At 46.0% G+C, this 144,179-nt stretch overlaps 2 protein-coding genes across 3 annotated transcripts; one reads left to right on the top strand and one right to left on the bottom strand.

Moving 5' to 3' along the window:
- The first annotated feature begins 32,412 nt into the window (after nucleotides 1–32,412).
- MAST1 (microtubule associated serine/threonine kinase 1) lies at nucleotides 32,413–107,050 on the top strand. Its single transcript, XM_066618318.1, has 26 exons — nucleotides 32,413–32,498; nucleotides 56,089–56,177; nucleotides 57,260–57,335; nucleotides 64,471–64,549; nucleotides 69,148–69,308; nucleotides 74,113–74,188; nucleotides 74,876–75,085; nucleotides 75,843–75,944; nucleotides 79,457–79,589; nucleotides 82,630–82,697; nucleotides 85,713–85,798; nucleotides 87,654–87,862; nucleotides 91,434–91,572; nucleotides 91,732–91,864; nucleotides 92,482–92,647; nucleotides 93,056–93,157; nucleotides 93,467–93,589; nucleotides 95,819–95,928; nucleotides 98,102–98,265; nucleotides 98,701–98,969; nucleotides 101,780–101,983; nucleotides 103,294–103,523; nucleotides 104,509–104,631; nucleotides 104,733–104,869; nucleotides 104,980–105,185; nucleotides 105,948–107,050. Exons 1-26 carry the CDS (start codon nucleotides 32,413–32,415, stop codon nucleotides 107,048–107,050), a joined length of 4,584 nt encoding a protein of 1,527 aa, XP_066474415.1.
- Nucleotides 107,051–118,539: 11,489 nt separating this feature from the next.
- On the bottom strand, nucleotides 118,540–134,200 carry LOC136641344 (nuclear factor interleukin-3-regulated protein-like). 2 transcript variants are annotated; one of them, XM_066617074.1, is made up of 2 exons: nucleotides 134,025–134,200; nucleotides 118,540–120,927 (listed from the first exon to the last, which is right to left on the bottom strand). In XM_066617074.1, exon 2 carries the CDS (start codon nucleotides 120,435–120,437, stop codon nucleotides 119,076–119,078), a length of 1,362 nt encoding a protein of 453 aa, XP_066473171.1. In that variant the 5' UTR covers nucleotides 120,438–120,927; nucleotides 134,025–134,200; the 3' UTR covers nucleotides 118,540–119,075. The 2 variants fall into 2 exon arrangements, with proteins under 2 accessions (XP_066473171.1, XP_066473170.1); XM_066617073.1 differs by having other exon boundaries at nucleotides 118,540–120,823.
- Nucleotides 134,201–144,179: the final 9,979 nt, after the last annotated feature.

The raw sequence follows: 144,179 nt of genomic DNA, 5'->3' as shown, positions 1-144,179 counted from the left end.
CTGGTGAGTGCCCCTGTGATTCCAGCAAAATCTCAGACCCTGTGAAATAAACCAGCCGCCCTTTTCTCCATGAACATTTTTTTTTTTGGGGGGGGGGGGAATAAGGACGGCTTCTTTCCCATGTAGTGGTGTTTTTATGGAAGGTGTAAGCAGTGCATTTAAAGTCCATCCCTGCCCTAAAGTAAGAAACTCCACACCCTGATCCCCTTTCTCCCTGATTGTTGCACATAACTGTGGGTTCTAGTTGTGCGTGACTGGGATTTGTGGACCGCGTAAATGTTTCTTGGCATTCAGAAGGGGAACTCTGAATACCAAGGATGCAGGACTCTGAATACAGGAACTGTAAGATTTCTCCAGAGTTAGTGTGTAGATTGTTTGGAATTATGGAGGTGTTACCATGTATGCTTAGTACACTAGTTTCCTGGAGAATACCCAAGATCAATTAATTTGTGCCATACTCTGGGCTGAAAAGGTGTCTGGGGTTAGAAGGAATGAGTGTTGAGTGTAGGCCATATAGCATGTCGCGAGAGTACGGATCAGTGATGAAGCCAAGAACCTTTTGCTTGCCAGTCTTGTGGCAGAGTGCAAGATCCCTAAGTTGAGCATCTTTTTGCACCACAGGCTTTCCATTCTGAATAAGTGAAATTGCTGTGATGGAAATCATATCTGAAGTTGCATCAGCCTATAGATACAGCTACAGCATTAGAATGTATTACTCTTCAGACAAGGTATGAGGTTGTTCCTGCATCAGTTAAAGTAGGTGTTGGCCCCATTTTTGGTAGTGCGGGTGTGGTGCCCCTAAAGCTCTTCTCCCTGGTATAGGATAACCTCTCTCCTCTGCTGCTTCGGGTTTGGAAGATTGCAGCTCGATCACTCATACTCACCAGAGGGCAGTGGACCCCTTGTCACTGAAACTGCAGCAAGTGAAAATGTAGAACTCTGTTGTAGTATGCAATTCTTGGACTCTGGTTGGATATCATGCCTGTGTTTTGCACCATAGAACCCCATCCCCGGCTTCAGCTTCTATACATACAAACAAAGCATGACTTAGAGCTGTTTGCTGTCATTTTCCATTGGCTCAGCTCTCCAGTTTCTAGGTGCACTCTCTCCAGAGAGAGTGAGCAGCTGCTGTAACTAGAGCTTGTCAATTCAGACAACTCAGCCAAGCTGTAGTTAGCATAGAAACCATGGTTTGAATGATTTTTGTAAACACTAGTGCTATTCTTAGGATACTGGGCAGTAATAAACACCTGTGTCATTGAACTTCCTTAGAACTATGGTCTGATAAGAAGTTTGAGTTGAGCCCTTGTCAGCGAGGGCAATGATGGCTTGACAGGTAGCAATTTCTGACTACCAATTTCACATAAATATATCCCATTTAGTTCTGCTTTCTCAGGAAGGCAAATAGAACTAATACAAAATTGTTACACTTGGATTTGTACAACAGCCAGCCCAAACAGTATGGCTTTGTCCACCTGAACACTTTTTATGTGTTTTCCATATGTTGCTTTTGCCTTGCATTTATGCACTCTTGTGACCCCCATAATATTGACTTGTTTGTACCATGTATCTGTTGATGAGGTGCAGGTGGAGTCGACTCCTTTGAGACTGTTTTCATGATGCTGCATAGAAAATATCACCCCATAGTCCTTAATTAAATAGCAGTTTCAATATTATCTGTTGAGCAGTAAATATAACTAGCATGCATGACACTCTTTTGAGATGTAGCTTGAATTTATCAGCAGTTCTTATGACTTTCAACATTAACTATTTGTATACAACAATTAAAAAATTAATGGCCTAAGCCTAGTGGGGCCTTTTGTCTGGTGGATAAGGCCCTTTACAGCTGTTGCAAAAAGTTAAAAGCCATTTGGCATGGTCTGGCCACTGCTGAAAGTGTTGAGGAGCTGGGTCTACATGCCACTGGACCGGGGAAGACCGCCAGCATCTGTAACTCAGTGCAGAGGGTAGGAGGGAGACAGAGAGGAACAAGGCAGCGATGGGGGCAGGATGGATGGTGGATCAGGGAGGCGATAGGGGCAGTATCAGTGGCAGCAGTGCATGCTGATATCCTAACCCTCTTCCAGGACTCAATCCCCCAGCCCAGATCCAGCTGTAGAGCTGGGGCAGGTCTGAGTAGACCTGGTGGCCCAGCATGGGCTTATCCCAGGGCAAGGGGACAAATATTTCCTTACCCTGAGGAGACCTCCAGAAGCCAAAACTACCCTGTGGGATTCAGTGACGGCCAGGTTGGCATTGCTGCATCACTGCATGGGGAGTTGAATAGGACTGGGCTGTCTTTATAAAAGCAATATTTTTTATTTGCAGAATGCATTGAACACTTGTAGTGTTCCACATATTATTTCAGTAAAAGCATTAGCTGGGGTTGACGATGATGATGACATGCATTGTGTCTATAGCAGTGGTGAGATTTGAACTGGAAATGTCCTTGTTCATAACTGGGTCTGTTAATAGTCATTCCACCTGAACTCTCATGCAGTGATAAATGACACCAAGTGGATAGGGCTGCCCACCACCACCTCTGTAGAAAGGGGCACTAGCATTGAACTGACTGACTTGCCTTCAAGGATTGCCATGTGACCAGAGAAAGGAACATAGGTAGCAGGGTTGTATTGCTGCACAATTCTGACCTCTGATTGGACCATCACCAACAGAAGAAACTTCTTTGGGATGCAGGAGGATGTCTCCAATAAGGAGAATTTCAAATTGTCCAGACCTGGCATTTGTTATGTCACCTGAGAAATGGATAGACAGAAGCAAACAAAATATGTCTCTCATTTCTGATCCCAATGGGAATATTCTGTTGAACCTCTGTGCTCAGCTCAGTGGATAGCTGGAGAAGGGATCAGAGGAATAGCAAGGTATAATTCTCTGTGTTCGGAACCTTCCTTGGGTGCTATGGGTGAGATAAGATTTGAACCTGCAGAGAGAAGCTACTTTTATGTTCATGTGCTTGGCCATAGAACAACACGATGTAAAAGCAGTAAGAGGTCTAGTTATCACTCTGCCATTTGTTGACTGGTGTGTTCTGTGTCATTGATCACTTTCTCCTAGCTCCCTTCTGTCTCTTCCTTCAGCGCGTGCTCTCTCTCTCTCTCTCTCTCTCTCTCTCTCTCTCTCTCTCTCTCTCTCTCTCTCTCTCTTATTGACTTGCTTCTTGTTTCTTGTCCTGTGTGACCAGTTTGTTGGGGCTGTCTTTCTTTTTCATGGCACCCACACACGTAGGTAAGCCACAGCTGATGCTACTCAAAACCACACACATGTGGGGAGTGCATGGTTGGAAAAAAGGTCTAGCACAGCTTCCCTGTGACATGCAACAGATTTTATTGGGGAAGGGGAAAATGCAAAAAGCTTGGATTATATGGGCACTGCGCCTGGAGGGAGAGTTCTGAATGGATGGGAAAGAGCCATAGGGAAGTGGCTCCTACTCTGCATAATTGTACCTAAAGACAGTGTTGGTGGATTTGTTGCAAGATGAGCATATTGCTCACCTGCCACCTGATGAGCAACCCTAGTCTATTAGTTTGGTGTGTGTATGTTCAGCACCTTGAACTGAACATTTCTCCTACACTTAACCCATAAAGTGGTGGCAGCTTTCATATTGGAGCCTGCACTTTACATGTCCTAGTGCCAGTGTGAGGGGTTACAGAGATATTTCATGAAGATAGCAGGGCTACCAATGAACTCTCCCTCATTTTCCCACTGTCTGTGCCTGGTTATCTGTTGGACTTTCCCCTTATTTGGCAGCTGCACTTTGGTGGAGCCAGGTCTTCCTTTGGTTGTCTTGAGGACATACACTACTTGTTGGCCATGCAGCTCTACGCAAAAGTGGTGGTCCTAGAAATAAAATTGTCAGTGGGCTCCAGGAACCCCTAACCCTTGCCCAGAGTGAGGCAACATGTTCCAAAACTCTTGCAGCTGGGACAATCTCTCGCACCCTTTTCTGAGCTATAATAGGAGAAAAATTCACTCTTCAGAAGTCTGTCTTTTGGAGTGTGTAACTCAGGAGTGTCAAGCATAAGGCTCATGGGCTGGATGTGGCTTTTGGAAGCCCTTTTCCAGTGTCAGCCCTTTTTCCAGCAGCACCAGCAGCTATTTTCAGCTGCTGAGCTGTGTTGAAGTGTCACTGCTGAAAGAGCAGCCTGCATATAATTGGACTCTTCCATTTCTTGAAAATATGTTCAAGATTTGTGTTTTTTCTCTTCTGATTTGTAGCTAATTAGTTCCTAAGTGAGAATAAAGTGGTTATTTCTGGTCATGACCTGCTCAATGACATCATTTCCTGCTTAATGACATCACTTCTTGCCTTCAGCAGGCATCATGAATGTGATTTGGCCTGCTGTATGGAACAAGTTTGATACCCTTGGTTTAGATGAAGAATGACTTGCCTGCAGAAGAGCCCACCCTTTTGTTTCTCTGTGGGTTCTTTGTGACTTGGACTTGCTTCATTCCAGTTGCTTGCACAGGTGTGCAGTTGTCAGCTTCCTAGGTGGGCTGACAATTCTGCTACATTGTTATGTGGTGTGTGACTAGTTCATACAATTGCACCTAATGCATAGATGCAGCAGAAGTACCTGCCATGGTTAATGGGGAGGGGATGAGCAGTGAAACATGTACAGCAGGGGTGGGCAGACTTCAGGGATCCTGGACCTCTATACAGAAGAGAGAATTCCAGCACAGGTTTTCTGACAGATGAAAAGCTGCACCTGCTGAAATTCTCACTCCTACACAATTGTTAAAGGACCAGGATCCCTAAAGTTGAAAGTTTGCCCAGCCCTGAAGAGGGACAGTGGGCACCCACCTGTGTGGAATGGTGCTTAGCTCACCAGAGCCTTTTAACAATCTGATGTGGTTTCTAATGGTGCCCTAGGAATTCTCTGATGGCAAATAAGTGTGTCTTGTAGTCCATGGCTTGGAGTCTTGTTCAGTTTTATTTGTGGTAGAAGATTATTGCGTAAAGAGAAAATGAGAGGCAGGGAAAATGAGGCTGAATATGTAGGAGTAGCTCCCTAAAATAAATATTGGAAGGATTTAGTGTTGTGTTAACTTGCTAAAGGGCTCCTTATGCTTTGGCGTTCTGTTCTTGTGGCTATGTATCTTTGTAAGCAATGATAATTTATTGTGACAACTTCTTTCTTTAATGCTTAGTGGGTTTTTTATTTTATTTTATAGAAGGAGGAGGTTGGAGGGCTTGGTATCTGAGGGAAGAATTTCTAATTAGGATCACTGTGTTCCTGATTTGTCATATTTGAACTATATGTTATTCATATTTTTGGGTGCTTGTCTCTTAAAATGTGCACAAAGCAAGACAGAAAAGGATCAACTCCCCCCCTCCCAATTTGTGTGTGTTTGAATATCTGAAGGAGACCAGCTGCAAAAAATGCATGCGAACACAATTTAGACTGGGAACTTTGGTACGTGGGCAAACTCTAGTACCACAAAGAATCAACAATAGGTCATTAATGAAGATGTTTCCCATCATGGGCTGTGGAAATCCACTTCACACCACCTCCCCACTTGGTAATGATCTATCAGCTGTCATGCTTAGGGGAACAGATTGCCAGCTAATTGTCTACCCACATAGTGGCAGTGCCTTCAAATTCACTGTGTGTGTGCTTTTTTAGTTCTGAGAATGCAGAGGGAAGTTGTGTCAAATCTCTTGCTGACTCAAGGTTTGTTCAGTTCCAAAATGTGACAGATCTACTTCTGCCTCTTGCATTTCATCGCCTTCTGGCTCCACTTTTTATTTTCCTGTGCATATGGGTAATGTAATATTACAGCAAGCCTTCCATTGATTTAGCTGCGTCTGATCTGGGATGATGGCATTGGCTTTTGTTGTTTGTGGTGGTGATTGGTAATCGTATTTTTTTTTTTTTGGTATCAACTCACTCTATTTTGTAAGCTACCTTGGGTTTTCCATTTCAGTAAGGAAAGGTGGAATAAAAATATTTTAAAAAATATGGGGTAACATTTCGTTTCTGTGATGAGGTGGTCTGTTTGTCAGGCCTCCCATGCAACTTCCAAATAAGCTAGAAGTCTCTTCAGTTGGCAGGGAAACTAGTACTCAATGACTGGATGTTATGGGAAGGGTGGGGCATATGGAGGCCAACTGAGCGTGCACAGAGTGTGGTCAGGCTCAAATGTCTGGTCACCAGCCAAGGATGAGGTGAGCAGGGTCCAAGCTGGGGCAGAGGGAGCTCCACAGGGCTGACCTTTGTTTGAACAAGCCCCACTTGGAGCACACAATGAGAATCGCCCCCCCCCCGACTGGGAGTAGGAGGACCAGGGTAGTTCTCTGAGTCCCTGCAGGCAAGCACCCAGGGCTGTCCTCCAACCACCACCATGGGTCCAATGGCACTCCCTGTGGCTTTTGGCCCTGGAGATAACTGAGGGCACAATCCTAACCAGGTCTACTCAGAAGTAAGTCCTATTTTGTTCAATGGGGCTTACTCTCAGGAAAGTGTGGTTAGGATTGCAGCCTGAGGGGTGGTCCAGAGTGAGGCTCTTGGCCCACTCTTCCCAGGTGCTGCACGTACAATAGTCAAGTGTTAGTCTTGATGCCACAAGACTTCTTATTGTGTTTTGCTGCTGTAGATGAACACTGCAACCCATCTAAGATTTATTTTGCCTGCTGCTTCTCTCTTCCCTGCCAGAGCAGTTCACCTGTCAAAGAATGAACTCTTATTTTATTTGGCATTACATACCTGTTACAAAACTCATTCTATCTATCATCTATCTAATTAATTGAGATGAGATAGTAGAAGAATGCAAGCCCTCAGGACAGACATTGGTTTTGTTACTTCATTGTTAATATATCTTGATCAAGTTTTGTTTATGTATTTGTTGTGTGCATTTTAGATGCATATTCATACTAACAATAAATATGACTTTGAACCAAAGGTCATGTTGATATTTTAAAATTGCCTAATTTCATTCTGTATGGTTCTACCTTGATTTCTTTTTCCTATTTGCATTTTATTGGATAAATCACATGAGTTAACCTTTTAGGCTGCAATGCTATACTCACTCACCTGCAAGTAAATTGCATTGAATTCAGCGGATAGGAATGCACTGTTAGAAATGGCCAAGATTTTAGTAGCCAGCAAGTGGAAATTTCTTAGTGTGTCCTACCTAACAGAATTGTGAAGTTGGTGTTGGTAAACTGCCTAAATGGCAAAGTTTTCTCTATAAGAAGGGAAAATAAACTAAATATAGAGAATTTTTGAACTGTTATTAACTTGCTGGCATTTGCGAGAGAGAGAGAGAGAGAGAGAGAGAGAGAGTATTTATATCTTTGTATATGCCTTGTGTAAGATGTATAACATCATATGTAACTACGTGGTGTTAGTGCATTGTAAAAAAAAAAAATTCAGATCTCCTAAAACAAATTTAAAAGAAATATTCGTCTTCCCACTCTGCCATCTGCTAAAATTGCTACTTAAAACTGATTGTGAATTGCCCAAAGCATGGCAGGTCCAATATGTTTGCTGTCCCAGATGGTTATACTGAATGATCAAGAGAGATGCAAGGAATCCTGGGTTGCAGCTCTAGGGTCACACATGCTATATATACCCCAGCATCTTTTATTTTCTGTTATTACAAAGAATTCTAAAGTGTACCTCTCATGCTGTTTAATTGTGACTCTTAGGGTGCAATCCTAACTGGCACTTATGCCGGTATAGGAGCCCCGAAGCTGTCGCAAATGTGCCGTAAAGCATGTTTGCACCACCTTAGGCGGGAGCTGCATTGGCGCATTCAAATACGCCGACGCGCAGACAGAGGCAGAAGCCTCCACCGCGGCTCCCATGCTGCTGCTTGTGTCGGCACAAGTGCGCCGACACAAGCAGCAAAGGTGGGCATGGGGAGGGGGCGATGCTGGGCGGGGGGAGGGCAGACCCATGGGCGGGCACACTGGGACCCGGGGGCGGGGCTGGGACCTGGCAGTTATGCCGGATCCCAACCCCTGTCCCTGGGGTGAACGGAGCGGCTTCCAGCTGTTCCGTTCTCCTCGGACTTGCGCTACCTGCAGAGGCGTAGGTCCAAGGAGACCCATTGGGGCGCACAGCCCTTACCCACAAGTAAGGGGTAGGGCTTCTCCTTGCCCATGACTGAGCCACTGCAGCCAACAAATCTATGTTGGATGCAGCGAAAGCCTCCTGGCTTGCCTGCTCCAGCACAGATTAGGATTGCGCCCTTTAGATACCTTTCTGACCTGACAAACTGCTTTGGTAGCTTGTGTTCTCAAAACACTTCTGGAGCTGGATCTCTGGTTTTTACATTGCTTTTTCCCTCGCATCTTTTTAACACTGAGGTGGTACCACAGATGTGGAACAACCAGGGCCAGTCCATCCATGAGACCAACTGGTCACCTTAGGCAGTCTACTTATTCACCCCTACTCCTCCTTCCACTCCCTGGGTTGGAAAGGAAGAGGGGGATGAAGAGGAAATATGGATAGGGCAGTGTTGAGCTGAAATATTGGAGAGTGAGAGGACTTTGCAACAGCAGAAGTGTCTTCTGCTGTCATAAAATGGCACAGTGCACCATTGACAGCCATTCTGAACCATTGGCAGCCAGCCTGCTGCATAAGATTGCAGCGTTGCTGCCACTGCATCCGCCAAAGCAGGCCAGGCAGCAGTAGGGGCAGGGAGGAGGCAGAATGGGGCGAAACTGGGAAGGGAGAGGAGTGGAGACAGGGAGGCAGCAGGAGGGATGCCCTTAACATTCTTTCATCAAATCTCAGCCCCCCTCCCCCATCTAGCATGGTTTAAAAGCACAATGTTTGATAGGTCTACAGGTTGTCTCTTTATTCACTGATATGACTTACCACTGATGCCAGGGTCCACCTTTGAATACCTTGTAAAAAGGGAAAAAACATCAAAATCCCATTTCTTACCTTTGTGCTGTTAACTGCACTGGGCTTAAAAGTAGCTTTAACCCCTCTTATGGGTTTGTTGTTCCTCCATCGTTGCCCCAGAATGCATTGGTATAGACCAGGGATGTCAACCTCATTTCATACAGCGGGCCAAATAGCATTCATGATGCCTGCTGAGGGCCAGAAGGGATGTCATTAGGCAGGAAGTGATGTTATTAAACAGGTGATAACCAGAAATAAACATTTTTCTCATTTAGAAACTCATTCTGCAAATGACAGAAGAGAAAATAGATAGATCTTGATCATATTTCAAGATATGGGAGAAATCATGTGGGCTGCCCTTTCAGCAGTGACACCTCAGCACTGCTTAGCAACTGAGAGCCCGAATAAAAAGCTTTGAAGGGCCACATCCGGCCTCTGGGCCTTATGTTTGACAGCCCTGATATAGACACTATACTGCATTCAGCCACTAGATGTGGTGAATAATGGAATCTAATGAATAGATTTCCGGGTTCCTCCACGAAACTGGATGTTACGCAAGAGATGCGATTTCCCTCAGTCTGAGCCTTGCAGAGGCAGTGAGTGGCATGCCCTGCCTCTGGGAGGCTCAGATAACCCTCTGAAGGAGAGGGGAGCGGAGCATCCCCTTCCCTGCGGAGGGTTCGCATTGTGTCAAGTGCCACTTGATGACAGGAATCGCGGTCCCGATCCCTGTCATTAAGTGGCGCACGACTGTATTTCATTAGATTCCATTACTCACCTCATCTAATGGTTGAATACTGTATAATGTCTATACCAATGCATTCTGGGGCAACAATGGAGAAGGAAGTAACCTGGAAGTAGGTCTTTAAGGCTATTTTGCCACTGATTTGGTATCCACTGATTTTTTTTAATCCACTGGGGGTTCCCAGTTGAACCCCATTAGAGAACGGGGCACAGTTTGTATTTATATTAATCAGAAGTCATATCTGTTACAGCATTGAGACTCCTTTTAAAGTCGTCTTGAATTATGTTTTTAAAAAGTGGGATATGAGTTTTTAAATAAAATCTTTACTATAGACAAAATGCCGTAGTCTAGGACAGCCTAACCATGCAAGTAACTCAGGTAGTGATGCAGTGGTACTACTATTTTCGGGCCAGTGAAGCAGCATGCAGCCTGAGAGGGGTCTCTCCTTTCAGTGCTATACAGCAGTGTTTCCCAACTTGGGGTATGTGTACCACCAGGGGTACTTGCTAGTACCTTTAGGGGTACTCTAAAGGTGCCATGCAGAAAATGGCAGAAAAAGGCAGGTCTGTATTAAAATTCCTGCTGGCAAGGCAGGAGGGAAGATAGCTAGCTGTCTGTGAAAGCCCCATGAACTGCTAGTTTTTGGCCACGAGTTTGTAAATTATCAGATATGGATCAGTAGCTGAGAACCAGCACAGTAAAAAAGCTGAAATGTAATGTGAAAAGTGATCAACCACTAAGAATTTTTCAGGACACATTTAACACTTTCGTGCAAAACAGTGAAAAGGCATAGTCTTCAGTTCTTCCAACAGGCAAAAAGAGGATACTGTGATGAAATCGTGAAGTATGGGTTTTCATAGGACTGTCCTGCTATGTGGCATGTGGGGTAGCATGAAACCTTCTTTACTTTTTGTGGCATTTAGAAACAGAGTATGCAAGTATAAGGATATGGATCTGGTGGAGGGGGCTTTTTTTCTTATGTCATCATAAAAAATAAATTCCGAAGTAAGCTTGTATCTTACATCAGTTGAACCTGATTTCAAAAAAGATGTGCCTTAAAACAAGAGTCTTGTGGCACCTTAAAAACTAACAGATTTATAGTCTTTAAGATGCCACAAATCATAGTCTGTTGCAGCAGAAATCTGCACACACTGCTGCCACAGGTTTGTGGTGTGTCAGCACTGCCCATGTAGCTGCTAAGGCCGTTTTAGGAGGGCTGTTCACATCTTAAGCAGTATCTGGGCAAATTTGGGTCATTCACTGTTACAGTGTACCTGGGTACAGTTATTCGTATGTTAAAGTCAATACAGATACAGTCATTGTACAGTATACACAGATTATTGACCTGTAAACGATGAACCCAGAAACAGTTATTCACGTGGAAATGTGTACCTGGGCAGAGCATAATGTGTGAACAGTCCTTGAGGAAAGGATTTTTTTTTTCTCCCTGGTGTCATGATTAAGTGAAGTTCCAACTTACCCCATGAACTGGACTATTGTGTAGTGATTGTCTGACCTGGTGGTGGGGGGGGGGAGAGCTCCACTGATGCAGTCCTCAAACTTGCTATATGATCACCCTGTCTCCTGTGGGGGATGTACTAACACATTACTGCCAAGAAAGGTAGGAAATCTCACCATGAGAACACCAGTCCATGTGGCAAGCGTAATATCTAGTTCTGCTATGAAAATGTATTTTAAAAGCACTGTGTTTGAGGCAAGATCTGCAGTGTGGCAAGATCTGGACCTGTGATGGTCCATCACTGTTGCTTTCAGCCTTTGGGGAAGTCATGTAGCAAAAGACCTGTGAGGGTCCTTCAAAGATGTGCTCCCTCATGCTTTGAAGCAGAGTCAGATTTGGAGTCGCACTCTTTATACAGTGGGCCGAATGTTTATGGCTCCTGCTGAGGGCTGCAAGTGATGACATTAAGCAAGAAGTGACATCTTTAAACAGATGATGGCCAGAAGTGACCGCTGTGTTTTCATGTAGAAACTCATTAGCTGCAAATGACAGAAAAAAAAGTGCAAACCTTGATCATATTTTCAAGATATGGGATAGGCACAATTATAATGTGGGCTGCTCTGTCAGCAGCTTTGCTTCTACCAAGGCATCACTTCTCAGTTCAGCAGCATAGACTGTGACAGCTGGGCCCATAGACTGTGACAGGTGTAGGCCCTTGTGTGACCAGCCAGCCTGCCTGGACGAAATGAATCCCTAATGAGGAGAATAAAAAGGAACATAAACAGTGGCAAAAGAAATGCAAGAAGGTGATCCGGGAGGCCAAGAGAGACTATGAGGAACACATGGCCAGCAACATTAAGGGGGATGATAAAAGCTTCTTCAAATACGTTAGAAGCAGGAAACCCACCAGAGAAATGGTTGGCCCTCTGGATGGTGAGGGAGGGAAAGGGAAGATAAAAGGAGACTTAGAGATGGCAGAGAAATATAATGAGTTCTTTGTATCCGTCTTCACGGCAGAAGACCTCGGGCAGAAACCGCTACCCAAACGGCCCCTCCTGACCAAGGAATTAAGTCGAATAGAGGTGAAAAGTGAATATGTTTCAGACCTAATTGACAAATTAAAGATCAATAAATCACCGGGCCCAGATGGCATCCACCCAAGAGTTATTAAGGAATTGAAAAATGAAGTTGCTGATCTCTTGACTAAAATTTGCAACTTGTCCCTTGAAACAGCCACAGTGCCAGAGGATTGGAGGATAGCAAATGTCATACCGATCTTTAAAAAGGAAAAGAGGGGGGACCCGGGAAACTACATGAAGAACTTAAACCACAAGTACAGGTCCAGCCTTGTTATTCACCGATTTTTTATACAAGGATTTGACTCAACACAAATGGCCACTGCAAATGAGAAGGAATGTGCTGATCCCTGGAGAAGGGGAAAAATGCATCCCTTTGAAATCACAGTTTAAAAAAACTGCAAGCCATTACAGGAATAAACTAATCATCCATAGATTTTTCTTAATGCAATGAGAAGGGCCCTTTAAATTAAAGGAAAACAGTTGGTTCGCGCGCTCGTGTGTGTGTGTGTGTGTGTGTGTGTGTGTGTGAGAGAGAGAGAGAGAGAGAGAGAGAGAGAGAGAGAGCAGCAGCGGCGGGCTGACAATCCATCAATCATTCTCTCTTCAGGCAGCTTCAGCCCAAGACCCCTCCCTTGCTCCGGAGCATATGAAAGAAAGATACTTTGCATTGGTGAAGGGAGGGGTCAGAGTGAAGCTTTTCTAAGCACCTTGAGAGAGATTGATTAAGGATTGTCTACTTAATGACTCTTTCTTAGATCACACAGCTGTTTTTTGTATTACCTAGCAAAGGAACTTTGTTTTTTAAATGGATTTGCTTTAGTTCGTTTTTTTTGCCATCCATGTGAGTTCTGGGAATGGAATCCTTGGAATAATGAGACTCAGCCTGTATGTTTATAAGTAGTGCTGGAAGAAAAAAGGCACTGTGAGAGAGGTATTGGGGCCTATAATTCTGTCTGTAATGTCCATTGCAGCTACGAGCACAACCTTAACTGCTCTTTGGGCCAGCGCAAGTCCCTTGTGCCAGCCTGGGAGTGTCGTAAACATGCCACAAGGCACATTTGCACCTCCTTGTGAGTCGGGAGGCTGGTGCATGGATGAGCATCAGCCTCTCCATGCCAGATCCCCACCAGTGATGGGTGAGTTCATGCCAGCTGAGTCAATCTGGTGTGGGGGTCTGGGGGGAGTAGTGAGAGGGTGGAACTGGGGTGTTGCAGGGCAGGGGAGGCCTGGTGGGCCTGTGGGCTGTCCAGGGCTGGGCAGGGGTGGGGCCAGGATCCAGCACTTAGGCAAGAGCCTAAACTCACTCCTGGGTGACTTGGTTCAGCACCACGTTGCTCAGATCTGTGCACCTCTTTAGGTGGCGCAGATCCAAGTAGCCCTACTTGGGCTGCTGCTATGCTATCCGGGATAAGGGGAATTAATTCCCCTTGCCACAGGCTGAGCCACAGCCAGCCCCAACCCTGCACTGGATACAACACAGGCCTCCTGTTGCAGTGCAGGTTAGGTTTGGACTGCCCATTGCTTTATTTTTCAAGTCAATGTCTCATTTCAATTTTGTAAGTGTGGAACATCTCTTAGCCTCATGATTAACTTAAAAAGAATGTTTAAGGAACACAGTATATTTTGCATCAGTATTTTAGACTGTGAGGTTCTTTTATTTCTTCATTAAGATGGTTGTTGTTGGCAACCTTCAGTCTCAGAAGACTATGGTATCGCGCTCTGGGTGGTGGTTCTGACACAGCGTCTAGTGTGGCTGAAAAGGCCGATTCGGGAGTGACAATCCCTTCCACACTGGGAGCAAGTGTAGTGTGTCCCTGGTCTGTCTCCCTGGCTATGGGCCTTCCTTCTTTGCCTCTTAGCCTCAGACTGTTGGCCAAGTGTCTCTTCAAACTGGGAAAGGCCATGCTGCACAGCCTGCCTCCAAGCGGGCCGCTCAGAGGCCAGGGTTTCCCACCTGTTGAGGTCCACTCCTAAGGCCTTCAGATCCCTCTTGCAGATGTCCTTGTATCGCAGCTGTGGTCTACCTGTAGGGCGCTTTCCTTGCACGAGTTCTCCATAGAGGAGATGCTTTGGGATCTGGCCATCATCCATTCTCACGACGTGACCGAGCCAACGCAGGCGTCTCTGTTTCAGCAGTGCATACATGCTAGGGATTCCAGCTCGTTCCAGGACTGTGTTGTTTGGAACTTTGTCCTGCCAGGTGATGCCGAGGATGCGTCGGAGGCAGCGCATGTGGAATGCGTTCAGTTTCCTCTCCTGTTGTGAGCGAAGAGTCCATGACTCGCTGCAGTACAGAAGTGTACTCAGGACACAAGCTCTGTAGACTTGGATCTTGGTGTGTTCGTCAGCTTCTTGTTGGACCAGACTCTCTTTGTGAGTCTGGAAAACGTGGTAGCTGCTTTACCGATGCGTTTGTTTAGCTCGGTATCGAGAGAAAGAGTGTCGGAGATCGTTGAGCCAAGGTACACAAAGTCATGGACAACCTCCAGTTCATGCGCAGAGATTGTAATGCAGGGAGGTGAGTCCACATCCTGAACCATGACCTGTGTTTTCTTCAGGCTGATCGTCAGTCCAAAATCTTGGCAGGCCTTGCTAAAACGATCCATGAGCTGCTGGAGATCTTTGGCAGAGTGGGTAGTGACAGCTGCATCGTCAGCAAAGAGGAAGTCACGCAGACATTTCAGCTGAACTTTGGACTTTGCTCTCAGTCTGGAGAGGTTGAAGAGCTTTCCGTCTGATCTGGTCCGGAGATAGATGCCTTCTGTTGCAGTTTCAAAGGCATGCTTCAGCAGGACAGCGAAGAAAATCCCAAACAAGGTTGGCGCAAGAACACAGCCCTGCTTCACTCTGCTTCGGATGTCAAAGGGGTCTGATGTGGAGCCATCGAAGACAACAGTGCCTTTCATGTCCTTGTGGAAAGATATGATGATGCTGAGGAGCCTGGGTGGACATCCAATCTTGGGGAGAATCTTGAAGAGGCCGTCCCTGCTGACCAGGTCGAAAGCCTTCGTGAGATCTATGAAGGCTATAAAGAGTGGCTGTCGTTGTTCCCTGCATTTCTCCTGCAGTTGTCTAAGGGAGAATACCATATCAGTGGTAGACCTGTTGGCTCGGAATCCGCACTGCGATTCTGGATAGACGCTCTCTGCAAGTACCTGAAGCCTCTTTAGTGCAACTCGGGCAAACAGCTTTCCTACTACGCTAAGAAGAGAGATGCCACGGTAGTTGTTGCAGTCACCCCTGTCGCCTTTGTTCTTGTACAGCGTGATGATGTTTGCATCCCTCATGTCTTGAGGTACTCCACCTTCTCTCCAGCAAAGACAGAGGATTTCATGCAGCTCAGTGACAATGATCTCTTTGCAGCACTTTAGGACTTCAGCAGGGATGCTGTCTTTTCCTGGTGCCTTGCCAAAGGCAAGGGAGTCCAGGGCCACGTGAAGTTCTTCTAGGGTTGGTTCACTGTCAAGCTCCTCCAACACAGGCAGGCACTCAATGTTGTTCAGCGCTTCTTCGGTGACTACATTTTCTCTGGAATATAGCTCAGAGTAGTGCTGCACCCAGCGTTCCATCTGCTGCGCCCGATCCTGGATGACCTCGCCTGCTGCAGACTTCAGAGGGGCAATTTTCTTCTGTGTTGGACCTAGGGTCTGCTTGATACCATCATACATCCCCTTGATGTTGCCCGTGTCAGCTGCTATCTGTATCTCGGAACAGAGCTGGAGCCAGTAGTCGTTAGCACATCTCCTGGCAGCCTGCTGGACTTTGCTGCGAGCAGCTCGGAGGACCTGCAGGTTGCGCTCACTGGGACAGGTCTTGTATGCTGCTTGAGCTCTCCTCTTTTCCTCAATGACTGGTGTCAACTCCTCAGAGTGGGCTTCAAACCAGTCTGCCGTCTTGTTGGTCTTCTTGCCAAATATGGACAAGGCGGTGTTGTAAATGGTATTCTTGAAATGTTCCCATCTGTTGGATGCGTTTGCATCAGCCGGGCCTGGAAGAGATTCCTCAAGTGCTCGTGCAAATTCCTTCACTTTCCTCTGATCCCTGATCTTGCTGGTATCAATGCGAGGTCTTCCTTCCTTTTTCGTGTGATACAGTCGCTTTGCTTGCAGTTTCACTCTGCTGCACACCAGGGAGTGGTCAGTGTCGCAGGCAGCACCGTGATAACTGCGTGTGATCTTGATGCTGGGAAGACTGGAGCGTCTGGAGAGAATCAGGTCGAGCTGGTGCCAGTGCTTTGATCTTGGGTGTCTCCAAGAGACTCTATGTTGGGGCTTCGTGTTGAAGAACGTGTTGCTGACACAGAGACCGTGATGACAGCAAAACTCTAGCAGGCGTTGGCCATTTTCATTCATCTTCCCAGTGCCGAACTGACCTAAGCAAGTGGGCCACGAACTGTGATCAGCACCAACTCTAGCATTGAAATCGCCGAGGATGAACAATAGCTCTTTTACAGGGATCTTCTTGATAGTGGTGGCCAGGTCATCGTAGAATTTGTCTTTAGCTTCTGCTGGAGACGACAGAGTCGGTGCATAATCACTGATGAGTGTGACAGGTCCTGCTGATGACTGGAGCTGCAGGGACAAAATTCTTTCACTTCCCACAGTAGGTGGGATGATGGATTCCAGCAGGGTATTTCTGACCGCAAAGCCAATGCCATGTTCCCTGGTTTCGTTTGGTGGTTTCCCTGTCAGAAAAATGAGAAATTTCTCTCCTTGACAGATCCGGAATCTGACAGCCTTGTCTCTTAAAGGGCGACGATGTCCATCTGCAGTCTGCTCAGCTCCATGTCGATGACAGCTGTTTTGCGTGCATCATCTATTTCTTGCAGGTCATCAGAGAAGCCGGGTGTCATTGTCCTTACGTTCCAGGTGCCCAGTTTTAGGGCAGGAGTTTTCTGTTTTCTGTTGCATGGTGCAGAGTTGTCGATCCGCTTGTCTGTTTTCGCCCTAAACCCCATGCACCCCATGAGGTTAACGGACCATGGCGAGGCAACACCTTACTGGCTGGGGACTACCCAGCTTAAGGCGGGCGGTAGCTGCCCAATGAGATGCAATGATCTCTCCCACTGTCGGAAGCAGCCCCTGGCGTCACGCTCTACGCCAATCGAGCGAAGACTTATAACCAGTAAACTGCTGCTTCCCGTGTTGTGCCGACGCCGTATGGCGAAGTTGGAGTGTCCTCTCCAGTGCGCGAAGCCTGGGTAAAGAAGGTATGGAGGATATGCTGTTACCCATGCAGCAAATCCCCCCTCTCCACGTCGCTGGAATGGTCCAATGGAAAGGCAGAAGCCAATACGGTTGGTTCCAGCGGCAGGGCAGGAGTTGCCAGAACGTGACTGTGTTCAGTCATGAACTGCCTCAGGGACTTCGGCTCCTGATTTTGCCTCGAGGTTGACTCCTGAAGCCTTTTCCATAACTGGATGTAGCCACAAGGCAGTGGAGGTTTGGGATCAGAGTTTTCCTTCTCTCAGATGAGCTGCCTTCCCAGGCTGACCAGTCCCATCTAACCGGTGGCTGTTTAGTCACCTCTTACGGCACGTACAGCCAAACTGAGGGCCTGTTCTTATCCCCTGCCCCTGGGGGAATTAATTAAGATGGTAATCATGTGATTAAGCTGGAAGTATTGATATGCTGGCAGTTTGGTATCATACAAATCTGATAATTTGGTGTATTGTATTGGGCAGGAGGTGTGGTCTAGAGGGTAGAGCCTCCATTTGCCTGAAGATAACATCCACAGGTCGCCAGTTCGAGGCCACCGGCACCGTGCGACCTTGAAGCAGCTGACAAGCTGAGCCGAGTTATTCCATCTGCTCTGAGCGTGGGAGGATGGAGGCCAGAATGTGAAACCAGATCAGAAAGAAACATCTGAATGTTGTGGTTCTTGAAAGATAGAACCTTCTTTCAATTGTAAAAATCCCTATGGGATTTAAATAGCCTGCCTATGTAAACCGCCTTGAATATAGTCTTGACTAAAGACCAAGAAAGGCAGCATATAAATACCTGTATTATTGTTGTTGTTGTTGTTGTTGTTGTTTCATAGCTCCATCTTTCACTGCTTGTATCTATGTTTCCAGTTCCTGCCTCTCCATGCTTATAAATTTCCCAGAAATGTCAGTTCTTTCTCTCTTCATTGTAATAAATTGCAGTTAATGGAGAGAGAAACCTGGGCTTAATGTTGTCTTAATTTTTGGCCAGAAATTATATATTGCTTAGAGATGTGAATGCAATTTATATTCCCAATATAAATTCCAATATTCCTGATCGCTAATCCACAATGTTGTAGACATTGACAGTTGACAGTTCCAGAGCAATCAATCCATCAGAGCTGAATGAAAAACTCATTTGTTGAAGTATTTCCATGTGATAATATTTAATGACTTGAGGAAATGCAAAACCTCCTTCACTTCTTGCAACAGATGCTTTATATAATCAATTCTTGTTTGCTTTTTAGCTCTCTCGATTCAAAATTGTTTTCAGCAAAAGTCTTCGTGACTCTAAGGGCACAGTCCTAACCCCTTATGTCAGTGCTTTCCAGCACTGGCACAGTGGTGCCAGTGGGACATTTGCTGCATCCTGCAGTTGGGTGTCACTCATGGAGGCCTCCTCAAAGTAAGGGAATGTTTGTTCCCTTACCTCAGAGCTGCACTGCCCTTATGTCAGTGCTGGAAAGCACTGACATAAGGGGTTAGGATTGCGCTCTAACTGAGGTACATTCAAAAATCAAAGTAATCTAGGCAAGATTTTAAAACATAATCTGCCCAGCCAGGTGATTTTTTTTAACTCTCCTGTTTAGTCAAAGCAAACTGGAAAATAGGAGCTTTTAATTATTTTAGTAGATTCAGCTGAGCCAGGTGTAATCCAATCCCTCCCCCCCCCCCATATCTAGTTGAAGTATTCTTCTAAGGCAGTGTTTCTCAAACTGTGGGTCGGGACCCACTAGGTGGGTCGCGAGCCAATTTTAGGTGGGCCCCCATTCATTTCAGTATTTTATTTTTAATATATTAGTCTTGATGCTACCATGGTATGTGACTGCATTTGGGAAAATGTGACAGACCTGTACTTTTAACAAGCTACTACGTATATTCTTTTAACAATGTTAGTCAGTGGGACTTTCTCCTGGGTAAGTGTGGGTAGAATTGCAGCCAAGGATTGTTAAAAATGTTTTTGCTTGATGTTGTCACTTCTGGTCATGATGTCACTTCTGGTGAGTCCTGACAGAGTCTCATTCTAAAAAGTGGGTCCCAGTGCTAAAGAACCAGTGTTTTAGGGAATCAATTAATTTCTGCTAATTGATCACTTTGAGTTGGACATATAAATTACTGTAAACCCAAACAATTCTGATTTATAAAGATTAATTCTGTACCCTGAAGCTTGCCCAAAACCCTTCCATAATTCTTTCAGCTTCATAGAGGAACTGCGCAGCTCAGACAGAGTTAAAGCAACATCATCTGTATACAAATTTTTGAATACTTGTGTGTTAATCTCAATTCAATAATATCCCTATTGCTTCTTATAGCAATTGCTAGGGACTTGATTGCCAAAACAGCAGTGGGAATGGGGGACATCCTTGTCTTATTCCACTATGTAAGGGAAAACTAAGGTTCAGATGGGGTGCAGCACTGAGTGGTTAGCAACTCGCAACCCACTCCTTGCCTTCTGCTTCACCTTCCTTATGAGGTAAATCAGGCATGGACTGGAAAATTGTAGTCTTTGTAGTCAACACTCAAACTTAGAAAGCCCAGAACAAATAGAGGCCACCTTTGGAAAGTCTCCCTTCCAGGTTAATACAAGCTCTGAGGATCTAGAGTAGCCATATTCAGCCTTTTTCAGCTCATGGCACGCTGACAAGGCACTAAAGTTGTCAAGGCACACTACTAGTTTTTAATTACATTATTATGTTATAATTAATTTAATTAATATAACTAAGGGCACAAGCGTAACCAGGTCTACTCAGAAGTAAGTCCTATTTTGTTCAGTGGGGCTTACTCTCAGGAAATTGTAGTTAGGATTGCAGCCTTAGATCATGACAATGAAAGGAATTCCCAAGAAGCTTGGAGAGGAACATGTATGTGGTTTCTGGGAAGGAAGAACAATGTTTTGAAGCAGGTCTGTTCAAACTGTTATCATTTGATATGCTCTGATATGTCAGGAAGTGTTGGCAAAGAGAGATGAGACTGAGCATGCTGGAGAAATGGGAGGGTGAGGGGCAGTGAGGAGATGTGGCTGAAACAAGTGCAGGATTCACTGGTGTGGGGAGAGAGAGAGAGACTGGGAGGCAACTGACTCTGGACTTTGGAATGTGGGGAAGAGGGAGGGGTGGGGAGGGGCAGTAAGAGGGCTTAACTGCAATCATGATGGGGGGATGTGTGTGCAAGAGGGGAGGAGGTGGGAGTGGGGGGGAAGAAAAGCATCACTTGCCTGCTCATGTATTCAAGAAAGAGTGCGACCAAGCCTCTGTACGTCTACTCAGAAGTAAGCCCCATTATAGTCAATGGGACTAAGTGTGGATCAGATTGTGGCCCAGCGCCCTTCCTGCCAAAGCCTTGCCAGTGGAGGCAACGCAGGGAGGGTCACTTTGGAGTATTGCTGGCAAGGAAAAGGTTTTCTCCAGGATCCTTTCCAGGCAGCTGCTTCTGGCTCCTACCTGCTTCCACCTTCAGGCTTGCTCTCACTCCCTCCTCGCTCACACCGTTCGCCCTCACTCCCTCCACATTCCCGCCAGCCGGAAGCTCTTCCAGGCTCCTCTGGCTGCCTGCCCAATCAGTGCTCAGGCACGCACCAGCAACGGCAGGAGCGTCCAAGCCCCTGCGCGGCTGCCCTTTTTTCTCCTGCTGCCACACGAGGATCCAAGCAGCCGCTTCTCCCACGCGTGCAGCAGCAGCAGCTGCTGCAGCTTGACTCCTTGGCTCCATGGCACACCTGAGGCAGCCTCACGGCACACCAGTGTGCCACAGCACAGCAGTTGAAAACCGCTGATCTAGAGAGTTCCCTTAAAACCAACCACTAGCAGGCAGTCTGGTAGATAGATATGCAAGTTACTCTGAGAAGCAGTGTCCTCTGGATGTCAGGATATTACAAAAGTCTGTGGGGAGCTAAAATGGTGAAAAATAAGCAGGGGAAAAAAAATGGGGGAGGAAGGGATTTTCATCCCACTATGCTAGTGGTTCCCAGCTGTGTCCTCTGGTGTCCCAGCACGCCATGGAGCACTCACAGAGGTACCGTGCAGCCTCTTCTTCCCTGTACACCAGGTTGAGATCTTGTGAAAATTGTGTGAGATTTCATGCTATGATGCCCCTGCGACAGGGCACCATGGAACTGCTGCACTATGCAAAGAAAATTTAACAGTCACTATCTAATTTATATCTCATTTATACTAATTTTAGCTGATGGAACTGTATATATCATTTTTCTCAGTTTAACAGATTGTTCTCCCAGCCACCCCCAGCAAGTCAGTATGTGAAAGATACATTGTCATTTCACAAGATCAAGAGCTTTTTTAGCATCTAAAAATAGTTTACCGTGTTTACTTTCAGACTTCTGAACCTTGTTAATTACTAGTGGATATTAAAAGATAATACATCCATTCCCATAAAGTCAATTTGGTCATTTTAGATGTGATTTTAGAAATGGGCTATGTCAGAATGCCAGATGCAAGGGAGGGCACCTGAATGAGGTCTCTTGTTATCTGGTGTGCTCCCTGGGGCATTTGGTGGGCTGCTGTGAGATACAGGAAGCTGGACTAGATGGGCCTATGGGGCTGTTCTTGGGCCTAGGTGGGCCTATCCAGTGGGGCTGTTCTTATGTTCTTATGAATTATATTCCTTAAGTAATGATACTAATGATATTGTCCAAATCTTAAACTCTTGATTCGTCAGAGAGAGCATTTGATAAGATCAAAGGTGAGCTGTTTACTTAGGGCCATCCCAGGGTTAGGTACAAGGGGTACCCTAGGGAGGGAAGAGGTACCTTCCCTGACATCAGAAGAATCCAGCAGAGACCCTCAGGAAGACAGCTGAGTGCAGTAGGAAGTGCCAAAATTTCTCTAGAATGTTGCAGAGACCTTTTAGAAGCTGCAGGGACCTTCAGAATGGCACCAGCAACCAGACCCCTTTATAATGACCAGCAGAAGCTTCTGTTAGCCAATTTAAAGGGGTCTGTGCTGGTCACTGATGCCATTCTGAAGGTCCCTGCATCCATCAGAAAGTCTCTGCATAGTGGATAAGAACAAAGGTGTGGATAATGAGATAAGGTAGCAATTCTGCCCCTCACTGATAAGCAAATTAGCAGATAGTGAATTCACATAAAAGAGTACTGACTGTATTTGATTTTTGAATAGCCTCAGGGCTTGAGGTAATTGGTTACAGGATAATTGGTTACAGGACCTCTGAGAGGAATTTTATCAGGGGGGTACAAAGTTTCTTTTGGGCCCCTTCCAAAAGTTGGGGTGGTAGTGACAGAATGAAGGCAAAACAGGCAGGGGGAAAGTGGCAACAGCTGGAATAGTCATTGGAACCCAGGTCTACCAGTCTCCCCAATGTGGCGTTGGCAGCTAGATATGGAAAACCAAACACACTCCTCTCTAAAATCTTTCAAATATAGGAAATCATTGGAACAGATAGTATCATCTCACACTAGAATTTAAGCCTCACACTAGAATGGAAAGTGTCCTGTGTACATCAAAACTGACTTCTGCAGTAGCTGCAGTTCCACAGCTGTGTTCCTGAGCTCCTTGGCACTCCTTCATGGTTAACAGATCTACAAACCAAAGAGCTAGGTCAGTTTCCTCCCAGAAGTAACACGGTTAAGGAATGTATGCATTCCTGGGCTTTGTGTGTATGGCTTCTGGCAGTAGTTGCTGCCATGTGCCCAGAGTAATGCACTCAGTATCCCATGTGGGTAGTGAGTTTGGGTGAGACTGGAAAATGTAAAATCTCAGGAAATTTCTGGGCCTCCTTCTTTGGCTCCCGGGTCCCCTTTCTGATAAGGGTAAAAATTACCCTCTTTACCCCCCTCTCCTAGGTCCTGATTGGTTATATCATCTTTTCATTATCCTTGTTTTTATTGGAGGGTCTGTGGGACCCACCAGAAATTGGGTCATGACCCACTAAATTGGTCCTGACCCACTGTTTGAGAAATGCTGACCTAGCCAGTTTGTTTCTCAAATTTTTTCTGTCTTGCAAAGTATAAAGAATTTTGCTACTTGTGCAGAACTGCTTCCAGCTCTTAGAAAATGATGTGAATATGTGGCCTTGTTCTTCTGCTTTAAGGCTACAATCTTATTTGCTTACCTGAAAATAAGCCCCATTGAACACAGTAGGATTTACATATTGTTAATGGTCTTCTGTGAATTTTTTTTAACTATAACCAGCATTCTGAATAAGCTGTTGTAGCCAATGGGAACAGTGCACTCTGGCCAATCAGCGCCAGTTTTCTTCGGTGATGTTTCGTATAGCACTGTTTCAGACAGCAGACCTGTATTGATGACAGCTCCATCCTGTATTAATGGAGATATAAATGTATGGCTACGCTTTCTTTCTAACTTTAGAACAAAAAGCATGAACATCTCCCAGGTTTCCAGGGACAGAAATCTCTTTTCTCCTCTTTTTCTCTTTTCTCCTGCTTAAATATGTGTCTCCTGATGTAAAATAATGAATGTTTTATTTTCCTTCGCAGTCCAGCGGCACACCTTCATTTATTTCCTGAGTTCAGGCCTTTAATAGTAACTGAAATGTTTTTAATCCTGTCCATCCTTAATTAATAGCAAGCAAACACGAGAAAGGAAATTCCTTTAGATATGCCAACTTTTCCTTTTTCTTATTGTTATCAGTGGGATAGCTAATATGAAAGTGATTTTTAAAAACCTTAATTCCAAAGGCTGTCATGTATTTATAACTTCTAGCAATGGTCTTGCCTCATCTAGAGACTGTATTTCTTCTCTTTTCCAATGACTGTTCATTTTAAATGAGATTCTCCATCTTAATCTAATGTTTCTTTCCTCTAAACACATAATCAAACATTTCAGTTTCCTTTAAATTCTGCATGATTTTGGTTGGTAACAACTGTCATGTTGATGGTTTGGTCTCAGTTGTATTTTATTCCTTGCCTGCACTCTACAGATTGTTCTATATTTCATTCTACTGCTTATAAATTTAAACAAGATATCTCTGGCTGGGAAGCTCAATTCTTGCACTTAATACCTGTACTCTCATGAAATTGTGGTGTTACAGTGGCATAGCTAAGGGGGGCAGGAGATACATTGCTCTAGGTACCATGCCTTTGAGGGGATACCCAAAGTTGGATTCCAAGGTGGAACCAGAGCTAGCCGGCCTAATATGTCTCCCTGCCAGTGCATGGGGTGTGTGTGTGTGTGAGAAGGTACTATGTCAGCGAGGATGCCTCATCGCCACCACAGTACCTTCTCATGCACCCTTCCTTGTGGGCACTTAGAGCGGTTGCAAGCCTTTCTGAGCGGCCAACTGCTTTTTTTGCCACCAAAAAAAGTGAAAAAGCTGTTGACTGCTCAGAGCAGTTCGTAACAACTCCAAGCTTGCCATAAACCCTGAAGTAATTGACAGTTGTGTCATCGCATCACCGCAATTACTTCCAGGTCCAGCACTTGCAAGGAGTGACATCTGATGTCACAGCCCCAGGTGCCTCTATAGCAAAGCTGGGCATATGTAGCATATGTGTCCTGTAGCACAACTGGACACAGTTCTGTCTTCTTTTCTAGAGCCTTTTTTTGGATCACAGTGCTCTTGCCTGCTTCATGTTATCTGTTGCCAGATTACCCTACCTGACTTCTTTGGTCTACTGCTGCGTATACCACTTGGCCTAAGTTCAGTCCCCTATAGCTTTCTCCAAGGTGAATGTGTCTGTCTTGTTGAAGTGAAGAAACCTCGACTAACTGCTCTCTTTCTCTGAGACAGCTACATTCTGTGTTATTCCTTTGCCTTACATATTAATGGGCAACAGAATTCTTAAGTGAAGTATGCTACAGAAATGCCAAAGACTAATGTCCTTATTTTCTGCAAGGAGGCAGAGTATGAAAACAAATGTCCCTCCCCATTTGTCCACCCTCTCTTACTTAGATCTATAACTAATGGATCTTTCTTCTTTTATTTTTGCAGAAGGATCTCCCTTTGCCTAGAAAAAACAGTAGGTGAGTACTGTACAGGATTTCTGTGTTCATAATACATGTAAAAGGATCCCGGGATGCAAGATAACTCTCTCTTTAAAGCCTGTTTGCTGGGTCTCCACAGGGAGAAAGATACTTTGCTGGAAATACATGTTGCTATTTTCCCAGCTTAAGGACTAGTTTAAACATGATGGCTCCCATGCAAAGGCTGGCAGATGCAACATTGAATATTATGTTCTCACTATGTACATTGTGCCATTCCGTGGGGGGGGGGAATGGTAAGTACTGCAGGCGCTGAAATGTATAAGTGGCCCCTCCCACTTGCTATCAGAGCTATTCCGTGCAGCAGGAACAATTTGCAGCTGCTTTCTGAACCAAACTTGTGTCCTGTGAGTTGCTGTTGCTGCCCAAAATAGCTCCAATAGAGAGTGGGAGGGGCCACTTACACAGCGTGTTGAGGCGCCTGCAGTACTTAACCTCCCCCGCATTGCTACTGGTTCCAGTAGCTACTGCATGCTGTGTATCTCCAGTGGTAGTGGAACTGGAGTATAGACATTGGGGAGAATGTGTACAGTGTGAAATTTTTACACATGGACCACTGTTCTGGGAAAGAGCATTCTCCACATGGGGGTCATCATGACATTTCAACCCATTTCTGCCCAGCCCACAGGCGTACACATTTGATTCCTGTTGCAGCACTGGGCAGAAATGGCTTAATGGGCCTTTAAAAGCTGTTATCAAACTTTAGGGTTGTTTTAATTGTCTCCCAACCTGCCTGAACCTCACCCTGATTCCATTATCGTGCCAGTTTTAGCATTCATTCTGCACATTGTACAAACTCTCCCCCCTTTTTAAATGCTCACCCTGATCAGCAGCTAGATTTCTTGGAAATCCTCTCTTAAGAATTAAATGGGGGTGGGAAGCCGCTCATCAAATCAACTGGCTAGCAAGTCTTGTTGCCACAGATATCCTTGCACCCTTATTTTATCTCTAGGTTGGCAATTGTGTATCCCTTGGGAACTGATTTTGCCGTGGGGGCTCCAGTTACTAATTCCTGTGAAAGGAAATTTTTCCTTTATAAGTATCAGTAGCAGCCTGAGGAGAGACACAGAGGAACACAAAACAGTGGTTGTTCTATTGACAGGAAGCCCATCCTGAGCTGCCCAGTGTGTGGGACTGCAGTGGTGCTGAAAATAACTGCTGCTGCATCCAGTGTGCCTAGACAGCTGCCGCTGTCTCCTCAGGAGAAAGGAACTTTCGTTCCCTTCCCCCTGGGTAAAGCAAGTAGCCCTGCAATGGGACTACTCAATTCTACAATGACCCAAGGGTCGGCGTAGAATTTAGAGCCTCTGTGTCAGGCAGACAGCCCGGCATGGAGGCTCGGGACCTGGTGGACCGAAGTTTCACTGGTTCCACCTCTCTCCCATCCCGCTCCACCTGGCATGCCTCCTTCCTGACCTCTCTCTGCCCTCTCTCTGTCTCCCTGCCCCGGAACGTCTCCTTCCTACCTCCTCCCACATCCCCACCTACCTCTCCGGTGCCCAGTGGTCCATGCGACTGCCAAGCAGTGGAGCTGAGGTGCTCCATCAGCTCTAGGGCCTGTAAATGTCAGCTCTAGGGCCCGTAAACGTGCCTTACGGCAGGTTTGCGAAAGTGCATGCTGGCGGTGAACCTGTGTGCACTGGTTAGAATTGGGCCCTGAATCTGTTAAATCATTATGTATTTACACGTATACTTTACATACATAATTGGTTAACTAAAACAGAACCAAATGTTCAGTGTAGGTGGAATATTAAATTAACATGACCTTTCACTTGCAAATATGCATTCAGAGTTTTTATTTATTTATACTCGCAATGTTGAAAATTTTGCAGGAAAGCTTTCAGGTGTGAGCATTATTTGATGGTTCTCCTCTACTTGTTCTGTATTTTTCTGTCACATATTAAAACTGTCCATATTTACCCCAGCATAGCATCTTTTCCAGTAGCACTTTGCTGTTGTTTCTTTTGGATTGTGATCCCTTGGGGTCAAAGAACCACCTTTTGATGTATAACACCAGTTTGAACTTTGTTTCTTGAAAAGCAGTATATACATTTTTAGTAATAATTAAAAATTGAAGTTTGATAACCATATGGTCATAGTCAAGTCTGTAGCAAAGAATTCATAGAATATGTACACCCCTTTATTTCTGTGGACAAGCAAATATGTGGACAAGTGTATTTACACTCCTGAAGAGACAAGGCAGTATTCAGTTTGGAAGTTGCTTGCCTCTTCAGGTGTTGTGGCTGCTGTAGGGAAAAATAAAACCATCAAAAGATCATGGCTACAATATTGCCTCCATGGGAAAGTGCATGGGAGGAATGAATGTAATGAGATTATGTTCTTTCTGATTCTTGCTTGTGGAGTATGCTATGGATTTTCTATCTGACTAGTGAAATGCTCATCAGATGGTTAAGAATATGTATAGTGCAGCTGTGCTGGTTGTTGCTTACCGTATTTTTCGCTCCATAAGACGCACCTGACCATAAGACGTACCTATTTTTTAGAGGAGGAAAACAGGAAAAAAATATTCTGAACCAAATAGTGTAATAAAATATTTAATAAACTATAACAGAATAACATTTGAACCATGTAAAGTGAACAGCAGTCAACAGTGGCATTAAGAACTGTCATTAACAAATGGAGAGACTTAAAGGTTTGAGTACTCTGTTTTTCTGGAAACCCCAAGAACTCATCATCGCTAGAGTCAGAATTTATGAAGCTCATTTGCTCACAATCACTGACATCACTTTCTTTGCTGTCTTCATATAAGATACCATCTTCACTTCCATCTAAGGCATTGCTAATGCCACATTTTTTGAATGACTGTACAAGGATCTCCTCCTTTACTGAGCCCCATGATGTTTTCACCCATTTTTTCAGAAGTACTCCAGGACGTTTGGACCACACCTTTTCAACCCATATTCTCATTCCATTTTCATCCATCCATCCTGGCATGAAGATCCCCCCCTTTCTTAGGGTGAATGTGAGCATAAACTGGCCTGAAGATCCCCCCCTCCTTAGGGTGAATGTGAGCATAAACTGGCATGAAGATCCTCCCCCTTCTTAGGGTGAATGTGAGCATAAACTGGCATGAAGATCCTCCCCCTTCTTAGGGTGAATGTGATCATAAACTGGCATGAAGATCCTCCCCCTTCTTAGGGTGAATGTGAGCATAAACTGGCATGAAGATCCTCCCCCTTCTTAGGGTGAATGTGAGCATAAACTGGCATGAAGATCCTCCCCCTTATTAGGGTGAATGTGAGCATAAACTGGCATGAAGCATAACATAACGTGCACTCTTTTTTGCAGTATTCGCTTCATAAGACGCACGCACTTTCTCCCCACTTTTTTTGGGGGGAAAAAGTGTGTCTTATGGAGCGAAAAATACGGTATATGTGTGCACCCACACTTAATTCTTCACCCTTTGCTTCTAGGCCTGTTAAGCATGACCGTGTTTTTCCTTAACGTGTGGTTTGTTGGCTTGATATTTGCAGAGTTCAGGATGGGGAACATATTTGCACGCCAGGCTTACTCGTTCATAGACAAAGCACTCTCAAACATACACAGAGCATACAGAACTACACTTCTATAGGATTGTAGGGGGATTTGAGTGGGCTCTCTTGTAAGTTAAAAGAACACAGATTCTCCAAACATAGACTCATGTAACCACCATAGCTTTCTGTTGGTATCCCTCTTGTCCCAACTTGCAGACCAAGTCAGAAGAAGAAAGTGGGTAGACCAGCATTGATAGCTTGGGACCTTAATAGATTTCCAAAGAAACATTTTTGGGATGCATTTGCCTGCATGCACTGAAGATACCAAAATTATCAGTCTAGAAAAATATTGGTATTCAGATGGATCACTGCCTTTTTTAGCAGTATATCCTAGCATTGCCCTTGTGTTTAATTGGGTAGAACGCTGAAGCCATTCAGTCATGAGGGAACATTGGGCAGCATTTTTGTTATGTGCAGCAGTTTGAACTGATAAGAAATAGAATAATGCCCCAGCTTTGGATGCAACTTTGTCTTGGGTCAGTCCAAAGTGGGAGGGGGGGGAGCGGTTAGCGTACCCCTTCCCCTCACAACTCGCTTTGCATTACCAGTGTTGCCAAGATTTCAGTGCGGAGGTCAATATTCCTATATCTTGAAGCACTTTCCAGCAATGTTCAAGTTTGAAATGACGCTGAAGGAAATTCTTGAGTTCAACAAGAATGAAGAGCATGTTTGTGGGAAATAGATGCGCAGTAAATATAGGGGAAGCCTGTGGAATTGAGCTGAGTTTCTGAGACTTCAGCTAAGTGTTCATTTAACTGAAAAAAAAGAGGAGGAGGTGGCAGCTTCAACATGGTTCAAGATATACCTACATCTCCTGGAACACTGGCATGTGTCAAGGCAGAAGCTATGCCAAAGCCCATACTAAGAAGGCTTGAAGAAGCCTCTCTTCATTTGTTGCTGGAAATGTAAACCTGTCAGTATGGAGATTGCTTGGAGGCACATGGTGTTGGCGCATGCATATATTCTCAGGTGTAGTGGTTGGCATATGTTTGTATTTCTTTTGCTGTGTACATATATTTGTTGTTTAGGTGCATGTGTTCATGTGTTTGTATGCATCCAGGTGGAATATACTCTGTACTTGACTTTTGTGTCCAGCTTTTGATGTACCTTTTGCCTAGAGTTGGGCAAAGGCTGATGGAGACTAGAGAATGAAGCTTCCCCTTTTATCTTGCTTACCTTGCGTTACTAGAGATTGAGGAAACATAGCTATTGGAGTATAGGACTTGTATTCACTATCCTTCAGCAGCACAAAATGTTAAAGGTGTTGGTTCACAGGGTTTGCTCCTGTGAACCTACCCGTTTAAGATCTGTGTTTCTGGCTCTGTTCTCTGGCCTGCCACTTACTTTGGCAGGTACCACGATCAGGGCCACTTAAGTGGTGACACCACAGTTGTAGAATTCCCTTCACCAGGGAATTTACATTAGGGAGTTACCTTGACTTACTTTAAATGGGCTTTAAAATTAGTCCTTTACTTCACCAGTCTTTTGTTTGACTCACTGACTGTTCTAGCTTGAAATGGAATTCTGTGCTTGTGTGTTGTGTGGGGGGTAATCTCTGGCCTTTTTTTTTTTTTTTTGGTAACATCACATTTCAGTATTTTATATTCATTTTTACTGCCGTATGAAAAGGTACTGTTTAAAAGGTGTAAAAATGTATTAAATAAATTGCATTTTGTGCTGCCTTTGTGTCGGACTTCATTCTTTGAAGACTGCTAACTACCATGTCCAGTCATGGAATTGTATCACCAGGGATTGCTGCTTTGAAACCAAATCTCCTCCATCAAAATTTCCTTCTATGTGGAAAGGTGAAGGCTTGTAGCTGAAGCTTGTAGTCTTCTCTCCAGTGTACTCTTCCCATGTGAACATGTGAACAGAAATCTTGCTATGGGACTTTTCAGTCAAATAGTTGTCCAGATTATTCTGAAGTCCTAGAATTGTGTGGAGGACTGTACTACATTCCTTTCCCAAAATGACTGAATCTACTCACACCCCCCCCCCCGTGCTTTTGACAGAAGGTTGCAGTTCTCTGTTGTCCTTACCATTGCCTTCTTTTACGGTATGTTCTGACAAACATACCAATCAAATAGAAAAATGTACAATTGCATAAAGCAAAGCATGCAGTAGGCCCCATACAACATCCTTCGCCCAACAAGCTGAAAATAGGCTTCCTTGTCACTTGATCTCCTTCTTTGTCTGTTGAAATGGAAGCAGGCAGTGTAGGGAAACTGTAGGCAAGGTACAAAAATGGACCAACTTGGCTAGTGTACAGTAGCCGAAAGCTGATTTCACTTAGTTGTGCTACTTGTAGTAACTCCCTGCTCAGCCAGACAAATGCTCTTACTGCCATGAGCAGAAACTGCAATTTTGCATGTAGTGCTCAGCCTACATTTAGAGAGTTTGCAGCAGCGTAAAGAATTGCAGCTTTGGCTTTAGGCAAACAATTGTATGACTCATTTGCTATATCGTAATAATACTTAGCATTTAGAGTGTTCAAAGATCACAAGACATACATTATCTTGAAATGGTTACAACAACCTCATAAGGTAGGTCAGTATTGTCCCCATGCTTCAGATAGAGAGAGTCTTCTGACGAGTGGGTAGAGGTGAGAGCTGAACCAATAACTTCTTGATTTATAGCTCATTCTCTTTGCTACACCCAACACAAGTGGGGAGCTGCCCTGGTCAGTGGGGAAAACGAGCTATTACAAACAGGGCTGCCAAATGTAGGTCCCGAGTGTAGGTTTAACAGGCATCAACCTCCAGATTACTTTACATTTTACGAAGAATATTTACTCCTCTGCAGAGCAGAGCAGCCTGTATTGGACGAAACACCACATCCGGTGACATCTGCACTGTTCCCCAGATTCCACTATGATGTGCATGTCTACTGCTGTTGCCTGGTTAAATCAGCTTCAGCCCATCACTAGTCTACTTTGAAATTCTCTCTCCCAGCCGTCTTCAAGCCAGATTATCCAAAGCTCCACAGCGTGTTCGTGCCACAGATGCCCAGGGACAGTTCTTGACATTTGCAGAGTTCAGGATGGGGGACATTTTTATGCCAAGCTTACACATACATAGGCAAAGTGTTCTCAAACATATAGAGAGCATACAGAACTACACTTGCGCAGGAAGCAGCTGTACCCATTTGCATGCATTTTGCACATAGTATGTCCATGGAAGCATAAAATGATGCATCTGTAGGCACCCACACTTTGCAGGTATTTGCACACAGCACATGTGTATACGCGCACTACACACCCATATGCAGAGACACTTTCAGCGTGCTCTCAGGCACACACTGGATCTCATTCAGCGCCGCCCCCTCACGCCTCCCCCTCCTCTCGCCATCCTTCCCCACACTCCCTCTCTGTCTCTCTTCCCCCTCCATTCCAGCTTCCTTTCTTCTTCTAAAGGGAAGGCTCACCACAGACCTCCCCCCTCTGCTTTTTGCTCCAGTGTGGGCTGAGAAGGTGCTTCAGCAACATACACAACCCCCAGGCTTGCCACCATGACCCCCTTGGGGGATGATGTCTGAGTCCCTGTGGACAGCGCTCTCCAATTTCTCTATGCCCGATTTCCTTGACAGCAGCATGTTTCGTCGCACAAAAAGGTATTGAAAAATGAAGGCTTTAGCTTCCATCCCTCCATCTTCTCTCCTCCTTCGTCCCTCTGGAGCCCTTCCCCATCTCCATTCTCTCCCCCCTTCCATTCCTCCATTTATCTTTCCTCCTTCATCCCTTCATTCCCTATCCCTCCTGTATTTCTTTTTTTCTTTTCTCCATTGCTCATCTTCATCCCTCCTGCATCTCCCTGTCCTTTTGGTCCCTGTTCCCCCACACCCCCACACCCTTGGCTGCCTTCTTCCCAGTGATGGGTATAAGGAACAAGAACTCATGCAATTTGTGCCAGTGGGGATGGCAGGGTGTGATCACCTCCCCCCATCATTGCCAGGCAGCTGAGGCTCTCTGGGGAAGTGGCTCCTGAGGGTGGGGTTGCAGTGGCTGGCAGCATTGTGGCGCAGTTGGGGGAGGGGGGAGAAATTCACAATCAGTAGGATGCCATGGCAACTGTCAGGGACATGAGTTGAACTGGCAACACTGTATATGGATAATGGGTTGCCCTCCCTGTTGGTCTGCGTGCCTGCCTGCCTGCCTATCCTCCCTAGTGTTCTGCTTTAGGATCTTGGGGTGCCCTTTCTTCTGGTCATGCAGTCACTCAATCTCTGACAAGCTTGTAGCTGCTGGGCAGACAGACTGACTGGCAGAAGGTGTGTGGGAGAGCAACCGGCTGGAAGGAGGTTGGGAGCATTGGATGCAGAGAAGTGAGCAAATGGAGCTGGATAGGAGGGGCTTGAACATTTCGGAAAATGATACAGAGCCAGGCACGGGGAGGGGGAGAGAATGCTGTCAGTCTGGACTCCAGGAACATGGGGAGATGGCTGCCTTTTTGCTGGAGGAAAGTACGACAGGAAGTGTGGACAGGAATAGGTGAAAGGATGTGCAATGTGGAAAAGGTTTCTTGGGTTCTGGCACTGTGTTCATCCTGGAGATTCCTGCCGCTGTGAATTTCCCAAGTGCTTATGTGCTTAACGCTCATTGCTGGAGAATGTGAAATACATTTTAGCCTTAGAGGTGACAGCATGAAAAATTTTCCCTTACCCATCCGTCAGAACGGACACCTTAATTGTATAGTAATGCCCACCCTATTGTTAAGTCTCTTTGCCAGTGCCCCCCATTTCCATAATGCCTGAATGCATTATTGTCTTCCTTGTATACCTTCCCAACTTGGCTGGGCTATAGGGCTGTGTTTTTATATCTGCCCTTTACAGAAAGATGGAAGGCAAAGTCCGCAATCCTGTGCACACTTTCCTGGGTGTAAGTCCCACTGAAATAATTGAGGCCTACTTCTGAGTAGATGTGCATAGGATTGGGCTATAAATGTCCAAAGTGTACCAGAGGTTGTGACAGAGCTGGCAATCAAGTTTAGTTCTCCTTGCTGTGAAGCTTGCCCAAAGGGTTTTTGTCCCCTAGTCTTGTTCAGTTTGATTTGGCTGGGTGAGCTGTGTGCCTCATAATGCTCTACCTTGCACAGTATAGTCTTCTGGGTCTTTCTATTTGAATATTGGTTGATGGAAGGATGACTTGGAGATTTAATAACTCAACAAATGGAGCGATGGACACACGGAGGTGTATATGTATGATGGAAAGCATGCGTGTGTGTGTTTAAACATAAATACAAAAGGCAGAGTCATTGTGTGCTGGCACGTGTAGTTGTATGATTGTGTAGGACGTTTGAACCAACAGCTTGATGGCTTGCTATAATTCATTGCAGAGGATTGCAATGGCTAGACAACCCTTTTGTGGATTTATAGCAGGATCTCAGTGAACACAGAACCACTGGCAGCCTTGGGGAATATTTTTCTAGCAGAGAAGGGAAACTGTTGAGCCACAAAGGATGGAGTCAGAGAGGCGGACTGTCTGCTCTATTGCTCCATCTATAGGAAAGAAATGTCCTCTGACTCCTGGGAATAACCTTACTGAAGCATTCCACGCAGGTTGACTGGAACTATTGTTTTGTGCATTTTTATCCCACCCTTCATCTAAAGGCCTCAGAGAAATGTATAGGAAAGTGATCCCATTTTATACTCACAACTGTCCTATGAGGTACATTAGATTGAGACAGTGTGTGACTGGCACAAGGTCACCGAGTGAGCTTCATGGCTGAGCAGGGATTTTGGTGTGTGTTGAGGCTTGAATTTTGCAAGGAAAGCATATTCACTGCTTTCCCAGTTCTTGAAATGGTTTGGGAAAAACTAGCTGGCTTCATCTGGGAGAAAAGGGAGGCAGCTAAAAGTGCAGCTTAAGGGCCTAACTAGATGCTGGTATGGGGCAACCATGTTTCTTGTCCATATTTGCTCTGCCCACTTATAAGATTGGGGGGGGGGAATTTCAGTATAAAAAGAAGTGTGGGGGTGAGACAAGCGGAACCCTCCCCCACTATACAGTAATTGTCCCATTCTCTTTTGCTCCAGATGCTTTTGTCCTAGTCTGCCTCTGATACTGAAAATCAGCCTGTTTTTGAAGAAGATGGAGAGGAATGGGTTAACATATAGTGATAATATATACTGATTTGTATTTTTTATATAAATGACAAACCCTTAATTTAATAGGAGGGGAAAGTGCCTGAAAAGATTACAAAGAGTTAGGCATAAGAGAGGGAAGTTTAAATTCCTTCACTTGTGCCCCCCTTTAATGTTTAATGCATCACCAGGTTTATTAAGAATATTTCACATACCACTTTTCGACAAAGAAGTCCTCAAGGCAGTGTCCATAGCAAACCCAGTAAGAAGATGGTTCTGTGTCCCAACCAGAGAGGCTAACCATCATGCACAATAGGATTAGATTTGTATGCATTCCCCACTCTACCTTCTCCCTCATTTTAGAGGCTGAGCAGTGCTTTAACCCAACACATAGCATCCAATACTCTGCTATATGCATCTTGCCACTTCTCATAGAATATCCGTATTGGAAGGAATCTTGAAGATCATCTATTCCAGCCCTCTGCTCAGTACAGGCAACTACAGCACCCCTGACAAATGGCCATCCAGCCTCTGCTTGAAAATGATGGACAGTGCACATCTGCACAAGGCAGGCTGTTCCAGTGCTGGGGATCCCTTACAGTTAGAAAACTCTTCTTCATGTCTCACCTAAATCTACTTCCCTGTAGTTTCCACCCATTGGTTTTAGTTCTGCCCTTAGGTGCCATTGACAGCAAAACCCTCCCCTTCTTCAGTGTGGCAATCCTTCAGAAATGTGAAGACAGCTATCATTCTCTCATTAGTCTTCTCTGGGCTTAAACATACTGAGCTCTTTTAACCATTCCTTATAAGACTTGTTTTCCAGAACCCTCACCATCCTGGTTGTTCTTCTCTGAGCTAGCTCCAACATCAATATCCTTCTTAAAATGTGTGGCCCAAAACTGGACAAAGTGAAGCTATTCCAAGTGAAGTCTAGTGCAGCATAGAAGTTAAATTAGTACTTCTCATGATCTCTGGGCAAAGAAGCATCTTTTAAAGTGGTGTCCTCTTATATTTAGCAAGACCATCTTATATTTAGCAAACCATCCCTCTTCATCCCAGCATGGTGTCTTTTCCAGTGGCAGTTGCTAGTATATTTTCTGTACCTCTTTTTAGACTGTGAGCCCTTTGGGGACAAGAAATTATTTATTGAGTTATTTTGGTATGTAAACTGCTTTGTGAACTATTTTTTGTTGAAGAGCAGTATACTGTACAGATATTCTTGATGATGAGGATGATGATCTCTGCTCATGGAGCCCAGTAACACATTAGCTTTTTCTGCAGCCTCATCAAATTGCTGGCACGTGACCCATGAAAACACGGGCAATGCAATCCTAACTTGCACTGGAACAAACAGGTTGACGGGCCTATGCTGTATCCAGTGCAAGTTTGGGGCTGGCTATGGCTCAGCCTGAGGCAAGAGGAAATAATTCCTCTTACCTCGTGTCGTGCTGTAGTGACCTCCATGGGTCTATTTCAATCTGCACCACCTGAAGAGGTGGCACAAATGTGAGCAGCCCAGAGCTGCCTCGGGTTGCCTGGGAATTGGGCTAGGATCCGGCGTAAGTGCCAGATCCTGATCCTGCCCCCACCTCTCGCCCACGGAACTGCCCACTGCCCACCCTCCCCTGCCCCAAAACGCCTCCTTCCTGCCCTCCCCACACCCCCCAGACCCCCGCGCCGGCCTGGAAAATCCAACACAAACTTACCAGGCCTGGGGCCTGTGTTGGTATGGGGTTGCCAGCGCACCCATCCTTGGACGGGCCTCCCTGACTTACAAGTCAACCCAAATGTGCCTTACACATTTGGAATAGTCCTGGGTCTGTGCAATGATTTGCGCCGGCTCAAGGGCATGTTTGGATTGCACTCTTATATCTTTTTCACACATGCTGCTACTATCCAAGTTCCCTTCATTCTTTAGTTGTGCCTCTGAGTTTGTTTGTTCCTGTGTGGAGACTTTCCATTTGCCTCCGTTGAAGTTCATGTTTCTGATATTGGCCTGCTGAAGCTGGTCACGATTGTTTTGAATCCTAATTTGGTCTTCCAGGGTATTTAACTGTCTACCTCAGCTCTATGTCATCTTCAGATTTGATGAGCACCCTGTCTACCCCATCATTCAAATTTTTTTTTTTAAATAGTTGATTATCACAAGGCCCAAAACAGACCCTGTGGCACTCTACCCTATATCTCCCTCCAGGTTGATGATTAGCCATTTAGCCAGTTGCTGGGAATGGTTTTTTCAACAAGCTTTTACTCCACCATTGAGTGGAGTACATCGAGTACATGGTACATCGAGTAGTACCATCGAGCCCACATTTTACCTGCAAGGATATCATGGAAGACTTGGTCAAATGCTGTACTGAAATCTAGGTCATTAAATGACCACAGCACTTCCATGAGCTACTGCTAGACTAGCCACTCTAAGAAAGAGGTGAAATTCATCTGGTGCAATTTGTTTTGACAACTTGGTGCTTGATCCTAGAGATCGGTCCACTATTTTCTAAGTGCTCACAGATATTCCACTTAATAATCTATTCCAGGATCTTTCTGGGAATTGATATTAGCCTCATTGTTCCCCTTAAGCTGTGTGGCCATGCAGCTTGAAGCTGGCAATGACATACAACATCATTGTCAAATGCGAGAAGACACTGTCAACACAGCAAGCAAAGGGGACTTTGCAGCAGCGTGGACCCCATACAAGGAATATTGGCCAGGTTGGCTGGTCCTGATCTTTCTCATAGAAATCATATGTGGTGGTGTTGGTGTTGGCATGCAAAATATTTTTCTCTGGTAACTCTTCTAGTGATTAATGGTAATACATCTTCAGTTATGAAATGTTCTTTCGTGTCCACTATATAGAGAAGTAAACTCAGGTTTCAGAAAACCAAATTCAAGTACCACCTCTGCTGTGAACTCCCAGTTGCCTTGGACAATTCAGCTACAAAATTTTTAAAGTACTAAATGAATGGTGAGCTTTAGTACTGGCATCCCATAGCTCATCATTTCCATTCCAGGTATGCAAGACCAAAGGACAAGGCATCTGTTTTGTTGCATGGGCCTTCCTCAGGGGCAGGGCTGTAAAATGCTGTGTAATAGTTATAAAAATGTCGTGTGTATACAGTATATACAAAAACCATTTGCACACACCTGTTGCAAATGCAGAAAATATACAGGAAGTGGTGTGCTGCTGCGGAATACAGCTTTCAGAAAAGATCTGCCTGTAAAGAAAAACAACCTCTTGAAAATTAATTTTATTTATTTGCTTACAATATTTCTATCTGTCTTTCCCCCGTTGATGTGAGCATCCAAGGCAGCTGAAACAAAACATATTTTTTTTTAACTTTTAGTGTTTCAAAGATATGCTTAAAAGTGTGTGTGGGTACTGCCTGGTGAATGTTAGAATGGTCAAAGTTGCCTGGAAAAGAAGTGAAGATCCAGAAAAATTCTTGCAGTGGGGAGAATGGTCACATCTCTACTGCTGGGGGAGAAAGTGAATGAATGAACTCTGTATTATTTTGCTATGGAATCTGTTTGGAAGTGAGTTCCTTTTCTCTGGAAATTCTCATCTGTGTTCAGTCCACCCAGTATTGTTTGTATGAATTGAACAGCATTGGACTGAGGTGGTCTCACGTAAATCAGCATTATCCAGTCCTCCATGCACCACAGCTGTGCTGTTAGAGTGTTCTGAATGAGAGAGGTAGTTCTGAAGTCTCATTGGTGTCTTTCTTAATGCCTCCAGTTCTTGTAAGTCAACTCTGGGCTGCTCTCTGAGTTTTGGGTGTGGCTCTTGGCAGAGCATCCCTTAGCTCTGTCTGTAGGTGGTGCTGGTTACCTTTTGGGCTCCAGTGTGTTGTTTCACTATTTTTCTACTCATCCCTGGGTTCAGGACTGAATATCTTTTTGCCGTCCTCTGCCCAACAAAACAGCACTGTGCTGTTATAGATGAGCATCTCATCACTCTTGCACAAGGGGTGTGAATAATGACAGCATTGCAGCAGAGCTGTCACTGGAGCTAACGCTATCAGAACCCCAGTTCACAGCCTCATATGAATGACAGGAATAATAATAAAGTACAGTGACCAGAAGAACCTAGTTTCCAAGTGGACAGGTCCAGTGTCAGTTATGTAGAAAGAGCGTTTATTCTAAATATATGGATATGCTGGGGGCAAAGTGCTTTTTTTCAAAAAATCAGAACTGGAAAAAAATAAGCAATTGACACCTTTGTGTGACATTTTTAGTGCCAGGTATACTAAAGTGTAATGTTATCAGTGTAATTAAATTATTTAATATGTTGCTGAAGGCAGACGGAGAGGGATGTTGGAAGAATTTCATTTTGCAGCTGGGCACAGATGCTCTCAACATGATGCTTTGACTTGTTCCACAGTTTGTGTCATCCTGTGCAACCTATTAATTTTTCATTAGTGTCATGTAGGAAGGGTAGAGTAGAATGTCCATTCTACAGTTGCATAAGAGGCAGTGATACCTTTGTCACCCTGACTGGGGAAGTAATTTGGATCCATTCATAATCCCTTTTGTGAAGGGGATATCTCTGCTACTGATATCATTTTGAGCAGGTTCAGTAGCCAAGCTTTCTATGATCCAGAAAGGGGATTTTGGTACGGTTATAGTTGCAGAAATATGCCCAAATATAGATTAAATGACCAGTGGACTGTGGAATTCTTTCATCTGAATGATATTGGGTCAAATAGTTAATGGAATATAGTGTACGGATAATGGGTCAAATAGTGTACGGAATATAGGTAAGAAACATGGAAGTGGAAAAATCTATTTTTCCACTGTTTTTTTCCCCCACAGATTTTTTTATCCACTAGGGCAGTATTTCTCAAACTGTGGGTCAGGACCCCCTAGGTGGGCCAATATTCATTTCAATATTTTATTTTTAATATATTAGACTTGATGCTACCAAGGTTTGTGACTACATTTGGAAAAATGTTACAGACCTGTACTTTTAACATGCTACTATGTATATTATTTTAACATTGATAGTAAATGGGACTCATTCTTGGGTAAGTGTGGGTAGGATTGCAGCCTAGGATTGTTAAGAATGTTCCTGCTTGATGATGTCACTTCTGGTCATGACATCATTTCCGGTGGGTCCTGACAGATTTTCATTCTAAAAAGTGGGTCCTGGTGCTAAATGTGTGAAAACCACTACATTAGGAAATCTGGAACGGAACCCCAGCAGATGATGAAGGACGACCTATATAATTGAAGAAGTGTTGAATAAAGGATGGTTTAGCTTTTATTAAAGAAGCTCAAGAATAAATATTGTGGTTAGAGAGTAAATGCTTTATCCTGTTCATGATTGAGAAAGACATTTGGGAATTAAAACTACCTGTGAAATGTTAATCAAACTGATGACTAAACTGTAGAGATCAAATGAAGGAGTATTTCAGTGGATGTTTAAAATGTCTTCTTGGAAATGCTGATTGAGCCATTCTATACTGTTAACAGAAGTGGAAGTCTAGATCAGGGGTGTCAAACTTGTTTCATATAGTGGGCCAAGTAGCATTTATGGCACTTACTGAAAGCTGGAAGTGACATCTTTAAGCAAATGATGGCCAGAAATAAGCACTTTGTTCTCACATAGAAACTCATTAGCTGCAAATAACAGAAGAGAAAATGTGTGAATCTTGTTCATATTTTCAAGATATGAGAGAGCCCAATTATAATGGGGGCTGGAGAAATTGTTTCGGAGGGGGAATCTGGCCCACGGGCCTTATGTTTAACACCCCAGCCTAGATTGTGCCACATCAAACTTCAGGAGGGACTTGTGTGTTTGAATGCCCCCCATCGTGATAAAAATAATGTAATACAGTGGAGAAAATTGTGTGCACAACCTTCATAGAAGAAGGAGCAGTTTTATATAAGAGGAACTTTCAAAAAGAGTGTGTGTGTGTGTGTGTGTGTGTGTGTGTGTGTGTGTGAGAGAGAGAGAGAGAGAGAGAGAGAGAGATTGACAGAGAGACAGAGAGAGAATGGATGGAAGTAGTAAAAAAACGCAGTTTTCCTACGTAGTCTGATGCAGCCTTCCCTGTAGGCTGCATGACTGCACAGCTGGAATTGAAGCCCTGCACACGAGTACAACTCCATGGCCACACTTTCTCTCTTAGAACTCCACAGTTTGGTGATGGCATTATCAGTGAGTGCCGACAGCCACACCCGCATAGTAGGGCTCTACACAGTTAAACAAACAAACATTGATCTGGTGGTTCAGGGCCTATTCTGACATTAAGATACACATTAAGATAAAGTGGATCTACTACAGTGCAGCTTCTTTCCATACCATGAAGATAATGTTAAAATTCATGGGTCGTATGGAAGGACTCCTTGCAGTAGCTTCTTCCCATGCTAACACAAACTCACCATGAAACCCAACCAGCAGTGGTATGGGAAGAAACCACAGTGCATTTCTGGAAATTCTGGTCTTCTTTTTGCGGAATGGAAAGGAGTTGCGTTCCAGTGACTCCCACGCTGGTAACGTCCTATCAGAAGGGGCCCTGCAGTCCAGAATCCTGCCACATCACCCTACTACTTGACCCTACCTGGGTTGTTGAAGAGTGAATAAATATAACTAGCTATGATCTATCTAGGACGAGAGGAGAAGGTTTCTTCCACAGGAAATATCCAAAATGGTGAAAGGTAGAGAAAGCCTGCCCTCTTAAGTCATCTGAGGGGGCTTTTCACAGAGTGCCACCTTTGTCCCAAGTTAGAGGGGTGGTGGTGCGAGGGTGAACCTTCGCTGTGGTGGTATCACAGTTATGGAATTCCCTACCAGAGAATCAAGAATTGTCCTCTTCCTCATAGTTGTTCAGCAAGGGCTCTAAATGTTTGTGTTTTGTTTGGTGTTTGGGTAAGGGGCTGGTATCTGCATTATTTTTTGTTTTGCTGCTTTTCTGTTCTAAATTGTCATTCCCATGGTTTTACTGTTTTTAAATTTCTTTTTTGTTTTGTATGTTGTACATTTTATTCTTGGATCTCTCTAAGCTGTTTTGGGCTTTTGCTCCGGCATGGGAAAGGCGAAAATAAAGTATGTTAAGTGTTGAGATAACATGTCTAAATTCTAGCAGGGCTAGCCCCACTGCACCTGCAAAGCAAGGAGTTCTGGGAATCCCATTGCTGTATCACATGCATGCTTTGAGAGCCAACAACTTCTTGCCAGGCCTCCAGTACAAGGGATCTTGCATTACACCACTTGGATTGTGTAGTACACTTACATGGGCTAATACAATGTCTTGTTGGACTTACCCTACCTTCTAATGGCTATTAGAGCTACCAGAAGAGAGCGTATTAATTATAGGTTGCATTGATCTAGTGTCTGCTTGCACAGCTCTCTCTCTCTCTCTTTCTCTCTCTCTCTCTCATGTGCATACAAGGGTTTTAGGAATTATTCCTGCACCTGTGGTTTACTCTGGGGTGAGGAAGGGGCCATACCAGTTTTCAGATCTGTCCAAGCTACGTTCCCAGGCAAGCATGCCAGTTGTGAGGAAAAATGTTATTTATCAGCACTCTGAATACTAACCTGAGTTGCTGGTTAATTGTAAATTTTGCACTAACTAATGCAACATACATCTCCTGTTGTGCTTATACTATTTTCTTGGGCGTTCAGTAGCAGGAGCCCAGGACATCATTGTTCCGTGAGTCGTAGATCTTGCTCATACCTGTCTAATACCATTTGGAATGCAACACCTTTACAGTTTTTTTTAAATGTTTAGTTTCTTCCCTCCCCCTCCCCTTTTCAGGGTTGTATGCATACCCTCCCTTCTGCTCATTTTTCAATTAAAAAATAAATAAATCTTAATTTGCCCTGCCCAGTCTCACAATTTGGGTTTGTGCTGTTCAGAAGATTTCTTAGGAACCTTCTACAAAGCTATTCTGTCATCTTATTCTTCTCCAAACCATCATTCTGTTCTCCCTAAATAATGATGAAATGACTGTACTAATGTAGCTTTCCTCCTTATACAAAGCCATTTGTCTGGAAAAAAAATTGTACTAAAACTAGACATGGTTACCCCCCCCCCCCCACAGGAAGTGAAGGTGATATGATGGAGTCAGAGTTTCTTTTGGTGTATACATTCATTTATTTTGTGCCACTGTTGTTGGGCAGATTAAAAGGCTACAAAATCATGTGAACAGAAACAGTTGTGGCTATGCACACAAAGAGAGAGCTCAAAATATATGGGAGTGGAGGCAGAAAATCCAAATGGCTCTCCGCTTCTCAGTGATAGTAAAAAAAATAATAAAGTGATTAATTGACAACGTGCTGCTTGTTAATGGCAATGCAAAATCTGGTGTCTGAGGAGGCTGCCTCTCTTTGCTTATACAGGTGGGAGCTCGGTATCCACTGATTTGGTATCCATTGATTTGACTCAGCACTGATACCACCTTTAAATGCCTTGTAACAAGGAAAAAAGCAACCAAATCCCATTTCCTACCTTCGCGCTGTTAAATAATTATAATTTCATTCCATTGGATTCCATTATTCACCCCATCTAGTGGCTGAATGTGGTATGGTGTCTATACCAACACATTCTGGGGTGACAGCAGAGGGGCAAGAAACCTGGAAGTGGGTCTTTAAAGCTATTTTAACACCGATTTGGTATCCACTGGTTTTTTTTAAAATTCACTAGGGCAGTGTTTCTTAAACTGTGGGTCAGGACCCACTAGGTGGGTTGTGAACCAATTTTCAGGTGGGTCCCCATTCCTTTCAATATTTTATTTTTCATATATTAGACTTGATGCTACCATGGTATATGACTGCATTTTGGGAAATGTTACAGGCCTGTACTTTTAACAAGCTGCTATGTATTTTCTTTTAACAATGATAGTAAATGGAACTTGCTCCTGAGTAAGTGTGGGTTGGATTGCAGCCTAGGATTGTTAAAAATGTTTTTGCTTGATGTTGTCACTTCTGGTCATGACGTCACTTCTGGTGAGTCCTGACAGATTCTTATTCTAAAAAGTGGGTCCTGGTGCTAAATGTCTGAGAACCACTGCACTAGGGGTTCAGGAACAGAACCCCAGTGGATAACGAGGCATGACCTGTATGACCTGTATGTGCCATGGGTAAATTATACCTCTATCATATTGCTAATATTATAATGCTGTTGTACAAATGGATGGTAAAGCCACACCTGGAGTATTTGTGTCCAGTTCTGGTCACCACATCTCAAAAAGGACATAGTGGAAATGGAAAAGGTGCAGAAGAGAGCAACCAAAATGATTACTGGGCTGGGGCACCTCCCTTATGAGGAAAGGCTACAGCTTTTGGGGCTCTTTAGTCTAAATAACAATCACCTGAGGGGGGACATGATCCAGACTTAGCAATTTAGCATAGTCATTGTCCTTTAGGAGGTGATAAGGGCCCCATTAGGCAAATCCAAGCACCCCATTCAGGAGCCTGCAGAGTAGATTAGGCCCATCAGCAGCCTTTTGTCTTCCTGATCTTTTGTAATCTCACCTGGGAAGACCAGCCCCCATTCAGTCAACAAGGAGGGAGGGAGGAGGGGCCAGCTAGGGTTATAAAGCTAGTGTCTGCCACCTCGTGAGCCTCTCTGCAGAAGCGCATGGCCTCTGGGACACCAAGTGCCTCGGGAACAAAGTGCCAGGTAAGGCACTGAGAGTTTAGCCTCGGTGCGAGTTCAGCAGCAGGGTGAGGAAGCCAGGGCCCCAGACTGTCCTTCTCTTCCCTTAAGAAGAGGGCAGCAAACCAATGAAGGGTTTTTAAGTACCCTTAACATACAAACAAAAAGACTATGCAGTCAGACAGCCAGCAGCAGAGTGGGGGCTATCCAGTGTTTTGCATCAAGTGCAACATGTATGACTATATGCCTCTGGTGCATAAGTCATGGGTGTGTCCTCGGTGTAAGGAGCTCCAGGGACTCAGGGAACGCGTCTGCTCCCTTGAAGCCTTGGTGGCTGACCTGGAGAAGCAGAGGCAGGCAGAGAAGGACCATGGGGAGACTTCAGGGAATGATCAGGCTTCGTCCCAACCTCAGGCGTGCAGCTCCTCAGCAGCCTGGGTGGGAAGTCTCGGGGCTGGAGGATGTCATCCTGGAGAGGAGGGAAACAGTCCCCTAGGGGGGACCCCTTCTCCAGGGGACGGACCCGTATCCAAACACACTCAGGATACTCCTCGGTGGGAGGGGTATCGGAGGCTTCCTGTAGTGGGGGATTATTAGATTATTAGAAACATAGAGAGGGGGGTTTGTGATGGATGTGAGGACTGCATGGCGACTTGCCTGCCCGGTGCGAAGGTTGCGGACATCACTTCTTGTCTAGACGGGCTGGCAGATAGTGCTGGGGAGGAGGTGGCGGTTGTGGTGCATGTCGGCATCAACGACGTGGGCAAGTGTGGCCGGGAGGTCCTGGTGGCCAAATTTTAGGCTATTAGGTAGGAAGCTGAAAGCTAGGACCTCAAAGGTAGCGTTCTCGGAAGTGTTACCTGTTCCACGCGCAGGGCCAGCTAGGCAGGTGGAGGTCAGGGATCTCAATGCGTGAATGAGACGGTGGTGTAGGGAGGAGGGGTTTAGTTTCGTTAGGCACTGGGGAATGTTTTGGGACAAGCGGGGCCTGTACAAGAGGGATGGGCTTCACTTGAACCAGAATGGAACCAGACTGCTGGCGCATAACATTAAAAAGGTGGCAGAGCAGCTTTTAAACTGATCCCTGGGGGAAAGCCGACAGGAGCCAAGGGGCATCCGGTTTGGAACTCCCTATGGAATGAGGATGGGGAGGTTAGAGAACAACAAGGTAAAGGCAGAGTAGGAGAAGAAATTGGGAATGTTAGCATGATGGGATGTGATAGATGGTTTGGCACAGTGAGAACATAAGTTCTTATGTTCTTATGAGACATGCAAAATTGTGCAGGGGATGGATAGAGTGGATAGAGAGACTTTTCTTTTCCTTCTCACATAACACTAAAACCAGGGGACATCCACCAAAATTGAGTGTTGGGAGAGTTAGGACACACAAAAAAAAATATTTCTTAAACTGTAATTAGTCTGTGGAACTCCTTGCCACAGGAGGTAGTGATGACCTTTAAGAGGGAATTGGACAAATTTCTGGAAGAAAATTTCATCATGGGTTACAAGTCATGGTAGGTATTTGCAAGCTCCTGGTTTTAGAGGTAGGCTACCCCAGATTGCCAGATGCAGGGGAGGGCACCAGGGCGCAGGTTGTGTCTTGTTGTCTTGTGTGCTCTCTGAAGCATTTGGTGGACCATTGTGAGATACAGGAAGCTGGTCTAGATGGGCCTTTGGCCTGATCCAGTGAGGCTCTTCTTATGTTTTTATCTTTCTACTGGACCTAGAAAGAAATGTTTGACTAGGATGTCACAAACTGAGACCCTAATGGCAGCTACCCTCTTGCCCATGCCCAGCACAAAGTTCTGATTCTTAGCGAGTTGAAGGGGACCTCTGTGGGGGGGTGGGGACGACGGACTCCTCTCTTGTTTGCACTCAGGCTTGGAGAATGTTGCAAGAAATGGGAAGAATCTCATCTTTGCCATATTCCAGCACAAATGAGAACACACCCTGCCTGCCTCTTCAGCAAGCCCTCTGCACATCCCCAAGGCTTCCAGGAGAGATTGGTGGGAAATGCAGAGTGATTGTGGCTGTTTCAAATCCCAGTTGCTTTGGAAGAGGGACCCTGTTGCCTAATGTGAGAAGGTAGCATTATAAGAACATAAGAACAGCCCCACTGGATCAGGCCATAGGCCCATCTAGTCCAGCTTCCTGTATCTCACAGCGGCCCACCAAATGCCCCAGGGAGCACACCAGATAACAAGAGACCTCATCCTGGTGCCCTCCCTTGCATCTGGCATTCTGACATAGCCCATTTCTAAAATCAGGAGGTTGCGCATACACATCATGGCTTGTACCCTGTAATGGATTTTTCCTCCAGAAACTTGTCCAATTATCTAGCTAAAATCTGTGGACTGCTAAGGACTTGGATCTTACAAAAGTATCTTCTTACCTAAGGGAACAGGGATTCTCTTCCCAAAGCTGCCTGGGACCTGAAGCAGCCACTAGTCTTACAATAAGGATTGTAGCAGAATGGGTCTAATTTAGAATAACATCTGCTCAGCTGTATGTGAATGAAGTAGCTTTGGCTTAGATTGTAGGTGAGCCTGGAGGGCAGGAATTGGGTGGGACTGTTTGAAACCCAAGCCTGAGAGAGTACTGCAGGTTGCAAGTTGATAAATGGTGCTCAGTGGCAGAACTGTGCAAAGTGAGGTCATAGTTGCTAGGCATGGAGCTCTCATCTCAGAGCTGTGAATACTCACACTTAAAAAAAAATCTGTGCAAATTCTGCACTGATGTTACATTCTGTCACTGTTTAATAACATATGGAAATTAAGCGAATGTGCATATATTTGCTTGCTTTGCAAAAGTCTACTTTTGTTAAATCACAAGGAAGGGCAAGAACTCTAAAACTTCAGTCACTTACCAATGGAAATTTTATTGAGCTAGCCTTCTGGTGGCTTTGAATCACCAGGCACTGATTGCACCATTTGATATCTGCCTACGCAGCCATGAGGGCTAGAAACTTGCTTTTTAAAATAGTTGTGTATTTTTTCTTTTTTGGTTTCACATTATGAAAATGTCTTCTTTCATTTGTTACAGGGATGCTTCTGAGTTTCATAGTTGTGTGCTCCAAATAAATTTGTGTGGACTTCGCCCTAGCCTTGGAGGGGAAAATGCTTTTACACTATGCCTGCTCACTTACCATAGTTTAGCAGAGTTCCATTTTCTTCCTCTTCTACTGCACATGTCTCTTTGAACATTCTCTCTTACCATCTCAGATCCTGGCAAACGTAGTTTTGTGAAAAATTAGGGAGAATTAAGTATGATTGGAAAGGAAACAACCCTGAAAAGTGTGTAGAACAATATTTTTGAAGGTTCCTGACACATTTTGAGTGTGTTTAGATGCTCAAAAAGCAGATTTGTCTTTGTATTAAATATGTTTGCATGAAGGAGGAAGAACTCAGTTTCCAGACACATCAGAATCCTTTCATAAATGTTGACTCATACCATTCTGGATTTTGTTGTTGTGTTTTGTCTCTTGCTGTCAACGATTTACATTACTTCTAGATTTAAAGACAGCTGCATAATTTATTTATGATTTTTCTGAATGTGGAAATTAATGCAGAATTGCAGGCATCCATCAGACATGACAAGTGATCAGTCGTCACCCCCCCACCCCCAAATTATACTGGCTCATGATTTGCATGCAAGAAGGTTTCAGGTACAGTAAAAAAGAAGCAGAACTGGGAATGATCTCTACCTGCTGCCTTGGAAAGCTACTGCCAGACAGAGCGGGCATAAGTAGATGGACCAGTGGCTGGACTCTACATACAGCAACTGCATATGCTTTGCACCATTTTCTTCTTAATTATTGGAGATGTATACAGGGTGAGCCATAATGGTCTCCCGGTTTTTAGTGTACCACTATATCATAATGGAAAGGGCTAGGGTAACATAGTTAATGGTGATGGAAAGAGAAATGTTCAAAGTTTTTTTATATACAGACCTTACAAATGCTGGATGTGTCTGCCCTTCGTAACACAGCAAATGTCTATCCGGTAATCCAGTTTGACCCGTACTCATAACAGTGTTGCTTGGTCCACCTGAGTAATACCTTTTTTCATTTCCATTAAATCTTGGGGCAGGGGCAGCACAAACACCTTGTTCTTAACGTAGCCCCAGAGGATATTGAGCGTGAATGTGCCCTTGAAACTACTATAATGGACTTGGTTTTTGCATACTCCGAAACACAGTAAGCTCTCTATCTACCTGATGCCATCTTGACTAACAGGAATTCCCCCTGCCAGCAAAAGATGCACCAATTCCCTGGTGTGCACGCATACAAAACTTGGAGACTTTCTCTTTCTATCACCATGCACTGTGTTTCTGTATCCCTTACTGTAACAGTATTGCGGCTCTCCAAAATCCCGGAGACCATTATGACTCACCCTGTATAATCCAAGACTACTAAATCATATAGCTTTAATTTCAGAATATTTGTAGTTCCACATGTGATATACCACTTATAATTCTCAAAGGCATTTGTTACAGAATCCGGCCAACTTTGTGGTGTCCTGCCCCTACTCCTCCTCAACCTTGTTCCCTGTTTAGACATTAACTGAATTGGTTCCTGCCACTCCATTAACACCTACAATTTACACCCGCTTGATTAGGGTGGATCATTGATTTGGATGCCACCACTGGAGTTGGCATTCTTAAATCTTAAACAGTTTAGATATCCTGTGGAAATAGATATTAGGTTTAGGGAGAAACAACATTTTGTTGTAGATCCCAAATGATTTGGGTTTTTTTTTTTAAACTCTCCAGCCCTCGCATTCATTATTTGACCAAGTGCATGTAGAGTCTAGTAGTCACTACATATATGAAAAGTTGGACAAATGAAACTGCCTTATATTGAGCTGGGTCATTGGTCCGTCTTGCTTATTATTGTCTATGCTGACTGACAGTGGCTCTTGAGGATTTCAGACAAAGATCTTTCCATTTCTACCTGGAGATTCCAGGGATTGAACATGGGACATTCTGTACTGTTCCACTGAGTGACCACAAGCATTGCACCTCCCCCCAATACAAGAATAGGAAGGAGCAGGAGGAGGTCTCCCCAAAACCTGGTGTTTAGACAGTGGAAGGTTGAGATGTCCATCTGCCCCCCATTACCACAGCATCGCTTGAGAGGAGGTGTCTTAAAGGCACTTCTTCCTTAACTGGAGCAGCAATAAGGAAGTGAGATGCTATAGGGGAAGGAACAGATGAATTGTTGTCAGTTGTCAGTGTGGGAGGTCTGCTCAAGAGCCAGCTAGTAAAAAATACACACAGCAGCAGCAGCAGCAACAACATCTCAGCCTGAACAGAAAACTTTTACATCCCTTTCTGGTATAGAGAGCCCACGGCCATCTTGGGGTGTGTGAATGGAGTCATCTGATTTTTGAGATTCTTCTACTTCCTAGGCCAGGGGCCAGCAACCTGCGGATCTAGAGCCGCATGAGGTTCTTTCAGCTGTCTGCTGCGGCTCCTCCCGGTGAAAATGGCAAAGAGTGTGACAGGAGGCACCTGTGTTAGGAGTGCAGGCTGCTTCCCTCCGCCCCCTGAGCTCACTGCCCTCCTCTCCCTTCACCCCCACCTGCCCCGCATTGGTTTCCCTTTTCAATTTTGCCCGCTCTGCAGGCTTAAGGTCCCTGTTTTTCCCTTCCCCAACTCTCCAGCAGGCTCAGCCAATCAGCATCCAGCAGGCTCCTGGCTTTTTCTGTTGGAATGGCTCAGGGCCCTTCACTGGCTGACCACCAGCCAATCCTGAGCCACCTTCCTCCTCAGCCATTGCAAGCCCTTGCAGCCCGCCTTTCCCTGAGCAGGTCCCCACTCAGTGCAAGGAGAGGCTTTTCCTCCACAACTGAGGAGACATCCTGTGTGTCTACTCAGTAGTAAGCCCCATTACAGTGGATGAAGCTTGCTCCCAGGAAAGGGTGCCTGGGATTGCAGCCGTGGAGCCTGCTCCTATGCGTCTACTCAGTTGTAAGCCCCATTACAGGGGATGAAGCTTACTCCCAGGAAAGGGTGCCTGGGATGGCAGCCTTGGCACCTGCTCCTATGTGTGTCTACTCAGTTGTAAGCCCCATTACAGAGGATGAAGCTTACTCCCAGGAAAGGGTGCCTGGGATGGCAGCCTTGAAGCCTGCTCAAGGCCAAGCTCAATGACGGGTGAGTGGGAGCCTGCGCAGGTCTGTTCGAGAGTAAGCCCTGATGTAGTCCCTGGGCTACTCCCAGGAAGGTGTGGAGTGCTGTATCCTCAGCCTCCTCCTGTGCAGGTCTACTCACAAGTAAGCCCCGCTGTAGTCAGTGGGGCTTCCTCCCAGGAAGGTGTGGAGGGCTGCAGCCTCAGCCCCCTCCTATGCAGGTCTACTCACAAGTAGTCAGTGAGGCTTCCTCCCAGGATAGTGTGGAGAGGGTTGCAGCCTGAGGGAGGGAGGCAGGGTGGGCAGGCAGGGCAGAAGCTGGCCTGTGGTTCCCCCCACCTTCCCCCCCAGCTCTGGCTTCTTCTCTTCCCCACCTCTGGAGTCTGTGTCCTTTTTTCCTTCCAGCAGGGTGCCTCTGGAAGGTGGGGGGAGTTCTTTAGCATCCATGTAAGATAAGCAGATGTCAGAACTGCCATATGTATTGGAATCCTGGAAGATCTGGTGAGGAGGTAGATGTGGTGTCAGCAGTGGCCTCTTTAAGGGTAAGGCCTGGGCATCCAGCAGAGTGTGCTGCACAGCTGCAGCCACTTGAAGGCAATAGGGCCCTCAAGGATATAAGGAGCACCTGAGGAAGGGGGTGTGGGTTGTAGAAGGAGTGTAGGTTGGAGGGAGGAGAGGAGGCTGGCTGGGCTTATTGACTTTGACTTGGATACTCTGACTGACTTACTTTGGAATCTGATCTTGGACTGTGACTTGGCTTATTGACTTTGGACTCTGCCCTGGATGCTCTCTGACTGACTTTGTGACTAATGGACTGCTGGGGACACTGGAGTTTGGTGTGTGGCTGCTGTGCCCAAGACCTGCTGAGGACCCAGGGTCTGCTGTAGTGGTGGGAGGCTGCTTGCAGGAGAGAGGACCTCTGCAGGTTGAACAGACGAGCTACCCTGGAGGTGGGGTCCAGCAGGACTGCAGGGCAGAACCAGGGTCATTTGTTGGGGAAAAGAAGGGGAGCTAATTTGCTTAAAGTGGGCCTAATTCTCCAGGCAGAGAATGGCCTTGGAATCAGGCAAAGCACCATAGAGGACCAGGCATCTGAAAACACAGGACAAGAATGTATGACAAACTAACTAAAAGCTACAAGAGGGGGCTACATTATAAAAATGGGACCTATAAGAGCATAAAGGTGAAAAAAACTATATATGCAGTATTATCTTCATTTTAGATGTCAAAAGGGTTTTGTGGCTCCTGAGATTTTTTTTCCTCTGGAAAATGGGTCCAAATGGCTCTTTGAGTGTTTAAGGTTGCCGACCCCTGTCCTAGGCAGATGTACCAATCGGTCACTCAGGTGGCTTACCATATAGGACGGTTATGCACTAATGGGTTCATCATTCTAGGTCAGGGCTGTCAAACTTGTCAGTAAATGGCTCCCTGACCCCAATGAGCTCACACACTCAAAAAACAAAGTAAACAAAAAACCCAGAAAATACACCAGCAACAGCCACTGGAAAAGATGCTGTGCTGAAGAGGGACAGTGTGCTGCAGAGGAGGGGACCAGGACGCAGGTTGTGTCTGTTGTCTTGTGTGCTCCCTGGGGTATTTGGTGGGCCACTGTGAGATACAGGAAGCTGGACTAGATTGGCCTTGGTGTGATCCAGCGGGGCTCTTCTTATGTTCTTGTGACAGTAGCTCTCCCCTTCCTAAATATAAGAGAACACCACTTTAAAAGGTGCCTCTTTGCCCAGTTAGCAGGGGTATAGTGGACTGAATAGCATTTCTGGTTCCTGCTGGAAGTGACATTCTTAAGCAGGAAGTGCTGTCATTAAGCAGATGGCCTGAAATGAGTACTTTGTTCTCATCTATTCATTAGCTGCAAATGACAGAAGAGAAATTGTGCAAATCTTGATCCTATTTGCAAAGTATGAGAGAGCCCAGTTATCAGATGGGTTGCCCTTTCAGCAGCACCGCTTCTGGCCAAGCATCACTTTGCAACTCAGAAGCTGAGAGGTGGTCTGCAAAGTGATGCCTTGGCAGAAGCAGCACTGCTGGGAGAACCCAATTATCATGTGGGCCACATAAAGAGCTTCCCACAGGTACATTTGTTATCCCTGTTGTAGCCTGTACATCTCCCAGCAGACAGCCCAGCTGGTGCTTCCGTTCCCTAAAGCAAAGAAAGTAGTTGACCATGTACTTTCCATTTAGCCTGCACTATTCTTCTCCACCCCAAATCCAAGGCAAGCACCTGGATGCTGGAGGGAAGTATGCATATGTTTCCCAGGCTGTTGTAATTGAGGGAGTTTCCCATGCCCATGCACACTTGCAGTATTTTTGAGGGGTTAGCTGCCATCTGTAGGAATACTTTCCTAGCCTTACAGATGCCCCCAATTACTGTCCTCTGTCATCTACACTTCATCTGAATGAGCTCAGAAATAAGATAAAGCTAATAACTTGAATTCCATTGCCAGCATAACATTCTCTTTTAAATAAATTCCTTGTTTACAAAACCTTTGGCCACTTCCACAAAACTGGAAGTGGAGCACGATCGCTCCATTTTCGCTTCTTGCAGGCTGGAGAACCCTGCAGACGCTTGTGCAGGGCTCCCCGCACCCCCAGGACGCTGCTGCAGGGACTGGTGAGCGCATCCCAGTCCCTGCAGCCCCGTTAGCGATGCAATCCTGGGGATCACGTCACTGCCTTCCCCCCTGCCCCCACCCCTTAAGGGGGCAGAGGCTAGGGCCCTCAGGCTGGGGCGTCACGATGCCCCAGTTTGAATACCACTGAGTTATACCTATTACTGGGTATTTTTGGGATGCTGATAATCCAAAAATGGCATCTGTTTCGCCCTGTCACTTCTAGTTTTGGAGATACAGCATAGCTTCATTAGTGAATGAGGAAGCTGCTTGAACCATTCACCAACAATGCTATGCTGTATCTCCAAAGCTAGATGTGAAAGGGCAAAACTGATGCCATTTTTTTTAATCAGCACCCCAAAATTCATATAAAATTACCATAAATTTTGAAAAAAAAGTTTAAAAAAAATTTTTTTCCAGTTTCTCAGGCCTGTGTTATTTGGGTGTGTGTGATTTATTTTTTTAATCCAGAGGTAGCAGCTGTATCAAATGATTGATAATATTCATAATCTTATAGCTTATTATTATTCATCTTGATATCTGACAAGGTGTACACATGGCTTTTGAAGCTGTACATTCTGTGCACTGGGATCTTTCTAAAGTTCAAGCAAGGAGCGGTGCTCATACCCCTCATCTCCAGGGGGATGGTGTACATGCCTAGGGGTGAGGCATACACCCTCCTGTTCAGTTCTACTGCAGCATCATTAAAAATGGTTATGTACATAGGCTCTTTCATTTGAATTTTGTAGAAGGGAATAAAAACCCTTGTAGATTCATTCTGCCCAAGGTGCTTTTTCCCTTCCTAGGTTGCTAGCGGTTTGCACTCACTCACATATGCTGAATGGCTACATATACAAAACACCTGGGCAGCTGCACAAGACCAGACCATTTCTTACAGGGTATACCAAGGCAATCTTGATGCTCCTGTTCAGCCTGAGGAGGCGATAGCATAAATCTGGAAGGGATCCAGCCCCGTGCAAAAGCTTGTAACATACACCATGATGTTTGTGCAGCACTGAGCAGCAGCTGGCAAAATAAACCAGATTTAGCCACTTGCACCTGAGGAGCCGCATGGCAATTTAACGCAGCCCATGTTAAGGAATGTACCTGGATGATGCCTGGTCCACCCCCATTTGCCACTCCATACTATGGAGGCCTGTACAGAGGCTTCTTTCGACTTGTTCTGTATGGTATGATTTGCAGGTCCCCAAGTCGCTTACTTCAAGTAGCTGTGCCGAATAAACACAGAATGGTGTGAACTTTCTGCTGTTGAATCACTTGTTCATGTAGTTGAAGAGCAACTGCAACTTCTTGGTTGTTGTAAATCATACCAAGAAATGTTCTTTAATTGTTTAGTGTTTATCTAAACATTTCTACCCCACTCTGCCTTCAGTTCCAGATCAGTGGCAGATAAATTAAAACACACAATCACTATCCTTGAACTGAGCATCTATTGGTCATAGCAATCAAGAGTGGGTTCAAGACTTCTAATTTCTATCTTCAGTTTGGGTTGTGTGTGTGTGTATCTAGAGCAGGGGTGCCCAAACCCTGGCCCTGGGGCCACATGCGGCCCTTGAGGTTTCCCAATGTGGCCCTCAGGGAGTCCCCAGTCTCCAGTGAGCCTCTGGCCCTCCGGTGATTTTTTGGAGCCCACACTGGCCCGATGCAACTGCTCTCAGCATGAGGGCAACTGTTTGACCTCTCACATGAGCTGTGGGATGAGGGCTCCCTCCACTGCTTGTTGTTTCACATCTGTGATGCAGTAGCGGCTGCAAAGGAAAGGCCAGCCTTGCTTTGTGCAAGGTCTTTTATAGGCCTTGAGCTATTGCCACACCTTCATTCATTCATATAAGTTCATCTTTAATAAAGTTCATTCATGTAAACTTATGCAAATTTATTCAAATTTTAAATGTAAATTAATTCTTTTTTTCCCCGACACAGTGTCAGGCCCCCGACACAGTGTCAGGGAGATGATGTGGCCCTCCAGCCAAAAACTTTGGACGCCCCTGATCTAGAGCCTCAGCTGAAAGTTCTCCTTTTGAATCATCTTTCTTTTTGATAAGCCCACCTCTGTGTGTGTACATGTGTGTCTGTGTTTGGAGGGTTCTGTTGCCTTTACTCACATTCAGTACTTCTTCCTTCCCAAGCCCCTTGTAGTCAACCAAGACGGCCTGCCCTTAGTCCGGGTGGGTAGGTGGTTGGGAAATCATTCTAAGACAAAGCATATAATCTTTGGTGCAGAAGACCTTCAGATCAGTCCTCCGCATCTTTAGTTGAAAGGATCTCTTGTGCACATGGCTGGGAAAGAACCTGTGTTTGAGACTTTGGAGACACTGTCCATCAGAGTAGGTAGTACTGAGCTATGCAGATCAATGATCTGACTTGCTATAGGGCAGATTCATATGTTGTCATATGAGAAAGAGGAGAGAAACCAGCTTTAACAAAAGCTCAAGTTGGGCCAGTGATTAGGCAAGATGTTAAACTTCTTGGCTACTGTCCTGCTGGTCATTGAATCACATTGCAGAGGCTGAAGAATTGGACTGTGAAAGGTAAACAGCTGGCTACAGTTTGAAATAGTCAGCCAGACTCAACAGGAAGGAGAACCGATTGGCTAAGCATCCCAACTGTGGTCTTTCACAAGAAACCACCAAGTGTCATGAGCTGCAACATGGCCTGGCATTCTTCATCCACGAGATGTCATTGCACACCCTGATTTAGTCCTATCTTATTTTCCTCTCCTCCTTTCCTCCCTTTTGTACAGCTGCCGAACCAGTAACAGAAAGAGCCTGATCCTGACAAGTACATCACCGACGCTGCCACGGCCTCACTCTCCACTCCCAGGTCATATTGGTGAGTTAAGCCCTTGACCTGCCCCATCCTTTTGAGAATTCCATCCTTGCTGAAACTTATCCAATATTGTATGTGGCCCACATACAGCTTGGGCCCTGTCTCTGTGTCCCTCCTCATTCTTCAAACAAGGCCTAGTCTATCTACTTTAACAAAGCATAGTTCCCAGGACCTGCTGTTCCCAAACCCCTGCATACCCCATATTCATAAAGTGCCCATGATTACAGCTTAGAACATACTAGCGTAAGTCGTTTGCTCTTTCCCCCCTTCCCATCTTTTAAAATTTGATGTTCCTTCATATCATCACAACTATCCAAAACTGGCTGTTCCATAGTCACTCTCAACTATGTATTTTTCCCACAGTACAAGATGTCCACACAAGTCTAAAGAAAAATGCCACTCTCTGTTCATGTCCCTCCACCAAAATCTATCCTGATAAGTTTCTCATGTGTTTAGCTGCGGTCATGAAAAGAAAAAAAGGCTCCAAAGCTGTTGTACTGGGTTGATCCAGATTTTGGCCTGGATTGATCATCCATTTTTCTAGTTCTCCTGCGCATCCAAGCTGTAGTTTTCCCACAGATTTTCTTTTTCCTTCTCTAGATGCTTCCAGACCATGTGTCTATCATTCTGTCCATATACAGTGTGAATGTTGAATCATCTTCTCAGCCGTCCATCTTTCAAGTTGGTAGTCTGTCCATCTATCTGACCCTTTCATCTTTTCCTCTGACTAACTATTTAACTATTCATTTGATGGTTGATAATCTATCCACCACTGTCTATCCAATATTCTTTTCTTTCCACCCATCTTATTTGTTTATCTACCCATTTGACGTTGTTGCTTGGTCTCCTTCCATCTTCTCTTTTCATGTTTAAGATTCTCCTTTGTATCTCTTTCCATTTCAGTGGCTTCTTGAAGGAACTTTTCCAACAAGTTGGACAACCTTTAACAATATGGCATGCCCTGATGAGAATAAGGCAGCTCCTTGAGATAGGGTTATGGATTTTGATTTGGTCATGGTCTGTTAGCAGTCTCATGCAACAGTGTGTGATTCCTTCTGTGTGTTCTTTTCCTGCCCTGTCCACAGGTAGCAGCCCACTTGACAGCCCTCGGAACTTCTCCCCCAATACACCTGCCCACTTTTCCTTCGCTTCTTCCCGCAGGTAAGAGCAGTTCCTCATTCTTTGGGGCTCAGGTGTTAAATTTTCTGTTTGGAGGATGTATAACATAACTGAGGTTTATTCATAAAGGCTATAAACCTATCATGTGGTAGAGGCTGATGCCAGAATTGGTGAGGAAGAATCCAGCGGCTACCACAGCCATGCGCATGACACATGCAGTCATACCTTTATCAAAAAAGGGAAGCTGAAGAACAAGAAAAGGGAACAAGAACCTACCATAATCTTAACAAAAACCCACCTTTTCTTATTTATTCAGTTCACATCTTGCTTTTTGCCCTATAGGTCTTTAAGGTGGCAAACATCAAAATAAACACACACAGTCAAAATTAAAGAATAAAGCCATCCAACAAAAAAGCCCACTGGAAATTACATTTGTTCTTATCCCAGCAGCTTGATCAGCTTTGACTGATCAAACCAGACCTTTGATCAGTCAGAGCAATCAAAGTGTTCCCAAGATGGCCTGTCAGTAATTCCATGAAGACCCACAAAAATGAAATCCAGAAGCATTAGCAAGAACAGCCTCCAATAGCTTTAATTCCATCTGTGAAATTTGTTGTTTATGTTATTGAGGGCTCTGCCTAGTTAAACTGTGTGGGTTTCTCCATCATTTTTCTCTGTTTCTCCATACCATCATGGGTCCTCAGTCCTAGAAGTCCTCTTCTCTCCCATCCAAGAAGCTAGCACTCTTAATGTGCAACATATATTCAAGTCCCAGAAGGAGGGGCAGGACCTGGCCCAGCTGAGTTGCAGTTCAGACCTGCCACTGATGGTACAGTGAGTGGATCTGGGTTCTCAGTAGGGCAGCAGCATCCTTTCAAGGGATGGGTAAGGCCTGGCTTAAATGAGATACACCATAGGCCTGCCACTGATGGTATGGCAGGTAGAACTATTCCCTAGCAACAACCATTTAATGAAGGATAAAGTCCTACCAGCTTTCAGTGACTGGCTCCAGAGGCAGGGCCATCTAGGAGCAAAGGCCCAGGGTATACAGAGTGACTAGAGCCCCTTTGGATTTCAGATCACTTGCACAGTACAGAAGAAAGGGACAAAACCCATTCATAGCCAGTTCTCATGTTCTTTCTTACTTTGCCCTGTCCAGTCCCTCGTCTCCCCATTTTACTACCTTACCATAGGAAGACTCCTCACAGGCTCAAGAGGACAACTGTGTGGACCTGGCTGTCATTCTATGTTTGATCTACCAGACCAGGCTGCTAGAATGTGGCATACAGGAACATTTTGAGGCAGTGGAAGAATCTACACCAGCTGCTCTCCACTTCCCATCTGCTCTCTGCTCTTTTTATACACATACCACTTCTCCCTCCCACCTCCATCCCTCAAAGTCAGAGAATAGACTGTGAAGTTCCATCTTGACATCAACGAATTACTGAGTAGATTCACTCTGGGTTGTTTACTTCTCACTGTTCTGTGATTTTCTTCATTGGGCTTAAATGCACAAACAGTTTTATAACAGGAGTATGATTAGAAATTGCCTTATGTCATGGAACCTGCAGAATTCCTTCTATTACAGTGTATATGTTTTTGTGTGTGATATACTTACTTTCTTGTATGGGTTGCATTGGAGCCAATCTCCTGGGCATTATGAATGAATGGGAGATGCTTAATTCATGTTATAGGAGGAGGCTGCCATCATAGTCAGTGTCATCTTTTAAGGGCCTCCTCATGCATTATCGTTTTCTGCATGAAGATTTAATCTGCCTGATTTGTGCTGTTTTGACAGGAAAACACATGAGCCATATATTACAGCTACTACAAAGTTGTGTTCTTTCCAGCATAATGATTGATTCCTATGCAGGAGATTATAGCATATGAAATAGCCATTTGAACTATTAGTATTGAGGGATGGGGTGACTGCTTTGGGTAGTAGGTAACCAAAGCTTTTCTGACTTGATACCTGCAGGACCAGATACCAGCTATGTCAGGACTCAGGACTCACTAGGCAAAGTTCAAAAGTTATCATTTGGAAAGCATAGATCTAAACAGAGTTATTCATTAGCTAGAATCAAACCTAAAGTATCTGAGGAGGCTGGGAACAAGATGCAGGGTGCAAGCAAATGCAAAAGAGCCAGAAAGCCAAGACTGTATCCCTGCATGAGGAACACAAGCATGCAGAAAAGAAGGTCCCTGGTTCACGTCTGCCATGGACACTTACCCTTATAGCCTTTCCTTATTTCTGAAATATGGGAGAACGGGGGAAAGGGAGCTATGGGGAGAATTCTTGTGTAGGTCTCTGATTAGAATCACTCCTTGAGTCAGAATCGCTTCTCTTGAGATGAGGCTCCTGAGTGTCTTGCAGTTCTTCTCTCATTGAGCCAGATAACTGCAATGCAACTGAATCCCACTCGCCTGCCAACTTTAAATCACTGCACTCCTGTGCCATCTTATGGCTTCCATCAGGGCTCTCATAAATTACACTTTGGTTTATTTAGAAGAGGGGAATTGGAAATCTGTCATCATAGAGAGTGGGTTGACAGAGGAGAAGTGCGTGAACATTGATAGCTACTAACTAGAACTGAGTTTGGTTTTCAGCTTTTAGCACTTGAAGTTCTAGAGAAGCACCAGAAGTACTAGAGAACTGTTCTTTTTCTCCTTCCAGCATTCTCAGGTTGCATTCTTTTTTTCACATCCTAGTGTGCTTTCCAAGCTAGCAATTTGAATTGTAAGTTTAGAGCTAGTAAAGATGACCGCCTCCATGCATTTATGTCTACTGGCAGGAACATGGTGGCCTCCATGCATTTGATTTCAATTACTATGATTGGATACCATTTTGTTGTTTTTTAAATGAGTCACACTAGAAGCATACTAGAGGCATGCTAGAAGCATAACTTCCTCCTATTCTCTGTTTAAAAAACAAATGCAGCATGGCCAGTGATGTCAAACGTAAGGCTTGCTGGCCTGTTCAGGCCCCGGAAGCTCCTTGTCCTGTGATAATTGGGCTCTTTGTCAATAATCTGGTCATTATCTGGTCTCAACTGATTATCTGCAAAGTTGTAATAGGAACGGTTGTAATAGGAAGGTCTGAAAGAAATTGCCAGCACTTATCTCTTTCTATTGTTCTGTAAGCCAGGCAATGCATGCAGATCACTGATAGAAGTGATATGTGATAACCGGACATGAATGCAGATAACTGATAAAAGTAATGCAGGCATATGTGCTATGCAGAAAGAAGTGTGCTTCTGTTTGCCCCATCTCCAAAAGAATATTGTGGGGAAAGGTACAGCGAACCCTGTACTTTGTATAGAGATGCAAAGAAAGGCTACCAAAATGATTAGGGGGTTTATAGCTTGGGGTAAAAGGGGGCAGGGTGAAGATGAACGTTTATGAAATTAGACATGGTTTAGGTTGGAAAGCACAGAAAGTCACAATATAGCAGTACCCAGACACCAGTACATGACAGACAGGACCATTGCATACTGGACAACTGTGTCCCTATCAAATGTGCCTGGGTCATTGGGGTCCATGGACGTTTGGGGTCCAGTTTGTCGGCGTTCCACACATTTATGTTCCAATATAAGATATACATTTACATATTCTGTGCTTCTGTGCCATTCAGCTGCTTGGATATTCTTTACAGACAGCTTTTATCTTTTATTTGGCAAGTGCCTTTGGCAATGTGCTAGATTAGCAGTGCTCATAGTTGCATCCACTGCATGCCCAGAATATGATCCCCATCCAGACAGCATCCGAGTGTTCTGCTTGGGTACTGCATGAAGTCTTCCTCATTTGGAGGATGGGGACACGCTAGGCCGGGGTCTCCAAACCCTGGCCTGGGGGCCAGATGCAGCCTGCAGCAAGCCTCATTCCAGCCCGCAGCCAGCCTCTTACCCATGAAAGCCTCTGGCCCACTCAACTGAACATGACCAGAACTGTGCTCTGATTGTGTCTGCAGGGTGTTCTGAGGGCCAGAGAGGTGGAATGAATGAGCCCATTCATTCATTTATTCACTTATCTAAGTTCCATCTCTAATTTATTTATTTAAATTTTATATTTAAACTTTTTTCCCCAGCCCTCTACACCACACTAGATATTTGATACGGCCCTCTGGCCAAAAAGTTTGGAGACCCCTGCTCTAGGCCATTGTTTCTCAAACTGTGGGTTGGGACCCACTAGGTGGGTCATGAGTTAATTTCATGTGGGTCCCCATTCATTTCAATATTTTATTTTTAATATATTAAAATGCTACCATTATGCTTGATGCTACCATGGGATCTGACTGCATTTGGGGAAATGTTACAGACCTGTACTTTTAACAAGCTACTATGTATATTCTTTTAACAATGATAGTAAATGGGACCGACTCCTGGGTAAATGTGGATAGGACTGTAGCCTAGAATTGTTAAAAAGGTTCCTGCTTGATGATGTCACTTCCGGTCATGACATCACTTCTGGTGGGTGCTGACAGATTCTCATTCTAAAAAGTGGGTCCTGGTGCTAAATGTGTGAGAACCAGATGCAAGGGAGGGCACCAGGATGAGGTCTCTTGTTATCTGGTGTGCTCCCTGGGGCATTTGGTGGGCCGCTGTGAGATACAGGAAGCTGGACTAGATGGGCCTATGGCCTGATCCAGTGGGGCTGTTCTTATGTTCTTATGTTAACCACTGCTCTAAGCAGTTGCATTGTCTGTCCAGTGTCACAGAAGGCCATGTGACAGGATATCTGGGCGGATGTGACTGCCCAGAGCATCCCTGTCCCCCAATTGAGGGGGACATCACGTGGTGCCTGAACCAAACCAAAAGGTTTGCTCACCAGGTGAACAGATCTGTGCAAAAGCTGGATTCGGCCTCTGGGCTGTGGTTTACTTGGCTCTGTGCTAGATCAGTGGTTCCCAAACTGTGAGCTGTGGCTCCTCAGGGAGCCAGGGAAGCTGTGGAATCCTTGTGAAAAACCTGCTGCTGTATACAATGTATAAAATTGTAGCCCTAATGGGGAGGTGTGGCCAATGACCCAGTAAGTCAAGAGAGCCACCAGTTGAAAATGTTTGGGAACCACTGTGCTAGATAAATATTTGACTCCTCTTCCTGTCTAAGTGCCCGATCCAGAGCCTGGCATGCTGGCTTACCACTGGTGGGCACTGTCACAAACATTGGGCATGCTTACGAGCCTTACCGCAGGTTCAGTGCTGGAGCTATCCCAGCATGAGATTGGAATGTGCTTAACTTTGGGAGGTTGGCCAGGTAGTTTTCAGTCTTCCATTCAGGCAATCTGATAACATCATTACAGCCAAGTTATAAATTTCCAAGCCCAGAGGAAGGGGGAATTGTTCTCCCTTTCTCTGCCAGTCACCCATGAGGGACCCATTTGTTGGGAGATCAGAGAGAATTATCCTATTGCTAAACCATAAGTGAAAAGGACTGGGGATTCCTTACCACTGAAGGAGCTTAGGCTAGTCAGGGTCATAAGGCTTATGATTGTTTTGCATGTTTGCAGTCCTTCCAGCTGGCTTACAAATTTCTCCCACCGTCATGTGCGATGGAGTACCATCTCAGCTCCATCTGCTGGGCTTTAGTAGTTATTGCATCCTTTTGGTGAAAAATTTTTCTTATTATTTATATTGTTTTGACATTTAATAAATTAGTTATATTTTGATCCTTGAGTCCAGATGATGGGTAATTCAGTAGATTATTACATCTCTTCACAGACACTACTGTGGGATTGGTTTTTAATATGAACCACTGGGGTTCAGTTCTCTCCTGGAACCTTTTCCCCCCAGATGGCCCTCCTCTGCCTGGTCTCTATAGCCTGGCATGATGGCAGCAGATACAATCTGCCAAGGTTTTTACCCATTCAGCTGCTTGTTTAGTAAAGGGAAAGTGGGAAGGAGGAAGAGTGTGTGTGCTTGCTAAGCACTAGGTGCTCCTCCCCTGGGTCAGCCTGCTTCTCTTGGGAGTTCCTTTCCCTGACAAACTTCAACAGGGGAATTGTTGTCTCAGAGTGTACATCAGTGTTGTGCTGTTCTCTGGAATGACTTCAAACCCCATAGACCTAAAGAAGGCATAATTGGTCAACATTTAGTGCACAGAGCGTTAACAAGTTCTTCAAGATAAAACTAATCAGATATCACCAAATCTGAAAGATTTATTGCCAATGGTCTTCTGTGGTAAAACCAGTTCACACAGTCCTTGTCCCTGTGGCCAATTCCTTGTTTCTGGTCCAGATACACTTGTAATCCTAATCCATCAGGAGCACATTGTGCACTGCTTCATTCATAGCATTGAGCCTATGTGGGTTGTAGGTTGGAGATTGTAGCATAAGAACAGTACTGCTGGATCAGGCGCAGGGCCCATCTAATTCAGCTTCCTGAATCTCACACTGGCCCACACAAGACAACAAAAGACTTGCATCCTGTTGCCACTCCCTTGCATCTAATAGCAGTGAAATGGCACTCTCTGGCCTTCAGGGTGAGTGTATGTCTAATTCCATCTGGCTACTTGCCTCCACAGGTCCCCTTTCTGCTGCCTGGATTGGATTAGGAAGAAGGAGATGAAGCAGAAGAGGAAGTGGGCTACCACATCTCACTGCTCTCTTCTCCACATTTCCTCGACCCTTCCACTCTTCCTTTTGCAATCCAGGAAGTGGGAGAGGCAGACTGGCGCATTATCTGATAAAGATGGGGGATCATTTGGCATGCCACCTCTGACGCCAGGCCTGGGCCAGCCCTGCACAAATTCATGGAGGCTAGTTATTGTCTTGGGCTATTATTCATGGTAAATAAATATTCGTCCATGAACCTTTGTGGGTCCACATCCTTTCTGTTTGTAGAATTGTTCAGACATCTGTTACCTTAAGGAAATTCCCTGATATTTGCAGGAAACATAACAACATCCAATTAATGGACTTATAAGTGGACTTTAGAGGGAGTTTCTTTGGAAACCAATAAATGGCCTGTTATGTCTGAGGAAGTTGATCTTGAGGTTGCTCAAATTGAGATTATTTGGCATTGAGTCACTTTTTCTAGTCAGCTGCATTTCTAGCAAACCAGCAAATGAGGCACTCCTGACTAATCACGATCTCTACAAAACTGGATTTTTATCATAATTGCTTCTGCTCCCCCCCCCAAATTATGTTCTCTCAAAATTCACATTACTTTTGATCATTTCAGGGCAGATGGACGGCGCTGGTCCTTGGCTTCCCTGCCTTCGTCTGGATATGGAACCAATACTCCCAGCTCCACTGTATCGGTAAGAACTTTCTGCCACTGAGAAGACTTGGGAGGCAGGATGAAGTGAACTGGATATGAGAGTTATTTATTCAACAATGGCTAGGCTGAGTTGGGGCAACTGAGAGCAGCTAAGCCAAGCAATTATAATTACTACATATGGAGGAATAAATTGCTAAAACTATGTGCAGGCCAACTGTTCACAAGATCACAAGTACTCACATGTGTAACCATCCACACATCAAAAAGGCCTGGGTATGCACTGGAGGAATCTGCATTCTACATAACTCCCCATGTGGTGATACAGCGACACCAGTGCAATTTCCGTTGTATTATGTGGGGGAGTTTTGGCATGTTGAGGTCTCTTTGGCAAGGGAACATTTTTTTCTTGGGTAAACCCCAGCAGCTACCATGGGTCAACTCACATCTGTGCAAGCTCTAGACATGTTGCCGAACCCACCCCCTTCCCAGGCCTGATCTGCCACCCCATCTCCCATTCTTCACACCCTGCCCCCATTCCATCCCCTCCCCACCTCCCTCCCTGCCCCTGCATAAGCTTATCAGTGGCTGTGGGTGTTTACTGGCCTCCACCATGTGGACCCAGCTGCTCACCACTGGTGGAAGCGGCCAGGCTGCATGTGCTTGCACTATCATGTCTGTAAAATCGTTTATGCTGCTGGAATGCTAGCACTCTGGGTTGTGTAAACCAGATGGCTTTTCTTTCTGCCTGGCTGCCATGGCTGCCTAGGGAACTTCTGCAGGGAGGGTCTGTAGCTCCTCTCTTATTTAGCAGGGGGAAAGCTACTGGCCCTCCTCATCCCAGCAGTGTCTTTTTCTAGCAGCTGTCTGCTGATGTTCTTTTTGCATCTTTTTAGATTGTGAGCTTTTTTGGGACAGGGAGCCATTAGTTGTTTGATTTTCTCTGTAAACCGCTTTGCGAACTTTTTGTTGAAAAGCGGTATGTAAATACCGTTAATAATAATACTGTTAATAATAAATAATAATGATGTTAGATACACGAAAACAACTGATGAGGCAATGTGTCGAAAGAAGCAGACTGTCTGCCCATTTATGCATGTTCTTCCACAACTTAGTGCTGGTCTCACTTTCTTTGGGCCCACTTGTATCCAATTTTCTAGCACGAATGCAGCCCCAAGGTAAGGGAACGGACATTTCTTTACCTAGGCCCCCATAACTACCCACCCCACTGCAGGATGCAGCACCCGCCCCATTGGCATGGCTGCATCAGCGCTGGAAAGTTGGATAGGATTGGACCCTTAGAAATGTACTAAGTAATGCTATGCTTAGGGAATTGTGGTGTAAGTGTTTGGGTTACTGTGATGACATAGGGACTTATCTCCAGATCAAGAGATCTAGTCACATTATTTAGGTTAATTTCAGACTGACTCATTCTAACATCATATTTAGTTAGCAGTTGGATTATGTTTTTACTCTCTGTGACAAAGTGTTGTATATGTTACAAAGCTAAGCATTCTGTATATCAACACTGAACCATATTCCAGAGCCAAATGTACTATACTGTCAGATACATATGACGATTTATGAATGGATGGTAGCTGTGCTCTACTCCAGAGCCTGCTTCATGTCAGCATCCACTATGGGCCTGAAGCTAATTTTTTTATATTTAGTGTTTTAATCGTAATGGATTATTAACATACATGGTTAAAAAGAAAAACAATAAACAAACAACAATATTAATACATAATAACAAACAAAGAAAAATAAAAATTGAAAAAACTACATGGAATAACTGACAGAATAGCAAAAGCGAAGCCAAAAATTCTAATTACATACTGCAGTGTTTTTCAAATTGTGAGTCAGGACCCACTAGGTGGGTTGCGAGCCAATTTCAGGTGGGTCCCCACTCACTTCAATATTTTGTTTTTAATATAGACTTGATACTGCCTTGGCATGTGACTGCATTTGGGGAATGTTATAGATCTATACTTTTTACAGGCTATTGTGTATATGCATGGTGTCACTAGGATTCGCATCACCCGGTGTGGGAGGCCTGCGCATCACCCCATGCTGTGGGCGGGGCAACACCCCAGGTGGTGGGCATGGTGATGTACCATCGCCCCGCCCCCACTGGTTTTTTGGTTATACCTTTTGATAGAACACAGATGTTTCAATGTGGTTTATTTCATTGCATTCTGCATGAAATTACACATTGATTGATGTATAACTTTATGGTATTATTCCTCCAAACTCTGATTTTAGTGATTTTGAAGACATGTAGAGTCACACACACACACACACCCTGTGTCAACTTACTAACACCTTATTGCAGCAGTTCTCAAACTTTTAGCACCGGGACCCACTTTTTAGAATGAAAATCTGTCCAGGACCCATTGGAAGTGATGTCATGACCAGAAGTGACATCATCAAGCAAATTAAAATAAATAATTATAAATAACTAAATTAAAATAAAAGAAATCATTAATAAGGGGGAGCCAGCCCTGTTCCACCAAGTCAATTTTCTCTGTAGCCTGCCTGCAATAACACCCCCCCCAAAGAATCAGTGAGATTTTCAGCCCTCCCCAGTGCCCAGTTTAAAGTTCTTCTGTTTCAAGTATATCAAGATAAAGACCCACCTGGCTTTGCAAGTGCAAAATAGAAAACATTCCCCTTACCAGTTCAAGCCTCTTTTTTTTGTCCTTTTTAGTGGGGTGGGGGAGAGGCTGCCTTCTGGAGCATTTGTTGCGCTCTAGTTCCATCGGATCAGGACCATTCTGGTGTCCTCACATTCCCCTTTGCCTGGCCTGACCACCAGCCAAGGCACGTCTGCCTACTCGTAAGTAAATGCGACCGTGAGGCTGTTTTGTTTTCCATAAGGCTCAATACATTTGCAGCTGGGAGGGAGGGACCTCCTTCTCTCGTGTTTTTGGGGGCTACATTCATTGGATCAGGACCATTCTGACATTGTTGGAGTCGTCTCACCCTGCCCTTTCTGACGGACTATGGCAAGTTTGCCTGCTCGCGAGTAAATGCGGCCACGTGGCTTCGTTTTGCTTTCCATAGGGCTCTTTCCAACGGTGTATGGCATGACAGGTTTGCTCCTAAAACCGTGATTTTAGCGCTTAATCCCCCCAGTGCGCGTCACCCCCCCTTGCGCGTCACCCAGTGCAACCTGCATCCCCAGCACCCCGCTAGCGATGCCACTGTGTATATGCTTTTAGCTATTATAGTTAGTAGGACGTACTCCTGGGTAAATGTGCAGCTGAGGATTGTTAAAAGTTTTCCTGCTTGAAGATGTAACTTCCAGTGGGTCCTAACTGATTCTTTTTTTAAAAAGTTGGTCCTGACACAAAAAGTCTGACAACCACTAACTTAATACATTTACATTGATGATCCAAATTTCCACCCCTAAAAAACTATATCTCCAACATTCCCCCTTATAACTAATCTTCAGATCCAAAACTCATTAAGGGCCCAATCCTATCCAACTTTCCAGTGCTGATGCAGCCACAATGCAACCTTGAAGTAAGGAAACAAACGTTCAGCCACTAAGAGCAGCTTCCCCTTGTCATGGGCCTCCATGACTGTCCCCCCATCACGGGGCACACCCCATTGACTCAGCTGCATCGGCTCTGGAAAGTTGGATAGAATTGCAAACTTCATTGCCAAAGGTCAGTGATTGGTTTCCAGTTGTTCATAAAGGTTTTTGTTGATTTCTCTTTAAGTAAATTGTATCAATTTCTGCAAAGTCCATGACTTTTGTCCACCGTTCTTCTATCAATGGTATATCCGTAGTTTTCCCAATATTGCGCATAAAGTATTCTAGCTGCACTTATCGTCTATAAGGAAAAAATGTCACTTTTCCCCCACAGATTCATCTATCCTGCCCAACAAAAATACTTCAGGTATCAACTGATTTTTAAAATCAGCTGTATCTGTGCATGTATCTGAGACCAATATTTTTTTTGCTTTAGAACATGTCCACCACATATGATAAAAAGTTCCCTCCTGTTTTTTTTCATTTTCAACAGCTATTTGACATACGTTCATACATTTTTGTTAATTTACTTGGTGTCACGTACCATCTATAAATCATCTTATTTATGTCAATATTTTCCTTAATATTGACATTCAGAGTAAATTTCATTTGCTTTGTCCATAATTTCTCCCATTTTTCCATTGTAAGTTCATGGTCCACTGTTACCATGCAGATGCCCAATCTTGTCTGATCTCGGAAGCTAAGCAGGGTCAGGCCTGGTTAGTACTTGGATGGGAGACTGCCTGGGAATACCGGGTGCTGTAGGCTTATACCATAGTCTTTCGAGACTGAAGGTTGCCAACCAGTTCATGGCCCACATTCTTTGCCCATGGAATCATACATTCTTTAACCTGTTGGTCTTCCATTTCCAATTTCAGTAACTATATATTTTAGAGATTACCTGCTCTTCTGCTTTTAATTGTTGTTCCAGTATTGACTCTCCCTCTTCAAATCCTTGCTTTTTTAAAATAAATTTTTAATTAATTTTAAATCTTTCCAATAATTGTATGTGTGTGTGTGTGTGTGTGTGTGTGTGTGTGTGTAAAATTATATATATAATTGGCCTGTTGCCAATTTTGCTCTGCTCCTTCTCTTCCCCCCAGTCATCCTGCTCCTCCCAAGAGCGCCTTCACCAGCTGCCTTATCAACCCACTGTGGATGAGCTGCACTTTCTCTCCAAGCATTTTGGCAGTACTGAGAGCATTACTGATGATGACGGGGGGCGGCGGTCCCCAGCAGTGCGGCCCCGGTCCCGAAGCCTCAGGTAAGGGTGGAGCAACTAGGAGAGCAACTAAGAGCAGCTTCCCCTTGTCGTTTGCGTTGTCATCACACATTCAGTCTCCACTTCAGCAGAGTTCTTGGTGGCTGATGGAATGGGATGGTTATTTCTAGAAGACCAACACTTCCTTTTCTGTGGGGGCGGATTCTGGCTAGCACTGCCCTGGCTGTAGGGATGGGTCCTATAACTGTGGAAAATTGGGAGAGAGATGGTCCAATCCTATCAAAAGAAATTGCCAGTGTAGCATTGGCTGTTGCAGCAGCATAAGCTGCTGGTGGGAAGGCCAGAGCCTTCCTCTTTGTGCTGGCGGATGTTGAGAGGTCCACTGGAAAAGGTAAGCCCATGCAGGGGGTTGGAGGGAGGCAGGGAGGGGATTGCACGGGGCATGGGTGGGCGGAACGGATGAGGGGTGAGCAGAATAGGGCAGTGACAGAGGCAGAAATTTGGACCCAGGAGGGGGTGCGTCTTGCAGTGCGCAAACCAAATCCCAACCCATTTCCCGGGCCTGATTTGCCTGCATGGATCAACATGGTCTTGTGCAAGCAGTATTGCTGATGCAGGTCCAGCCACATTATGGCTGCTAGGACTTACCCTGTGGCAAAGAGATAAATATCCTCTTACCCCAAGGAGACCTTCAGCAGCCAAATCCCCCATGGGATGCAGCGGAAGCCCTGCTGGCACCTTTGCATCACCACATAGGGCGATAGGATTGGATTGGGCAAGGATTGGGTTCGGATTGGGATAGGATTGGGCCAGATAGGATTGGGCTATAACTTTGTAAAGCATCTTTTTCATTTGTACTCTTAAATTATCCCCAAAGCAACTGCTTTGGACTGGCCATTTGTTCTGGTTTGACTCACTTCTGTTGGAAACCAAGTGCTGGAGAAGAAGAGCATTTGGGCTGATTCAGCAAAGCAGTTTTTATGCTCTTTTGGAGAAATCATATACTCTCTGTATAATTCTGCACTACAGATGGAACTCCATTTTACTATTGTTCCCTGTGCTTAGAATAACCACCTTCTTTCTATTTGGCCATCTGTTCCCCTCTCCTCCTCAAGTCCCACTTCATTAGCAGACCTGTTAGTGAATCATCTTAATCCCACCTTGCTGCTTCTTAAAGGATAAACAACTAACAGCACTTGATTCTATCCTGTATTTATATAATAAATATAGGATATCGAGAGATACCTCTCTCGATACCGAGCTAAACAAACGCATCGGTAAAGCAGCTATCACGTTTTCCAGACTCACATAGAGAGTCTGGTCCAACAAGAAGCTGACGGAACATACCAAGATCCAGGTCTACAGAGCTTGCGTCCTGAGTACACTTCTGTACTGCAGCGAGTCATGGACTCTTTGCTCACAACAGGAGATGAAACTGAACGCTTTCCACATGCGCTGCCTCCGACGCATTCTCGGCATCACCTGGCAGGACAAAGTTCCAAACAACACAGTCCTGGAATGAGCTGGAATCCCTAGCATGTATGCACTGCTGAAACAGAGACGCCTGCGTTGGCTCGGTCATGTTGTGAGAATGGATGATGGCCGGATCCCAAAGGATCTCCTCTTTGGAGAACTCGTGCAAGGAAAGCGCCCTACAGGTAGACCACAGCTGCGATACAAGGACATCTGCAAGAGGGATCTGAAGGCCTTAGGAGTGGACCTCAACAAGTGGGAAACCCTGGCCTCTGAGCGTCCCGCTTGGAGGCAGGCTGTGCAGCATGGCCTTTCCCAGTTTGAAGAGACACTTGGCCAACAGTCTGAGGCTAAGAGGCAAAGAAGGCAGGCCCATAGCCAGGGAGATAGACCAGGGAAAGACTGCACTTGCTCCCAGTGTGGAAGGGATTGTCAATCCCGAATTGGCCTTTTCAGCCACACTAGACGCTGTTCCAGAACCACCTTTCAGAGCACGATACCATAGTCTTTTGAGACTGAAGTTTGTCAACACACAAATATAGGATAGAAACACTTGTAGAAATGCAGACAGAAATACTTGGTTAACGTAAAGCCAAATGCAGAAGGCTTTCTATTGAACTGTGTGTACTCTTAGAAAATAGTATAGCCAAGTAGCATCTTACTGAGCACATCAAATTACTGGATGCCATCTGCATCCCGGTACTTTCAGTAGGTGTTAAAATGCATAGGGGACAAAATGAAACCCTAAAGAACACCATAGACCAAAGTGCTGGAGCCATCTAGTACCACCTTCTGGAATCTGCCCTGCAAGAAGGGCTGACGCTACCAAAGAACAGTGCTTCTTAGTCTCATCCCCATAAGGCATTCCATAAAGGTACCATAATCCAGCCTTTCTCAGACTGTGGTTCGGGACCCACTAAGTAGGTCATAAGCTAATTTCACCTAACTCAGCTGTCATTGAAAGTACAGAGCTGCAAATACAGGGTACAGAGCTGCTACGCAGGGTGGGTCCCGGGAGGCATAGTGTTTTGCCCTGAATAGATGGAAAGATGGGATGCTGGAAAGGAGGGAGGGCTGTGTGGTTGGAGAAGGATCCAAGTCTGCATTCAGCTTTGACTTACGAGTGGAATGCTTCAATTCCAAACTATGCAAAATAACAGCATGAGTGCACTGTGTAATGGGACTTTGGGCTGATCGCGGCTTAGGTTTGAAGCCTAAAGGTGCAATCCTAGAACACCCTTAAGCCAATGCAAGTCCCTTGTGCCAGCCCAAGATGACCACAAAAGTGCTGTAAAGCACTTTCGTGCTGACTTGAGAGGCAGGAGGCTAGTGGGGGCCCTGATCCACCAGTGCAACAGTAAACCTGCACTAGCCAAGCCCCAGGAGGGCTTGGGCAGGGCAGGAGGGAGGGTTCTGGGATGGAGGAGGGTGGGCGGGCCTGTGGGCAAGGTAAACAAGGGGCAAGGTCAGAATCCAGCACTTATGCTGGATCCTATCCCCGTTCCCAGGCAACCTAGGTCAGCTCCAGGGCAACTTGGATCTGCGCCACCTCTTTAGGTGGCACAGATCTGAGTAGACCCATTGGGGTGCTGCAGCATGACATAGGATAAGGGGAAGCAATTCCCCTTGCCCCGGGTTGCACAGCTTTCAGCCCCAATCTGCCTTGGAAAGTAGTGCAAGCCTGCTGACCTGCCTGCTCCAGGGCAAGTTAGGATAGGGCTGTAAATTGATTATGTCACTTCCAGCCATGACATCACTTCCAGGTTAATGATATCACTTCTCATGGTCTTGACAGTTTGTCATTCTAAAAAGTGGGTCCCAGTGCTAAACAAACCACTGCCATAGTCAATAGTATCAAAAACTGCTGATAGGTCCACCAGAACTAACAAGGATTCTCCTCCCCTGCCCAGTTTCCAGTGTAGGTCATCAGTAAGGACAACCAAGGGTGTTTCTGTCCTGAATCCAGGCTGCAAACCAGATTGAAATGGATCCATATAATTAGTGTCTCCCAGGAATTCCTGGAGTTGAGGCACCTTGGGTAGCTTGCCCAAAAATAAAGCATTGGAGACTGGTCAGTAATTGCCTAACAGTGGAATGCAGGGAGCGCTTCTACAAAAGATGCCAAACTAGTGCCAGGCAGAATAGTACTCTCTACCAAGGAAGAATTTACTCGTATTATCCTTCACATCCTCTCAGTCAGTCACCTTCTAGTAGCTTTTATAAGGCATGAAAGGCAGGGATTGAGAAAGCGTGTGGACAATCTTTCACTTCTAAGAATCCTACCCACATCAGGCAAAGCAAGCTGAAAAGAATCCACAACTGCTGAACCAGCAACTGGACACATCCTCCTTAATTTTCCAGGGATCAAGTTGGAATAGGCCCTGGATAGCATGACAGAGTTCTGCTGGACAGCTCTCTGCAGGCTGTGGTGGCAGAGAAATAAACTTTCTTCATTGTTATCACCACCATGAAGTAGTTCCTAAAATAGACTCTAACCCATGTATGGTTTGATTCATTGTGAGTCTTTTTCCACCATTGCTCTAGCTATGTGCCCTTTTGCTTTGTGACCAACAGCTCCTCAAAAAAACAAGGAGCTGGTTTGACTCTATGATTGGGCAGAGGGCACTGAGGAATGATCATGTCAAGAGCCTAGGACTTTTCTCCATTTCAGAGGTTGATCAGAGCCTCAACAGAACCATTGGCCAGAGTTGCAAGAAAATTCTCCAGAGCTGTCAGAAAACCTTTAAGTATCCAGAGATCTTTCTGATAGAGGCCCCATCTCCATGGAGGTCAGATGTTGCAGCAAGTCTAGATGCCACCAGGTAGTGATCTGTCTATAGCAAAGGAGGAATGTTAATCTCCACTATCAGATCACCAGTCATCTGCCCAGAGGTAAATACCAAGTCCAGTCTGTACCTGGCCCAATGCTTGGGGCAGTTGTTTATCATGGTTAACATAGCAGTCATGAAATTGTGAACTGCACTACCACTATGGACCTTATTGTATGCATATTGAAAGGGTCTTCTCTATTATGGGTCAGGACCACCCTCTCAGTGTTAGTGCTCTGCAAGGCTTTAAAGACTTCTTTTTTTAACAAGCCTTTAGTTCTTTGTTTTAATTCAGAGCTAACTTGTAAGCCAAGCTTGCTTGGTCGTGCCTGGTCGCACATCTTGTTGGATATGATTTTTGTGGGGTTTTTTTGTTGTTACTTCTTGATTTTCTCTTTTATTGTTAATGTGTCTTGTATTTTATTGTTTTGAATCCTGATATAAGATGCTTTGGATCTCCCATTGGGAAAGAAATGCAGGTATAAATATTTGTAAATAAATAAGAGGTTATTGCCAGTAGTTGATTCTATATTCTTCCTTTGCAGTCCGGGCCGGTCTCCATCCTCCTATGACAATGAGATAGTAATGATGAATCATGTTTACAAGGAACGATTCCCCAAGGTAAGGGCTGAGATTGGAGGCAAAGTCTAAACATCCCTTTTGTTTCAAGGCCCTCCAGCAAAGACTATTTTCCCTGGAAACCTGAGAAATTGCCTAGCGCATTGCTAGGGAGAAAGCAGGATGTGTTTCACCAAACTACCTTCTGTTGGCAAGGAAGAAAGAGTTTTTGTATGCAGGATTTGAATACACTTGCCCAGACAGCATCAGGCCAGAAATCTGTATCAAAAGCAAACAGATGCATTGATACCTGAATGAGATGTGTGATTATTATTTATATAAATAAATATGTTGGTAGATAGAAAGACTTTATTTCCTGTAACAAGAAAATAGGAAGACTGAAACATAAAGAAGATCTCAGTATACACCTAGTAGGTGTATACTGTTAGATGCCAAGAGAAAGAAGACTGTGTAAAGAGAGACTATATGTGAACACTCCAGGGCTTGCCCTAGGTCCATCTTGGACCAAGTGGTTCTCTTAAACAGGAAGGTGATAGAGTATTGTGTGCCCCTTACGAATAATCCAATTTCATTTGTTTTTGTAGAGTGTGCAGTGTGTTGGATTGGAGATGAAAATGAGAACCAGAATTTCCTGACTCTTCCTGGCTTCAGGAAAGGAGCAGGACCCAGACTCGGTTATTTGGGAAAATTCTTTTTTCTTCTAATGCGGGAGCCTTCTTATTCTAACAGGCCACAGCGCAGATGGAAGAAAAGCTGCAAGATTTTATCAAGTCTTATGAGCCAGATAGTGTGTTGCCTTTGGCCGATGGGGCGCTCAGCTTCATTCACCATCAAGTCATCGAGCTGGCACGAGACTGCTTAGCCAAGTCCCAGGAAGGCCTCATCACCACTGTCTACTTCTATGAGCTGCAGGAGAACATGGAGAAGCTGCTGAAAGATGTGAGCACAGACTGTCCCAGGGAAGGGAGGGCACTTTACAAAATGTGGCAGTGGGAATGGTCTGAGAGCATCCGATAATAGCCAGTGTGCTGAAGTTAAGCAGGGCGAAGTCTGGTCAGTGTCTGGATAGCTGCCTGAGAATCCCATAAAAGCTGCCTTGAATTTCATGTGATGGGAGAATGGTGGAACATAAGCATAGTAAATGGGTGCAAGGAACAAGTGATAGTAGTCAAAGGATGTGCAGGAAGTTGGGTTGGCTTAATAGTGAGCTCTGGAGGAAGTGGAATTTAGGAGTGGTAGTGAAAAGTCAGGAAGGAAACAGACACATTGAGCGAAGCAAGACATGTGGGACTAGGGCAGTGCTTCCTAATCTTTGCCTGCGACGCCCTCTGCGCTACAGATGTAGCATGTGGCTCTCAGAAGTGACTGCCAATGAGTTTAGAGACTGTGTGGAATGCTACAAAGGGTGTAAAGAGGTTCAGAATGGGAGTCCCAGTGCACAGAAACCGCACCCAGGAGCTCTGCCCGCAGAGCCAAGCCTCCTACCACTATTAGCAGCATCATGTTGTGGTGTTACTGCCAGCTGGTGGGTGGCCCACAACACCCCAGGGCATCGCAATGCACAGTTTGGGAACCCCTGGAGCAGGGGTTTTGAGTAGCTATGGTGTACTTTTTGGCTGCATGGACATGTTGCTGACCTAATGGAGCTGGTAAGTTGCTGACCAAACTTCTCTAATGAGCCATCTATTGGTTTCAGGCCTATGAGCGCTCTGAGAGTGAGGAGGTGACCTTTGTGACTCAACTGGTGAAGAAGCTGCTCATTATTATCTCCCGTCCAGCCCGGCTACTAGAATGCTTGGTGAGGCACTGAGGGTTGGGGCTAGTGGTGGTGGAGGAATTGATGGGAGCATCTGGCCCTCTTGCATCTAAAGCATCTGGCTCTCTTGCCTCTTTCCATACAGTTACAACTGAACATACCACAAACATATTTTAGTGATTACACATTACTCCCACAAGTGATGAACAGCTTATAATTGATGGGTGGGGCAGGGGGGTATTATGCTATAGGAAGGAATAGCTGTGCAGTTACTGTCTCTTTCCCCCTCTTTTGTATACTTTGCTGCATGCTGTTGCAAAAGAGTCATATAGTAGAGTAGCATTGAGCCACCAATAAACCCTGAGCATCAATTCAGACTATTCAGAAAGGGGAATTGTGTGGCTTGTTGCTTAGTACATCTCAAAACAGTTCCAGCTTGAGACTGTAATGCAATAATCGCAATAACAATAATCACAATAGTTTGGGGGAAGACTTGAGGTTACAAAATATATCTTTTGAGATAAGGATAAAAGAAAACTGCTCAGAAAATACGGTATCCCTACAACAGCAGCACAACCGTGAGGGAATGACACGTGGATTATGTGAAGCAATTGGAAAAGCAACCTACATTTTTAATGAAGGAGAAAAGTCCTGACTGTGCAGAACAGCCCAGAAAGTGAACAGCTTGATGTACAGGCACAACTACTGTAACTCACTCACTGATGGGATCCACCAATACGTTCGCATTTGCTCAAGCCCCACCTCTCATTCCATTAATGAGCAACAGAAGTTTTCTCCTCCTTCTGTCCTTACCCATATGTACTTTTTCAAATGGTATTTGTAGCTGTATTCCACACCACAATAATATTAAAAACATTTGCCAGCTATAGTCTGATAACTAGCACTACTTGGGAGCAGCACTTTTCTTCCTCTCTCCTCTCTGAGATTTGGAAAGAAGACTGCCAAGACTTCACCAGGCCAGATTTCACTAAGACAGGCAGCCCAATCCTACCTAACTCTCTCTTTGTCAATGCATCAGTGGGGCACTCACTGTATCCCACAGGGTAGTTTCAGGCCCCAGAAGTCTCCTTTGGGTAAGGGAAAATTTGTTCTCTTACACGCTGCCCACTGGGTCTTCTCGGATCTGTGCCAGCTGTTTTGCTGGCGCAAGTCCAAGTGGACCCAGGAAGGTGGATCAAGGCCAGGAAAGGGGGGGAATAGGATATCGGCAGCACCACTGCCACAAATACTGACCCATTCCCAGCCGTAATCCGCCCTGTCTCCTTCCCCACCAACCCCCACCTTGCTGCCATCTGACTTACCTTGCTGTGTTCCAACAGTGGGCCTCCTGCACTGCCGATGTTTGTGGCAGCACTTCTAAAATGTCTGACTGTGTTCTGCTGTAGTAAATGCCTTCAATCTGATCCAGCCTACTTTTACCACCAGTCAGGCAATACAAATACAAAAGAGTCAGCATCCATGGAGTATTTTCACCTCCCTGTTGAAAACCCACTATCAGATCGCACCCCATAAAGATTAAAGAAAATGGGCTTGCAGGCCAGTAGGTTCCAAAAGAAGGGCATGAGCAAAGGGAACATCTAAGGTCTATCTTAATCAAGATGAGAAAGGAGCTGAGAGCCAAGCACCCATTGTGTTCCTCCCCCTTCAGATCTATTTGTATGAGAGAGAAATTTTTTATTTGTTCTATCTGCATGAAAGAGAAAGAGAGGTAGGCTTAGGGAAAGCAAAGGAGCTGCCTCAGGCAGTGGATTTTGGTCACAGCAGCAGGCTCAGAGACAGTGAAAATCGATTCTGAGCTTCATTGAGCCTTGCCACAGATCGAGTCTGCTCTTCTGTTGCTCTGCTCTTCGCCATCAAGAGATCATCAGTTTGCTCCACCTGTGCTGGTTAGCTTTGAAGGTGCCTGTTGATTTCCCCAACAACATGCCAGCCAATTATAGGAAGCGCTTTCTCAACCTGGCCAATCAGCATCCAGCTCAAAAAGTAGGCGGCAGCACCGCATTACATTGGCCAGGCTAATGCAGTGTCTTGCGTTGCTGGCAGCCAAAGGATAGAGGCAGCAGCAGAGAGATGTGAGAAAGCAAAACAGCTCCTGATGATGTTTGTTCTCCCCCACCCCCTCCATTTTCCTCGCATGCGAGAGCCCAAGGAGGAGGCACGGGCAAAAACACAAATGACTTTGACCAAGGTTAAGGTTGAACACTTCCAAATGCTGTCCTTACACTTTAACCTACCAGCCTCAAAACAGGAAAGTGTCTGTGCTCTGCACTGACCCTTGTTCCTCATGCATCTGTAGCCCCCATCTCTCCTCACCCTTTCAAAAAAACTGCCACAAACTCTGTAAAACCAAACAGACCTGCAGTCAGAATCAGTAGTTTGTGACCTGACACCGCATTCATGTCCTGGCTGGCCCACACTTCTTCTGACAGGTAGGTTGGACTGCCAACTGCTAGATTGTTGCCTTCCTGAAATCATGATTCCTGACCCTCACAAAGGTCATGATCTAGCTCCCTGCACTAAGCACACCACTGAGCTGCCACATAACTGTTCAGACATTTGGTATCGAAGCCTGAGATATGGTCTTTGCACTCATACTGTAATGGGCGCTCCCCATAACACACAGGCATAGAAATCCCTAAACACTCGAACATACATTTGGAAATCTTAGAACAGGATCAATGAAATGGAAGGGACCCCAAAGGATAAGTTAACACAGCCTGACAAGCTTACAGTCCTAGGTACAATGCATGCTAGCCACACACTGTTTCATTCCTTGTGCTCGACATAAACCTAGTTGTGTAGATTCCTGTCTCGAAACATGTACACAAAATGGTCCCCAGGAGAACCTCCTTGTGCTTGCTTTTTGTCAGGAATAGCTGTGAACTGTTAGGATACATGTTGATGAAATGTGATCATATTTTTTTCCTACTCTTCTTCAAAGAAAATTGTGGCAGCACGTATGGAGGCCATCACACTTGACCCTCACAGCTGTACTGTGGGGTAGATTGCAGTAAGAGAGTGGCCAGCCCAAGGTCACCCAGTGAGCGTCATAGCTCAACTGGGATTGGAAGCCACATCTCCCTGGTTCAAGGCCAGTCCTCTCCCCCCTTCGTCACACTGGCACCACAACCCTTTTCAGACATTATAAAGGGCAGCATCCATGTATTGGGGAGGAGGAGCAAGGACACGCCAGCAAGCTCCATCTCCATGGCACACCTGAAGCCCTGCCCTCTGCTGTCCACAAGCACACCATTTGTCTGCAGTGGTGAACGTATCCTTGGAAATAGATCCACCCTATCAATGCCAACCTGAACAAATGTACTTGTAGATGGTGGGAGCAGGGTTTCAGAAGTGCTCCATCATATGGATGCCGTTCACACTCTTCTGATACCTGAAGAGGGCTTGCAGGTATCTTTGAAGAAAGAAAGCTGCTCGTAATTGCCAGCCATCTGCTGTGTCACTGAAAAAGAGTCATAGTCCAAACCGAAACACATTATGGGACAATTCCTTTGACTACTTCTGCTCTTTTCTAGGAGTTTAATCCTGAGGAATTTTACCACCTCTTGGAAGCTGCTGAGGACCATGCCAAAGAGGGACACCTGGTGAAGACAGACATCCCTCGCTACATCATCAGCCAGCTGGGACTCACCCGAGATCCTTTCCCAGGTAACACAGCAAAAAACGCTTGCAGGCAAGTAGGCAGGGTTGTATACCCATACCTATGCCATGATACATGTTATGTCCTATGACAGTACTCGTGTGACTTTATGCATGTGTGAGCATGCTTGCCTTGCAACTTCCATAGGTATGTGGCAAGTTGCCCTTTGTGTTGGTTATGTTGATTCCAAGTAGAACAAAATGCTCTTTTCTCCCCAGGAGGATTATTTGTGCCCCATGCCAGTTTGGTTCCCTCTGCAACATTAAGGGCTATTGTTCTACATGCATCACAGTAGTGCAGGGTGATCTGCTTGCATAGCAGGATAATAAACAGCAAGGTTATGATAACACTGAAGGGGGTGGGGGAGATTAGCCAGAATCACTTCTGGTATTTAGATGTTTCCGAAAGGAACTAACAAAGAGGTCACACTCACCTGGGATTTTTCATGGGCAGAGTTATTGAAAGAGTATCCCATACAGCAAGAGATATACCATGCTCTGCTGGTGGACCATTGGCCAGTTTCTTGGAGACCGCCTTGTGCCAGCTGATTGCTGAGATCCTTGCAAAAAATGCTGGACTAGTTGGGCCTTCATTGAGCAAAACTGCATTTGGGGGGATTCCTTAATAGAATAATGAAGCCTTAACTGTTAAGAGAATCCAAGTATGCACTGTAAAGGCAGAGCACAGAGATGGATTGTGAGGATTCCTGTATATATAATGCTTTTAAAAGACCCATGCCCCTGCCTACTACAGAGGGAATGCTATGGCAGGGGTTCGGCTATTTTACATGGGGTATGTCTACAGTGGGCTGAATGTTAATTCTTTTCTAGGAGTTTCTAATTCATTTTGACTCTGAGGCCCAGTTCTTACTGAGGTACAAACCTGTGTATAGACAGTACCACTTCAGTCTATAACAGGGGTGTCCAAAGTTTTTGGCAGGAGGGCCACATCATCTCTCTGACACTGTGTCGGGGGCCCAGCAAAAAAAAAAAGAATTTTTACATTTCAAATTTGAATAAATTTACATAAGTTTACATAAATGAATATATTAATTTATATGAATGAATGAAGGTCTTGCAATAGCTCAAGGCCTATAAAAGGCCTTGCAGAAAGCAAGACCAGCCTTTCCTTTGCTGCCACTGCTACATCACATACGTGAAACAGCAAGCAGTGGAGGTAGCCCTCATCCCACAGCTAACGCGAGAGTTCAAACAGTCACCCTCATGCTGAGAGCAGTTGCGTCGGGCCAGTGTGGGCTCCAACAAATCTCCAGAGGCTCATTGGAGACTGGGGCTCCCTGAGGGCCGCATTGAGAGGCATCAAGGGCCGCAAGTGGCCCCAGGGCCGGGGTTTGGGCACCCCTGGTCTATAAGCAAGAACTCACATGATTGAAAGCACCTCTATAAAAACTGTTCCTTGTATGTATATGGAAAACCAGCATGACAGAGAGAAGGTTAAGCAGGAACTTTTTCTTCCTGGCATATATTTTATTTTATTTTTTGGTGAAGGGAATTTTGTACAGAGAGGAGATTTCATCATGTGAGCCCCGGTCTGCAATCTGAAGCAATACAGCTCAGGCACAGGTTAGCCACCTCAGTGATCGGCAGGCCTGTGCTACTATGGGCCAGTTCATACACAGATGAGCTGCCTTTTTTTCTCCCAGATGGTCATATACTTATGGGGCAAAAAGACCACCTGAAGTGGCAAATCTGTCTTACACCTCAAAGCTGAGAGATAGGAGGCCTGATGTCAGGTTAGAAAAGTATTTTCCTGTCTTGGTGTATCCCACTTGCTTCCGTTCATCTCAAGTTCATTTCTGTAATACCTTTTGCTTCCCCTAATAACCTTCTTGCTTCTTTTATTCTAAATTAAGCTCTAATTGTAGTGGTTTAGTAAACTGAGGCTGCAATCCTATCCTCACTTTCCTGGGAGTAAGCTCCATTTACTATAATGGAACTTACTTCTGAGTAGACAGGCATAGGATTGAGCTCTGAATTAGCTAACTTTGGATGTCTTGATACTATTAAGAATTCCTGAATTCTTAAATATGGCAGATCCCAAGGGTTGGACAGACCCTCAACATTTTTTTAAATGGTTGCAGCCTGAGGGTTGGGGCAGATGAATTGACTTTGATCCGAGCAATTGTATGGGGAAATGGTGCTTAAATCTCTCCCCTTGGATTGGTTTCTGCATTAAAATCCCACACCCAAGCTACCTTTCTCTCTGTGGGGGAAAGTTACATGAACCTGTCACGTATTTGATTGCCTCAGAGAGCAGACTGATAATTAGTTTGCTGGCCCACAGATGTACCCATTTGGTCTCTATTGCGTGTATGCAGTGTTGGGCAGAAATGGCTTAAGAGAAGTCTACCTGAGGTCAGAATCCTGACCTCCAGGTAAGGACAATAAAGCTCTCATGCCAATTTTGGAAAACAGGAATTTCCAAGGTCACAGATGCCAGAGAAACCATCACACACTTGCACATCAGAATGGTATATTTACTATGCAGATGGGGGATTGTACCAGCTTATCATATACATTCTTGTTGCCTGCAAGTCAGCATGCCCTTCTGTCTTCATATTTGTGTATGTGTTGAGTCCTAAGGGTTTGACAGCTCTGGCTTTGTTCCAGTGTGAATGTGAGTGAAACAGTATATGCACACCTGCACCTACATGGGCGTCCGTATATCTTCTACCCAGGTGCATAATACAATGAGTACGAATGTGTTTCACTGTAATTTGTGTTGGCCAATGTGTGGGTATATATCCTATTTTATTAGCTAAATATAGGTTAGTATGCTCATGATCACACATGTGCATGTATCCTTTCTCTCTCTCTCTCTCTCTCTCTCATACACACATGCACATATATATTAGCATGCTGGGATATGTGTTTATATGTAGCACGTGCATGTCTCTTAGCATGTATGCATGGCTATGCATGTGTCTAGGTTTTGCCCTTTCTGTTCTTTCATGAATGACAATGGGGTTGCTAAAGCCTTGTTCCCTTGGCTCTCCCTTTGGCTCTTTCCAAACCCTGTTGTCGTCAGATGTGCTGTATGTGGAGGAGCACGATAGCGGAGGATCCAACACACCTGAGACTGAGGAGTTCACAGAGGTCAGTACAGAGGGCAACCTTTTGCCAACCTCATCCCAGCTCCATGCTGTCTATCCTGGCTCTTCACACATCTGGACCCTTGACTCACTCTCGGCTGACCCCCACTCACTGATACTGCCGCTACTGTTCTAACCAAAACCACATGTTTGATATTGGAGGAAGCAAGCTGCGGTTGCTAGACCTCAAACAAACATCCCATTTAGCCAGTGGAAGGCTCTTGTGCAAGGAAATGGACCCAAAGAAACCAGTTCAGAACAGCTGGTTTCATATTTCATCTGTGTGTGTTGGTGTGTGTGTGTGTTTGTGAATCTGAAGGCATTGAGGATGCTACTTCTACTAACAGCAACTGGAACTTGGCCATGTTTTCATTGTTTCATAGTGATAGTTGGCTGTCTCCCTTGCAAAACAGACACATCTGCAGTGTAACACAAAATATCTAGTTGTACAAGAAATTACAATGCAATCTTCTGCAAGTTGATTCAGAAGTAAACTCTACTGAGTTAGTCACGGACCTCCGCAACCCCATGCCTGGGGCAAAGCTCCGCGATGGTGTCCCCCCCCGCGGGCTATCGCCGCCTCCCTGGGCAGAATCTGCCCCCCCCCACTCACCAGAGGCTCACAAAGCCTCGTGCGACCTGCTCCCACAGTGGGGAAAACTCTGTGAGGTTCCCCAGCGCTATAAACTGTGCTTCCGGCAAACTGGAAGCATAGTTTCCACCTCCGTCGGGAGCCTCAAAGAGGCTTCTGCGGGGTCCCAGCAGCTGGCGCCTGGGGCATTTGCCCCAGGCAGTTCTATGGTAGTCATGCAACTGTACTGAGTTTTATAGAGCTTACTCCTCAGTGTGCACAGGCTTGCAGCCTTAAATTTATAGATACGTTAAGTTTAGGGCTGCTGCTTTAAATCAAGTAATCTGTTACATTAATCATACTTTTTAGGCTGTGATCCTAAACCCTAGGGTAGGCCAGCGCAAGTGACTTGCGCTGACCCAAGATTGTTGCAAATGTGCCATAAGGCATGTTTGCACCACCCTAGGAGTTGGGGAGGCCAGCGCAAGGAGTTGCGCTGGCCTCTCCGTGCTGGATCCAGGCCTGATGGTGCAAGCTTGGGTGACGCAGGGGTCTGGGTGGGGGCAGGGAGGAGGCATTTCAGGGCAGTTGACGCGTGGGTGGTGGTCGTTCCTGGGAGTGGGTTGACGGGGAGCAGGAGGGAGGGCCAGGATCTGCAGTTATACCTAATCCTGACCCCATTCCCGGGAAGCACAGCACGGCTCCTGGCCGCTCTGTTCTGTTCAGATCTGCGCCACCTCATCAGGTGGTGCAGATCCGAGTTAGATCCATTGGGTCCACTGCAGCGCGACATGGGGTAAGGGGAAAGTTTTCCCCTTGCCTCAGGTTGCGCCCCTTCTGGCTCCAAACTTGCGCTGGATGCAGCGCAGGCGTGCTGGCCTGCCTGCTTCAGTGCAATTAGAATTGGGCTGCCCACTAATTAACAGTCCAATCCTATGAATGTCTGCTCAGAAGTAAGTCCCATCAGAGTCAATGGGGCTCCCAGGAAAGTGTGGAAAGGATTGGGCTGTCAAAGGCCTCCCTTTCGGGGAACATTAGAAAAAAATGTGTTGCCCAATTAATGCTAATTATAATTATTTTTCAGATATGTACTCCTAAAAACTGCAGATTTTTTAGGGGAGTCATGTTAGAGGTGTTCCCTCTTGGAAAGGAAGGAAAGAAGCATAGGAAGAATGCCACTTCTAATACCATGTGGTTTTTTCCCCTTCAAAACTGTTGTTTCAGCCACGTGCAGATTTAGTGGAGTAATCCAAACACATTTGCTTACTTAACCAAGATTTCTTTAGTTAGGTCATAGTCCTGATCCATATAAGGAAAGGATAAGTTGTATATGATGGTGATTAATGGAGTCCAGCCTTCCTGAGATGCAGAGACTGGGGAAAAAATGCAGTAGTTCTTCACGATCATGCAGTGGAACTCATGCCCAACCACACATTTTCCAGCTAGGGGCTTATGGAGGCTATGTCTTTAACACACAGCTTTAACACACAGCTCAAAAGATCACTGTTGCACTGGTGAAGTTCGTCAGAACAGTGGTTAGTCAGGAAGGGCAGGAGAGCTACATGAATAGACTGTCCTTGCATCATAATTCTCCTCTGCATAATGTGGACTCTTACTTGCTTCCTGTTCTTTATTGCTAAGTTCTCATTAGCAGGGCTCAGGCATGCTTGCCGTGGGGACTCTTCTTGATCAGTGCAGTCTCCGTATGAATAAGTCCTTAATATGCTTCTGAGTCAGTGAGTGGCTCCACCACCACCAGTCATTGGATTCTTAGTGCTGTTGTATAACCAAGAGATTCCCCCATCTAGTTCATGCGTTTGGATCCTCTTCAGTTTTTGCGTTTTCCGTATCTGTAAATCGACCAAAAAGGCAATGTTGACTAGTACGCATATTCCATTTCCTAATGGCTCTACCAATGGTACTACATTAGCACTGTTCACAAGTGATGCATTCTAGACTCAAAGGCAGTCCGAGGGCCAAACTAGATGCAGCATTTATTACGTCATTTGGTCCCGCATGGCTTTTAAAAAACATCAATTCACATTCATATCATTCACAGGGTGTCCCAATCTGAATTAGAACTGCTGCATTGGGACTGGGAATTTAACTCTTGACCACTGTGATGGTCCGGATCCAGATTGGGAGGGCAACGCAACTGCTATTTACCTTGGGGGGGGGAACCCATTGGTGCCTGTAGGAGCTTCCCTGTAAGCCAGGGCAAATAGCAGCTGTGGGGGTACAAGGAGAACTGCAGGAAATCCAGCTTCCCATTCCATAACATGCTATTTACACTTAAAATGGGGGAACCAAAAACTTAACATCTAGTTTGACCCTTAGTTTCTGTAAAGAAGGCACTCTGATGGATTTATTGTAAGTTTTGGGAGAACTGAATTTCTCTTTTTGTATGAGCTGCTTCTGCCCTCACATCCAGTATGCTTCCTGTTACAGAGTCGTGGGACTACTCCAAAGCTGAAAAAGCCACCAGGAGAAGGGGACTTTGAAACTATTAAACTTATTAGTAATGGGGCATATGGGTGAGTGAGTTGACTCTGATATCAAGCTCTGTGGGTACATTCTCATAAATGTTCTCTTTGTTTGTGGTTCAGCACTTTAGCTCCAAATCAGGGTCTTGGTCAGATGCTTAACTGGGCCAGAGATCCAGTTCCCCCAATGACGGAGGAGCAGGTTGGCACACTCCTCTCTATGGCACACTCATAGCATAGAGTGTGATGCAGGCAATCCACCTGTCTGTCCAAGTCATGTGATTCCCCCCGCTGCTCCTTCCCTCCATTTTGAAATTGAAGAATCAAGCAGTTTGGGCCTCTGTGTGTCCCACTAAGTGCCTGTGGCACATGTTTCATTATGAGCATGGTGGCGTTGTGCCCACCCACCCACCCACCATGGGAACAGGATTAGCATTTGAACAGGGCCCAGTACGTTCAGTAGTCATCCTTTGGAAAAAGAAGATACAGGGCAATTCTGGGCTGACTTCCTCCCCAGGACTGGCTCAAGATCTTTTGTCATCCTAGGTAGGGTTTGCACCACATGTTTCAAGAGATGTAGCAAAATCCCTTGCAATGACTGGAGTTCATTGACCAGGTTGCATACAGCTGTGAACAATCCAAGTGTTGTGCTTCAGCCCCCTCAACGACATTGTGTGGTGCTCCTTGTGGTTTGCATGCTGCTGTGTTGGTTCTCGAGAACAGTAGTTCTCCAAACAAGCACATGAGTCCCTTGCACAGGATCTGCTTCTGCTCCTGAGAGGTCAGACATTGTGATCAGACCGTTGTTTACATCTGCTAGACATATGAATACTTGTCCAAAAATGTGGAGAGAGGGTGTCCTGAACACACGTGAGAATACCTGTTCCTCTACCTAATTCTAGTTTTTGAATCCATTAGAGAGAAGAGGAGTTCTAGTAAATAGAGGGGGGAGAAGCAGGGATTGAAAGCTGTTTAGGCTCCTAGGAAGGGCCATAGTTGACTGGTAGAATGCATGGCTTGCATTCAAAGTGTCATAGCTTCATTCCCCAGCATCATCAGCTAATAAGATCCAAGTGGCAAGTAATGGAAAAATAACTGCCTGAGACCTGGAGACCTGCTACTGGTCAAATTAGATAGTACTAAGCAAGACTGTGGATGAGGAGAGGGCAAGGATGATTTCTGGATTGTATCAGTGCCAAGTTGCTGAGGACCCTGGGGCAAAGACAGAGGCCCCTGTCCATACCATTATGATTCGCTTTGGGGGTTCAGAGGTCATGGGCCCCTAGCCAATATCCAATTTGGTTGACCCCTTCAAGTGAAGGCATATCGATGTCAACTACAAGCAGATATATTTGACATTATCTGGAAGCCATTCCTAAAAAAAAATTTATAAATATGTGAAGTGTGCAAGTTAGTAATTTTTATTCTTGATGAGACACACCAGGGACAGATTGCACTTGCTCCCGGTGTGGAAGGGATTGTCACTCCCGAATTGGCCTTTCCAACCACACTAGACGCTGTTCCAGAACCACTTTTCGGAGCGCGATACCATAGTCTTCCGAGACTGAAGGATGCTAATGATGAGCGTGTATATCCTTTTTTGAAAATATTTGGGGACACACACACACACACACACATTAATTTCATTACAATTTTGAGTGTAGTTGAGCACTTTTTACTAGTTTTGAGTGATCATATATGTATATTGCATCCTTATTTTTCATGTTTATTTTTTGTTGTTGTCCTTTATGCAAAACAAAGTCATTAAAAAAAAACAACACCATGGTTGACCCCTGATGCCACTATACAACTGAATTCTCAATTTCCCAATTGGGGGGGGAGTGGTCCTGCTGGTCCAGGAAATGCCTCTTGCTGACCGCATCTGCTCTGCTTCTTCCTTTCTCAGGGCTGTGTATCTGGTGCGGCACAAAGAGACCCGCCAGCGTTTTGCCATGAAGAAGATTAACAAGCAAAACCTCATCCTGCGCAACCAGATCCAGCAGGCCTTTGTGGAGCGTGACATCCTGACTTTTGCAGAGAACCCCTTCGTTGTCAGCATGTTCTGCTCTTTTGAGACCAAGCGCTACCTCTGCATGGTCATGGAGTATGTCGAAGGTACACAGCGTCAGGACTGGGAGGGGACGAAGGGCCTGTGATGTAGGGTCTCTAGACCAGTCTTCACCTATGCAGAGGTCACATTTGCAACAATACAGTTATATTGGCATGCAGTTATATTGGCATGCACTTGGCTCAGAAAGTTAGAATTTTACAAAGTAAACCTATTGCAACAGCACATTACTAAGAGCATCCAAGAGCATAAATTATGTCTTGGAATCATAGAAAGTTAGTGTTGGAAGAGACTGTGGAAGTCATCTAGTCCATCCCCTACTCAGTGTAGGCAACTACAGCATCCTTGACAATTGGCCATGCAACCTCTGCTTCACAACCCACAACTGCATGAGGCACACTGTTCCAGTATCAAGCAGCTCTTACAATTGAGAAATGTTTCTTTAATGTCTAGCCTAAATCTACTTCCCTGTAGTTTCAACCCATTCGTTCAAATCCTGCCTTTAGGAGCCACAGAAAGTCCCTCCCTTCTTCTGTGTGACAGCCCTTCAAATACACACATCCCTCATTATCCATACCTAATTCATTTCTGAAAATAGTCCTTAAAGCAACAATCTGGATGAGTATAATTATTACATTAATTAGCATGGGAAACTTTCTAACTTGTTCCAAAGCCATCCCAATGTCACCCAAAAATCACCCTAAATGACTAATAGAAAAGAGGGGAGATGGTGTTAGGCAGAGGAAAAAGAGCGAGAAGCGTGGTGGTGGTGGTGGTGAGGGGGACTGTTGAGTGCTACTGACTGATAAGAGATAAAAGGAGTGTACACACATGAGTATACATACAACTTTGCATAATTCAAGTGCTCTGGAAATCGGCATGAAATGAGGGTGGACATGCACTACCCCTTAGGCCAGGGCTGTCAAACTCATTTCATACAGAGGGCCAAATAGCATTCATGATGCTGGCTGAGGGCCGGAAGTGATGACATTAAACAAGTTATAACCAAAAATAAACACTTTTTCTCACTTAGGAACTCATTAGCTACAAATGACAGAAGAGAAAATACACAAATCTTTATCATATTTCAAGATATGGGACAGCCCAATTTTTATGTGGGCTGCCCTTTCAGCAGTGATATCTCAGCACTGCTCAGCAGCTGAGAGCCTGAGGGCCGGATAAAAAGCTTCCACGGGCCTCATCCAGCCTTATGTTTGACACCCCTGCCTTAGGCAGTGCATTTCACACAACCACATGGCATAATTTTAAATTGCAGTCTCAGCCCATTGGCATCACATGGAACGGATGCCTCTTCCCAGGCTGTATAACCAAAAATTTTGGTATGTATGACGAAATATGGTATTAACATTCACGGAACATGTAAGTGAATATCCATGTAATGAACATATGGATAGCGGGGATATGTGTACTTGAAGATAGCAATCTTATCTCTCCTTAGTCTTGTCTTCTGCAGGCAAAATATTACAAGCTCTTTTAACCTTTCCTTGTAAGGAATAGTTGGTTGCCCTCCTGTGAATCCATTGCAGTTTAACAATGTCCTCCTTAAAACATGGTGCCCAGTACTGAACACAGTATTCCAAGTGGGGTCTGACTAATGCGAAATAGAGTGGAACTGTTACATGCATAAAATATTAATTACAGTTTTGCATATGTCTATCCCAGGTCATGTTCAAACTGACAGATCACAGCCTTGTTTGCACACAAGAATGATAAGACACACTTGTCAGCTGCAAGTTGCTACACATTAAAATTGCCTTTGGATTTGTCTGGCATTGGGTCAGAACTCCTTGTAACGATGCAGAGAAGTGATGCTGTGACACATTTGACTTGTGTTGCACCTATGAGCCCTAGCAATATCTGTCACTTTGCAGAGGATTGGACTCATCTCTTGGCTCATGTGATGGCTTGTGAAACTTGGTGAAAAAGACTCACATATGAATTTATAGGACAATATAAATATGCAGCAGAAGCTGTTCAACACAGCCACAGGGTTCCCTACTTAGGAAAGGGAGACAGGCAGATAGATGGAGACAGAACAACTTGGGGCGCAATCCTAAGTGTGCCCTGGGCCGGCGCAAGTCCCTTGTACCAGCCCAGAAGGGTCGCAAAAGTGCTGTAAAGCACATTTGCGCCTCCTCGTTTGTCGTCTGCATCCAGCCTCTGTGCCGACATGAAGAGGTAGGGCTATGTCGGCCGAGCTCAGCTGACGGCTTCCAGGGTGGGCGGAGGGCATTCCAGGGGGCGGCAGACGGGGAGCAGGAGGCGGAACTAGGACCAGCAGTTATGCCAGATGCTAACCCTGTTCCCTGAGCAGAGCAGCTCCATGCTGCTGCATTTTCCTTGGACTTGCATCAGCTCCTGAGGTGACCCAGGTCCAAGCAGACCCATTAGGGCTGTGGTGGCTTACCCAGGGTAAGGGGAAACTCTTCCCCTTGCCTCCGGCTGAGCCGATTCTGGCCCCAGTCTTGCGCTGTCTCCAGCGCAGGCCTCCTGGCCTGTCCATTCCATGCAAGATAGGATTGTGCTGTTGGTTAGTTTATTCAGAGGAATTCATCTCAGGAACATGAAGACAGGAACAAGTTTCAACCATTTCTTATAGACTCATGCTTCCCATTATATACAAAATTGCATGAGTCAGCTGTCAGGTTACAAATTAAAATTCTGTACATGAGCTTGCAGGAAACAATGAGCTCAGGAAGCAATGATTAGCAAATACTCTTGGCCAAGAACTGTATGCATCCTGTGCTGACCAGATAAGCTTTAAATTAAAAACATAATCCCGACAGTTGAGAAAAAACAGACCTTTCATAATTAATTAATCCTTTCAGTAGCACCTTCTAAGTTCAATACTGTACTTTCTCAGAGAGCATCTCCATTCCTCAGTCCATATTTTTAGCAAAGAGAGCCAGGTCTTTGGGAGCCAAAGGATAATCTCTTTTCACCAAATGTGCCTCTAATGTAAAAGCAAACTTGGATTACAGGAGACAACAGACCTTGTATACTTGACACTAACTTCCGACTACTTATAGCTTTTCACTAAGCAAGACTAGAAACTTTGGGTTTAGGTTAGATCGAAGTCAGGCAGTCACATAATATTGATATTAATATTCCATAAAATGTAAACACAGTCGACCCTTGGTATCTGTAGGGGACCTGCTCTAGGCCTCCTTGCGGACACAAATTCCACAAATAATGTAATCCATGGGGGGCCTACGCTGGCAAACCGGAAGTGCCTTTCAGAAGCTTCCTGGAGGCCTTCTGAAGTGCAGGGAGGCTGCAGGTGACCTCCCCATGCTTCAGAAGACCTCCTGGACGTGACAGGAAGGCACTTCTGGCCACGTTGAGGAGGTCCTCTGAGGTCCTCCAGCCACGAATCCACTAATGCCAAGCCTGTGGATTAGGAGGGTCCACTATATGTGGATGTGAGTGAGGTGAGGGCCGGTTGTACATCCAGATCCACACTCCAACAGCTGTATTTCTGAATGGTCCAAATGAGATGGTAATGGATGACTTCAAGCTTCAGTCACTGTGCAGAGTAGTCGGCATGCACTTAATGAACAAAACAGCACCCTAACCATCTCACCTTCCACCCAGCAGGTGGGGACTGTGCCACACTATTGAAGAACATCGGGGCCCTGCCTGTAGAGATGGCCCGCATGTACTTTGCTGAGACTGTTCTTGCCCTGGAATATCTGCACAACTATGGCATCGTCCACCGTGATCTCAAGCCTGACAAGTATGGGGCTTAAGAGCTTTGGCCTCTCCTGGGTTCTGTTCCCAGTAGGGTGACAGCAGCACGCTTGACTTGTCTTTGTTCACATTCCCCTGGCTCCTCAAGTCAATGCATGGGGTGCCTGTGTTTTGCTGACAGTTCTCCTTTTGGTTTTTTCCCCAGCCTACTCATCACTTCCATGGGACACATCAAGCTAACAGACTTTGGTCTCTCCAAGATGGGGTTGATGAGTCTCACCACCAATCTCTATGAAGGTCACATCGAGAAGGATGCCCGAGAGTTCCTGGACAAACAGGTGTGTCCCTAATGGGTATATTGTGTGTGTGTGTGTGTCAAAACACAGAGTGGGAATTGTGTTGGAAGTTTGTATGAGTTGAGCCTGGAGAACAGTGTTCCCTGTGATGCAAATCAGGTCTGTTCTAATGGAGTTCTTTCTCTAAGGCTGCAGTCCTAACAACACTTTCCTGAGAGTAAGCCCCATTGAACAAAATAGGACTTACTTCTGAGTAGACCTGGTTAGGATTGTGCCCTAAACTTCTCAGATTCAGGCCCTGGAGTTACCTGTCTACATTCAAAGGACAGAAATAATTAATCTCAGTTAGTGCCTGTTCCTAAGGGGGGAATTATGCTGGCAGAACACTGGCATAATGCACTCTGCAGCTGTCGCAAATGCAGTTCTGCCAGAAAGTGCACATCATGGCCAGTGCTGGAAGTGGTGAATGGCCAAATCCGTACTGCAACGGATGCCGGATGCCCACCACAACAGTGATAAAGCATCCAGCGCTCCCCAGGTCTTCCAGTGGATCCAAGTGACCGGTTCAATCCATGGTGTGGATTGTATGCTAGCTGGGCAAGCTGGGGCTTAGCAGGTCAAAATCTGTGTGAGCTGTATGAAGATTGGTGTCTTGGCAGGTGTGTGGGACCCCTGAGTACATTGCACCTGAAGTGATCCTTCGTCAAGGCTACGGGAAGCCTGTGGATTGGTGGGCTATGGGTATCATCCTGTATGAGTTCCTGGTGGGCTGTGTGCCCTTCTTCGGAGACACACCTGAGGAGCTCTTTGGTCAGGTCATCACTGGTAGGTGGAGGGCAGCTGTGGGTCATCATGGTCTGGTTATGAGCTCACTGTTATCATTTGCTGACTTTGCTCAGATTTGGATAAAGGGATGAGGTGGCTCTTGCTGCTACCTGGGCATACACAAGACACTGAACAGGAGGTTGTTTGAGTTAGGTCAGGGGAAAAAATATAGGGAGCGTATCATAAATCTGAGAGTGAGGTGTTGGGAGACTTTCACCCCCTCTCTTCATTCAGGTTGGGATGATGCTTGGGGCACAGATGACTGGTATAACGGTTATCACTTAAGCTGCAGCCATAACAATTAAAACGATTGAAGTCATATCTGCATGAATGCTGGTTCTTTCTACCCCTCCACAGTCCCCACTTCTGCCAAACAGCTACAGCCTGTCTTTGTTTTGTGGCTTTCAGATGACATCTTGTGGCCGGAAGGGGAGGAGGCACTCCCAGGTGATGCTCAGCATCTCATCTCCTGCCTCCTGCAGACCAACCCCCTTCTCCGTCTGGGGGCAGGTAAGGATTTGTGAGAGAGGGACAACGCTGTCCCCACATCTCTGATTCTCCTGAAATGTTGTGATCTGTGACATTACTCTTAACCAGCCTTGGCCTTGGCAAGTGCCTGTCAACATCCCCAGGGAGCGCAGGACATGCCTTCTCTCCTTTTTTTGGTCTTTCCTTGTCTGCCTGACAACAAACAGCAGCACAGCTCTCTAGGCAAGAACAGTCCTCTTGCCCCTCCCACAATCACCCCCCATTCCACTTTGTGGCAGTGTCCAGCAGAAGGCAGCAGTGCCTAAGTGCCCGCTTTTGATTTGTTTGTAGGCGGAGCCTATGAGGTGAAACAGCATGCCTTCTTCAAAGATCTGGATTGGAATGGCCTTTTGAGACAGAAAGCAGAGTTCATCCCCCACCTGGAGTCTGAGGAAGACACCAGCTACTTTGACAGCAAGTGTTCTCTCTTTTGGTTTCTTTAGAATACTTTGATTTAACAAACTGAGGGCACAATCCTAACCAGGTCTACTCAGCAGTAAGTCTTATTTTGTTCAGTGGGGCTTTCTCTCAGGAAAGTGTGGTTAGGATTGCAGCCTGATAGTGCGATCCTAACCCCTTATGTCAGTACTTTCCAGCCAATGGGACATGTGCTGCATCCTGCAGTTGGGTGTCACTCATGGAGTCCTGCTCAAACTAAGGGAATGTTTGTTCCCTTACCTCAGAGCTGCATTGCCTTATGTCAGTGCTGGAAAACACTGACATAAGGGGTTAGAATTGCGCCCTGAGTGGGATTGTGTTGGGTGGTCTGTTCCACCTTCCCTTGTCCCCATGCATCTCCTACCAGGCCACTTGCCTGCTGAGAACTGTCTCCCTGCTTGCCATGTGCCTCAGGAAGACTCCACAGATGATGGCACATGATTCATTTGCAGTGCCCTGGTGTTTTTCAAGGCCAAATAGTGAGGGCAGAGTCCAGGGTGAATAGAAGTTGCTGCCTCCACAACAAGCTGAGCCTGTCTTCCAGGAGTACTGCAAGGCCCAAATTATCTTTGCAGTCAGTATCATAGTTCCTCAATGAGCACCCTCTTTCTGAGGTGAGGGGAAAGGGTTGCATTGGCCTGGTTGAAATTGCTGCCAGTGCATGGAGAGCTGCTTCACACTGCTGGCAATTCTGATGCTGACGCCAAGTATGTGTTCAGGTCTAATTTCCTGTTGGGGCCAGCCTTAAAATGACTGGTGTTTAACTGGGACATAGCAGATTTGGATTGGGATGTTTTCTATTTTAGTAAGACTGTATTCTGGCTTCCCTATCCTTCCTCCTAAATCCTCAACATGAAGCAGACTAAGATCAAAAACAGAGTTCAGGTACTTGCTTTGCTCCCTCTGCTGTGACTGACAAATGGCACGGGCCCTGGGGCTTGGACTCTTATCACACAGGTTCAGAAGGGTCTGGAGAGCAGTAGAGGAGCTGCTGATGTGGACTGGCATCTGCTGTGGGCTGGCACCCCCCTCAAATCCATCTGCAGCTTCCCCTGCAGACACTTCCTTCCTGGAGGAACGAGTCTGGAGCTTGGACTGTGTCATAATAGTGACAAGTTATCACAAGTCATAGTGACTGTGTCATCTTGCCAGTGACAAGAAGACTCTGCCGCACCCCTCAAATCCTATCATCATGGTACCTTTACATGCATTCTAAATTGTAAGCTCCTTTGGGAGCCCCTCTTCTGGGGTTTGGATGCTTGATGGCTTGTAAGTGACAATGGGCGCAATCCTGACTGTGGCTTGGGCTGGCGTAAGTCCCTTGCGCTGTCCCAGGAGGGTCGCAAACGTGCCATAAGGCATGTTTGCACCTCCTCAAGAGTGGGCTGGGCTGGCACAGGGAAGCGCACTGGTCCACAGAGGCTGAATGCAGCCTCCACACCAACTCGGGCAGGGAGGGTTGCATTGGCCAAGCTCAGCTGAAGCAAGGGTCTGGGGAGGGGAGGGAGGAGGCAGGAGGGAGGCATTCTGGGTGGGCAGAGGGCAGTCCCAGAGACGGCTGGGCAGGCTGGGAGGTGGGACTGGGACCTGGCTGTTATGCCAGATCCCATCCCTGCCCGCTGAGCCGCACGGAGCGGCTGCAAACCGCTCCACTCTCCTCAGACTTATGCCACCACCTGAAGTGGCGCAAGTCCAAGGAGACCCACTGAGGCCATGTGGCTTACCCGGGAGTAAGGGGAAGAGTTCTGGCTGAGCCACTTTGGTCTCCTATCTTGCGTTGGATACAGCGCAGGACTCCTGGCCTGCCTGTTCCAGCACAAGATAGGATTCTACTGATAGGCATTTAAATTTTGGGAAACAAGTGTGGGCATGCTAGTTTTTTGATACATTATTCCAGTGCCCAGCAGTAAGGGAGAGCCAGTAGAAGATAGAGATCCTTGTTCAGAGATCTCTCTTGTTCTAATGTTAAGAAGCAGTTACTTTCCTGTTTTGTTTTGTTTTGTTTTGAAGTTCCCTTCCTGCTTGTAGTAAAATCTTTCACTTGGGTGCAGGAATGGAGCTTTACAGATTCTGACTCCTGGGCTATTTCCACACGGATTCCTATTTCAGCATCTTTGGACAAGTGTAGAGAAAACAAGTAGTGAGCAGCCATCCTGCCAAGGTCTCTCCAAGTTTAATGAACGAGCTTAATGTTTCTCTTTCCAGCCCGCTCCGATCGTTACCACCACATTAATTCATATGATGATGATGACACGACAGAAGATGAACCGGTGGAGATTCGGCAGTTTTCATCTTGCTCCCCCAGATTTAGCAAGGTGAACTTACTAATTGCACTGAATATAATGCGACTTGATTAAGGGCACAATCCTGTCCAGTCAATCCTATCCAGTCAAGTCAATTTAATGTGACTTGATTAAGTCACACAATCCTATCCAGTTTTCCAGTGCTGGTGCAGTTGTGCCAGTGGGTTTGTGCTGCATCCTGTGGTGGAGGGGCAGTCTCTGGGGCCTTCTTAAAGTATGGGAACATGTATTTCCTTACCACAGGGCTGCATTGTGGCTATTCTGAGTTGGAAAGTAGGATTGGGCCCTTAATCTTGAGACCTGTTATTTGGTGCTGTAGTTGTGTAGAGTATGATTGGGGAAGGTCTAGGTTCAAATCTCAGCTCAACTATAAAGTGACCTTAGGCAAGCCCCCTACTCTCTTGATCTCAGCCTTCTCCATCTGCAGATAGGAGATTCTGACATGTAGGCCAGTAATATATCAGGGCTGTTGAAGGATTATGAACATAATCCTTTTCAAACTTTTTGTTGAAAAAAGCGGTATATAAATTCCGTTGTTAATGTTTGTGAAGCACTATGAAATGTGCTTTAAAATGCTGCTGCTGTTGTTATAATTATGATCAACCTGCTCTCTCCGAAAGGTCACATTTGGGAGCACAGTTTAAGGGAGAACAGAATATGAATGGAATTAAATATGTGTCATCTAATTGCTTCCAGAGAGCATTGGTCTTAACTGCATTTCGGTAGAGAGAAGGTAAATGTGTATGTGTGGGGGAGGCTATCTGTGCAGAGGTATAAACAACAGCCAGTCTTATGGGACAGGATAAAGATACTTATTCAAAAGTAACTGAGACAGAATGGAACTACATGTTCCCAATCCCATGTTTGCCAAGATAATGTGTAGTCAGGGGACAGTGGGAGATCCTGGCCCTTGTGCTGCCTGGGGCCAGGGCCGCAGAATGCCGCCCCTCAACAAGTTGACTGTCCCCCCCCCATTGGGGGCCTTCAGAGGGCCAGAGGAGACCACATGTGGCCACCTCCGGCCCTCTGAAGGCCTTATGAGGCCTCTGGAAGACCTTAAAATGTCACTTCTGGTTTTTGCCCAAACACTGGAAATGCGCTGTAAAGGCCCTCCAGAGGCCTCAGAAGCCCTTTGGAGGGCCGTGGAGGCCACACTCAGCCTCCTCCAACCCTCCGAAGGCCTTTGGGTGGAGAGAGGAAGGTTGCAGGGAGAGGGGGTGAGGAAGGTGGTGAAGAGGATTACCTTTATTCTGCACTAAAAGAACTAGGAGGTACCATGACTCAGGATAAAGAGATGAATAGGAAATTTCTTTCAATGAAGTTACTTTAAATGAACTTGAACCCCCAGAACCCAGAGAACTTGAACGACCCAGAGTACTGAAAAAGCTAGCTGATGTGGTCTTGGAGCTGCTGTCTGCAATCTTTGAGAACCTCTGGAGAATGGAGGAGGTGCCTCAAGATTGGAGATGAGCAGATGTTGTCCCTATCTTTAAAGGGGGGGGGAGAGATCTGGGAAAATACAGAGTGGACTGTAGTGAGGTGTCTGGAAACCAATTCCAATGAGGAATGGTTAATACAGATCAGTATCTTTAGCCTGGAGAAGAGAAGACTAAGAGACAATATGATAGTCATCTTCAAGTTCCTGAAGAGCTGTCACACAGAAGAAGGGGAGGGCGGGCTATTGGTGTTTCCTTTGGGCAGGACTAGAACCAAATGGATGGAAACTACAGGAAAGTAGATTTAGGTAAGAATTTCTAGATTGTAAGAAACTCTTACACTGTGAGAATTGTCCAGCACTGGAACAGTCTGCCTTGTGCAGTCGTGGGCTTTCCCTCATTGGAGGTTTTCAAGCAGAGGGTGGATGGCCATCAGTTGGGATGCTGTGGTTGCCTGCACTGAACAAGGGGTTGGACTAGATGACCTCTAAGGTACTTTCCAACAGTAATATTCAATGACTCTAAGAGTTAAGAGCACAGTAGTACCCTTTTTAATAATGGGTGAGGCAGTTGCCGTTTGGATTTTTCATTTGGCATGAAAAAAAATCTGATCAACACTATGGAATGATTTAGTCACCGTATGTCCCTGCTGTGCTTTTGCCTATTACTGCATTCATGTCTTCTGGTGCCAGTAAATCCACAGGATGTCTTTCTTTCTTATTACCTTACCCTTTCTGTCCTGTTCCCAGGTGTACAGCAGCATGGAGCACTTATCTCAGCATGAGCAGAAGACTCCAGGCGTCACTAAACGAGACCAGAGCAACAAGCACAAAGACGAGAAGCTGAGCAAGCGGGAGAGCCTGGGCAGCTTCACGCTTCGCGACAAGAGCTGGCGCACCAACTCCCCAGAGATGTGAGTACTGCTCAGTGCATTCCTGCCGTAGCTGATTCTTTCTTAGACCTGAGAGAGGCCTTTTGATTAACGGAAAAGACAGGGCTTCTTCATCCTGTCTCAAATATCCCAGTTTAATCTGGGATATGAGGGTTCCAGGATGTTCCAAGGCTCTGGGCAGAGCCTGCCCAATAATTTAATTGGTTTCATCTCTACATGTAAGCAAACATGCATGTTATGAAAACTTCTATATAGGTGTCTCTCTGAGATACTGAAGGAAGTGCGAGATAGTTTTTGTTTGTTAAAACCGTATGTTCTCATCCATTGTCAGGAGGAAAGTCCAACTTTGAAATTGCCCTCACTGATTCCAGTTGTCTCCATTTGTCTTGTTGATTGTCCTACACTCTGTGTGAGGCTTTGGGGGGCCTAACCAGCTTGCTTGTTTCTCTCTCATAGGAAGCGTCTCTCAGCCTCAGAGTCATCATACACTGAGAGTGATTCAAGTCCCCCACTGGGCGCACGGAGGCGTTTTTCGGCCCTCATGGATACCAGCCGTTTTGCTGTGCCACTGGAGACTGATAGTGAGACCCTTGCCAAGGGGCCTGTGAAGGCACCTGCAGAAAATGGGCCCGCAGGACCCACAACACAGGCTGAAGACAAGGAGGCCAAGGAGGGAGCAGCAGGAGATGCCGGACAGAGTCCTGCCACAGGGGAGGCTGAAACAGGTGAGCAATGACTGAGGTGAGGCAGGATGATCTCTAGAAGAAAGTCATCACTCTGGTAGGTTAAGGAAAGGAACTGCAGTTGGAGTTCCAGCTGGATGATATGAGATGTACCTATTATGGCTTATATAGGTTTGGGGGCATTTAGAACAGTTCACCACTGCAAAAAAAAATACTTCCGGCATCTAGCGAAGAGATGCATTCTAGGACAGAATTCCCCTTGAAGAGGGTGGGGAGAAGAGGGAACAGAGAGCCCTAAATAAGCTGAATCACCACTGAGGGGTTTCAGTCACTCATGTCTTATTTTAATGTAAAACTCCTATGTATGTTTGGCCTCTGAAGATCTTTCCAGTAGATGGTGTTGTTGCACAATAAATACACAGTTGTTAATTGTTGCAGGGGATCAAATGTGTGTGTGCACCTACTCATCCAGCCTGCATACCTGTTGCAAGGAAATTGTAATATCCCTTGATTCAAGCTGCAGTGTTATATTGATGAGAAAATGCAGACCATCTCCCTGACCCCCACTATTCCCACCCCAGTACCACTCCTGTTGCAATAGTGGGCACACTTCTATGTAATTGACTGACTGCATTTGAAATAGGTCTGGCCAAAAATGTTGTGGCCCAAATCCTAACCAACTTTCCAGTACTGACATAGCTGTGCCAATGGGGTGTGCGCTGCATCCTGCAGTTGAGTGGCAGTCATGGAGGCCTCCTCAAGGTAAGGGAGTGTTTGTTCCCTTATCTTGGAGTTGCATTGCCCTTACCTTGGTGCTGGAAAGTTGGTTAGGATTGTACTCTGTGTTGCCTTTGGCAGGAAATATGTTGTCTTCCTACTTCTGTGCAGTTTCTGGTCATTTCCGTGAGGCTTTCTCAGGAGTAGTTCCCAGTCATTGTACCCCTAAGGACAGCTCTATCTGTCCCATTTACTTACTTAATACACCCAAAATTCTGTCCCCAAGACAGCTACTCCACTTTCCTTTGTGGTAGGGAATCGCTTTGTTTAGCTAATTTCTCTGACATTGGTGGTAATCAGCATCAGTGCAACTCTCTTCCCCCTGCTGACCAAGTCATTGTGCAATGATCTACTTGTGTGCGAGCCTGAGGGCTGCCCAGCTGTGCCACTGAGGTGAAGGAGCACTCTCAAAGCCCTTCAAAAACAACACCAAGCCCCTGCAAAAGTGATGAGCACCCCTTCCCACCGCCAGTGCCCCACCATATTTTTAACCTTTCCTCCTTCCCTTGTTGTTGCATCCTTGAAGGAAATATGAATTCTGCACTAGTGATGGGATTGTACAACCTCCAAAAGGGGGGGGGGGAACCTGTTTTTCATATTTCAACCTTTAAAAAAAAATGACAGAAAGAATTCCTTCCCCCTGTGCATTATGTAGGGCTGAGATTTCATAGCTCTGGCACTGAATCAGGGTTAGGAGTAGCAGTTGAGTGCTAAGTCTAAACTGGGAAGTGGGGCATTGTTTGCTAAAGCCCTGCAACGCTGTTGTCAGCAAGTGCCCCAATGCATTTCAGTATCAGCAGATCCCTGCCTGCACCCAGCAAGCCTCCCTCACCATCCCTCCTGTGCTTCAGGCCTTGGTTGCACTTGTACAACCTGACCTCTTCCCTCCGCAGCAGCAGATGTGTCCGCTGCAAGTCCTCAAAGCTCCAAAAAATCACAAGAGTGCATGTGGCAGTGATTTCTCTTTTCAGAAGCTGCAGCATATAGAAAAGTCTGCTGAAGGATTCGTTGAAAGCTGGATTTTTCACAGTTTTAGCAGAAGGGTTATAGCTGCAGACAGACACTTGGGAAATTCTAACATTACAAGTGTCATGCTCAAGGACCAAACTACACAGTATGTCAAGTACATAATTTGATCCTGCATGTTGGTCTTTTGAAGGTGAAATAGCAACTGCAGAAGGAAAAGGGGGATCAGGACTAAATATGTGGCATGTGGGCAAGGGAATGTTTAGCCAATTCCCACTGCACCATGGTCCTAATGAAAATCATGTGCCTGAGCCTGTTGGTTGCCTTCCTTCCAGAGGCCAGTCACAGCATTTTTGTCAGGAACATGGTGTTCAAAGGCAAAGAGAGTCCCTCCTTGGGTACCTGATTGGCCCTCCCTCTCCCCCCTTTGTGGCTTCTACTTAACGGGGTGGTGCAAAACCAGCTGCCAGACCCAGCACCTGCCTGAGCTTTGGTGATTTTCCCCAGCCCCTGCATGGCAGCCTTGCGGGGGCTGAGATGGGGGGTCCCCCACCCTCTTGCACAGCATCCAACACATTCTTCAGATCTCATAGTAAAGAGGAAGCCACAGTGTTCTCCTGAGTGCTTTGGCAGAGTCCTGCAGCCCAAGGATCTGACTGCACAGCTTCAGCTCTGAACAGTACCCTCAGCAATGTGGTTTGGCAACAGTGGTTTGAGACAGTGTTTAGCACTGTAGAAGTTCAGAGCACCAGGTAAACGTGCCATATCACATGGTTTTTGTGGAGTTGCTGGCCAACTGGGATGTGAGCCTAGGTCTCTGAGCAACTCTGAGGTACACTGAATGGCCTTATACAGCCACCCACCTTCCCAGCCTTGAAAAAGTGTGGATGGGCAGGTTAACCCTGAGGAGCGGGATGCCTGCCAGCCATAGGAGTGGATCATGAGAAGTGCACCTCACGTTCCCCAGGGTGGTGAGGGTGGGCAGTTCCTGTGGCGGCAGTGGTGGTGACTCTGCCCTGTGGCCCTGATGTGAAGGTGGGGGGTCCCTGGCACGCGGTCCTGTGTTGTAGGGCTTGAGTCATCATCCCTCTCTCTCCCCTCCCCAATAGGCAATAAATCAAAAGCGGGTGAGCTACAGCCCCCAAAGGAGCTGGACCCATCAGCCCCCAAAGCTACCAATGACTTGGTGCTGCGTCGGGCCCGGCACCAACAGCTCTCAGGGGACTCCACGGTCGAGAAGCGCAGCTCCCGCACAGGGGGCAAGGTCATCAAATCTGCCTCAGCTACTGCGCTGTCCGTCATTATCCCCACAGGTACGGCCCTCCTCCTCTTGCCCCCCTGCACACCTGTCCTCACATCTGCAGGCGCGGCACATCCATAGGAATGGCTCCCCTTTATAAAGCCCCACTTGGGGCCTGACCCCACCCCCAAAAATGTTCACAAATCACTGCCACCGCCCCACCTACCACCCCTCAGTGGCCCAGGCTGTTCACCACACAGACCATCCTGCTCACATTCCCTCTCTTACACTGTACCCATCACGTGTTCCCCTCACCTCTGCACAAACTTGTTCCCCCTCTACAAGACTCGCCTGCTTCTGTGGGCTGCCTTCTGATCAAAACTGCCTAGCCCCACTACAGGGGCCTCCTGTCCCCATTCCAGCAGGAACAAATGTGCCATTGCAGGCTTCATCTGTCTAGAGCACAGGCCTCCCAGCGGAGCTATGCCTTGCCGCCCCGCATGCCACACCCACTTTCTAGTGCATCTAACGTAACTACTGAGACTGTGTGCATTCTGCAGTAAAAAATCTGCCACAAGGCAGGTGGTCCCCCACAACCTGCACTTATGCAAGTGAAGCAAGTGTGCATGATGTGTCTTACTTTGCATGACTTACTCTGCAGTTTCTGCCATGTGGCATAATCTATCCTGCTTCTGCTACTTACAGAGAAGGCATTGAAACCTTCCCCCCACCTACTGGAAACCTTGCCCAGTTATTTCTCTGGCTTCTGAAGATTACACCAGGAATTGTCCACACACTTTCAAGCATATCTTCACAACAATAAGGACTAGAAGCTTGCTTTTTATTTAAAATGAAGGCTGAATTTGGTGTCAAATACTGCCTTCTGTGGTTTGGAATTCCGCCATAAACATGGACCCTAATAATTGCCTCTCTCTGGTGATGGTCCTTACTGTATGTTTTGTTCCACAGGGAAAGGTCCCACTGATGTACCACTGCTGGGGACCATTTTGCCTTTGCAGGGAGAGACATACGAACCAGGCTTCATTTGCCTTAACAAAACCCAGGAGCACTTTGCTCTGCTCTGCTAGTCACCTGCCCATCATCCCTGTCATCAGATTGACTCTAAAGGAACCATTCACTGCACTAGCTTCTATACTTGCTGCCACCAGGTCCTGGGAAATGTCTGAGAGCAACTGGAGTTCAGAGACCTTAGTTAGGCTGGCTGCAGGGTCAGAGAGAAAACATGGGCTGGGGGGGGGGTTGGAAACCAGGTCCCTCGGGTTCTCTGGCTTGTTCTGGGAGTCAAGAGGTGCTACTAGGTGTCCTAAGAAACACTGGAGGGCTTCCTGCTTACCTTTTAATTCTCTCTCCCTCTCCTTACAGTGGAACAGCACAGTAGCTCACCCCTGGCCAGCCCAATGTCTCCTCGGTCACTCTCCTCTAACCCATCATCCCGGGATTCTTCGCCATCACGAGACTACTCGCCAGCTGTCACCAGCTTGCGCTCACCCATTACTATCCAGCGTTCAGGGAAGAAGTACGGCTTCACATTGCGCGCCATCCGGGTGTATATGGGCGATAGTGATGTTTATAGCGTACACCACATTGTTTGGGTAAGTGTACCTACTAGGGAAGGCTTTCTGAGTAGGTGAGGCTTAGCAGAGCATGGAGGGAAAGAATCTCATGCCTGTCTGCCTGGTTGCAAAGGGGTTGAACGTTGTGGGGAAAGGCCTGCCCCTGGAGGACTGAAACAGGTGTGCTTGTGGAGAAACAGGCCAGGCAGCTCTGATATAAATATTTTAAATGTAAATACTGATTTTGCTTTGTCTTTGGTCTCAGGTCTTTGGATTTGTTTTAGTATTTACTTGTCCTTCCTTTCTTTGTGTTTTTTGACTATTTTTTTAAATTGACATACAGCCCAATCCTGTGAGCCTTCTGCATCCACTGATCTTGTGATCTGCTGACGTGAAAGGCCCAGTGAAGGTGGAAACATCATAGTGCCATTGTGTGCATGATAGGGCTCTGACAGAAACAGCGCTGGTGCAGGCACTCCACCTGTAGTGGGTTGGGCCATGGGTGGGGAGGAACCAGTCACACATAGGATTATCCCCGTAATCCCCCCCCCCAAGCTCCCTGGCTGTCCTTGGGCTTGGTTGGCAACCTTCAGTCTCGAAAGACTATGGTATAAGCCTACAGCACCCAGTATTCCCAGGCGGTCTCCCATCCAAGTACTAACCAGGCCTGACCCTGCTTAGCTTCTGAGATCAGACACGATCAGGCATGTGCAGGGCTTACACCAGCTTCTTAGCTGGCATGTGTCCAAGGAGACCCAGAGGTGCCCAGAAGGTCTATGCAGAGGTAAGGAAAACATTTTTTACTTACCTCTGGTTTATCTTCTAATCATCCGTACCCCCAGCAATGCAGCGCATCCTCCATTGGCATGGCTGCATACAGTGGCATGATGTGAGATAGAACTGGGCTGTGGCATATTGTAAATGGTGTTCTTAGCTTTCCTGATTATCCCTTTGGGGACAAAGGGTGACGCATAAATATTTTAAATAAACGGAGATAATCTCTCTCTGTGTTCTGTTCTGGTAGCATGTGGAAGAAGGTGGTCCGGCCCACGAGGCTGGGCTGTGTGCAGGAGACCTCATCACCCACGTGAATGGGGAGCCGGTGCATGGGCTGGTGCACACAGAGGTGGTGGAACTCATCCTGAAGGTAAGCATGAGCAAGGGAGACAACGGTGAGCCTGGGTGGGACTAGGGAGCAAAGTGCTTCTGCTGCCGCCCCACAGTCAGCTTCCTTTGCTCGTTCCCTAGAGTGGAAATAAGGTCATGGTCACCACCACGCCCTTTGAGAACACCTCCATCCGGATTGGACCGGCCCGCAAGAGCAGCTACAAATCTAAGATGGCCAGAAGGAACAAGAGGAGCACTAGCAAAGAAGGGCAGGAGAGGTGAGAGTCACAGAAGGGGAATAGGAGGCAGAAACTTTGGTTTTGGGGGCTAGAAGTGTTGACTTTGGGTCCCTTTGGATTAACCCCTTCCATTCTTCCTCCTCCAGCAGTAAGAAACGCAGCTCCCTCTTCCGCAAGATCACTAAGCAGTCGAACCTGCTGCACACCAGTCGTAGCTTGTCGTCACTGAACCGCTCACTGTCCTCTAGCGACAGTCTGCCCGGCTCGCCCACCCACGGTTTGGGTGCCCGCTCGCCCACCCAGAGCCTGCGTTCTACACCTGACTCTGCCTACCTAGGTAGGAGGCCTGAGGATGGCTGAGGGCAAGTCAGGGTGATGGGAAAGGCCAGTAGGAGGTCCTTATGGGGAAAGATGAACTGACTCTTGAATACTGGGAGCTTTTGCTGCCTGAATTGGGCTGAGTGACTCACATTTCAACAAGCTTGGCTCCCTTAGAAAGAATTGGCATTGAGGTAAGGGCATCAGGGTCTGATTATTGTCAATCAGATAATTTTTTCCACTGTCTAGTGAGAGTAGACATTGTGGCGGCTCTTGTGACTGATTCCATGAGTCCAGTGTAGTCTCAGCAAACCGCACATTGACTATGATGATCCCCCTATAATTCTGCACGGCACATAATAGATGGTATAGTCAGAATATAGTTGTACAAACCTGAGCCATTGGGGCACTGCTTCCTGCCCAGGATCCTAGCATGAGTCCAGCACTCTGTAGCCTTGCAGATGTCCCTGGCCAGTCTGCAAGCAGGGCTTGAAAGCTTGCACTTGGTCATCGATGTTACGTTGCCTCCGAATATGAAGTTTGCATAACTCTGCTTACCAGATGCTGGGGACGAGGAACAGGGATGGCTACCTCCTTCTTCAGTACAAAAGTGCTAAGTATCAGTATGCAGCTCCAGTATGAACATGCCCTGACAGGTGCTCAGGTGGGACTGTAGGATGCGGTTCTGTGTCATTGTCTAGCAGGGGAAACGGGATACCCCTGCCTAGTTATCCAGGCAATGCATGGGCTTCAGTGACTGCATCATCTCAAACCATTTCTCCCTCTTTTGTTCCCATAGGTGCCTCTTCACAGAGCAGTTCACCAGCCTCCAGCACACCCAATTCGCCAGCCACTTCATCCCACCACATGCGACCCAGTACTCTGCACGGTCTGTCCCCCAAACTGCACCGCCAGTATCGTTCTGCGCGCTGCAAATCAGCTGGCAACATTCCCCTCTCACCTCTGGCGCACACACCATCCCCCACACAGTCCTCGCCACCACCCCTTCCTGGCCATACTGTGGGCAGCTCCAACACCACACAGAGCTTCCCGGCCAAACTACACTCCTCGCCGCCTGTGGTGCGGCCCCGCCCCAAGAGTGCCGAGCCCCCTCGCTCACCCCTGCTGAAGCGGGTGCAGTCGGCTGAGAAACTGGGCTCCCCACTCAGCTCGGAGAAGAAGGTGGTGGTGAGGAAACACAGCCTGGAGGTGGTGCACTCTGAATACCGCAAAGACTTCTACGGTGAGCCGGGCCTCCACAGCCTGGCTGAGTCAGATGGTGAGAGCCCCAGTGAATCGGGCACTCCAAAGCCACTGGCCACCCGGCGTCTGGGCCGGCAGGAATCCCCACTTAGCTTTGGGGCAGGAGATGGGGAGACAGCTGTGGAGACCAGCATCAAGACCAGGGGACTAGAAGCTGTGCTTGGGGACTGCAGGAGGAGCCAAGCGGTGCAGACCGAGGAGGCGTTCGCAGGAGCTAATCGGGCCTTGGCAAAAGCCCTGAGCCCAGTTCAGGAGCATGAGCAAGGAAGGAAGGGCAGTGGGGAGGCAGAGGTGGCCCCACGGGGGCCTGTCCCTATTGTGTTGGAGCCCAAGGAGAGCCAAGAGCCTTGCCCTCAGGGCAAGCCTGGCTCAGAGTACTCCCAGGACAAGGCTGGCTCACCCAAGGAGAAGTGGATCTTGGAAGTGGTGGAAGAGCACACCACCTTGGGAACCTGTGCAAAGACCCCCAGTTGCCTGTGCCCAGAGGAGACCAAAAATGGACTGAAGCGGGGCTCAGCAGAAGCAAAGGGGAAAAGAGGGAAAGAAGAGGTGCCTGTGTTGGGGTCAGGGAGCAAGTGTGCAGGAGACACTCCCCGGCCCTCACCTCCTGCACTGGAAAAAAAGGGGGCTGCACACTGAAGGATGGGGGAATGCCGTTTTCACTGTACTGGCCAACAGGACCACACTCCTCAGACACCTTCCTTGTCTTCACTTTCCAAGCTCTGTATGGTGATGGTAGGGCAGCAAGGCTCTACCCTTTTGGGCGCTGGAGGGGTCTGGTCCTTAAACTCCCTGTAAATATGAGGGGCAAAGGCAGTGACACCTTCCCCCATCTCCTTCCCCTGGCCATCCCCCTATGAATGGCATGTCCGGTGTTAGGCCTTGTAAAGTACCTATACATATCTCTCTCTATATATATATTATATTATTTATATAAATATATATATAAATATATATATGAGCAAGACTACTCTATACATGAAAAGGTTAATACTGTGATCACTTCCTCCCCGAAACCTATGCCCAATGCCCTGTGCTTCAGGTTACTCCTTGAAGTCTACAGGATAAAGAACAGGAATGAATGTGTAGGACAAAATGTTAGAACTGGGACACATATACAAAACTAAGTTTTGAATGCAGAAGTTTTTGCTAATTCACAAAACGGAAAAAAAAACCCCAACCCCAAATTATAATTCTTGTTGCATCGGGATCTGTGCATGCATTGTTTGCATGCAAAGGGGGTGTCCAGCTGTTCATGTGGATTTGTCATTGATTCATTGGGATTTGGATATGGCGGTTCAGGGAGGTGGCAGCAGAGAGCTCTGGTAGCACAGCACATTCCATGCTGGCTTTCTGGCAGCATCACACAACTGCAAGTGAGAAGCTCTGTCCATCTCTACCAAGCCCACTCTCAGCTTGCTCATAACATTTTTCCCAAGCAGTCTTGCTGTCTTAGGTGAGGCGGAGAAGTGCTAGTTTTGAATTCATTATTTCACTTTTCTAGTTAGTGGGATAAATTAGTGGGTTGTTTTATAAATCCCATTAAAGACGAAAGTGGACAATTTAAATATCAAAGTGTCTAGCAAAGCAAATTACTCATCTGTCAGTTTCCAGAGTTACATGTCTATTTCAGATGAAACAAAGGCTGAGATACAGTTATATCTGAATGAAGAAGCTACTCTTAGAAAGGCACAGACAGCCTTACCATGAAGGGAAGATGAAGTGGCTAGCCCGGGTGGTGGATTAGAACAAGGCTCCAGAGTGGGATGATCTGACCTACAGAGCGCAATCCCCCATGATGTTTCCCTAGGCAAGTTCCATCAAAATGCAGCTTTCGCTGGAGAGGTTTTCAGTGGATGATATGCTATGTTACATACTGGATAGAGATGACATTTGGATCATCCAGTACCAAACTGTTTAGGGCTTGTCAGCCTTACTTCAGATCCCTGGAAGAGGGAAATTGCACCTTGTTCCTGAATATTTTAGCCTCCTAATGGCTGCTAGATACAGCCTCATGACAGAAACTATCCTTGGTAAACAGGCCATGCTATCAGCTCAGAAGCCCTTTGATGAACCACTTTCTTTTGAGTCTAAGATTGGTGGATAAGTCATGCACGGAGCTTCTCAGCCCATGATTTGGGATGCTACCTGAAACCCAGTTGAGAGGAGGCATGCAATACAGCAGTTCAGGCTTATGAGGGACTACAGCATGGAGGTCCATTTGAGCAACAACAAAAAAGTTTCCAAAATTGTATTTATTCAAGTTTTTCTGCTTGTCTTTAGAAGGATCAAAGCAGCTTAAAAACAGTGGACGCCTGGCCAGGACAGGCACTAAAACTTGTCCACCGCTTCTTAGCTTCAGTAACATGAAATTGTGCTCCCATGCTACCCACCAGGCATGGCTTTTTAGCCCTTTCAATGCACATTTTGCTTTACTGCTTATCTTATTAACCTGTGAGCAGTGGAGGGGAATATAGCAAGGCTGCCTGGGTGGAACAGCTGCGACTAGCTGCCATACAACACTACCTGTCCTGACTGTTTGCTCTATGCATCATCATGATGGGGCTCCTTGGCACTCGCATTTCAGTGGCAAGAGCTGGCACCAAGAAGTTGAAGCCATGCTTCTTGAATTCTAGGGTGCAGTAACTGGGTGCTATGATATATGCATGCGATTGGTGACATTATCACAGAATGGTGGTGCCAGCAGCCAGTGAGGTAGAGGTGTTCTGTTGCAGCTGTCAAGTGGTTGAAAGGCGTGAGGCTATCGTGCTGCCTAATCATGCATTTTATGTTGTTCGTATTTGTGGGCAGTGATATCATGCATGATGGTGCTGTACATTAGCAGCTTCATGTTTAGGTGTACAGTGAGGACTACAGAGCATGATTACAGCTGTTATGTAGTTCTGCCCGCAGACTAGGGTTCCCAGGGCTCCTCAGGCTCAGGCCCTGACCCAGAGAATGGTGTCTCTGGGGCAGGGGGCAGCGTCCAGTGGCGCCTGCTGCTTCACAGGTGATGGGGGAGCAAAATTTTGCAAGCCAAATTCTGCCATCCACATATGGCTTTATAACACATAGTGTGCTTTACAACTTACCTTAAGATGGGAGAAGGATGGGGCTAGGGAATGAGCTTCCCACGCCGCCTCTGTGCCTGGGCCCTTATCCTTATCCTTTTACTTCTCTGCCTGAAGAACCTGAAAAGGAAGCTCCTGAAACCCAGTCAACCTTTTAAGATCTGCCACAAGTGGCATCAGCACATCCTTCTGCCAAACGTGATATTCATGGGAACAGCACTGAACTGATGCACAGCCCCTGTTTGGTCCAGCTGCCATTCTGTCTTCTTGGCCCCTCCCCATCGGTGCTCTCCAGTCCAGTTTCCTTGGAAAGGACAATCTCTATGCAATTACCAGCTGCTGGCAGAAGTATCTTTCTTTTGCCCTTCCCTTCAAATTCCATTCCTGTTATCCCTGGTGACAACATTCATTAAGTCATCCTTCTCATCCACCCTGATGCCAAAAGTCAGCAGATCTTCCACTGGCTGGAGGGGTGTGTGGAATCTCTAATGGGGGCCAGTTTCAGTGGAAAGTCAGATTTATATCCTTTGAGACCTCGTGGCCTATGTGCGTTTTCATCCACTGGCCACCTCCTACCAAACCTAATGAGCCTTTCCTGCCTGACTGCAAAAATGGGGGCACTCAAGCTTATGGGTACGTCACAGTACATAGATAATGGATCACAGATTTCTATTCACTTCCCCCTCCCACCCATGAGCAATGGGGTGGACATAAGACATGCTCCATGTGAGTCAGTTGCAAAGCTGTGGGACATAATTCCTAACCTGGGTGAGATGGAAGTAGGGAAAAACATCCAGCATACAGGGCACTGCTTTTCTGACCCAGTCCAGGACTGTTGGGCCCATAATCATGAGGAAAGGTAGGCACTTGGAACATAAGAAAATGACTCTGGCAAAGTGATTTCCTACCTAGTCTGGCTGTGAATGTGTATGTATGTGCTTTGTGCTCTCAAGATCTGACACACAGGAGTGTTTAGCAAGGGACCCCAGCCATGTTGACAGTTCTGTATTATGTCGACAAAGGTATGCAACACCCCTACCCTAGGAGGACAAAGGAAGCCGACAGTCCACCTGCAAATGAAACTCTTTTGGGCCTTTATAACTGTTTCAAGGCTGATTAAGGCAGACACATTGTCATGTTAATAAACCAACCTGTACAGCATGGCTTGCCTTTACCTTCTCTAACTGCTGGCTGGGATTGGGGTGGGCGAGGGGGGGGGTGAGGGAAACTGGGAAAGGAGGAGGTGGAAATTCTCTGACCATACCACCCAAAATCATCTAGAAAAATATGGTAAGCCTGACTGAGAAGAGATTGGGGATAAGAGGGGGCAGAGGGTACTATCAGCCCTCTCATGTGGTGAGGAATTTAATTAAACGAAAAGTTCCATTACCAAGGCCCAACCAAGTTTTCCTAGTTCCAAACTGCTTTCTCCCCATCATGTGCTGCCCAAGTCACGTGGCTTTTTATAACAACTTCCCATTTTGCCCTGAGGCCTCCTCCCTTCTCTAGTGCTGGCTTTCCTCCAGAAGCCTACAGCCTGGTGGTTACATAATAACTAGGGCGGTGTGCCAGGAGGTTAGTATTACAAACAAGGCAGCTATCGGCATGTGAGACTTGCCTCACATGGTCCTCGGTGCCAGGATACGGAAACCAGGGCAGAGTTACCTTCATAAGAGAAAAGACAACACCCATTACCAGGTTTCTTTCTTTGGGCCTGTGTCAGACTGAAGCGGCTCCTTCAGCATAGCTGAGCAGTTAACTCACTAAGCAAAAGTCAACCGTGAAACGTCTGACCTTTGCCTGAGTTTGAAAAAAACCACACAATTTGGTCAGTGTCTGTCCTTCCAGCATCAGTTCTGGGGGTTGATTATCTAGGTCAGTGTTTCTCAAAGAGTGCTCCTAGAAGCCCTGGGACTTCCTGAGACCCCTTCAGGCACACCACAAGCACACCATAAGTGGCCACCATCTGCTCAGAACTGCACCACTCCAGATATGCACCAGCACTCTGGGGCTCCCCAAGACTCCACAGCATGTGCCAGCAAGGCTCCCTGAGACTCGGTCTTGTAGTGTTAAGGGTTTCAGAGACCAAAAGGTTTAAGAACTGCTTATCTAGGCCATCCCTAGCCGTTTAGGCCTTAATTTAAAACAACGGCCTAAATTTCAGCCATCCTGAATGGTGCCATAAGCCTTTAATGTTATTCAGTTACTTGATGTTATTCAGTTACTTTATTTCCAAGTTTTAAGTCTTGTCCCCATCTAGCCACATAGTTCTCCAATTGCCCTGTTAGGGCAGGATTATGTTTTGCAGACTTGCAAAGAGAGTCTGGTCCAACAAGAAGCTGACGGAACATACCAAGATCCAGGTCTACAGAGCTTGTGTCTTGAGTACACTTCTGTACTGCAGCAAGTCATGGACTCTTCACACACAACGGGAGAAGAAGCTGAACACTTTCCACATGCGCTGCCTCCGATGCATCCTCAGTATCACCTGGCAGGACAAAGTTCCAAACAACACAGTCCTGGAACGAGCTGGAATCCCCAGCGTGTATACACTGCTGAAACAGAGACACCAGCGTTGGCTTGGTCATGTCATGAGAATGGGTGATGGTTGGATCCCAAAGGATCTCCTCTATGGAGAACTTGTGCAGGGAAAGTACCCTATGGGTAGACCACAGCTGCGATACAAGAATATCTGCAAGAAGGATCCGAAAGCCTTAGGAATGAACCTCAACAGATGGGAAACCTTGGCCTCTGAGCGTTCTGCTTGGAGGCAGGCTGTGCAGCATGGCCTTTCCCAGTTTGAAGAGACACTTTGCCAACAGTCTGAGGCTAAGAGGCAAAGAAGGAAGGCCCATAGCCAGGGAGACAGACGAGGGACACACTACACTTGCTCCCAGTGTGGGAGGGATTGTCACTCCTGAAACGGCCTTTTCAGCCACACTAGACGCTGTTCCAGAACAGTGTTTCAGTGCGCGATACCATAGTCTTTCGAGACTGAAGGTTGCCAAAAGCAAAAAAATGTTGCATGGAACCTGAGGAATGAGGATGAACTGACCTAACATTGACTATGAGAGTTTTATCTTCTGTTCTTCAGGTACACATCAAGGCCCACCTCATACACAGCAGTCCCCCTCTTGTGCTCTCAGTACAAGGGATCACCTCTCAGGTAATGTTCCCATTCCCCCCTCCCCGTTTATCCACTCAAGGGCAATGCTAGCAGGTAGGCAAGCTCGTACTGGATTTGGGATACTTCTTAAGAACATATCTGACCTACGAAAAGGAAGTTCTGCATAAGCCCCCTGAAACGAAAGAGAATAGTGCAAGAACACTACATTTCTGTGGGGCTTGTCAATGAAATCTTATCACGGGGTTGTGCCCATATTAATTAGGAAGGAAGTGGGTGCTGTTATCATCTGGTGCTCGGATACTAAAATGGCTTAGGCCAGCCCTGTATATCCAACCGTCACTGAAAGATTTACTGCGAGAGGCGTGTGAACTCACAGCAGAACCAGAGTTTCACAGACAGTTGTGCACACTGCTGACAAACCTGCAGGACAGTGTACGTTCTAGTGCAGTGCTTCTCAAACTTTTAGGAAGCTTTACTCCCTAAGTCTTGCGGGGGAGGGGCGAGGGCATCAATGTGATCCCCAGGATAGTGTTGCAAAGCAAGCGGAGGGGGTGCTTTCACTTACTTTCACTCACTGCAGGCTGCTGGAGGCTCCAGGAGGTGCGGAGAGCCCTGTGCAGCCCTCTGCAGGGCTCCCCAAGGTTTAAGAACAGCCATTTTCAACCACTGTGCCATGGCACACTGGTGTGCCACAAGTGGTCCACAGGTGGTCCACAGGAAGTTGAGGGAAGGTCATTTATTAGTAGGGCCAATAGGGATATGAGGTCCCCACTGGCAGCACGGTGTGCCTTGTCAATGGTCAAAAACCTGATGGTGTGCCTTGAGAATTTTAGTGTCTTGTCAGTGTGCCGTGAGATGAAAAAGGTTGGAAACTGCTGGTTTAGAATCTTCAAACTGTGCAATCTCAAAGCACCTCCTGGAAACTAGAAGTGCTTCGCAATCACAATCAATTCTAAGCCTCGGGGAGCCTTTCAGAGGGCTGCACAGGGCTCCCTGCATCTCCTGGACCCTGCAGCAGCCCACAGTGAGTGAAAGTACCCCTTAGCCCCCTTTAGCAACCAGATTCTGTGATCGCATCGCTGCCCTCGCCCCTTCCCCCACCCCTTAAAGGCACATGGGGACTTTTACATGAACTGGTAGGTCGCAACCACCAGTTTGAGAACCACTGTTCTAGTGACTTGAGTGCTCCAGCCCACAAATGGCAGGCTATCACAACTGGGATAGTAACATAGACTCCCCCCCCTCCTTTCCAGTACTTGCTTATGGGTGAAGTGAGAAACTTGTTAGCAACTGGGGACTACTGTGGGTCACCTAGTGGCAATTACTCTGGATGATTAATGTGGAATGCAAAGGTATTATCAAGTATATTGTGTGTGGTCTACCTACAAACTAAGCATTCTGTTGTTCAACCTGTAACTGGCCAAAAAAAATTACCTCCAGTTCTGGACATCAGAAACCATCACTACTGGATGTCAGATGAAGACTGAACCTTCTCTGTGCCAGTCTTTAGACTCCCATTCTTCTTCCAGTAACCCAGGAATTCTGGTTTAAACCTGCCCTCCCTAACCTGTGAAACCTTCCTCCCTTCTTTGACCTAGCTCTAGAATCTGCAACACAAGGAAGTCCTGAGCAAAACGGGGCAATTCATAAGGGCAAGATTTACATCTGGGTCCTAGTTAAAACCAGATCTGCCAGGCATGGTGAAGATGCAGTTATCTTCTGGAGACACCCACTGAGAACCCAGGGGAGCATGTGGGTTGAGCTGCCACCACTGCCTTGACGAATTGTGACTCAGCTGTGCCTGGAAGGCCATAGCGTCTCTGAAGGAAAGGTGATCAGGCAGTCACCTGGATTCCCAGAGAGTGGTGGAGATGACTTCATTCAGTTTCTAGGTCACTCTCCTCTTAGTTCAGGCATCTTGGCAGCCTCTACCACATAACCTGTCTTACTTAACGTGTTTGCAAAGGGCAGGCTAGCCCTGAAACAATGGTAATTATCAAATTGGTAATGAGAGCATTTGTACAGCCTGCTTCTGACATTTCACACCCCCACCTCATAACAGAAGACTACTCAGGTCCATTTTTAATCCACTGTAAATAGTGTATTCCTGAGTTTGAAGAAGTAGGCTGCACTATCTTAGCACTGACACACACTCACACACGTGTCTTTTTAACTGACCTTAGTTTCACTGCAAATATTGCAAGAGACTCCGAGCTCCATATTCAGACTTTAAATATCACTGCACTTTAGGGCTTTTCCAATTCTGCTTAGCATCTCTTGACTTATTAACACAACCACACATTGGCATAGTGAGAACATACCTGGGCCAAACTGTGCTGCTGTAATTCCCACATCAGGTATACAATTCAGAACACTATGTTACTAACCTCCAGATCCTACTCCCACAGACCCATTCAATCACCCTACTCTAGGATTAGCATAAGATTCCACCGGCGCATCTAGTCCCACATGACACTTCTAACTGTTCCAAACCAACTGCTTCCAAGATGCTCACAAACAGATGAAAGCAACCATTCCCCCTTGTTGTTTGTCCCTAGCAGGTGCATTCAGAGGCCCATTTCTCTGTCTGTGGAGGTCTTATTTAGCTACCATGGTTAATACTAATTGATCTACCTATTTTGCATGAAGCAGGCTAATCTTTTAAAAAAGATATTTAAGTCAGTGGTCCTACCCACCGCTTATGGCAGTGAACTTTAAGTACTGCCTTTTTATTCTGTGTACCAGAAGACCAGAACACTAGTAAACTAGTGGCACTTTAAACAGTTATCAGGAATTGTCCTTCTGGATGTCAGTCACTTGAAGAATATTCTCTTCCATTCTTACATCATTTTCTAGAACAAGTGTCTTCCTTACATCACTTTTCAAGTCCCACTCACGCTAAATAGACTACACTGAAATGAATAGCTTCTGTTAACAAAATCTGCAGTATGAAAACATTTACAAACGCTTCTTCATATGCATTAATAGCAAATGGCGCTGATCTTTTACTGGCCCACTGCACTGGTTCATTTGCTTGTGCACTGCAGTCTCAGAGAGCCTGAGGAAGAGCAACAGGATTTTATTACAGAAGAAAAATGGAATGGAAATTGAGAAAGGGACTAGATTTCAAGTGCTGCTTGTGGCACAATGTGGAGGCTGTTGATCAACACTGCAGTTAAACAACTGATGTAATACATAGTGTCACCCAGTGAAGAAATGCAGATGTTGCAAAATGTTTAGGAAGTTCAGTTTGCTTTGATCATATTCAATCTCTCTGCTGATTGCATCTCATTTGCTAATTAGTCTGTCAAATTTTCTTACTGGCCCTGCTCTTATCCTTTTAACAATATCCTGATACACAGAAATCCGATGTGTTTTTCCCTCACTACATCACCTCCATGACAAAGTCCACCTGCTGAATTTTGTGCTGCTGTATTAGGACACAGAAAACAAGTTGGGAACCCTATTCATCTGTACATTGCCAACACTTTGGCTTTGTCTGTTCCTGGAAGTGTGCTCTTCGACTCCCAAACAACAGCTGTCCCTACAGGATGCTTGCCCTGGGCCTTCCAATTTGGGTCCAGAAAATCATCTTGCTCATCTGACTGTCTCTAGTTGTCAATACAGACAAGATGTGGCTCTCTCCGCCCTGCCCCACCCCCATCCTGGCTATCCCATTCTGCACTCTATCTTTTTAGCCCAGGCTGGTGCTGCCATGGCAACACAGGCCAGGCATTCTGATGGGCTGCTTTCATGGCACAAAACTGGCTCCCAGCCACCCTCAAACAGCATGCGTGTGTGTGCGTGCACATGTGTGTGTCTACGGGGGGGGGGGTGACCTACTTTTGATGGCACTTTCTTCTTGCCCTTGCTAATCGTAGATAATCCTACCCTGACCCAGAGATACAGCAGAACAGGGAACACAGCTCTGAGCGAGGAGCCGCTTGCCTACAAAGGGATACAGAATGCCAAAGGATGAGATTTCTACCTTAGGCTTGGGATTCAACACAACTGCTGATGTAGCTTGAGCCCCCCACCCCACACTCACACCATCCAAAGTCTCCAGTAACGAAAGACGTTTTCGGTGGAGGTCAGCTTGTGGGATTTTTTAAGTTACCAGCTCAGCATTCCAACACACAAATGTGGCAGGCCTTCAAGTGCCGTATACCAAAAACAGTGGGGGTGGGAGTACGGCTGATATCTATGATGACTAAATGAAACTTCTGTGTTCGGAGCAGTGTCACCCCAAATATCAGTCACTGGAGAGAAAAAATGGGATATGACCTTTATGCCCTCCTTGCCCTCCATTTGACCACTGTTGGAAACAGGATTACTGGAGTGTATGGACATTTGATCTCATCAAGCAGGGCTCTTATTTTCTGAATCCTGTATCCAGTCATCAGTCTCCCTCCGCCCCATCATCAGACCACCAGAGCCCTTTTCCTTATAATCTATTTCCCTGAAGAAAAGAAGCAAATATTATGAACTTTACAGGTGCTTGGCTCAGATTTAGGCAGCTTGATGCAGAGACCAGGTGAGATCCAACCTTTGACACACACATCATCCTCTCAAATGCATCACAATAGGAATAACCCTCAACAGCCTCTGCCCCACCCCCACACATCCCATCCAAAACCTGAGCATCTCCAGTCTACACTCACCTGTAGAGAGAAAGGAAGATACAGTTCTTTCCCCAAAGGGGTGGGGAGGGCATTTATTAAAGCTGCAAGTCAATCCCTCCCAACAAAACCAAGTGATGCTTTGAACTCTGAACTCAGCTGACTTAGGTGATTATCCACTGGTGCTAGACACATGAACCATATTATGATATTATGATGGTATGGGTAGTCCCCTACTTCAAACAGCCGCATTACACTTTTGTGCAAGCACAATAGCACTGGCTTTTGAGAGGCTGCATTGTGGAGATGCAGAAGTGGTGGATAAAAGAGAGCCAGTACACAGTAGTACTTAATAGAACCCTCTCCAACGATACAAATGCAAATTGTAACTTCTTGTTAAAAGCAATTAATAAAATGCACCCCCCCCCCATCTAAGCTGCTTTAAGGCCCATTTTGTATATTACACTACAAAAAAGCAGGGTTACAGAATGTACCCTGTAAATGTATAGAATGTATATTTACTAGGGAACGTACATCTATTTTATAGATAATTTATAGAAATACATATTTCTATACTGTTCTTCAACTACTACAGAAAGTTTCACAATTCTTTTTACATTGCACAAATAAAACAAATTTTTAAAAGTTTCCAGTTAAGTACAGGCTGCCGGAACCTAACCTGTACTTAAGTAGGGGACTACCTGTATTGAGAGAACTGTGCTAGCTGCCAATTTGTTTCTAAATTGAAATCTCAAGACATGTATGTTGACCTTTAAAGCCCTACATAGCTTGTCCACCCTGGTCATTAAGATGTTCTGGGGGAGTCACGTTCTGGCTAAGGCAAGGAGGTCAGTATCCACAAAGAACCACCCTTTGCCTTAGCAACACCCCAGCTGGGGAATTCAACCTGCTACATGATCCACATTAATAGCTCTTTCCTGGATTTCTAAAACCTGATTCTTTCTTATTCTGTCACACTTCTAGGAAATGAGCCTGGTAGTTTAAAACCTTATGCAGTTTTTAAAAACATGTTAGGTATAACATTTCAAATATTTATATTTTGAATGAAGTGTTATGGTTTTTTATCCATCTTTATGAATCTGTTGGATGGAAAAGCAATGTAAAGATATACACACAAAACATTAAGATCAGCTGATAGGCATAGGTCCGCCTCCCTCTACTGCATCTGGTTGCCCCAGCAAAAGGGGGGCGTGAGCATTTTTCCCCTTTCCCCAGTAATACTCAAACTCCTAAGCATTTCTGAAGATTTTTGAACATTTATTTTAGTATTTAAAAACACAAGTATTCCTGTTAAACCAGCAGTTCATGACACAGATAATGATGTAGTCACTGGCAATGCACCATCTATCCCAGTCGTGGGTATCCAGGAGCCTCAGCACCAGTGTGGGGTGGATCAAATATCAACTTTTCAATGTTATCTGTTGATAAAGATTCCTAAAAAATCTGCTCAGGTAACAATACTTTCCAGTGACTGGCTGGGCAGTCAGCTAAGCTCAGTGAGACAGATTCCATTTATGCATCAAATCTCTGGCCTAACAGAGCAGAGAACCCACCACCCTCTAGATCTCATTAGTTCCACAATCTGTCTTTACAGGAGACGTTTTTCAAGTCCAACCAATTAATGGCCCTTCCTTGCCTCATGAAGCCTTCTTCCTCAGATTCCAAAGTCAGCAGCCCAGGGGTCTGGGTGGATCCAAGCCATCTCCTCTCCCCAAATCTTAGCTCATCTGGTCAAACAGATTTGTTTTCTTATGCAAAATCCCAGATAAGTTTTTTCAAAAATGAGCAAAAAAAATCCCAGGTCTTTACCCATTCTCCAGTCTCCTTCAGGTTGGCCTGGGGCCATCATTATGACAATCCTCTTCCCACCTGCTAACATGGTCCTTAGGTACTGAGTTGTCTGAGTGGAGCCCAGAACCACGACACAAGAGTCTCTCCAGGGTTCCAGTGGAGGTAGGCTGCTCGTTGAGAAGCAATGCTTGCCGTACCAGGGCCGACATTTCTTCATGGCGGTCACTGTCCCAGTCTTGTGCTGCAGAGGCCTCCTGACAGCAGCCAGCTGGGGTAACACTAGGTCCAGGAAATGGCTCTTGAACACCACTGCTGTGTGCCCGGCACTTGAGGCGAAGCTTGTGAGGAAGAGCTGCTGTTTTGACATCAGGGTGGGCATCGGGTGGCACTGGAAAGGAAGCAGGTAGGCATCCCCAGTTGGCCTCCTCACCACTCTCCTCGCTGCTGTACCCTTCAAAAGGAGATTCCGGAGCCTGAACTTTCTGCACATGATCTGTCTGAGTCAGTTCCCCCTCCAAAAAACTGGCAGGTGTGCTGTAGCTCTGGGACTTTGCACAGTAGACCGGGTGGGCTTGCAACGTCTCCTGTTGACAATGGGTATTGCGTTCTGTGCAGGGACTTTTGGGGGTCTCAGCAACACATCCACCTGCCTCCGCTTCCTGTTCAGAAAGCAGGGGCTGGGGTGGTGCCACTGCGGTGAAGCCATTAGCACTGAAGAGGATGACACCTCTAGGAACTGGGCCTTTTGGTTCTGGGTGGTGGTGCTGGAGGGGTGCATCTCCATAGGCTCGGCTGACAGCCTGAACCTCCCCTATTGTCTGTGGCACCGGGCTGTCCCTAGATGAACTATCCGACATGTCAGAGAGGGAGCCTCGGGGTGAATACTTGGCTACTGACACGCTGCCGCTGTCCCGGCTCGACTGCTCCGTTTCAGAAGAGTCCTCTGAGTGGTGGGCCCGGGCCAAGGAGGAGGTGGAGTACATTCCATTGTCACTCCCTCCATAGAAATGCCCAGGGGTGCTGGTGCTGGCTGTGCTCAACTGTTGGCTCTTCTCCATGAAGGCTGCTGTGCTGATGAGCCCAAAGCGCAACTTGAGTTGCAGCAGCTCGGTCTTGAGCCGCACATTCTCCTCGTTCAGCGCCAACACCCTGTTCTCCAGAACCAGGTCGTTAAAACGCCGTTTCTCCCGGGACCGCTTGGCAGCCTCGTTGTTCTTCCGACGTTTCTCCCAGTAGCTAGCATCCTTCTTCTCATCGGAGATGAACTCCCTCTTTCGCCTGCAATTGGAGTTTGGCTTGCTCTTCAGTGCCCGGGCTCGCTGAATCATGTCATCGTGAGGGAATCCGGGAAAGCTCCCTGCCACACACAGTGTAGGTGAGTTGAGACTTTCCATCATGTCAGAGGGAGCAAGATGAGAGCCCCTGAACACTGGTCTTGAGATATACTCTGCCCGTCTGCAACTGGAATATTTAGCCTCCAATATCTTCTGCTGGATGGATGCTTCTTTCCGGCTCGGTGCCTGATGCTTTTACCGAGCTGTATTGCCAGGGAAGTCGTTTCCAATATTGCCTTGAACTGTCCTCCAGTTGTAACAAGTGAGTGGGTTCCAAGTACCCACCGGTGATAAGGGAACTGTCCAACACAAAGAGACCATCTTCTAGACAACCACCAGAGTTGGCCTTTCCTCAGATTCCTTCAGGGGAGGATTTTGCAGGATCCCCGCTCGGTGCCTGGAAGGTGACCTGGCTCACTTGAAATCTGTGTGGCTTTGTAGCTGAGCTCCTGCAGAGAATAACAGCAGAGATGTTACCGAGTTGCAGGCACAGTGGGAAGTGAAGAGAGTCAGTGGCAACTGCTGTGTCAGGCCCAGAAGACAGCAGAAACGCCTAAGGAGGAAGGACACAAAAGGAGGGTGTTACACCTCTGCCCAGTGCTGTCACACACCTCAGGCTCTGTTTACATAATCCAGCAGGTTCAGACAACACTGTGTCGGTCCCTGGCATACATGGGGCCACACCCCACATTCCAGCTCCCTCCAGAAAGCAATTGTGGCCTCACACAATGGGTGGGTCCACTCTCAATCCCCAAAAGATAGAAATACACCTATACATACTGCATGCCAGGCAACACATACACTGTGCACATATGTTCATATTGTCCCCAAATATCAAGACATGCTACACAACCCAGTTTTATGCTGTATACAGAAACACTACATGCTTCTGGATCCTTCTGGACACATAAGAGGCATGCTACATTTATAGAAGGCACGCACCAAGCAAAAAAATAGCTCCATGCAAGCTTTGTGCTATACAGAGAAGGCACTGTCATGGGGAAAGGTGAGCTTGCTGCATCTGGTGGCAGATTTTAGGGTGTCACTAAGGGTAGCAGAGGGGAGACAGGCAGAGCTGATTCATGGATCATGATCCACCTGGGAAGTTCTCCTGTACATGCCCCACTGAAATGACAGGGAGCTGTGTAAGGGCACAGCAATGCATTTGAGTGTGGCTTATGCAGGAGAACTTTGTCAGGTGGAAGATTCAGATGGCTCTTATTGCCTCATAGTGATACATTCTGGGAACAATTCACCTTCAAACAAGCAGGTATCAAGCCAGTACTGGCACTATATTTTACCTCAGCACACAACCAGACTAATCAAACCCCACAGCATACACCACACTTGGTACCCTTTTTTCCTTCCTCATGTATATTTAAGGATCTAACCCCATCTCATAGAACACCTTCAAACATGCTCCATTCTCTATGCCTTATTTGAAATGCCAGCACACACTTTACATGTCCTGCAGCGTACAATTTGCTCCCATTTAATTCACAAATGAACTCAGTCACACAGGGAGCACCGTATTTCTCAAAGTATCACAGAACTCCATTGCTCCCCCCCCCCCCAAACAGACAAGTAATCTTTTCACACACAAACCCAGTTCCACCCTGGCTCTGACATAGGCTCGCTGTATGGGGTGGGTGAGGGCTGATTAAGATGAATGAAGCCAGGCTGGGAATATTAACCTTGAAATCACACACTTCTGGCCCCATTCTGACTATTGAATAATAATGAGGCCAAGGAGTGAGACAGGTTGTATAATGAGAGCCATGGGACAGCAACAGACTCCTCTCGCCACCATGACACATGCACTGGAATGCTGAAGCTCCATCGGGTGGAGAAAGCCAGGGCCATGTGCACAGAGTGGCACATTCTCTCATGACGGCAAGAAGATCCCCCCCTTCCTTCCCCTTGCACGTGATCTACGCACATCAGGCAGAAGCAGCAGGAATATAGGTCAGTAAACACTGAATATTTATTAAGCTAGGCAGTCAAAACAGGTCTGATGATTATGGATTGCACAACAGCTCCAGTAAGAGAGCACAGGCACCACGCCAACAACCTACTGGCCTATAAACTGCTTCTACACAGAGAAACAATGGGAGCAGGGAGGCAGGGAAGACATTGCAAGGAACTGTAGAAAGAGGAGGCTGCAGCTGATCAGGGCCTCGTCCATACAGTCTCCTCTGTAGCTGGCACGTTGCTATGCTGACAGACCACAACTTGATGGTGGAGCGACTGGGGTGGGGAGGTCATTCCACCAGGCCCTATGGATGCAGCCCAATCTTTTTGTTTATGGGTCACTTCCCATCTGACTTTTTTCTACATAGGTAGTGACTATGTAGGAAACCATGAGAACCCCATCACTTGCGTTATCAATTATTAATTGTTTTAATTAAAACACCAAAGCTCCTATTTCTGTTTCATTTACTTTACAAGATAGGAGGTACTAGATATTCTCTCCACAGTTTCAGAAATGCAACATTAACAGAATATTCCGTTTTTCATAAAATTCACATTAAAAATATATAAAAACTAGAACTTTGCAAGTATTACCTCCTGACAAAAGTATTTTCTCTTCCACAAAGAAGAAAAAAAGTTCTACAACAAAGAACACAACATGGTCCAAAATCACAAGCCTGATGGATTCTCAAATGTAAAATGTATGTGCCAAGTCAACAAACCCTGTCACCCCTACAGAAAACTTCCAACTAGATACAGAAACTCGGGCCTCAGAAAATGATTGTGCAGAGTGCAACAATCACAGACCAGGATAAACTCGCAAATAACTGGAAGCAAACCCAACTACTTTTTGAGGATGTGAGGGAATCCTACTGTTCTATCCCTATGGAAAGAAACAGGGTCTCCAAGGATACTAATTGACTACCAAAAGGGATGTTACAGGCATACCCCATCTGAGGAAACATTTTCTGTTCCCCATAAGGCTACTGCCCATTCCAAGAAATGAACAGGGTATAATAGATAGGGAGATAATGCTTAGAGCTAGGATTTTCAAATTCTGCTTTGCATTTTAGAAGTACCTGTATTTGTTTTGCTTTGCTTTACCTTCTGTAGCAGTGAGAGGGTCTCTCTCCAGCTACAGCTACTACTCCCAAGGTTAGTATTTTGCCTTGTGATCTGTTGAGATTCTTCTGACTCTCTGCACCACAGCTCTCCCTGGGTCATTGATTTGGAAGGGCCACCATCCTCTTACTAGTCCTTTCCCCACCCCACATATTATTTGCCATTCTGGGTCAAGGCAAGAAAATAATTTTCCATCAAAACAACCCAAATCTCACACCCTAATCTGCCTGCAGGGCCTGGCCTCGTGTCTGGATGGCACATGGAACTAGAAGCAGGATGGGCTGGGTGTGTGCAGCCAGGATGCCGCGAGCCTGGGCATGAACAGTGATGTGACCTACTTCCTAGTGTGCGTCACATCCCCGGGCAGTAGGACTTACTAGCCTGCAAAGAAGGTCAAATTCGAGAACTGATACACACAGCCCTTGGCTTAGGAGTGTGCCTTAGAAAATCGGATCAAATATTATTTCTACTTTGTGCCAATGTATAGTGCCAATGATCAGCCCTTGGAGATCTAAGAAAGGTGCATTTGAGCATATGAAGAGAGCTTTTCATTCACCAATAAGCAGTCACAGCCATCTTCCATGTGTCTGGGGGTAGGGGAAAGTGCATAACCTTCTGACAGCCTTGAGGCCCAATACCTTGCATTTTAGAAATTAAGACACACTTAGAGTTGTAAAGAGCTGAACTGTCTATGACTGCAACTCTTTAACTCTGAGAGAAATGCATGATAGGTAGAATGCAATAAATCAAGAACTGCATCAGACAGAAGAGCGCTCTAGTTTTCCCTCTCCTGTATGCAAAAGAGTGGGGGGAGAGTTGTCATCAATGAAAACTGTAATGCAGTACACTCAAAACTGACACACCAGGAAGCATGAGGTCACATTGCTACATTTAAGGGACAAGATGCAAAGTCTACTGACTAACAGGTGTTGCAGGGGAGGCCTGTGAGGAGACACCCAAGATCTGAAGTCTTCCTTGGGTGTATTTTTAAGCCACAGTTGGGACACTGGACTTGCCACAGATTTATTTGATTCTGTCTAGAAAATGATGCCATCTTTATTATATAAGAGAGCTGAAAAAGCCAGTGGGTGCTACCAAAGTTCCCCAGGCATGCCCAGTGAGGTCATCCTGACAGCTACAATTAGAGTTCGCAACTTCATTACCACCCCAAGTGCCTCTAAGAGCCACGTGATACACAGAAATTAAGCAAGTTTCCTCCATAACACTAAATAAACACTGAGTCACAATGACTCCAGGTTCAGTTCTCGGCATGGATTCCAGTATATCTAGTCAATACAGGAATTTCTTTGACAGGACAACCTTGGGTTGCTAGAGGGCAACACTCCCCAGGTCTTTCTTCTGGGGTGAATGATCTGATTTGTTTTGATTCCTTCCCTTCACCCTATGACTTGCACCTTGCAAAAAGGAATCTCTCTTCTGCATTCCCTCCCTGCCAGGCTTCCCACAACTGCTTAATGATGTAATATCATTACTTGGAAGTGTCTCTGCTTTCCAAGCAGGAATGTTCTGTTCCTCTCAGGGCTGGAGCTGAGCCAGTGTCATTCCTCCTCCTCCTCCCTTCCCTTCACCACACTACACAATGTTCTGCATACTCATTAAAAAAAACTCCATGCATACATGGCAAGCTTGCCACTATTTTGCCCTGACATAAAGGCACTGTGCCTTTAAAAAGCTGCATTGGCAGGCAGAGTATTAAGCTGTATTGGCAGGCAGTGCAGCTTGAAGTGCTGTAATAGGGAACTGTACCTGCTGAAGTTCTGCCTGTCATGTGACTTGTTAAAGGCACAGAGAAAACTAAGCAACAATTTCAGTAAACCAGCTTAGCACCTTCAGAGGTGCAGGTTTCTCCCAAATCTTTCACCAACTGAAATACAGACATGAATCAAGTGTGCATCAGCTAGTTGTTAAAAGCACACAAGAAGAGCCAGGAAAAAAAAGATAGCAACTAGGTCAAACTTACTTATCCCCAGATAGACATGAAGACATGTCAGGTAAAAAGCAGCTGTATTCTGATAGAAGAGTACTGAATATGGACTGGGGAGAGCTGAGCTCAGACTCCTGCTTAGCCACTGGGCAGCCTCAACAAAGTTGCTGTCTTTCAGACTAACCCACCTCACAGGGTTATTAAGGAGGATAAAATGGGATACATCTGTATACATGACCCTGAGGTCCTTGGAGGAAGTTTTAGATACAAAATGAGGTTACTAAGTAATAAAAGGTAATTCGTCAGGCAGTGTAGGATGATGGCATACTTCAGTGTCCTCCAAAGTATCCCACTACCCCCCCCCAAAGAAAAAAAAGACAAGAATTTGTATTGTGGCTATCTCTGCAAATGGGCACGTAGCCACTGATAAAACCTGGACCTCTAGGCCTTATCTAGCAGCAGCCATTCCAAGGGCCTGTTTCACACTTCAAGATCCACCCATGCAAGGAACAGATTTCACATTCCAGGATCAAATTGCATCATTCAACATCCTATTTCCTCCCTCGGCACTGCCCAGCTTTCTGCAGAAGACCAGAGGCAATGTGGACTCACAGCCCTTCTGTCACAGGCCCATATACCTTTCAAGTCCTTAGCAAACAACAGAGCCTCCTCTCAAATTCAGTCGTACTTAATTGTTCAATTCCACACATGGCAGAAAAGGAAAACTTCTGTTACTGGAATCTCAAGATGTTCCTTTTCATTCTCCACTGTAAGTTAAAACAGAACAACAGAAGAAATCCTAAGCACACAACACTCCTGCATAACTTTGCTTATGTACACAAACATAAAACTTAAATAAATGAAATGGCACTATCTTTTTTTTTTTTTAAACCAGCCCTGTTCATGTCCTCTTGCAGCAGATCTGACATGCAAACATTAAGCCCAGGAAGCTTCTCCTAAGATGGAGATAAAATGATGGGAAAAGCTTCCCCTGCTTATTTTCCATGCATCAGGTTGCAGTTTACAGCCTTCAGGAGTAGGTACAATGGCCAACTGACCAGAAAAAACAGCTTGGTCTGCTTAGGTGCCTATAATAGCAACTTGACCTACAAAAAATTATCAGGTAAAGCTTTCCACAGATGAAATTATTACCACTAGCTAATGTCTGCAGATCAAGCTGCTGTTAAGGGCACAAACACAGGGGCCAGTTTAAAAAAAACAAAACAAAAAACCTGGCAACTCTATGAATAAGTCAACTCTATTAATAAGGCATCATTCATTTCCAAAGTCTGTTAAACTGAGATTCGTTAAATCAGTGGTTCACTGGAATTGAGTGATTTCTTGAATGTGGAGTACCCTGGGTGGAGTAACTCTACTCTATTCCCTATCTGCTTCCCATCATTCAGATTTCACAACTATCCTGGCCACCATCACCTCCCACTGGATGCCTTCACTCCACCCCCTTGCTTGGACATGTGGGAGCTCTTAGCCTACTGAGAGTTTTCTAAAGCAAAGGTTGCTCAACCATGAGGCGAGGCTACACACGTGGCAGCAAACAAATCATTCTGTGCTACTCAACTGCATGCACTCACACATACAAAACCTTCTTCAGACTCTGCATGACAGAGAACATACTGATCCCCACCAGAGCCAGCAAGGGAGCCTTGGGATGGAAGTCAGGACTGGTGTTCTGCATTTCTCCTGTACAAATGCTTGCAACAGTCTTTGGCTCTGTAAATCCACGGGTGTCTCAGGATATTGTGTGAAATGGAACAAAGGAAGCTGGATAACCAATAGTTTGGCAATCAAAATGCCTCTGTCCAATCCTCAGCATTCAAACAGAAAAAGTTAAGAATTGAACATATTTGAACACAGGGCCTCATTATGATTTTCTTGGGCCCCTTCCACCATAATAATATCGATATGAAAAATCATTTGATACAACTTGAAAGACTTCCAGATTTTTATTTCTTTTTTCTGTTATAGGCCAGGGTGACCAGGCATCCTCTTTTCCAGGATATGTCCTCTTTGGTAGCCTCGTGTCCTGGAAAAGAGCTTAAATGCCATTTCATTCCCTCCTTTTCCCTGTGAATGGGCCCCTACAGGCAGTGCATAGCCTTCTTGTAATTAATAAATCATATGCAATAAATTATATGTAATATACCAATATAGTTTTAAATTTAATAAGTACTATAATGTTTAAATTAACCACATGAAATCAATATACGAGTGTTTTTAGCTTTTATTTTGTCATGTTCTACATTTTTCTTGGATGTCCTACATTTAGAGGTGCCTTGTCCTCTTTTGCGGTTATGACATCTGGTCATCCTGCTTTAAGCAGGATTTAATAGATTTTTATGGGCCCTAAAAGTTTTTTTTTTCCCATCTGATTTTAAAAGGAAATTTAAAAAACTGGGGGGAGGGCTAAAAGTACTGTGGATCCTAGACACTGTGCCTAATGGATAAGTCAGGATAAGACATTCCCACACAGAAAAAACTGTACAGATGCCCCTGACCATTCTCAAGGTATGGGAACATTTGTTCCCTTACCTCAGGGCTGCATTGCTGCTGCACTGGTGCTGGAAAGTTGGATAGGATTGGGCCCGAGTCTTTTCTGCTCAATGTTCCATATACACAACAGGGACCAAATCTGTATACCTGTGGGGTGGGTAAAAGTGGATTTACTAGTATGGTGGAAGAGGAGAGTGCTGGTCAGGGGTTTAAACTGTAGCTCAGCAGCTGACACTACTTGGGTGGTCTCAGGCCCAATACTCTTTCAGCCTAACCTCCTCAAGGGGTTGTTGTGATTATAAAAGGGGGAGGGGAAACCACTGTACATGACGCCCTTGGCCAGGATATAAATGTCACAAAACAAGCAATTTGCCATGCTCATAGTCAGGATATGAAAGCATGGTTAAAAGGTAAGATTTTGCAGTCTTACAGTGCATGTTTTAGAAGTGCAATGGGGGGCATTAAAGTTCCTTATGTATGTTTATCCAGTTGCAGCTCAGAACTACAGAGCATGGATGTGGGTTTGCATACAGGGCATCTGTACAGTTTTTTCTGTGTGGGAATGTCTAAATACATTGCGCAAAAGGTTTAAAATTAAATAGCCCAGAAGAACAAAAACACTCAAAGAAATAATACTTTTTAATCAGGACCAACCAGTGTTCCCAATGCTACATGTGGGTTTTTTTGTTTACAAAGAACTGTTCCTCATGATAAACACAAACATTCATTTTGCTCCTTTTTCAAAGGAAGTTTCTTCTTCAAGTAGCTGGAGGAAAAGTTCAGTATAATTCAAAAGCTTGCATACTGCATTTGAAACACTGGTTGATCCTACAACACAAGACTGAGCAAAATCTTCAGTTGTTGGGATGAGGCTTCAAGTGGTCCTTCACCGAATTAGTAGAAGAGGGCACAACTGTACAAAGTTAATTAACAGCCCAGTCCTAACCAATTTACCAGTGCCAAGGCAGCCGCAGTGTAACCCCAAGGTAATGGAACAAATGTTCCCTTACCTTGAGGAGGCCTCCATGACTGCCCCCCATTACAGAATCCAGCATGCACCCCATTGGCACAGCTGTGTTGGCACTGGAAATTTGGCTAGGATTCAACTGTAAAAATATTTGGAGTGTGTGTGTGTGTGTGTGTGTGTGTGTGTGTGTGTGTGTGTGTGTGTGTGTGTAATATATTCCACATAATTCTGCATTTTGCAACAGAATCTGGATTACCTTAGTGTAATTGTGTGTGTGTGAGAGAGAGACAGAATATTAGCATAGAGTTATGCAACCTGGCAGGGGTAAACCAGGATGGTGTTGGACTTAGACCTGGAAGATCCAGTTTCAAATTCCTGCTCAGCCATGAAGTTTCCTGGGTGACCTCGGGACTGTCACTATCTCTCAGCCTCACCTATCTCACAGGGTTGTTGTAAGGACAGAAAGAGGGAAGGAGACATGTACACCTCCCTGAGCTTATCAGAGAAGGGGGGGGGTATTAAAATGTGATAAATAAATAAACTTCAGCGTCTTTGTAAAAACTAGAATCCCTGTGGTCCACCAATATGCTTTAAATTTATGAAGCAAGAGTACATAAGAACATAAGAACAGCCCCACTGGATCAGGCCATAGGCCCATCTAGTCCAGCTTCCTGTATCTCACAGCGGCCCACCAAATGCCCCAGGTGCCCTCCCTTGCATTGGCGTTCTGACATAGCCCATTTCTAAAATCAGGAGGTTGCACATAAACATCATGGCTTTTTCAAAAACCCATAATGGATTTTTCCTCCAGAAACTTGTCCAATCCCCTTTTAAAGGCATCCAGGTCAGATGTCACCACATCCTGCGACAAGGAGTTCCACAGACCAACCACACGCTGAGTAAAGAAATATTTTCTTTTGTCTGTCTCAACCCTCCCAACAGTCAATTTTAGTGGATGTCCCCTGGTTCTGGTGTTATGTGAGAGTGTAAAGAGCACCTCTCTATCCACTTTATCCTTCCCATGCATAATTTTGTATGTCTTAATCATGTCCCCCCTCAGGCGTCTCTTTTCTAGGCTGAAGAGGCCCAAACACCGTAGCCTTTCCTCATAAGGAAGGTGCCCCAGCCCAGTAATCATCTTCGGCACTCTCTTTTGCACCTTTGCCATTTCCACTATGTCCTTTTTGAGATGTGGTGACCAGAACTGGACACAATACTCCAGGTGTGGCCTTACCATAGATTTGTACAACGGCATTATAATATTAGCCGTTTTGTTCTCAATGCCTTTTCTAATGATCCCAAGCATAGAATTGGCCTTCTTTACTGCCGCCACACATTGGGTCAACACTTTCATTGACCTGTCCACCACTACTCCAAGATCTCTCTCCTGATCTGTCACAGACAGCTCAGAACCCATTAGCCTATATTGTTGATTTTTTGCCCCAATGTGCATGACTTTACACTTACTGACATTGAAACACATCTGCCATTTTGCTGCCCATTCTGCCAGTTTGGAGAGATCCTTCTGGAGCTCCTCACAATCACGTCTGGTCTTCACCACTTGGAAAAGTTTGGTGTCATCTGAAAACTTCTCCAGGTCATTTATGAAGAGGATGAAAAGCACCTGTCCCAGGACAGATCCTTGGGGCACACCGCTTTTCACCTCTCTCCACTGTGAAAATTGTCCATTGACACTCACTCTCTGTTTCCTGGTTTTCAGCCAGGTCTCAATCCAGGAGAGGACCTGCCCTCTAATTCCCTGACTGTGGAGTTTTTTTCAGTAGCCTTTGGTGAGGGACCGTGTCGAACGCTTTCTGAAAGTCCAGATATATAATGTCTACGGGTTCTCCCGCATCCACATGCCTGTTGACCTTTTCAAAGAATTCTAAAACCTTACAGAAGGCTTAACCTTACAAAAGCCATGCTGATTCTCCCTCAGCAAGGCCTGTTCGTCTATGTGTTTTGAGATTCTGTCTTTGATGAGGCATTCCACCATCTTACCCGGTATAGATGTTAGGCTGACCGGCCTATAGTTTCCCGGGTCCCTCCTATTTCCCTTTTTAAAGATTGGTATGACATTTGCTATCCTCCAATCCTCTGGCACTGTGGCCATTTTGAGGGACAAGTTGCATATTTTAGTCACCCTTCTGCTGTGAACACAGATGCAAAGAACTCATTTAATTTCTCTGCCATATCTAAGTCTCCTTTTATCTCCCCTTTCCCTCCCTCACCATCCAGACGGCCAACCGCTTCTCTCGCGGGTTTCCTGCTTCTAACGTATTTGAAGAAGCTTTTATTATTCCCCTTAATGTTGCTGGCCATGCGTTCCTCATAGTCTTGCTTGGCCTCCCATATCACCTTTCTTTTGCCACAGTTTATGTTCCTTTTTATTCTCTTCATTAGGGCAAGACTTCCATTTACGGAAGGAAGCTTCCTTGCCCTTTACAGCCTCTCTAACTTGGTTGGTTAGAGACCAACCAACCATGTGGGCACCCTCCTGGACTTAGTGGAGCCCTTCTTCCTTTGCGGTGTACACTTCCACTGGGCCTCTATTACTGTTGTTTTAAGCAGCCTCCATTGGAGAGATTGGACTCTTTTTCCTTCCCTTTCAACCTCCTTCTAACCAGCCTCCTCATTTGAGGGAAGTCCGCTCGTCGGAAGTCAAGGGTTTTTGTGAGAGATTTGCCCAGTATTCTTCCCCCGACGTGCATGTCAAAACGGATCACAGCATGATCACTGTTCCCCAGCAGCTCAGTAACATTGACATCTCTAACCAGGTCCTGAGTATCGCACAATATTAAATCCAGAGTCACCTGTCCTCTGGTGGGCTCCATGACTAGCTGCTCTAAGGCACAGTCATTTAACATGTCAAGAAATCCAGTCTCCTTTTCGTGAGCAGAACACAAATTGACCCAGTCTATATGAGGATAATTGAAGAACCCCATGATTACAACCCTGTTCCTCCTTGTCACCTCCCTGATCTGTTTCCTCATTTCAAGGTCCCCTTCTGGTTTCTGGTCTGGAGGACAATAGTACGCCCCCAGTACTACATCACTCCTCAGGTCTGATAATTTAACCTACAGAGATTCTATGGTGGAGTCAGACCCGTCTTCAATCTCTACTTCGCTGGATTCTATCCCTTCCTTAACGTAAATGACCACCCCACCTCCAACACGTCCCTCTTTGTCCCTCCTGTAGAGTTTATAGTATTGTGGTATTCCACTGATTTTCCGCATTCCACCAGGTGGCCGTTATGCCACTATGTCAATGTTTTCCCTACTCACCAGACATTCCCGTTCTCCCATCTTTGCTCAGAGACTTCGGGCATTTGCATCAAAGCATTTGTACATGGAATGCCCCAGGATGGGCTGCTTATTAGCTCCTTTGTCCCCGCATCCTCTCACTGTGCCAAACCGTCTATCACATCCCATCATGCTACCATTCCCAATTTCTTCTCCTACTCTGCCTTTTCCTTGTTGTTCTCTAACCTCCCCATCCTCGTCCCATAGGGATGAGGAGTTCCGAACCGGATGCCCCTCAGCTCCTGTCGGCCTTCCCCCAGGGATCAGTTTAAAAGCTGCTCTGCCACCTTTTTAATGTTATGCGCCAGCAGTCTGGTTCCATTCTGGTTCAAGTGAAGCCCGTCCCTCTTGTACAGGCCCTGCTTGTCCCAAAACATTCCCCAGTGTACATATGTATCTGTGATCCTGTAAAAGTTAATCCACAGCTTATGGAATCTCTAGTATACTATACTATTCCTTAAGTGCCACCTTGCTTAGGTCTAAATTTTGCCGAATCTAGCATTCTTGCAAGAAACCCTGAAACCAGAAGGTACTGCACCAGAATTTGGCTAGTCATCCACCAACAGACGATCCATCTCATGCCTACCCTTGCAGAATGATGGGTTGAGTGGGTAACTAACAATTTATGCATATGGGTGGGTAACTAACAATTTATGCATATGGCAAGTTGATAGAACTTGTGTATGGGCAGGGTACTATGAGCCCAATCCTATGCATACCTACTCAGTAAGCCATTGTGGGGCTTACTCCCAGGAAAGTGTGAACAGGATTGTAGCCAGAGTCAGCAAGTCACCAGATTACACACTCCCTAACAACACATTCCTGTGGTCAGGTGAATGACCTCATTCTGGGACAAGGAGGGCTTGAATCTGCCTGGAAGTGACACTCTCTAATTCAGATGCTTTGTCCCATTTCTTCCATCCTGCCCCATCACACATTTGTGACACGGGCTGCGGTTCCTCAGTAATATGGGAAAGGCACTCTGTTCATGCTCCAAGGTACATCTTCCATCATGTTTGGAGCTTGGTGCCCAATCCTATCCAATTTTCCAGTGCCGGTGTAGCCATGCCAGGGGGGCGTGCGCTGCATCCTGTGGGGCAGTCCCAGAGGCCTCCTCAAGGTCTGGGAACACTTGTTCCCTGACCTCTGGGCTGCACCGGTGCTGGAAAGTTGGACAGGATGGGGCCCTTAGAGCCCAGAGCCAACCCCTGGTTGCAAGTCCATTCCTTGGCTGGAGCCACAATGAAGCCAGAGATGCCCAATGTTATTTTCCCGCCAGCCCTGCTGTGCTGAGCCTTCTGCAGACAGGCCCCAAACAAAGCTCTCCTCCTTGGCAACCCAGAGTGCCTCCACCTTCAGGGCTTGGCCGCTTCGCGCGCGCACGCACGCACCACACAGAGGGAAAGAAGGGAAAAGTAGGTCAGGCTGGAAGCGGGAGGAGGGGCGGGAATGTTTGTGTTGTGCTGCTGCGTGCAGGCGGGGAGGGGTGTGTGCGCGCGCGGCCCGTGGACAGCGTTCTCCTGCGCAAGCGGCAGCCCCGCGTGGAGGCCAAGGGCCTGCGCAGGAGAACTTCCCCGCTGGGCTGTGCGCGCCCGCAGGAGAGAGAGAGCCCGGGAGCGGGGACGGGGCGCGCACGCACCCCAAACAGAGCCGCATGCTGGCTGCACGCACGCCCTGCGCCTTCCCCACAAACAAAGCGCGCACGCACTCGCTCGCTGCCTTGCAGGGGGAGGCGAGGCGAGGCGAGGCTGCAGGCGCTCTCCACAGCCCCGTCTCCCAGTGCCCGGGAAGGAAAGGCTCGCTGCAGCCCTCGCGCTGCGCCGAGTAGGTACCTCTGGGCAGGACGTGGCTTCGCCTCCCCGCGTGGCCGTCCAGGGACCCTCCGTGCTGCTGCTCTCGCCCTGCTGCTGCTGCTGCCGCCGCCGCGCGTCTTCTCCAAGCGCCGCCGCCGCCGCCCTACTTCCCTAGCCCGGAGAATTTGTGTTAGTAGGTCAGCCGGTTGCATAAGCGCTTCTGCGCCTCCGTCACGCTCCTGGAGTCGCCGCACAAAACAAAACCGACGGGGGAAGGGAAGGCGGGGGAGGAGGAGAGGCTGGGCTGGAGCCAGGCGGGAGGCGCTGCTGCTGCGCTGGGGAAGGGCCGGCGCCAGCGAGCGGCTCTCCTCCAAGCCCCGGGCGAGTGCTCTCTTCCCCGCCCCCGAGAGGGGGGCAAACGGACCCCCCAGCTCCAAAGTTGGCAGAACCGTCATTCTTGCAGCGCCAGCTGCGCCCCTAGCACTGGACGCCTAGCCACACTTTCCTGGGAGTAAGCCCCATTGACTCAACTGGAACTTACTTCTGAGTAGACATGCAGAGGAGTGGACTCTAAGACTCCAATGCTAGCCACGCTTTCCTGGGAGTAAGCCCCATTGTCTCAAGTGGGACTTACTTCTGCATAGACATTCATAGGCTTGGGCTGACTGTCACCAGCCCAAACCAGGTCCCTGCCCAGAGGAACTTCCAATCTGAAACCACGACGACCACCACCCCCAATTTAGAAGCCCCAGTGCTGCGGTTTGCAACCTTATTCATTCCACAGCACACCGACAGGGCTCTAAAATTGCCAGGGCGCACCACAGTTGGCAAGGCATATGGCACTGCTGGTGGGGGGCTCACATCCCTCAATGGCCCGACTAATAAATGACCCTCCCCCAAACTTCCAAGGCACACCTGCAGACCATTTGCAGCACCACTGGTGTGCACAGTGGTTGAAAATGGCTGCCCTAACCAATAAGGGAGGAGAGGGGTATAAATGGCAATAGCATTCTAAGTTTCTCAAATTGCTGTCCAGGATCAGTGATGGGGATGAACACACTTAGGTAATTTCAAAGTGCTTCTTATGGCAGAGTGTGGATCAACAGCCTAATCTGGAGGAGTACCTTTCCTCTTGAAGGATCAGGTTTGCCTTTCGGGGGTAATCTTGAACCCAGCTTTGCTCCTCGATGCCCAGCTGGCAGATGTGGCTTTGCCCAGCTTAGGTTGGTGTCCTTTCCTGGATCAGTTAGGCCTGGCTACAGGTATATGCACACTGGTTACTTCAAAATTGTATAACTGTAACACATTTTACAGGGGCTGCCTTTGAAGACCACCCAGGGACTTCAACCAGTGCAGAATGCTGCTGCACAATTGCTGACCAATGGCAGGCACCTTGACCGGGTTTTTCCATGGTTATGTCACCTCCATGGGTTGCCTGTCTATTTCTGGGTGCAATTCAAGCTGTTGGTTATTATCTTTAAAGCCTTAAATGGCTTAGGACCAGGGTACTGGAAGGACCGCTTCTCCCCTTATGAAATGGGCTCTCCCTGAGGTCAGATGTGGGGGGGAGGAGATATCCTGTGGGTGCATCAAAAGTCTGGCTGGTGGTGGCGCAAGAGAGGACCTTCTCTGTGGCCTCACCCTTGATGTGGAAGTCCTTGACAATAGAACTCTCCCTCTCTCCTCTGCCAACATCCAGGAGGCAGCTGAAAACTTGTGTGTTTATTTAGCAAATTGGGGGGGGGGCTTGCTTTTGGGGGTTCTGCTGTTTTGGTTTGTTTTTGTGTTGCCAGATTGTTTATGCTTTGAAGTTTTTTTGATGCATTTTTGTCAGTCCTGTGTTTGTTTACTGTTTTATTGATTTTCATGCTTGTAAAGTTTGTTGTCAGCTGCCTTGAACGCCTCCTGTTGGATGGGAAATGCAGTATGTAAGCATTTTGAAATGAAACAAATGTCCCTTTTCTCAAACTTTTGAATTTGGGCATGTGGGGAGGGGTGTAGAGTTTCTACATGTATGTTATCTTCTGAGTCCAGACAAGCACACTGAAGTTTTATGCAGAGAGTGGCATATAACTTATGGAACTTTCTGCTGAGTGTTTAAGGTTCTGTGGATCAGGGCACTAATCCCACCCTGGCATTAGAAGAGAATAAGAATAGAGCATCTCAGTCCTCCTGAAACTAAACAGCCAGGGCAGGAGAGGGAAGCATTGCTTGGTTCATCAGAAGTTCCCATATGTTCTCTGCCTCTCTGCAGCTTCATGCTGTTGCCATGCTAAATATTCTGCTGCCCTTTGACTTTCATGCTGGCCATCCAGGGATGCTCACCACACTTTTAAAGGAAGAAAGCAATTCTTATTTTTAAAAAAAAGCAAAAAGCATTGGCTGTGATTTAGTTCTGTGGTTACAATTTGGTGGAAGAGGAGAATCCTTCTTAGCATGTGCAGGTACTCTTATCACTATGTGGCCACAGCCAGACCTACTTTACAGGGCTATTGTAAGGATTGCAAAGATAATCTACAGGAAACACTTCCAACATTTTGAAACAGGCTGACACCACAGCTGCTGCTTCTGCTGCAGTACTGTAGGGGAAAAATCCTTCCTTACTATGCTTCTCACTTGGTCTTGTCAAACCCAGAAGTGTGAGACTTCTGATTATAGTTAAAAGGACTGTGCAAATGAAGGTGTTTATTCATTTGCACTGTTCCCGTAAACAAAGCCAGAAGTCTGAACTGGAATCTGCTCAGGGAGCAATGTAAGGAGGCAGACTATCCGCTTCTTGCTTGGACACGCAAAAAGTGGATCATTGCAGCTTGCTGGGATGTGGCTCAAGAATAAGGGCCAGGTTAACCCTCCCCCACCAAGTTTAATATGGACTGTATTAGAAAATGAAAGCTGAACATTCAAGGACTGTCCAAGCTGTCCCCTCAGCTTTGCATATTTTGCTATGTGAATGCAGTGGCATTCCCAGAGGGGGGCACAGCACTAAGTTTTGCAGGCTCCTCAGTGCACGCTGTAAGCAGCTCCTCCCCCTTGGAGTCATTCCAGGCAGCATCATCTCGTCTGCTCTGCTGCCTGGAATGGCTCAGAAGGTGAGGGGGTAGGGCAGCTTACGCAATGTGCTGAGGTGCCCTGCAAAGCTTAGCACTGTGTCCCTCCCCAGGAATGCAACTGTGTGGACAAAGTTCCTGTCCCTTTTCATATTATTTCAGCCTGTGTCTTCCTCACAGGTATGAAGAAGAGAGACAGAACTAGGACACCTTGTTGGCATTCTAGAGTGAACTGAATAGGTATGCAATAAAATAAATTTCCACAGTTCTCTGGCATGACTCTGCTTCAAAATGGCACCCAGGTTGCATGGTCTTCCCAAAGATACTGTCAGGATCTCTCTCATACTTGCAGGGCCAGCCCAAGGCTTCCTGACACCTGAGTAGTGGCAGCATGACCCAGAACACTGCCCGATGCCGCCTCAAGTCCACCACCATTGCACAATTGGGGGGGGGGGGAGGAGAAGCCACTTACTACACTCCTCTCATGTTATCTTCAGTTGCAGAAGTACAGGATTTCCAGGCTGACTTAGGAGCTGCACAAATGAAGGTGTGCCTTTGTTCACATGGTCCCTATAAATCAAATTGGAAGTCCTGCACTTCGGCATTCAAAGAAACCGTGCCAGGCGCAAGATTAAGGAGGCAAGTGATATTTTTTCCACTCACTTTTAGCCAGTGGAAAGTGAATTAATGCGGGTTGTATCCACAACAAGCTCAAGGGAAGCAGTGATGGCAGCAGATTCAGGGTGAAGGACACCCTGAATCTGCTGCTCCTCACCCCCCACAATTTGCTGCTGATGCAATCATCATCTCAGGTAATTGATGGGCTGCCCTGGGCCTGAGGCGGCACGCTAAATGCTGCCCCCTTACCCAGTGGTGTACCAGCCTCTATTCCTCCCACTCTCCAATGCTAAACACTCTCCTCCCCTTCACAAATCTTCTCTCTCTCTCTCTCTCATTCCCCCTTTTCCATCCAGGGAATGGAAGTAAAACGAAGACCAGTGGAGGCAAATAGGAGGACCAAGATGGGCAAACCCCTTCAAACTGCCACCTGGGGCAACTACTTCAGTTGGCTTTATGGATGAGCCGGTCCTGTGTATATGTCCCAAAAATGATATAAACCCCTGAGCATTTGCCCTTTCTTCTAGAGACACAGGGTTTATTTTTCCCCAGATTATCAGAAATTACTCCAAACCTTGCATTCTTATCCAACTACACTAATTCCTATGGCCAATTTATATCCATTTCTTCTCCCTGCCAATGCAACAGTGCCAAAATGGCAACCACTGCATCCTATGGTGGGGCAGATCTCCTCTGGGTAAGGGAACAATTATTCCTTTATCAAGGGGTAATCCTTCATGGGACAGGGGTATCTATCCAGACCTGCGCCAGCTAAACAGCTGTCAGTCTGTATGGACCCACAGCGCAAGATTTGGGGATAGGATTTGGTGGCCACCACTGCCACCATATCAACCCCCTTCCCAGATCAGTCCATCCACTGCCCTGTTCTCCCACCTCCTGCTTTTCCTGCTGACTTATCTGCTCCAGGGAGCAGTGGGGAAGAGATGGTGTGGGCAGGAAGATGCAGGCCTTCCAGCTGAAGGTCCCAGCAGCATGCTGAGTGCACACTATCAGAGCACGTTTTGCAAGTGTTGCTGACTGTTTTATGTCAATCAGCACCAGTGCAGGAGTACTGCCAGTAGGCATCAAGCATTGGTTTGGAGTCCTAATGACATACCTATGATATGTCATGCATTATACATAATCGAAATGTAAAGTGTGCTTATAAATAGTCACATCATATTATGAATGAGGATACAAGAATACACTGACAGGGTGGATGACAGGTGCATTTGAATATGCATTTAATTTACACTTGTGGGCAACAGAACTCTGTATCTCCAGTCTCTCTGTCTTGTGTTCTTTATTGCTGTATTGTTAAGACTACTGTTTGTCCTGTATTATTTTCCATGCTTTCCATTGTGTTATGCTCTCCTGTTTAATTATGGACTATACATACATCCAATGCCAGGCGGCATCACTCAAGCCAAAGCTGCCTGCCCCTGCCATTTAGTGGTCAACCCTGCACTGCAACATGCACTAATTTACTGGGGATCCATATGCTGCGTGAATCATACGAATTCTGAGATTTAAGAAATCTCAGGTGAAGCCTCAAAACCTCCACCTTGAACTCTGTCTGTGATTTTATTGTAACCCACCCTGGGAAAAGAATGTGCTCCTGTTATGCAACCTTCAATGCACCTCCTGTTTCCATTGAATAAATGTCATTACGTAACCTCTTGCTTGTATCAGCATTCCTCACGTCGCTACTGAATGCAGCCTTTCAATGTACAGTAGCTGCATTTTGCATGTTTCCACTGAATCCAACCTTTGAAATGTACAATGATCTCATCCCACTCCCATATGCTATGTAATGTTCACCTGCTGTCGGTATCTGTCCTGTCACGTCTGCACGTTAGAACTGTATGTGTGATTCAAATTTACACATTGTGTGTTGTGTCCTGCACGTCTGCATCTTGGTTAGAAATATTTCCTGCGCTTCTATGCCAGAAAGAGGCACATCAGTACCCAATCTGAATCCATGCACATACCAGTTTATACATTAACACACCAATCCTGAAACTTCCAGAGCCCCTTTTATACCACAGTAACCAGACTGACAGTCTTACCAGAGAGTTGCTCGTAAGCAGCAACTCCAGGATCCCTTAAATACTGAAGGATTTCGACAGCAATTTGTTACTCTAATCTGGTGCAACAAGGTTCATGGATGCTGCCTCAAGCTATGGTCTCCAGACTATTCAGAGCCTTAGTTTAGGGCTTGGGGTAAAAGAACAAGGATCCCTTTAACCCTTAACCCTTAAATCCTATTGTCTTCTTTTGTTTTCTTTCACCCTTGGATGCACCAAATACTTACCGCAAAAGCACATACTCACTAATTGGGAACATATATCTTATGGTAGAGGTGTTTGTCTCTGGTAAGATAGGATTACAGCCTAACAGCCCAATCCTATGCATGTCTACTCAGAAGTAAGTCACATTATAAATGGGGCTTACTCCCAGGTAAGTGTGCATAGGATTGGAGCCTGAGGGCGCAATCCTAAGCCCTTATGTCAGTGCTTTCCATCACCGACATAAGGACAATGCAGCTCTGAGGTAAGGGAACAAACATTCCCTTACTTTGAGGAGGCCTCTGTGAGTGACACCCAACTGCAGGACGCAGCACACGTCCCATTTGCACTGCTGTGCCAGTACTGGAAAGCAATGATGTAAGGGGTTAGGATTGGAACCTAAGTCTTACTGAACACAATGTGCTTGCTTCTGAGTTTGAAAAAAACAAAAAACAAAACCCCACTATTTTCAAACACCTCTATAGGCAAATTGCTGTTTCTTTATTGTTACGTGTTAAAATTGTATTTAGTTTATATTTGCATTTATATCTGTTCTTTTATAATAAGTATGTGATCTTTGACATGGAAGCCATTTCTCTTTTAGGACCCAATCCCATCCAACATCCTAGCACTGATGCAGCCGTGCCAACAGGGCGTGTGCTGCATCCTGCAGTGGGTTGCAGTCACAGATACCCAGTTTTCCTGTGCTGGTGCAGCCGTGCCAATGGGGCATGCAGTGCATCCTGTGGTAAGGTTTGGTTCCACAGTAAGTATAGGGTTCCATTTTATCTGTTGTTTCAATATCCACTGAAGGGGAGCAGGAACAGGGTTGGCCTTAGGAGCTACAGGGGCCCATCCTGTGGTGGGGAAGCAGACACAGAGGCATCCTCACAGTATGGGAATACTTGTTCCCTTACCTTGGGGCTGCATTTTGGTTGCACCAGTGCTGGAAAGTTGGATTGGATTGGGCCCTTAGTCCAACTTTTCAGGGAGGGGTTCTCTGCATTCTGCTGACCCCTTTTATGGAAGCTGCATATTTTTAGCTATATTCACTCTCTATATTTAGAATATTTAGCTATATTCACTCTCTGAACGCTGCAGTTAGGATTGGTCCCCTGCTTCGTTTAAAAGGGAAACATGTATTAATAATCCCTCTTGCAAGCTTTTTTGATAACATAACCAGTACCTGCATCAGGAAGGGTGCTAGATGTTCACTTGAGTGGTAACCTTTCAGCTGCTCTGAAAAGTTTCACTTGGAAAGGGAGAAAGGAAATGTGCTAGCCCTATCTCAACACAAGTACAGGTGTCGACGTCCCCCAATATCCGTGGATACACTTATATCCGGTTCTCCACACCCCCCATATCCATTACCAATTTCTCTTCCTTTACTGTGGCGCAAAGTGCTCCTGTCTCTTCCTTTTCAGCCTGTTGTAGAATGCTAGAAGAGGAATGCAACAAGCAGTGAGCCTGAGGTTTCCTGCTTCTTGGTAGCATTCTCTTTGTCTCCCTTCTTTAGCATTCTGGCTGCCTGCTTGTTGCATTCCTCTTCTAGTATTCTACAACAGGCTGCAAAGGCAGAGGCAGGAGTGTTTGGTACCACAGTAAGTGTAGGGTTCCGTTTTATCTGTGGTTTCAGTATCCGCAGGAGGGGGCGCAGGAACAGGGCTGGCCTTAGGAGCTACGGGGCCCAATTGGAAACATTGTTTGTGGGGGCCTGAGGCTCACAGCCAAGGCCTCTAGAATCTTAGAGAACTAAATAAAATTGATTATAGACTTGATATCTCTATGGCAGAATGGAGAGTAATTGAAAAGTGTGTGCAAAATTTAATCTAAGCTCATTATCATATAAAATTGCATAGATGTAAGCCTATAAATAAACAAAAACTTACCTTTGAAAAGTAAATTTCTAGAAAACCACTTGTTTTAGTGACTGTGAATGATTTAGTCAAAATTCAAAATGTAAGTGAACAGAATTGTTGGGAATATATTATCTTTTTTGGGTTTCTAGTACAGTCAAAAAAATTTCCAAAAAACAGACACTAGTGACTCCTAAGAATTCAGAAGAAACTTAAAATAATTGCTGTCCCCAAGTGTTGGGGCCCCCTTTGGCGTGAGCAATTAGTGAGCTACTGGGAATGTGCAGGAATGTATTCCCCACAGATATGGGTGAGTGTGTGTGTGCCTGTAATGCACGGTTGTCCCTGCAAAATGAATGGGAGGGGTAGCCTTGCTTCAGAGGAAGACTGATGGCTGCAATCATATGCTACTTACCTGGGAATAGGTTCCATTGAAGTTAATGGGATGTATGTCAGAGTAGACATGCATAGGATTGGGCTGTAGGTTTCTGTTTGGTATAAGAGTCAAGTCTTGTAATGCTGGCTTTGCATAGCAGTGAAACAGGCAGCAAGTAAGGATGTTGTGTTGTTTAAACACATACAACAAGTCCCTGAAATAGCAGTGGGGAAGAAGTAAGCATGTGTATAGTTTTCTTCTTTAAAAAAAATCTGTGTTTTAAATTAGAGGTTGAGTGCTCCAACACCGCAATAACACACCGAGAAAGTGCAAAGCTAAGGATATGACGAAGAAGCAAAGGAAGAAAATTTAAAAAGAAACAAGTTCACAAAATAATGTTGGCACTGGATAAGAGGGTTATGTTGCCTGGCATCACTTGTAAAATATTGTGATTTGACAGACGTGCTACCTTGAAGAAAGGCATATGGATGGTATTTATTGAACCTGATAGTTTTCCCCTTCCTTGTTACCATGTGAGTTGCTCTGTTGCCAAGGAATATCAATGAACATTTTATGTATTTATTTTTTTGTTTGCTTTTATTGAGCAAGTTTATAACAAAAGCCTCTATCAGGCTCCTATCAACAAGAACAAAATCCAAAAATATATCACTACATATTCGTGCCATTTTTGCTTTGAGATAGAAGGGGGAAGTACTGTTGAATAAAGAAACAGCATACTTTCACAATTCATTACTTATGGCACAATCCTGGCCAGCCTGCATGCCAGCATTGGTGCTTGCCAATGTAAAAGTGCCATAAAGCACTTTGCAAGTTGCTGGCACTGGTGCGAAGGCATGGGAGGGTGGTGCCTGGGGCTGGGAGGGGGCATGTTTGGAGGCACTGGTATGTGTTGCATCCTTTTCCCCTTTGTAGGTCTGATCTGCCATCACAGGTGCATGTGGACCTGCGTCAGCCATATGGCTCGTGCAAATCTAAGTAGACCCATTGTGCAGGCTGGGGCTTTCCCCAGGGCAAGAAAAGTGTCCTTATCCCAAAGAGACCTTCCACCTGCTAAATTCCTCCAGTGGGGTGCAGTGCAGCCCATACTGGCCCCGTTGCATTGGCACAGGGGAATTTGCACTAGATTGGGCTGCCCATTCTCCTTCTCCCCTTTATATCTTTCCAAAACACTGAAAACGAAAAAAAAAAATCAGTAACCCAATTAGTAACATTATAATGTCTTATTACTGTAGCACTTTTATATTTTGTTTCTTTTTTGTACCTCCTTTCCTCTCTCCCTCCCTAACCAGCACTCATTACTACATACTATATGCTGACAGTACGTCTTTCTTTCCTTATCCCAGATGAGTATCCATTCTGTCCGGTCAGATCAGGTGACTCCTGAAAGCAATCCTGAAGATTTTAACAGCCTGTAGAGATTTCCAACATTATGTCATGTTGGGGCAAAAAAAATTTCCAGGAATTTGAAACAGACTTGGCAACCCATAATGTGATGAATATTCATAAACATAATAATTTCAGGGGAAATGTGTCAATCATAGAAGGCTGGCAAAAAGGCAATATCTGTGGAGGGAAACGGGAGGTCAATTGGAGAAGGAAACCATCTTTCACACATAGGGCATGTTTATACCACAGACATAAACTGGTTTAGCAGTTGCTCTCTTTTCCCAGGGAGGTCTGGGTACTTTAGTTTGAGTGGGCAAGGTTAGGGATCTCTAACCTAAAATAGCATGCTCACCAAACTGCAATTCCCAGGATACTTTGGGAGTAGCCATGCCTGTTAAATTGGTGTACAGGTAGTTCCTGGCTTACAGCCTGGTTCTTTTCCAGATATTTGTCTGAAAGTTGGCACTGACACAAGTTGGAACGGTGCTATCATGCACGGGCAAATGCACAAGGCTGGACAGATTGTGTCTGTGCAAAAGTTCCAACATGGCTTCCTGTAAGTTGGACATCTATGAGTCAGAGACTACCTGCATAATTTATAG

Source organism: Tiliqua scincoides, chromosome 2 (assembly GCF_035046505.1).
Source record: "Tiliqua scincoides isolate rTilSci1 chromosome 2, rTilSci1.hap2, whole genome shotgun sequence".
NCBI classification, from domain to species: domain Eukaryota; kingdom Metazoa; phylum Chordata; class Lepidosauria; order Squamata; family Scincidae; genus Tiliqua; species Tiliqua scincoides.
The sequence above is the reverse complement of the archived record's forward strand: the minus strand, read 5'-3'. Positions and strand labels throughout refer to the sequence as shown.

Bases quoted from the DNA above. Each gene is read 5' to 3' on its own strand.
- MAST1 (XM_066618318.1), top strand. From the start codon at position 32,413: ATGATGTCTGAGTCCCTGTGGACAGCGCTCTCCAATTTCTCTATGCCC. The intron at 98,970-101,779 runs GTGAGCAATGAC...CCTCCCCAATAG, and splicing joins CACAGGGGAGGCTGAAACAG to GCAATAAATCAAAAGCGGGT. The intron at 103,524-104,508 runs GTAAGTGTACCT...CTGTTCTGGTAG, and splicing joins GCGTACACCACATTGTTTGG to CATGTGGAAGAAGGTGGTCC.
- LOC136641344 (XM_066617074.1), bottom strand. From the start codon at position 120,437: ATGATGGAAAGTCTCAACTCACCTACACTGTGTGTGGCAGGGAGCTTT.